The 139,970-nt window shown below is 45.7% G+C and overlaps 7 protein-coding genes and 1 long non-coding RNA gene across 8 annotated transcripts in view; 4 read left to right on the top strand and 4 right to left on the bottom strand.

Moving 5' to 3' along the window:
* Positions 1 to 32,560: 32,560 nt before the first annotated feature.
* On the bottom strand, positions 32,561 to 54,936 carry LOC310839996. The gene is made up of 3 exons (XR_014561735.1): positions 54,851 to 54,936; positions 32,928 to 33,175; positions 32,561 to 32,707 (listed from the first exon to the last, which is right to left on the bottom strand). It is a non-coding gene; the product is annotated as an uncharacterized lncRNA (long non-coding RNA).
* FIGNL2 (fidgetin like 2) lies at positions 45,078 to 84,908 on the top strand. Its single transcript, XM_083728857.1, has 2 exons — positions 45,078 to 45,391; positions 80,980 to 84,908. The coding sequence occupies exons 1-2, from the start codon at positions 45,283 to 45,285 to the stop codon at positions 83,145 to 83,147; spliced, it is 2,277 nt and encodes a 758-aa protein (XP_083584983.1). The 5' UTR covers positions 45,078 to 45,282; the 3' UTR covers positions 83,148 to 84,908.
* A 27,477-nt stretch (positions 84,909 to 112,385) lies between these two features.
* LOC310835491 (transmembrane and death domain protein 1-like) lies at positions 112,386 to 115,339 on the top strand. The gene is made up of 2 exons (XM_083720113.1): positions 112,386 to 112,441; positions 114,359 to 115,339. The coding sequence occupies exon 2, from the start codon at positions 114,369 to 114,371 to the stop codon at positions 115,269 to 115,271; it is 903 nt and encodes a 300-aa protein (XP_083576239.1). The 5' UTR covers positions 112,386 to 112,441; positions 114,359 to 114,368; the 3' UTR covers positions 115,272 to 115,339.
* Positions 115,340 to 117,405: 2,066 nt separating this feature from the next.
* On the top strand, positions 117,406 to 117,971 carry LOC310836248 (histone H4). The gene has a single exon (XM_083721236.1). It carries the CDS (start codon positions 117,448 to 117,450, stop codon positions 117,757 to 117,759), a length of 312 nt encoding a protein of 103 aa, XP_083577362.1. The 5' UTR covers positions 117,406 to 117,447; the 3' UTR covers positions 117,760 to 117,971.
* Positions 117,972 to 118,428: 457 nt separating this feature from the next.
* LOC310836377 (histone H3.2) lies at positions 118,429 to 119,414 on the bottom strand. The gene has a single exon (XM_083721498.1). The coding sequence runs from the start codon at positions 119,079 to 119,081 to the stop codon at positions 118,671 to 118,673; it is 411 nt and encodes a 136-aa protein (XP_083577624.1). The 5' UTR covers positions 119,082 to 119,414; the 3' UTR covers positions 118,429 to 118,670.
* A 945-nt stretch (positions 119,415 to 120,359) lies between these two features.
* On the bottom strand, positions 120,360 to 121,196 carry LOC310836214 (histone H2A type 2-C). Its single transcript, XM_083721133.1, has one exon. It carries the CDS (start codon positions 120,893 to 120,895, stop codon positions 120,506 to 120,508), a length of 390 nt encoding a protein of 129 aa, XP_083577259.1. The 5' UTR covers positions 120,896 to 121,196; the 3' UTR covers positions 120,360 to 120,505.
* A 1,569-nt stretch (positions 121,197 to 122,765) lies between these two features.
* On the bottom strand, positions 122,766 to 123,233 carry LOC310839464 (histone H4). The gene has a single exon (XM_083728100.1). The coding sequence runs from the start codon at positions 123,220 to 123,222 to the stop codon at positions 122,911 to 122,913; it is 312 nt and encodes a 103-aa protein (XP_083584226.1). The 5' UTR covers positions 123,223 to 123,233; the 3' UTR covers positions 122,766 to 122,910.
* Positions 123,234 to 137,354: 14,121 nt separating this feature from the next.
* Positions 137,355 to 139,970, top strand: part of LOC310839952 (aquaporin-6-like) — an 11,875-nt gene continuing 9,259 nt past the window's right edge. The window contains exon 1 of the mRNA XM_083729078.1: positions 137,355 to 137,569. The gene's annotated coding sequence lies outside the window, so the exon portion shown is untranslated. The remainder of the gene's footprint in view (positions 137,570 to 139,970) is intronic.

The following is a 139,970-nucleotide window of genomic DNA, read 5'->3' as shown; positions in this document are numbered from 1 at the left end:
TGAAGAAATCAGATTTGCAGCTGTTTCTCTTTATCCAAATGTTTTATTCAAGCAATAGCCTTCTTGTAGTTCTTGTTTCCCAGCAACTGGCATTCAGAGGCATGTGGGCGTCTCTGACTTTGGAAAGCCCATTCAGCTTTTGTGGTGTGTATGTGTGTGTGTGTGTGTAGGCACACCACATGGAAGTCACACACTGGGTTTTATTAAAGCTGCCTTTAAGACATCTTAAACTGCTTTCAACAGAGGTTCACATCAGACTTAACTTAAGGTTCAGCCTTCAATGATAATATCTCAAAAGATCCCTGTTTAAAACACATCCAACACAAGTTTAAAGCATATGGTCCCCCAAAGAATCCTGGGAGTTGTAGTTTCTTAAGGATACTGGGAGTTATAGCTTTGTGGGTGGGGGAACTACAATCACCAGGATTCTCTCGGGGAAGTCACGTGCTTCAAACGTGTGGCGTATAGCTAGTGATAGTTGATAACAATGGTACAGCTTTATTTCATTTTTTGAATATGTTAACGTGAGCCTCTGCAAGCACTGCAAATGAGGCAAATGCCATCTTAGAAGGGACATTCCCTCATGTAAGAAAAAGAAGCAACGCTTCTCTCCTGAGATTCTGTCCGCTGTGCATAAAGTTCTTCATCTTTTTCTTCGGAACAATGGCTTTTCCCCCGAGCGCAATTTAGAGCCAGTCAATTCATTTACCAATTGGCTGAAACTTCTACAATTAATAAATGGAAATAAGTGGGAGATGATGTGTGTGTGTGATTTTCTCTCTCTGTGTACAGTGGTACCTTGGGTTAAGAACTTAATTCATTCTGGAAGTCCGTTCTTAAGCTGAAACTGTTCATAACCTGAAGCACCACTTTAGCTAATGGGGCTTCCCGCTGCCGCCGGAGCACGATTTCTGTTCTCATCCTGAAGCAAAGTTCTTAACCCGAGCTACTATTTCTGGGTTAGCGGAGTCTGTAACCTGAAGCGTATGTAACCTGAGGTACCTCTGCATACTGTAGCCACTTTTCAAGGTAGGGTTGCCAACATTTCTCCCTGCTCCTGTGCCTTTTACAAGGTGTGAGCGGAAGGTTTGGTGAATGGTCACAGAAACCGAACAGCGAGAAATATTCGAAAATATAATCGGCATCGGAAACCCACAAAATGCTCACAATTGTGTAAACAGATGAAGCTGTAACTCGAAAGACAGTTTATGAGTGGTTTAATCGTTTCTGTGAAGGGCGGCAAACCATCAAAGATGACCCTCAGTCTGGCAGACCATCAGCGAGCAGAACAGTGGTAAAAGTTGACAGAGTTCGTGAGTTATTGATGCGGGATCGTCGTTTGTCCGTCCAAATGATGGCGGAAGAATCTTCCACGTGAAATCATTGCTGAGGTTGCTGAGTTGTCCCACCCTCCATATTCTCCTGATCTGGCCCCACGGGATTTCTTTCTTTTTCCAAAACTGAAATCTGCACTGAAAGGGCACAGATTTCAGAACATTTCACACGCTGCTGTGACGAAGGAACCAAAAGCAGTACGAAAAGAGGACTTCTCCAGAAGTTTCCAACAGTTCTACGAACGTTGTCAACGGTGCATTGTATCAGAGGGGGCCTACTTTGAAGGCCTGTAAGGTATGATGCTTTTGAATTCTGGTGCTGGAGGAGACTCTTGAGGGTCCCATGGACTGTAAGAAGATCAAACCTCTCCATTCTGAAGGAAATCAGACCTGAGTGCTCACTGGAAGGACAGATCCTGAAGCTGAGGCTCCAATACTTTGGCCACCTCATGAGAAGAGAAGACTCCCTGGAAAAGACCCTGATGTTGGGAAAGATGGAGGGCACAAGGAGAAGGGGACGACAGAGGACGAGATGGTTGGATAGTGTTGTCGAAGCTACCAGCATGAGTTTGACCAAACTGCGGGAGGCATTGGAAGACAGGAGTGCCTGGCGTGCTCTGGTCCAGGGGGTCACGAAGAGTCGGACACGACTAAACGACTAAACAACAACAAGAAAGGTATGGATATTCGAATATTTCTCGCTGTCCGATTTCTGTGACCATTCACCAAACTTTCCGGTCACACCTTTTATATCTAGTTGGTGATATGCTCAAGACATTACAGATCATAAAATTGTAGAGCTGGAAGGGACCACGGGGGTCATCTAGACCAACCCCCTGCAATGCAGGGATCTTTTGCCCAACATGGGGCACGAACTAAGATTTCGAGTCTCATGATTTACTGTCTGAGCTATGATCCTATTTACCTACATGCTGCAAAAAGTTACATCTATGGATCCCTACATATTAAATTGCTGAAAGAGGAACAGGAGGAGGGCAAGTTGCCCCTCCCTCCTTTGGTTGTTTGTTGACAACCCTATTTTAAGGTGAGCGATGAAGCATTTCTTCTAATTGCCACAAGGGCAGTACAGTGGTACCTTGGTTCTTGAATTTTTTTTTTTAATATAATTTTTATTAGTTTTTTTTAACATATCATTTTCAACCGTAATTAAACATGCTTTTACATCTTATTCAAATTTTTGACTTTCATCAATCCTGTCTGAAAATTTTCCAATCTAATCTCTCAGTATGCATTTCTTATCTTCCCTATTACATTTCAAACTCATAACCAATATCTCTATCTTTTTCTACTTTGCAACACTTCGTATATTTCTCCTTACAAAACGTCTTGTAGTCCTACTAGCGTAATTTGTTGATTACGGTTGCTCTTCAAATAATTCATATACTTCTTCCAATCTTCTGCAAATCTCTGGTCCCGCAGGTTTCAAATCCTTCCTGCCATTTTGTCCAATTTTGCATAGTCCATTTATTTTGTCTGCCATTCTTCTTTCATCAGAGTTTCTTCTTGTTTCCATTTCTGGGCTAACAATACTCTTGCCTCAGTTTTGCATATAAAAACAATTTAACATCTTGCCTATTAATGTCCTGACCTATAATACCAATGCTTCTGGTTTTAATCTGTTCCGGGAGTCCGTTCGACTCCCGAAACGTTTGAAAACCAAGGCACGGCTTCCGATTGGCTGCAGGAGTTTCCTGCACTCAATCAGAAGCTCTGGAAGCTGTGTCGGACATTCGGCTTCTGGAAAACATTTGCAAACTTCTGGGTTTGCGTCGCTTGGGAGCCGATTTGTTCGGCAACTAAGCCGTTCGGGAACCAAGGTACCACTGTACACAGTGCCATGTGCATTGCTGAAACCTCCCTCCCCAGCCTTTGGCAGCTTGAAGTGCATTTTTCGTTTCCCCAGCACTGCTGCTTGGGGACGGCTGGGTTCTCTTCCCTACCAATAGAGCCTCTGGCTCCAGCCTTCTGCTTCATCTTTGTCCTAGGCTCCCCCCCCCCTTCCCTTTTCTTACAGGCAACCCTCCCCCATTAGCAACATGAATTTTAAGCACAACCAGATGTAGGAGGTGAGGCTGATGGACTCTGCCACTCTGCCTTTGTGCTCTCTGAGGAGGTTCTTAGGGGAGAGTTACCATCTCAAACCTCTCCTTCTTACATTTTTTTTCCCCAGTTTTGAAAATCAGCATCTTTATTTGTTCCAGGCGGGCAACAGAGCCAGCTTATACATTGATCTCACAGGGTGGACTAGAATTGGTTCAGGATGTTTGAAGCGGCAGTGTCTTAAAATGGCTGGAAGCCTATACTTGTGCATTAGTTAAAAAAAAGGGGGGGTATAAAAGGTTTGGCTGTCCTCTTCATCGCCAAGGAGTCTGAATTCAACACTTCTTGCTCATGGAATTGCTTTTTGGAAATGACTACATATATACATATATGTGGTCTAAACCACAGAGCCTAGGGCTGGCCGATCAGAAGGTCGGCAGTTTGAATCCCCACTACGGGGTGAGCTCCAAGTATTTGGTCCCTGCTCCTGTCAACCTAGCAGTTTGAGAGCACATTAAAGTGCAAGTAGATAAATAGGTACCACTCCAGCGGGAAGGTAAACGGCGTTTCCGTGCGCTGCTCTGGTTCGCCAGAAGTGGCTTAGCCATACTGGCCACATGACTCGGAAGCTGTCTGCGGACAAACGCTGGCTCCCTTGGCCTATAGAGCAAGATGAGCGCGCAACTCCAGAGTTGTCCACGACTGGACCTAACAGTCAGGGGTACCTTTACCTTTACATATATATGGGGGGAAATTGTTCTTTACACGCACCATTTTCAGAGGGAAATCCATGAGCAAGCCCTAACAGGAATCTAGGGCTCATTAATAGGAATGGCCCCATGGCTATAGGACTGAGCAATCCGGTTTTTATTTTTTACGCTACAACATCCCATTTAGAATGACCAACCTTCCTTTTCAGTCTTGAGTCATGTTTGCAAGATCACTAAATGTAAAGGGGTTCTGTTTAACATGCTTAAGGTGCTACAGTGGAACCTCAGAAGCTGAACGTTTCAAACGCCAAAAACCCAGAAGTAATTGTTTTTGAATGCGCCTCAGAAGTCGAACGGCTTCCGAGGCACGTTTCCCCATTTTCTCTTTAAAAAAAATAAAAAATATATTAGATTTTCCACAATGATAACACAAACCCCAAAACAGAATGATACACAAAAACAGAAAAAAGGAACAATAAACCGATAAACAATAACAACAAACTTAATTATTCACAAATCCAACCTTTTAAACATCTTGGTTGACTTCCTCAAGTCCCTCCCTTCTGAGTTTCCTTGTAGTTAAAGGTAACAGCTTTCCAATAACATTATTAAACTAAAACAATTTCCAGTTATAGTCCATCTTATTCACTTTTCTTAACACTCTAAATCCCATTTATTTAATTATAACTTAGTTTAATCCTAGGTCTATTTGTTTCTTTCAAGTAATTTCTAATTTTTTATATTACAATATTTATTCAAATAGTCCTTAAATTTCCTCCAGTCCTCTTGAAACTCCTCTTCTTTCTGGTCGCGGATTCTTCTAGTAAGGTCAGCTAGCTCCGAAAAGTCCATCATCTTCATCTGCCAATCTTCCACTGTTGGTAGTTCTTGTGTTTTCCAATTTTTAGCAAGTAATTTTCGGGTGGTCGTTTCCCCATTTTCTCTTTTCTTGTTGGATTCTGCCAACAATCCATTGAGCCTCGCATGTCTAACGTTTTGGAAGTCAAACGGTCTTCCAGAACGGATTATGTTCGACAACCGAGGTACCACTGTATTTGCAATACTAGGGTTCAGCCAAAATTTCTCAGAAAACAGTTTTCTTCTATTTCTTTTCTTTTTGAAGTTTGTCCCAAACTGTTATCAATAACTTAAGTCCTCCTCTGGAGACCAGTCAGTGAAATGGCATCTCTCAATCCTGCTATCCATTGGCTTTGGGTGCAACTGTGGATTCCATGTTAATATTGTTGGATATTATTTTAATATAGTCGAAGGAAACCATGGGCTTGGCCCCCAACTCCTTCTGCTGTTCCTCTCTTAACTCATTGCTTCCTTCATTCACCCATATGAACTAACAACAATAGACAGAGGCTCTGAGATTACATCTTCAAGCTCCTTTAGTACCCTTGGATGCAGCTCATCAGGCCATGGAGATTTAAATTCATTTAAAGTTGCTAAGTCTTCCTTTACCACCTCTTTTACTATCTTGGGCTGTAACTCCCTCTTTGCATCATTTATTCTGTTATCACCAGGTTTGAGCGCTGCTTTCCATTTGGGTGAAGACAGAGGCAAAACAGGCGTTGGGCAATTCTACCTTTTCTGTCACCCAACAGCATTTCTCCATCGTCTCCACACAAGGGATCTACTAATTTCTACTGTATAAATAAAAAAATATTTTATTTTATTTTATTCTATTTATTCTTCCTCTTGCTTTGAACGTAAGCAAATAAACCTTTATTAGTGCTTTTTACCCTCTCATGCAAGCCCGAGTTCATGGCTAGAACAGTGCTGTAAGTGAGTCAATTGCCTTGGATTCCAGAGTCATTTGTCTTGGAGTGTTGTAACCATTACAGACCAGACAAGACTTTCTCTATTCCTTAAATGAAGAGAGGCACCATGCACATTAAATAAAATGCCATATTTTTGCACCTTCTTTTTATCACTCTGCTATGGGAAGAACGACTCTGCCTTGCTTCATTTGTGAGCTATGTCAGCAGAAGAATTTGGAATTCGAAGAAAAGCTTGGCACTGCACTGACAGAGAGAAGGATGGCAATATAAGTAGTTTAGGCCCCTCTTAACACACCACATTTTCTCCCAATTAGTGGCATAGCGATATTTGTTAAGCATGCAGATGCATTCATACCTGTGAGAGGTTGAAAAGCACATCCCAATTTTCCCTCTCTGGGGAGCAATAAGAAGAGAGAGTGTTAAATCAACCACCCAACACAACTTTATGTAACGTTAATAAATCAGACAAATGAAATTAGCTCAGGCCACATAAACTGTTAATCAACTTGCCACTCTGGCATGGCACTTGAAAATAAATTGGCAAGATGAAAGACCACCTAGGTGTGAGCAGGGAAGTTTTCTTTTAATGAACACTGAAGTACAGTTATACCTTGGCTCCTGAACGCCTTGGGAGTCGAACCAAACTCCCAAACAATCGAAAACTGGAAGTGAGTGTTCCAGCTTTTGAACATTCTTTTGGAAGCTGAATGTCTGATAGGGCTTCCGATTGGCTGCAGGAGCTTCCTGCAGCCAATCGGAAGCCATGCTTTGGAAGTCGAACATTTCAGAAGTTGAACGGACTTCCGGAACGGATTATGTTCGACCTCCGAGGTATGATGGTACAGTACTATGAACTCTCTGGTGGTCTTCTTGATCCTAGTTTAATCATCGCACACATACCTGAGAGCAAGAAACTAGGCAATGCTAGATCTTTGATCTATTGTGAGTCCCTTTTTAGAAGAGGGGCTGTTTGAAATCTGCAAGACTGGGAGCAGTCCATATTCAAATCTGAAAGCTGCACCTCCCAGTTCCCTAAGGCAAATACATGGTGTAATCAGACTTGTGTCTTTTAGGAGATTTTCTCATCTGGAGCTGGTAATTTGTGAGATATGCACAACTGACAGCTCTCCCTTAGCACCTCTCATCACAGTGGTTACCTATCTTCTGTAGTTTGGAGAGAAGTCAGGATTTTTGCAATAAACGGGAGAAAAATAATTATCTGGAATTTTTGCCTTCAAGTCACATATAAACCGACCCAGATTCTGCCTTCATTATCTGCTTTAATAACCGCTTCTAGTCTTGTTTTCACACTTCAGTCCAAAGCAGTTAACAGTATCCCTGCTACATATAGCGTTTTTGTGATTCTTGCACTAGTGTGTGCCTTTGCGTGTGCCACCATCAACACTATGTGTGTATTTTTTTGGGGGGGTATTGTGTTTGCTGCTGTTGTTATGTTGTGTGCTTTGTATTTTTATACCAGTGGTTGGTTTTTTTTCCAAAATTTGGATTGGGTCTCCAGCGGTTTTTGGACTACAACTCCCATCATCCCTAGCTAGCAAGACCAGTGGTCAGAAATGATGGGAATTGTAGTCCTAAAACTGAACCAGAGACCCAAGATTGGGAAACGCTGTTTTATACTGCAAACCATCCCTGTGATCTTGGGATGAAGGGCAGTATATAAAATTAATTTAATAATAATAATAATAATAATAATAATAATAATAATAATAATAGATGCATTTTAAATAAAAGCACACGTTCAGAGTTGGTGGAAGAAGACTGGAAGAAATTTAAAGACTATTTGCAGAAACACTGTAAAATTAATGAATGTTAAAATGATGTTGGATTGAAAATAAGTGGCATTAGCAACAAAGTTATTGAGAATATGCAAAAATGAATTGATAATGGATGGAAATATAGAGTTATAATATGTTAGGATATAGAGTTAAGATAAATGAATGAGGGTAAGGATTTGCTGATTTGATTATGTAAATGGGATACAAAAAGGGGAGGTGAGAGGAGGTCAAGGAAATAAGCAAATGAGTTTAAAGTTATAAAAAACGGATTTGTTTTTAATTTTTTCTTATTTTCTTTTTGTCTTTTGTATATTTTTATTTTTTATTTTTTCATGTATTTTTGTACTTATGTCTTTGTAAAACTTTAATAAATATTTCTGGGGGGAAAAAGAGAACAAGGGAAGACACGCTGGGATTCTCTAATGCATCCAGCACAATTGCTGATAGCTACAGGGGGATAGGGGGACGCAGGTGGCGCTGTGGGTTAAAGCCTCAGCGCCTAGGACTTGCCGATCGAAAGGTCGGCGGTTCGAATCCCTGCGGCGGGGTGCGCTCCCGCTGCTCGATCCCAGCGCCTGCCAACCTAGCAGTTCGAAAGCACCTCCGGGTGCAAGTAGATAAATAGGGACCGCTTACCAGCGGGAAGGTAAACGGCGTTTCCGTGTGCGGCTCTGGCTCGCCAGATGCAGCTTTGTCACGCTGGCCACGTGACCCGGAAGTGTCTCCGGACAGCGCTGGCCCCTGGCCTCTTGAGTGAGATGGGTGCACAACCCCAGAGTCTGTCAAGACTGGCCCGTACGGGCAGGGGTACCTTTACCTTTACCTTTACAGGGGGATAGAGACAGAGGCATGCTCATTGCCTGGACAGCCAAGTCCCATCCTTGAGCTGATTGGACAAATGGGAGATGCCAGGAGGCAGCAATAATTGGGCTACCCTACAGTTGCAAGGCGGACGTTTGCTTATTGTCCTGGAAGCTGATTGAATGGACACACAAACACACACACATATATAGGCATGTTGTGGGAATGTTGAGGAAGGTAGGAGAGGATATATTGATTCAATATTATCCCTCCTCCCTCACACTAGTGAGCAAGCAGCAAAGCACATCCCTTGCAGATTGCTTTAGATTCGTTAGAATCATTTAAATTAAGCAATCCAGTCTGGATTGTTCCTGGTAAGTTTCCCCTTTTATAATAATAATAACGCGGCAATCTTCTTTAAAAGTAAGAGTAAAGTTTACTTACATTCAGTTCACAGCAGTAATCCGAAGGCAAACTTTATTTTGTTGTTACAGTTACATTTCTGGAGAAAAGAAGTCTGAGCTAACCTTCGGACTTTCTGCCTCATAGAACCAGAAGAGGAGGTCTGAGAGAGAAGTACGAAAGTAGAAAATGGAAATACAGTGGTACCTCGGGTTACATACGCTTCAGGTTACATACGCTTCAGGTTACAGACTCCGCTAACCCAGAAACAGTAACTCAGGTTAAGAACTTTGCTTCAGGTTAAGAACAGAAATCGCGCGGCGGCGGCACGGCAGCAGCGGGAAGCCCCATTAGCTAAAGTGGTGCTTCAGGTTAAGAACAGTTACAGGTTAAGAACGGACCTCCGGAATGAATTAAGTATGTAACCAGAGGTACCACTGTAAGGGAAGATGGCTGCGTGGCTAGCCCTTTTACAGGATCTGCTAGGGTCACGCCCAGTGCCAGATTTACGTATAAGCCAAACAAGCTATAGCTTAGGGCCCCACTCTCTTATGGGCCCCCCAAAAAATTAAAGAAAAAAAACACACCTGGATATACATTTCCCAAATATAATATAAAAGTAAAATAAAATAAAACCTACATACAGCTACAGTGTTTTGTATTGTGTAGGCTCCTATGATGTAAGTACAGAGGTACCTTGATTTACTTAATCGGTTTTGGAAGTCCGTTCTTAAACCAAAACCATTCTTGAACTGAGGCGCGCTTTCCCTAATGAGGCCTCCCGTCACCAGGGCCCTTCCACCTTCTGGATTCCGTTCTTAGACCAAGGTAAAGTTCGCAAACCGGGACACTACTTCCGGTTTTGTGGAGTTCGTAAACTGAATTGTTTGTAAACAGGACTGTTCTTAAACCGATGTACCACTGTAATGGGCCCTGCCTACTAGGCTGCTCCCTAAAATATCACTAGTTTGCTCATTTCTGTATACGGTGGTACATCTGGATGCGAATGGGATCCATTCTGGAGCCCCGTTCGCATCCTGAAGTGAACGCAAGACGCGTCTGCGCGTGTTGCCGCTTCTGCGCATGCGCGTGACGTCATTTTGAACATCTGCGCATGCGGCAAAACCCGGAAGTAACGCACTCCATTACTTCCGGGTCGCTGCGGAGCGCAACCTGAAAATATTTATGCTGAAGTGTATTTATCCCGAGGTATGACTGTACAGTGGTACCTTGGTTCTCAAACTTAATCTGTTCCGGATTTCAGTTCAACAACTACTTTGAAAAAATACCTATTTTATTATGTGCAAATAGCTTTAGATACCTATTAGGTCCATAAATTACCATATAGCATATACCGTATTTTTCGCTCTATAAGACGCATCAGACCACAAGACGCACCTAGTTTTTGGAGGAGGAAAACAAGAAAAAAAAAATATTCTGAATCCCAGAAGCCAGAACAGCTGTGCAGTGAAAGCAGCAATCCCTCTTTGTGTTCTGGCTTCTGGGATAGCTGCACAGCCTACATTCGCTCTATAAGACTCACACACATTTCCCCTTACTTTTTAGGAGGGAAAAAGTGAGTCTTCTAGAGCAAAAAATTCGGTATTCAACACAAAAAACAGCAACAATTTGTTGTTGACAAAGGACAGCTGGACATATAAAGGGCCCCATTAGCTTAAGTAGTTTAGAGCCTCATCAAACCTAAATCCGGCCATGGTCACGCCCATCTACCTGGTTACACGCAAGAGGAGGCGGCTCCAGAACAGGTATGATAGGAAATCCTCCTTGTCTGAAGCCACATCCCCCTGTGTGTCCACTCTAGTAAAGTAAAGGTAAAGGTACCCCTGCCCGTACGGGCCAGTCTTGACAGACTCTGGGGTTATGCGCCCATCTCACTTAAGAGGCCAGGGGCCAGCGCTGTCCGGAGACACTTCTGGATCACGTGGCCAGCGTGACAAAGCTGCATCTGGCGAGCCAGAGCAGCACACGGAAACGCCGTTTACCTTCCCGCTGGTAAGCGGTCCCTATTTATCTACTTGCACCTGGAGGTGCTTTCAAACTGCTAGGTTGGCAGGCGCTGGGACCGAGCAGCGTGAGCGCACCCCGCCGCAGGGATTCGAACCGCCGACCTTTCGATTGGCAAGTCCTAGGCGCTGAGGCTTTAACCCACAGCGCCACCTGCGTCCCGTGTCCACTCTAGGCAACAAGAAAATGTTGCACTTGACTGCTTCAGTGATGATACATCCCACATGTTGAGCAGGAGCGTGAAAAGCACATCCAAGTTTAATATCCAAAAAGATCCGAGATCCAGCTAGGAGATATTAGGGAAATGTTGGCTTAAGGCCATAGCTGCAGGGGTGACAACATGAATAAAATATTGGGGGAGTGGCCAGGTAAGCCTCGCCCTGCATAACTGATCACAAGATATGGGACATGCACACCATTTGAATGGAAAAGCCCATCAACTTTTTTGGGGGGGGCAAGGCCCCCTCAAATATTTTATTGGGAGAGTTGGCTCCTACGTGAGGAACTGATGCAGATTGCGCCACATTTTGTGTGATGTGTGTCCTCCTGTTCCATCTCCTAGATGCTTTTGTTGCGCAAAATTGTGCCTTATTCGTGAGACACAGTGAGCTGCTCCAGAATTGCTTTGGAAAAAAGTCCTCTACACATTGCTACACTCCCTCAGCTAGCTTCTTTTAGCAGAAGTTAAGCCAGCTGACTGAGGGATGTGGGTGGCGCTGTGGGTTAAACCACAGAGCCTAGGGCTTGCCGATCAGAAGGTGGCAGTTCAAATCCCCGCGACGGGGTGAGCTCCCATTGCTCGGTCCCTGCTCCTGCAAACCTAGCAGTTCGAAAGCACGTCAAAGTGCAAGTAGATAAATAGGTAACGCTCCAGCGGGAAGGTAAACGGTGTTTCCGTGCGCTGCTCTGGTTCGCCAGAAGTGGCTTAGTCATGCTGGCCACATGACCCGGAAGCTGTACGCCGGCTCCCTTGGCCAATAAAGCGAGATGAGTGCCGCAACCCCAGAATTAGCCATGACTGGACCTAATGGTCAGGCGTCCCTTTACTCTTTACCTTTTAAGCCAGCCGACATCACAGACCCATTTCAACACACACACACACACACACACACACACACACACACTTTTTGTGTCCCCAAGATCACATTCACACCATATTTTTAAAGCACTATTATACCGCTTGAGGAGGCCATGGCTTCTCCCAAAGAATTCTGGGAGCTGTAGTTTGCTGTTAGGAGACCTCTATATCTTGGGGGCTACCTGAAGCCTTATATACCAGCTGAGCCACAGAGATGAACTTGATTATCCCTCATGTTGGCAAAGCTCGTTTGACAACAACCAGAAACAGATCTTTAAGCATCATCAGCCCAGTACTGTGGAATAATTTGACAACAGAGATTCATCGATCGCCGCCTGTTTCAACTTTTAAACACCTTCTGAAAACTTTTCTATTCCACCAAGCTTATTCAGGAAATTGCGAATATATCCTTCCACAATGGTTAGCTGATTTCTGATTTTAAGTTATTATTAAAAATGCAGTAAAATGGCTACCTACAAACTTGATAAAACAGAGAATACAGCACAAAGCAATACATAGTGTAACAACAGCCGTTCCAAAGCAGCTCATAAAAACCAGCCACAATAATTAAAACCTGAGAAAATAAAAGTATTTTATTATATGAAGCCAGGCAAATGTCATACTACATTTTAACTTTTTGGTATGTTTTTTATTGTATGGTTTTTATGTACAATTATTCTAAACTGCTCTGATTTTTTTTATGGACAGCAATTAATAAATATTTTTCTATAAATAAATTCTCAATCCCTCTTCTCAGGGAAGTTGTGTCACCACCCTCATCCCAAGGACATGGGGGCAGTTAACGATACGTTAATTAATAAATCACATGCCATTTTGAATTGGGCTTTAGTGAATCCTCGGGAAGAGATGAAATTCAAAGTAGGAACACATTTTGGAAATTCTCCCTCGATGTCAATTCTGCCTTTGAAATTCCGGGAAAATGGCAGTCCTAATTTAAAAGAATTCCAGGTTCATTTTAGAAGTTGTGATGGAACGTAACGGTGGAAGCAGCCTCTGAGCGCTGGGTCCAGGCTGACTAGGGCTTTAGAGGTCATCATATTTTGCATTTTTTGCCTTCCCATTCCTCACGGCGGGGCCCTGAACTGGATGTTTTAGTGAGCTATTGGCAGTGACACCAAGCTCTGTTTCCTGAATAGCGGCACAGCTATAAAGTGGGTCTTAATAGGCCCATCAATTAGAAGGAATGACTGTTAAGTGTGACCGTTCTTTGACCAACATGCTACGAACCTCTTGAGCTAAAAGCATTAATGTCTGCAGCTTGAACAAAAGTGTCAGGGGGTTGCGACATTCAGAACCATATGTAACCCGTGTCTCAAACCCTGGCTTGTCACTCGTTCGGGACCCGAGATTCCATCCCAGCAAGGAAGAAGGGGGATTATGGACAACGAGAAACATCACTTCCACCAGGAGACTCTTGATGCTTAATAGTTTTTTTACCCTTTAGGAGCAAAGCTGCTCGCATTTTCTTAGCACGGCTGTGCACTGCCTACTGAAACGTAATCTAAGCTGTTGATATGTCAAAACCCCCACCCTGCCCCAGGTGAACCAACAGGCCAGGACGGGGCGGGGAAGAGGAGGGAATTATCTGCCGTCACATGTTCTTTCTTTCTTTAAAACAAAAAATAAAATTCCTGGACTTGGGATTGTCATATTTTTCTTTTTTTGCTGTCAAACCACTAATGAGCTCCGAGGAATGTCAGCTTCCCCGCAGGATCAACCTGATGTTTTAACAGGGAGGTGTCAGCCTGGATTTCTGCTGATGGTGTCTATGGCTGATCAAACGGAAAGGTAATTAAACAGCAGAGACTTTTTGATCATTGTGTTACTTTTGAAGGGGGTCGGGAAGGGGAGGGGTTGCAGGGGAAGGGATTTTTAATCATAACACTGGTTCGGCACCGGCGTTGTAAATGATTTTTATTTTTTAATGAATTGGAATAAATCAAGATTTGATGCAATGTTGCTGCTGCTATAATATGCTGTTTAATTCTCATCCTGGCTTATGGAAGCGGCAATAAAACCCCATACAGTGGTACCTCAGGATGCGAACTGTGCAACTGCGGGTTGCGTTTTGTCACTTCCGCACATGCGCGTGATGTCATTTTGCACGCTTGCGCATGCGCGAGCGGCAAAACCTGGAAGTAACGCGTTCCGTTACTTCCGAGTCGCTGCAGAGCGTAACCTGAAAATGCTCAACCTGAAGCATATTCAACACGAGGGATGACTGTATACATAAACAGCAACTTAAAGTATTAAATCAGGCTTCCTCAACCTCGGCCCTCCAGATGTTTTGAGACTACAATTCCCATCATCCCTGACCACTGGTCCTGCTAGCTAGTGATCATGGGAGTTGCAGGCCAAAAACATCTGGAGGGCCGAGGTTGAGGAAGCCTGATTAATGCTCAGCTGGAGGGTGAAATCTCCTACGCGAGAGCAGTATCATTTCCCTCCATGTTGTTGTTGTTTAGTCATTTAGTTGTGTCTGACTCTTTGTGGCCCCATGGACCAGAGCACGCCAGGCACTCCTGTCTTCCACTGCCTCCTGCAGTTTTGTCAGACTCATGCTGGTAGCTTCGAGAACACTGTCCAAACATCTCATCCTCTGTCGTCCCTTTCTCCTTGTGCCCTCCATCTTTCCCAACATCAGGGTCTTTTCCAGGGAGTCTTCTCTTCTCATGAGGTGGCCAAAGTACTGGAGCCTCAGCTTCAGGATCTGTCCTTCCAGTGAGCAGTCAGGGCTGATTTCCTTCAGAATGGATAGGTTTGATCTTCTTGCAGTCCATGGGACTCTCAAGAGTCTCCTCCAGCACCAACATTCAAAAGCATCAATTCTTTGGCGACCAGCCTTCTTTATGGCCCAGCTCTCACTTCCATACATCACTATTGGGAAAACCATTGCTTTAACTATACGGACCTTTGTCGGCAAGGTGATGTCCCTCCATGTTACAACCAACTAAAAAAATATGGTGGCTGCAATCCTAACCCCCGCTTACCTGGGTGTAAGCTTCGTGGGAACTTACTTCTGAGTAGACATAGCTAGGATTGCATTGTAAGCATCTTTGGGGTCATGCCTGCTACTCTTTCGGTTTAGAATTCTGGGCTTTCGTTCTTCCTAAAGCATCAGATGCCTGTGGCTTTCAAAACAACAACAGAAATAACTTCACCAGCAGCAGTGATTTGGTCTCAAAGATCCATTTTCTTAGTTGGAAAGCCATGTATCTCCGTTCTGAGCCTTCATTCACAAGTGTTTGCAGTTGAGATACAGTGGTACCTCGGGTTAAGTACTTAATTCGTTCCGGAGGCCCGTTCTTAACCTGAAACTGTTCTTAACCTGAAGCACCACTTTAGCTAATAGGGCCTCCTGTGCCGCTGCACCACCGGAGCACGATTTCTGTTCTCATCCTGAAGCAAAGTTCTTAACCCGAGGTACTATTTCTGGGTTAGCGGAGTCTGTAACCTGAAGCACATGTAACCTGAAGCGTATGTAACACGAGGTACCACTGTACTAGTTTCGCAGTTGGTTCTGACTAAGGCCCTGTTCTGGTTCCCCATTTCCCTTTTGTTTTGTTTTTTACTTTTGAGTACTGCTTCCTGGTCTGTTCCACATTCCCCCATTTCCCAGCCTACAGGATTTTTTTTCATGCTGGTAGTAAATGGTTACTTGGGTAATTTTCTCCCTGGCTCAGTCCTCTTCCGTGCCCCTCCTTCTGGGGATCCTCTTCTGTTTCTATGGAGACAACCTGTAAATGTGAAGCCCGATCCTTCGTTCACTGAGGCTAAAGGCAAAAGCCGCCACTAATTTTGACTGCAGCAGTGTGGCAATCTCTGCCGCTATCTTCTCTTACGAACAGTTGGGTTTCTGTACAACATTGTACTGAACAGTAATCACTAACATAATGGAAAGCACACAATGATACATATGAAATATCACTGCAGTCCCCAGTATAGTCTATATATCCTCCAATTAATCCAACCCCAGAATAGCTTCAAAAGCTGTCCCAGAATCTGCGTCCATAACCTGAGGCCCTTCTCTGTGTGTCTCCTCCATGTGAGGTCCGGAGGGTGGCAACACAAGAATGAGGCCTTTTCTGTAGTGGCTCCCTGTTTGTGGAATGCTTTCCCCAGGGAGGTTTGCCTGGCGCCTTCATTATATGTCTTTAGGCACTAGACGAAAACAATCTTCTTTAACCAGGCCTTCGGCTGATTAATATCCTACAGCCTTTTAAATGTATCTATGGGAAAGGGGGCATTGTTTTGGTTGAATTAATTACAGTGGTACCTTGGGTTACATACGCTTCAGGTTACATACGCTTCATGTTACAGACTCCGCTAACCCAGAAATCGTGCTTCAGGTTAAGAACTTTGCTTCAGGATGAGAACAGAAATTGTGCTCCGGCGGCATGGCAGCAGCAGGAGGCCCCATTAGCTAAAGTGGTGCTTCAGGTTAAGAACAGTTTCAGGTTATGAACGGACCTCCGGAACGAATTAAATACTTAACCTGAGGTACCACTGCACTTGTGTTTCAACTGGTATTTTATTCTGTGAACTGCCCTGAGATCTTTTGATGAAGGGTGGTATATAAATTTAATTTAAAAAGAAGCAGGAGGAGGAGGAAATGACTACCTAGTCATGTTGAGGTTATCCAGTCCATGTCTGGCTTCTTTTTAAAAATCTTTTGTTATATGAAATAATGTTTTGAAAAACCCTCCAAACAATAACAATCTAGATATATGTAGACTCTGTATAATCTGGTGCAATGGCTAGAAGTTAAGAAGTACATAAGGGGGTGGGGGTGGGGATGCTTTGCATGAATGGTGGCGCTGTGGTCTAAAGTTAAACCACAAAGCCTAGGACTTGCTGATCAGAAGGTCGGCGGTTCGAATCCCTGCAACGGGGTGAGCTCCCGTTGCTCGCTCCCTGCTCCTGCCAACCTAGCAGTTCGAAAGCATGTCAAAGTGCAAGTAGATAAATAGGTACCGCTCCGGCGGGAAGGTAAACGGTGTTTCCGTGCGCTGCTCTGGTTCGCCAGAAGCGGCTTAGTCATGACCCGGAAGCTGTACGCTGGCTCCCTTGGTCAATAAAGCGAGATGAGTGCCGCAACCCCAGAGTTGGCCATGACTGGACCTAATGGTCAGGGGTCCCTTTACCTTTACTAGTCAGGATTTGTTATAGGGGACACAGGCTTTATGTTGGGGGCAGAACCGAGTTATCTGCCATGCAATCGGTCATCTAATGAAGTATTTTTTATTATTTACTTTGTATTTTGTTTATTTCATGCACCCCTCTGGCTACGCCTATGGATCTATATCTACATATCTTGAATTGTGTACACGCTTAACCAGATTACCTGACCGTGATGTTTTAAGGGAGGGAATTCCTTCTTCCCTAGGCAGCCTTTGAAAACATTTTGCGGGGCTTCTCTGCGCACCCAACGCGTTGCCACCACCCCTCGCCTCCTCGCCTGGTGCGCGAGGGGATGATAAGCCCGAGTGGATGGATAGACGGACGGACTGACGGGAAGGGTTAGGTCATCGGAGGCGGGGGGATCGAATGGGCGGTGAATCTGGAGCCGGGAGCCGAAGGGGAGGGGGGTGGAGCCGGCGAGAGAGGCGGGTGGGCGCATGGGGGAAAGGGGCGGGTCAGGAGACGCAGAGCCTGCCTGGGCAAGCGGAGGGCGGCACGCAGCCTGGAGCTGCTCGACCAGCGGAGGCAGTAGCAGATCCCGGCTCCGGCTCCGCGTTGTCCCGGCCGGGCGGCGGCAGGAGGATGCCGAGTTCCGCGGCCACCCACAGCTGCGCCGCGCCCGCCTGCGCCGCCGCAGCGCCCCGGCCACGCGGACCAGGGGGCTGCGCCGGGTTCCGCTAGGGACGCGCCGGGATGAGTAGGTGAGTTAGGGGGCGAGGCGCTGACAGCGGGCCGGGCCGGGTTCCGGGCGGCCCTCCCGAGATCGTCCGGAGGGGTTGGGATGGGGATCGGAGTCTCTCCCGGGGCAGGGGGGTTGGGGGTGGGAGACGGCGCTCGGGCTGCCTCGCGTCGGGAAGGCGAGCCCTGGGGATCTGGTGTGCTCCTGATCCACCGGATCATCGGCAACGTAGGGTGGGCTGGGTTTCCCCGGCCAAAACATGCAGCTGCGAAGGCTTGCTTTCCCTGGAAACTAGCCGGTTGTCGTTTGCGCGGTGGAGCCACCTCCTAGGGGCGAGGGGTCTTCGCTCCCATAAAATATTTGAGGGGGGCGCCCCCCACCCAAGTTGATGGGCATTGCCATTCAAACGGTGTGTGTGTGCACCGGATCGTGCGATCGATTATGCGGGGGACGGCTTCCCCACCCGACCCCCAATATTTTATTCAAGTTGGCACCCCTGAGGTGGGAACACACACACATGGGTAGGTGGGGGGTACTTTGCTTTGCAAAACTGCCTGGGGGGGGGCTGAGACCCGTGTTGAGGGAGTAGGGTTTTTTTCTTTTTTTCCTCCCTCCCTTTTTTGGGGTCAAAAAAAAAGAGTGTCTGAAGCTCCTGTGTTTACGTTGCGCAGGGTAGGCGTGCGCCTGGTGACAGGGTTCCCCTCGTGGATTTTACGCGCGACCTTTTATGTCGTGCCAGACGCGAAACCTCTAAACCTCCTAGATCGCGCGTGGGGGTGGGGAATCTCCTGATCTCGATTACTGTTCTGGCGACATGACTCTCTGGGAAGCAAAGGGGGGTGTCATTTTTCACTGGGGGGTGGGGTGGGTGCTGGTTAAGTATTTGGGGATTATTCTCGTGCCGTCGGGGCACAAACCCTGCGCGCAAGAGCAAAGGTCGCCGGGGCTTGTGGGACGGGGAGAGAGACCTTGCCTGCACGGCTTGTGGGTCTTCGGGAGGCTCGCTCTGTGCGTGTCCGGGGCTGGGAGATGTCCACTATTGCGCGTGGATTGCCTTTCGGAAGTGGGGCAGCAGGTTGAGCCATCTGGGGGGCTCGGGAAGGGCCGTGGAAGTTATAGGTTTGTGGAAACGGAAGAACTAGTGGAATATGGAGAGATGTCTCTGGATCTCTGCAATGTAGGGCTTTTAAAGGGGACCGGGTGGGGTGGGGGGAAGATGCTCAGCTTCTGTGTGAGTGCGTTTGTGTACATTTATTTAGCGCCAGTTGGAGAGCAGGGAGCAAACACGGGTATATTTGGGGGCAACCAGAAACCAGGGCCCTTTGTTTGGATGCTGTGTCTGCCCTGACCCCTGGGGCGAGAGAAGCAGCCGTCTCTGGAGGAATTTTGATTCAGCGTGGCAGTGGCTGTTCCCTTTTCTTTGCCACCGCCCAGGGTCCCTCGCTTGCAGGCGGTGGGAGGGAGGGAGCGGGTGGGGTGGGGGGCTTAAAAAACCGGGACCCTCCCTGGGCTGCACATGCATCTCCTATTGATTGCCTTTGAAAATCCCCTCAGGTTGTGGGTTTAGTGAGTTGTCAATTAGCCCAACTTGCAGGGAGCATGCAGAGCGGCTTCAAACAATGTCAGTTTGAGGCAGAGTCTCTCCCATCATCCATGACATTATTTTGCACACTCTAGAAATGCGACCCCAGGCAGGGGAAGGGGAGGAGGTGGGCTGCTGAAGCCTGCGCAGGAATGGAGGGGATGGGGGTCATCTCTAGGGGCCCCATCAAGTATTTGATTCTTGAGTGCTTCAGAGTGGCTGGGGAAAACTCAGCCAGATGGGCGGGGTATAAATAATAAATTATTATTATTATTATTATTATTATTATAGCCTGTTATTCACATGCATGCATGCGTGTGTGTGTGTGTGAGTCAGCTTTCAAAAATGCACATGCGTGCATGTAGTTTATGGAGGCTGCAAAGGAGAAGATGCCTTTGGGGGAAAAAGTCCTCCTGGAATCCCTAAAGGAAAGCTTAGGTCACTCTGATTAATCCCTATTTGTTGGCGCTGTGGGTTAAACCACAGAGCCTAGGACTTGCCGATCAGGAGGTTGGCGGTTCGAATCCCCACGATGGGGTGAGCTCCCTTTGCTCGGTCCCTGCTCCTGCCAACCTAGCAGTTTGAAAGCACGTCAAAGTGCAAGTAGATAAATAGGTACCTCTCTGGCAGGAAGGTAAACGGCGTTTCCGTGCGCTGCTCTGGTTCGCCAAAAGTGGCTTAGTCATGCTGGCCACGTGACCTGGAAGCTGTACGCCGGCTCCCTCGGCCAATAAAGTGAGATGAGCGCCGCAACCCCAGAGTCGGTCACGACTGGACCTAATAGTCAGGGGTCCCTTTACCTTTACCCTTTACCTCTTGCACATAACAATAACAACAATTTTATTATTTATACCCCAGCCGCTCTGAGTGGCTTCCAGCACATATAAAAACATAATAAAATGCCCAACATTAAAAATTTCCCATTGCAGGGCTGACTTCAGATGTCTTCTAAAAGTTGTGTAGTTCTTTATCTCCTTGACATCCGATGGAAAGGCGTTCCACAGGGAGGGTGCCACATATATGATGGCTCCCCGTTGTTGTGGACGGGAAGGGTGGCAAATTTCGAGCACTGTGTTTTCTCTACTAACTTCAAATTAAGGAATGTATATGGAGCCTATGCCAGAGATTATTGGACTTCCAACTTTCCTCCAGCAGGGCGTATGGTCAGAGTTGATGGGAGTTGCAGTTCAGCAGTACAGTGGTACCTCTGGTTACGTACTTAATTCGTTCCGGAGGTCCGTTCTTAACCTGAAACTGTTCTGAAGCACCGGGGCCTCCTGCTGCTGCCGCACCGCTGGAGAACGATTTCTGTTCTCATCCTGAATCAAAGTTCTTAACCTGAGGTATTATTTCTGGGTTAGCGGAGTCTGTAACCTGAAGAGTATGTAACCCGAGGTACCACTGTATCTGGAAGGCACCAGTTTGGCTACAGAAGAAGTTGCTTGCTCTGTATCATTCAGTGCCCCCCTTTTCTTGGTGCGACATGGAGAAAAGCATCAGCAGCAGGTGAGCCAATTTCTGGCTCATAAGGAGCAGCATCTTAAAACAGTGACCGTGTTTAGGCTAGGCTGCCTAACAATTGTGTTTTCTGCCATTGGCGTTATTCTAAATCAGCCTTGCCCTGAATTTGTATGGGGCTTCAGGTCTCATCTTAAACATGCTGCTTAAGGGTGGGGGGAGCTTGTTTTTGCGAAGCACCATTGGTCAGCTAAGTTTTTTTCTGAGATAATTCAGCTGCCCACTGTTAGATCAAGCTGGCTGGTCCCAGTGGGTGTTTCCGCTGTTAAAATCTAGGAATGCTGAAAAGTAGGCTTGACCTAGATTTATAACCCTTCTTCTCTGCTTCGGGAATCCATCGAGTAGACATATTAATAATGTTTCTCTCCCACCACTCCCAATTGCCCCTGGGAAGAATTACTATACCCTAAGCCCAAACATGGCCTCTAGGTTATGTATCCATGGGTTTTGAAGCCCAGGCATTGTTTCTGTTTAATGTGCACATATTTACTGAAGGAAAGTGATCTCCAAGTGCTGTGCTTGTAATGGTGAGAAGATCTGTCCTTAATTACCAAATTTATTGTGCCGATATGGGATATATGGACAGAGAATGCTTTGTGTGAATTATGCAGTTTTTTAAGTTGAGGTGCCTGCCTGGTTTTAATTTTTATCCTAAATTTATTTTCTGCAGTCCTGAAAGTGCTGTATACCACTAGGGTGGACTCAACCACAGTTTCTTTGACTGCGACTTCTTTTTTGGGGGGTTAAATTGTCAATGGCTGGCCAAATAGCTGCAGTTCAGTCAGCAGGCAAAACAGCCCAGTACAAGGAAGGTTCTTCAATTGATTGTTTTGTATATTGTATATTGTAACTACTGAGTAGTTAAAAACTTGAGGCTGCAAGATTTAATTGGGTTAATCAGTAGATGGATCAATGAAAGTTTTAGTTGATTAATTGCTGGTACCAATGATAATCAGTGAGATTCTGGGTTAAGGCTACACTTGCTTTAAAAACAAACAAACAAACAAACAAACAAACAAACAAACAAACAGCTATCATGCTCTTGGTACGTTACTGTAATAAGGATGTTTAAACCCTCCTTCCCCCATTAAATATGATATTGCAGCAATGAGTGGAAGCATTTGATTGCTAAGTTATCCTGCACTCCCTTCAGTATCACAAATGGATGTCTGTATTTAGGTTTTGACAAGATGCAAACGTGTTTCTATCTAATCAATTGGCTTAAAAGCAGTTGGCTACTCAACTAAACATTATTTAAGTGACAGGCACTCTTTCAACCGAAGCAATCCTGTGCACATTTACTTGGGAGTAAGTCTCGTTGATCTCAGTGGGATTTACCTTCTGAATAAGCATGCTCCGGATTATGCTGTTACAAAGGTTACTTTATTGCAAAAGTGGGGGTTTTCGTGATACGCATCCTTGAAGGATTGTGAAAGAGAGTGCATCCTATAATTACTTTGACTAAAATAAGTACTTAAGCTTTTTTTGCGCAGTTGTTCCTGATAACAGATTTCCCCTCCCCTTCAAATTAAAGCATTTTTGTGAAAAGTCCAAATGGAAACAGTTTTGCCTTTTTAAAAACAAACAAGCAAACCTGTTACTCTGAATTCAGCAATTACCAGGATAGTGATAAGGAGAATACCTTACTAGTGTAGCACATTTATTAAATTGAGCATTTGCCTTGGATCAATTTATGAACCATGAACGATTTATGAACCATGAATGAGGTTATACTTTTCTCTTGCTGCCCTTTGAGGATTACTTTTGACAAATAGTGTATTAATATCATTTGGAAAGGGGTTTGCCGTACAGCGAAGTAGGACAGTATCTTTCTCAAACACACAAAGTCTTAAAGACGCTAGGAGGCCAAAAATGATCGGTTTGGGGCTTTGCACGATGCAGTTAAAACTTGTGATTGATGACGTGCCTTACGTTCGTTTTCTGTAGCCGGAGACCTTTCATAAAGAATCCTGCCAGAATTTACATGCATATAACCGAGGTGTTTTGTTTTGTTTTCTAGCGCAGGAAAAGCGGGCCTTGGCTTCTGGGGCTTCCTGGTCTTGGATGTGCCAGGGAGTGGGGTGGGGGGTGGGCGCAGTTCCTTAAGCTGCAAAGAATCAGAAAGCTGCAGCTCCTTTTCACAATGAGTTTTTCTTTTAACTCGGCTCCAGAGAACGCTTTAACTAGCAGGCTTTGTCCCGGCTCCCATTCTCTCCTAGGAACCCCCCCTTCCCCTTCCCCTGCATTCTTTGGCCATTATCATTTTGGTTAAACAGAAAGGCAACTTGTGTACCATATGGATCATGTTAACAATTGCTTATCTGGGGAGACCTCTGTTTTCTACCAGCTTCTCCCGCACCTCTCTGGCAGACTCTTAGAGTTGGTATTTTTAATAATAGCATCTTAAGGCCAGCAAGTGCTGCTTATGGAGCCAGTTTGACAAGGATTCTATTAAGAGAGAGAGAAAGAGAGAGAGAGAGAGAGAGAGAGAGAGAGAGAGAGAAGGGGGCACATATAGAGCTTTCCTTTTCCCTGTGTTTCTGTTTCATGGATAGAAATGTTAGTTTTCTGTTGCTGCTGCTTAACTTGTCATGGATAGGAGTGTTCAATCAGTTCTGGAGAAAACATCAAGGCAGCCACAACAGTTTGTGCTCCCCAAAGTTACTTGCAAACACTGCAGGACTTTAGGTGAAAGGCAACCTTTTTTTTCCAGGGGCCTTGGGAGGGAGAGTGTGGGAGGCTGTTCCCGACACACACAAACGAAGCCTGATTTTGCAGTGTTTGTTGATGTGGGTTTAACTTGGTAGTGACTCCCCAGGAAAGAGAGCTTTGGGAGTCTGGAAGGGTTGCAGCGGAAGAAGCTCTTTGGAACATGTCAACGCTGTAGCATTACCGTGGTAGCAAAAGCTTCCGCATTGCAAATTGTTAGGACAGAGGCAGAGAATAAGGCAAGCAGCATTATCTCACTAAACAGTGTTAGAAACTCTAGGCGCCAAATGGCTCCTTAAACCAGGGTTACGGCCGCCAAAACAGAATGCCTAGTTGCCATCTGGGAGCCAAACGGCTCCAAAGTTGTACTTTTCAATACGGCTTTTCGGTTTCCGAAAGTAATTCTGATTGTGCAGCTAAAATATAAGAGATAGAATTCTACAGGGTGTGTTGCTAGTGTGTGAAAACAGTCAAAATCTGAGGATCCCCAGGCATGCACCTTCAGATCATGGAAACATCAGGTACCATCCTTGTGCCCAGGCATCTTAACTTGGTTGTAAGTGGTTGAGAGACAGGTGCAAAATGTCCCTGGTACCTGGTGAATATCAAACACTGGTCACTAGGCACATCTAAGATGCATTTTAGAGTACAGTTGTACCTTGGATCTCAAATGCCTTGGCTCCCGAATGACCACAACCCGGAGGTGAGTGTTCTGGTTTTCCAACTATTTTGGGAAGCCAAACGTCTGGTACGGCTTCTGATTGGCTGCAGGACGCTCCTGCAGCCAGTTGGAAGCTGTGCCTTGGTTTTTGAACAGTTCCGGGAGTCAAACGGACTCCTGGAATGCATTCTGTTTGGGAACAAAGATACGACTGTAGTTCAAATAAATAAAAAATGGAGCAAATGAGTTCTGAATTACGGTACCTCACCTATTTCATCCCACCCCCCCATCCTTTGAGAGCAATTTTTGGGCCCAGTAGTCTGATTATAAAGTCTCAATCCCTTAGACCAGGCACGTCCAACTCCCAAGAGACTGCAATCTATTCCCACTATAAAAAACTGGCAGTGATCTACCCATTGTCATTGCCAAGAGTTGTTGATCTTTTTTTTTTTGGGGGGGGGGGGAGTTGATCAGAGTTGTTGAGCTTTTTGTGGAGAGGATGACCCAGAGTCATAGCTGTCAACTTTTCCCTTTTCTTGCGAGGAATCATATTCGGAATAAAGGAATTTCCCTTTAAAAAAGGGGAAACGTTGAGAGCTATGCCCAGAGTTGTTGAGTTTTTCTGGGGGATCGATCAGGAGCACCCCAGAGATCTCGCGATCTACCTGGAACACCCCCGCGATCTACCGCTAGATCGCGATCTACCTGTTGGATCTACCTGCCTTAGACCAAAGCCCACTCCACTGTACCAGCCATGTATCTCCTCCTGAACTCTTCCTTGCTATCTCTTGACTCATTCTACTCAAGTCCAGTAGCTCTTCTCTTCTCCAGGACCCTCCTCCATCGTGCTCCTGGGCTCTCCGCTCTCGCTATTCCACAAGGTGCTGGGCCTCTTCTCCCCCTCATTGCTGCCCATCTGTTGGGTGACTTGTGCCCAGACTTCCCAGTTTCCTCAGAAAAAAACCCCTTCCAATCCCCCCCAACCGGGCCAACTTTCTCCTTGAGTTCACTACATCCTACCTAAGTTGCATTAACATAACAAAATAGCACAAGCCCATAGCTGGCATGAAGCAGGTGGTTAGGTTGGTCTCAACTCGGGCCAGGGCCTTTTCAGTCCTGGCCCCGACTTGGTGGAAGGCTCTGTCACAAGAGACCAGGGCCCTGCGGGACTTGACATCTTTCCGCAGGGCCTGCAAGACAGAGCTGTTCCGCCTGGCCTTTGTTTTGGACTCGGTCTGATCCTTATGTTTCCTCCAGTTATGCTTTTGACTTTTAAAATGAGGCTGCATTTTAAATTGCATTTTAACCTGTATTTTAAATTGTTTTCTTCTCTTTTCTTTTCTTCGTATTCTGGTTTTACTGAAATTTTATTGGTGTTAGCCGCCCTGAGCCTGGCTCTGGCCGGGGAGGACAGGTTATAAATAAAATTTATTATTATTTTTTTCATTATTATCATTATTATTATTTGTACTGAGTTAGACCATTGGTCCATCTAGCTCAGTATTGTCTGTACAGTGGTACCTCGGGTTACATACGCTTCAGGTTACATACGCTTCAGGTTACAGACTCCGCTAACCCAGAAATAATACCTCAGGTTAAGAACTTTGCTTCAGGATGAGAACACAAATCGTGCTCCGGCAGCAGCAGGAGGCCCCATTAGCTAAAGTGGTGCTTCAGGTTAAGAACAGTTTCAGGTTAAGTACGGCCCTCCAGAATGAATTAAGTTCTTAACCCGAGGTACCACTGTATTATTATTATACTGAGTTAGACCATTGCTCCATCTAGTTCAGTATTGTCTGTATTGACCACCAGAGTGGTTCTCCAGGGTTTCAGCATGGAAAGTAGACTCTCTACCTCTGAGCTTCTGACCCATCCCACTGGGCCATGTGCTTAAGCTGTGCAGCTAACTTTATGCTGCTTGCCAGACTCAGGACACTTTCTAGGGATGCTGTTTGATGGCCACAACCTCCTTGTCCTCTCCTCCAACTGAAGCACGGCTGGTTTCCTGAGGATCTGACACCACCAAGGAAGGAAGGTTAGCTAGATTACAAGTACTGCTGGAGGAGAGAGTCGAAGCCAACTGATTGTTGCATAGATCTCCTCCTTTCAGAAGTTGTGGGCTGTAGCAGCAGCAGCAGCAAAGAAGGCTTTGTTCTCACCAATGCCACAGCATCTGCAAAGCGTCATTTGCTGGGGGGGGGGGGGGTTCTTAATGGTGAATGGCCTGGTAAATCCGGGCTGTTTTCACCCAGAGCCAGAGATAAGTCCTGTCTGCTGTGATGAATTTGCCACCTACTTAGCAGATGAAGTTGCTGTTTCAGGGGGACTTGGGGAGGCAGCCGGCAGTTTGAGCAGGGTGGCAAGGGAATTTGTCTTGCTGTGTTTCAGCTAATCTCTGCAGTGGAATGCAGGTGGCCTTTCTTGTGAGTTGGAGGCGTACGCTTTTCCCGGACGATGAAGCTAGGGCTGTTACACTGCTGTGGTGAGCTGTGTCCGTGTGCTATAAAGGCCTTCCAGAAGTTAAGCTGAAGCCCCTTTCCCCTGAGCAGTACATCGCTTTGGAACATTTAAGGCCTCCAAATTTCCTGGCTTAATGCCTTCATGTGGTTTCCCCCTATGTGAGCTTGGATGCTTGAATTCCCTGCTGTTTCTTGTGATATAATAATAATAATAATAATAATAATAATAATAATTATTATTATTATTATTATTATTATTATTATTATTTATTTATTATTTATAACCCGCCCATCTGGCTGAGTCTCCCCAGCCACTCCGGGTGGCTCCCAATCACATGTTAAAAACAATACAGCATTAAATATTAAAAACTTCCCTAAACAAGGCTGCCTTCAGATGTCTTTTAAAAATAGGATAGCTTCTTATTTCCTTGACATCTGAAGGGAGGGTGTTCCACAGGATGGGTGCCACTACCGAGAAGGCCCTCTGTCTGGTTCCCTGTAACCTCACTTCTCGCAATGAGGGAACCGCCAGAAGGTCCTTGGCGCTGGATCTCAGTGTCCGGGCAGAACTATGGGGGTGGAGATGCTCCTTCAGGTATACAGGACCGAGGGCGTTGAGGGCTTTGAAGGTCAGCATCAACACTTTGAATTGTGCTTGGAAACGTACTGGGAGCCAATGCAGATCTCTCAGGACTGGTGATATTTCAGGCTCCCTGCCTTACTCTGCTTCACCTCGCTTGTTCCTGACTTCCCTTGTGCCTGTGAAATCATCCTGCTTAGTAGACTTTTGCCAAACTTTCTGAGACAGCAGGAGACCAGTGATCCAACCCCCTTTGTGGGAAACCTGATTTTGTATCGCCTGCTATTAGCAGCAGTTAGTCCAAACAAAGCCCAAATAATAATAATAATCATCATCATCTTCCTCCTCCTCATCATAATTTATTATTATTTTTTAAATGAATATTTATTAGCATTTTCAAAAAAGAACAACACATATAACAACAAAGACAAAAATAAACAAAAAAATCCAAAAATCCAAAACTTAAAAATAAAAACAATTAAAAACACCTGAAAGTTCAAATACTTATTTTCTTTTAACTTGTTTCTCAGACCTCCTCACACCTCCCCTTCTTGTATTCCAGTTTAAATTATTGGCTCAGCAAATCCTTAATTTACTTCTCCATTTTAACTTAATTTAATTTAATCTAACATATTATTATTTTATTTTTCTTCTTTCTTCCATTTCCTCAATTTATATTTACAAACCTTATTTTCATTTAATTTAGCCATTTAAAAAAAGATCAGTTTTAACTTAACCAAATTTACACATCAATATTTATACCTCATTATTTTTTCTTAAACATTTTAAACATTTTTCCTAAAGTCGACCAAAATTTCCCTTCCACGTCTTTCCCAATTTCCATACCAATAGCAAAGCAAAGTAAAAATAAAACAAACTATATTTATATACCCTTTGGATTCCCAAACTCCACCCACCCTTTTCCCGGTTTCAGTCCTCAACAAAAATCCATCAGTCTCAATATACTGTTTAGCCTGGAGATCTCAGGTTCGAGGCTCTCAATTCTCTCTCAGTTCCTCTCTGCTGGTCTTTTTGGTAGTCTTTAATGTTAAACTCCAAATCTCGAAGAAGCTCCAGCCCAACAGGATCCAAATCTCGAAGAAGCTCCGGCCCAACAGGATCCATATTTCTACCAGCCAGACCTACATTTTTAGGGATAAAGCTTATGGGGTACTTCAAATCTTGTTTTATACTCCTTTCAAGTCCAAATGTCCCCCAGGCTCCAGCTTCCACCTCCAATTCAGGCCAGGTTCTCCACATCAGATTTTTATTTTCCTTTTTTGTCATCATGTCAGGCTTCAAAATGTTGCTCGCCTTTAACTTCTGCAAAGTGTCAGCTCCTCCTTCCTTTTCTTCAGGGACAACATCTGTCACCTGCTCCATATTGTCAAAGCTCTCCGTTTTCTCTATTTGTTCAATTGGATAGGCTCCTTGTTTCAAGTCCTTATCAGGTTCAACAATGTTCTTTACTGCTAAGTCCAGAGCTGTAACATTTGTAGCCAAATCATCAGATTGGCCTTGTAGTTTTCCCAAGAGAACAAATGCTCTGTCCAATTCAGCCTGGATTTTCCTTCCTCCAGCCATTCCTGTAATGTCACTAAACCCCTCTAGGGGGATTTTAGTTCCTTAGTATTCCTTTCAGCTCAAGTCCAAAAGTCAGGTTATTTTGTATCAGCCCTTCCTTATTTTCAACAAATTATTACAAATTAACCAACAGAAGCAACAAAAACTAGGTTCTCCTTTTCCGTCTCGACAGCCAACTTGACAGCTGTCAAACTTTACAGTCTTTCATCAACAGGCTCTCTCGTGGGACACTCCCGGGTCCGGGGGGGGGGGGGTGAAACTTCAGCTCCCAAAATTAATCTTTTATCCTCCAGCAAAAATTCTTATAATGTCAAAACCGTGAAATTAAAGTCTTCTACTAAAAAAAGAAAAGATTCTCTCGACCTTAGCTAGCAGGTCCTTTGCTTTAAATTGTTTACAAAGAGGGGGGGGGTGGACTTCCTTTTTAACCCTTCCCCGCTCGTTCCTGATCCGCAAAATTTTCCTTTAATATTCCAATTTCCGTATTACTCACGGGTTGATGTTTTAGAGTCTGAATGTTCCAAGGAAAAAGTCAGCGCTCTCCGATAATGGCTCGCAGCTTCACTCCGCAGATGAAGGAGTACTCTCAGCACTGCGTCGCACCCCGTCCCTGTTCCGAAGCCTTTAAAAAGGCTCCTTCACGGATTGGGGGGGCGCAAATGGTGCCCGCCGAGTCACTACGCTCATAGGCTTCTACGCCTGTGATTTTAAGGGTCCCCGCGTCGCCGCAGCGGTAAGACCCGGTCTCTGCAGAGCCGATTCCCTCCGGAGCTCGGAGGGAATCCGCCATTAAACGATGGCGCCAACCCGGAAGTCCTCCATAATTTATTATTTATACCCCGCCCATCTGGCTGGGTTTCCCCAGGCACTCTGGGCAGCTCCCAACAGAATATTAAAAACACAACAAAACATTAAAAACGTCCCTAAACAGGGCTGCCTTCAGATGTCTTCAGATAGTTGTTTATCTCTTTGCCATCTGATGGGAGGGTGTTCCACAGGGTGGGTGCCACTACCGAGAAGGCCCTCTATCTGGTTCCCTGCAACCTCACTTCTCGCAGTGACGGAACCACCAGGAGGCCCTCGGAGCTGGACCTCAGTTGCTGTTTCCACATTGTCTCCTGACCCTGCAGGCTGTCACCTAGATTCCCAGTCCCACCAGTCCCTGCCCCTTTCTTACCTGTTTGGACAGCTTTCCAGGAATTGGCATGAATTCCCTCAATGGGTGATGCGTTGTGTGCAGAAAAGCACTGAATTCTCAATTTCTCAGTCTTGAACTGATAATGCTCATCTGTTTTACTGAATAACCCCCAAATTATAAGTCAGTGGTGAGGAACTTGTGGCCCTCCAGATGTTTTTGGATTTCATTAGTCCCAGCCAATGGGCCAAGGGAGTCTAGGAGTTGGAGTTGACATCTGGAGAACCACAGATCCCCCATCCCTGTTCTGGTATTGCTAAAGAGGGAGACCTGCCTCTTGCCGTTTTCACCACACTGTCCAGAACTTTATAGAGCTCTATCAAGTCCTGTCAAACTGTCATGCCCTGTCACTCCCCCTTAAACCGAGAAACCCTAAACTCGTTAGCCTTTCCCTTGAAGTGAAGGTCCCTTCGTCCCTTTGATCATTTGATTTTCCCTTTCTAGCTCTGCGATATCCTTTTAAAAATGGGGCTACCAGAACTCCCAACGACTTCCTAGCCTTATGTCCTGTCATCAGCTGCAGTTGGAGTGCTTTCAGCCTGCCTTTCTTCAGACAGTATTAACCCTGGCTGCCTGTTATCAGGAGACGCTGATCTTTATTGCACCATTTCGGCCTCCACCCCACCCAATGGACATGGGCTGAATTGCTTTCTAGATCATGAAGTAGTGCCATTAAACATACAGCTATTTCCTCAAGTAGGTAAACAAACCTCTTCTACCTGAAATACCACTTAAAATTAATTTCTAGCTTTGCTAGTGAAACTTACCACCCTTTTCTTTTCTTTTTCTATTCATTACATTTTATTAAATGTTAAAAATTTCATATGAGCTCTCCAAAATATAATAACTTTTCCTTTGGGTCCCCCCCCCAACTTCCCCTCCCATTTTTCATGGTGTTTTTACTTTGTCCCCCATTGCTGCACCCTGCCTTCTCTCTTTTATATCATAAACACCACACAATAATTCATCATTCCTTCTGTTGCTCACAGCTCAAATCCTGCTCATGAATTCATCATACTATAATATTTGTTTAAATATTCTGGAAAAGCGCTTCCATTCTGCCACAAAACAATCGCCATTAGGTTCTCTTATTTTAGCTGTTGGACTTGCTGATTCCACATAGTGTATCACATTCTTCTTTGGTGAGGAAATGGCTTCCTTAAATTTTTGTGCACAGAAAATCCTAGCTTTCTGCTGTTACATACTTAAACAGCTTAGTCATATTTTTTTGGAACTTCTGTCCCGATAATCCCTAAGAGAAAAACTTCAGAGTGTGGTGTTTTTTTTTTGGGGGGGGGTATAATAATGATAAACATCTTTTTTATCTCATCATGTATCATATCCCAAAACACCCTTGCTTTTTTAAAAGTCCACCACATATTAAAAAAAAGATCAGGAATCACCATATAAGCCCTCACATTTAAATTACGAAAACATTGTGGAACACACAAATCTATATCTATCATCTATCTATCTATCATCATCAATCTATCTATATCTATCTATATATCTATATCTATCTATATATCTATATCTATATCTATCTCTATCTATCTATCTATCTATCTATCTATCATCTATCTATCTATCTATCTATCTATCTATCTATCTATCTATCATCTATCTATCATCTATCTATCTATCTATCTATCTATCTATCTATCATCTATCATCTATCTACAGTGGTGCCTCGCAAGACGAAAATAATCCGTTCTGCGATTCTCTTCGTCTAGCGGTTTTTTCGTCTTGCGAAGCAAGCCCATTGGCGGATTAGAGCTACAGCTGTCAAGTGGCTTCCAGCGATCAGCTGTTAAGCGGCTTATCAGCGGAACAGCTGATAAGCGGCTTAGTGGCTTAAGAAAAGGGCGAAAAAAGCAAAAAAAACCCGCGGGGGGGATGCAAGATTTTTTTCGTCTTGCGAAGCAACCCCATAGGGAAATTTATTTTGCGAAGCGCCTCCAAAACGGAAAACCCTTTCGTCTAGCGGGTTTTTCGTCTTGCGAGGCGTTCGTCTTGCGGGGCACCACTGTATCTATCATCTATCTATATCTATCTATCATCTATCTATATCTATCTACAGTGGTGCCCCGCAAGACAAACGCCTCGCAAGACGGAAAACCCGCTAGACGAAAGGGTTTTCCGTTTTGGAGGTGCTTCGCAAAACGAATTTCCCTATGGGCTTCCTTCGCAAGACGAAAACCCATAGGGAAATCTCCAGGACAGCGGGGAAGCGCAGCGCGTCTTCCCCACTGTCCTCGTACCTCCTCCGAAGGCTGGCGCTGGGGCGGAGAGCCCTTCTCCCCCCGCCAGGCTTCGGAAGGCTGCTCCGAAGGCTGGCGGTGGGGCGGAGAGCCCTCCTCCCCCCGCCAGCCTTCAGAAGGCTCCTCCGAAGGCTGGCGGTGGGGCGCAGAGACCTTCTCCCCGCGCCAGCCTTGGGATGGCTGTCCTGAAGACTTGCGGTGGGAGGAGGGTTTTCCTTCCCACCGCCAACATTCAGAATGCTGTTCTGAATGTTGGCGGTGGGGAGGAAAAACCCTCCTCCCACTGCAAGCCCCGGGAACAGAGGAGAAGCGCTGCGCGCCTTCCCCTCTGTTCCCGTACCTGTCCGAAGGCTGGCGGTGGGGCGGAGAGACCTCCTCCCGCCGCCAGCCTTCAGAAGGCTGTCCTGAAGACTTGCGGTGGGAGGAGGGTTTTCCTTCCCACCGCCAACATTCAGAATGCTCTTCTGAATGTTGGCGGTGGGAAGGAAAAACCTTCCTCCCACCGCAAGCCCCGGGAACAGAGGAGAAGCGCTGTGCGCCTTCCCCTCTGTTCCCGTACCTGTGCTGAAGGCTTGCGGTGGGGAGAAAAGCCCTTCTCCGCACCACCAGCCTGGCAAGCGGTCTCCATAGGAACGCATTAATTGATTTTTAATGCATTCCTATGGGAAACCATGCTTTGCAAGACGAAAAACTCGCAAGAAGAAAAAACTTGCGGAACGAATTAATTTCGTCTTGCGAGGCACCACTGTATCTATATCTATCTATCATCTATCTATCTCTATCTATCTATCTCTATCTATCTATCTATCATCTATCTATATCTATCATCTATCTATCTATCTATCTATCTATCTATCTATCTATCATCTATCTATCTATCTATCATCTATCTATCTATCTATCTATCTATCATCTATATCTATCTATCTATCTATCTATCTATCTATCTATCTATCTATCTATCTATCTATATCTATCATCTATCTATCATCTATCTATCATCTATCTATCATCTATCTATCTATCTATCTATCTATCATCTATCTATATCTATCTATCTATCTATCTATCTATCTATCTATCTATCTATCATCTATCTATCTAATCTATCATCTATCTATCTATCATCTATCTATCTATCATCTATCTATCATCTATCTATCTATCTATCTATCTATCCATCCACATTAAAGTTACCAGATTTTTTTCAATGAATCCGGGGACACTTTTCAACTTCAGTAGGAAATATAGGATTTTGTCAGGGGACTGATTTGTAAATCCGGGGACTGTCTCCGGGAAACGGGGACGTCTGGTAACCTTAATCTACATCATCTATCACCAATTAGCAAAGTGTACTGTTTCTTATGGAAAGAACACACACCAGAATATGTATAGCACACTGCTGCTCCCAATAATTTTGGAAAAAGCAAACCAACAGTAAAAGAACTGATTACCAAACCAAAGCTTTCGTCAGGGTATTTGGTATGTAGTCGTATTATTTCAGGGCCTCTGTTCTAAAATGGACTTGGGTGGATGACATGCTGTCAAAAAGGATAATGCCGGGATGGTGGATAGTGGAAGAATAATGGGATGTGCGAATATTTGTGAGCATGTATGTGGCTGTTTGAGTACCCTGATAGGCGCAGCAACGCAGCCCTGCAGTTGTGCACGATGCTCTGTAATTGGCAGGTAAAGAAGAGAGGTACTTGACTGCTTGCTAGACCCTTAATGCTTTTTTTCTCTTTTCCCTTTTTTTGAATGGGATAAAGCTCCAGTAATTGATGGCATCAGGATTAATGGTTGCAAAGATGTGTAATTACAGGGCCAAGGGGTGATGCACTGCTAACCCGATCAGTGCAGTGGAGGTTAGCGAGGTTGAGTGTTTTGAAGGTGATGTGTCTTCTCTAGAGTCACAGCTTGGGTGGGAAGGCTTGGCGCTTGTTCCGGATGGCGGCTCCTGTTCGGCAAGCTGGTGAAGGTTGTTGGACACGCGAAAGCAAAAAGCACAGTTTGAAAGTGCGACATAGCGATCACCTGTGAGCCTTTTCTGAACCGCAGGCGTGCAAATGTTTTCGTTCTTAAAATTAGGATTGGCTACAATTCTTAGGAAGCAGAATTCTGTAGAGCATCTGGTTTCTCTGTGTTTCTGCAGTGCTGTAGCACGCACAAAACACCCACTGTTTCTCTACTGAGAAGATGTCCTGTTTTGAGAAGGGGAAATTGGCAGCTGAGTGCCTTTACAACTGTGTTTCTGTGAGTGTGTGAATTTTGCAGAATGGCAGGAACTTGGGTGTCCATGGAATAAACAGGACTACAATAATTACTGGCCATCCTGACTGCCCAAAATCTTTCTGGGATATGACGTAGTATTTGAGATTTAGTAATAATAATAATAATAATAATAATACAGTTGTACCTCTGGTTACGAACTTAATTTGTTCCAGAGGTTCCGTTCTTAACCTGAAACTCTTCTTAACCTGAGGTACCACTTTAGCTAACGGGGCCTGCCGCTGCGCAATTTCTGTTCTCATCCTGAGGTAAAGTTCTTAAGCCGAGGTACTACTTCTGGGTTAGTGGAGTCTGTAACCTGAAGTGTTTGTAACCTGAGGTACCACTGTAATGTGATAAAACATTAAACATTAAAAGCTTCCCTAAACGGGGCTGCCTTCAGATGTCTTCAGATAGTTGTTTATTTCCGTGACATCTGATGGGAGGGCATTCCACAGGCGCCACTACCGAGAAGGCCCTCTGCCTGATTCCCTGTAATTTCACTTCTTGCAGTGAGGGAACTGCCAAAAGGCCCTCGGAGGTGGACCTCAGTGTCCAGGCTGAATGATACGGGTGGAGATGCTCCTTCAGGTACACATGGCTGAGGCCGTTAAGGGCTTTAAAGCTCGGAAACGAAAATCAGTGTGAAACTTGTACAGTGAATTAGAATTCAATGTGCTTGTCTAAGAAGGAGAAGACTAGCCTCCATCATTGGTAAAGTGAGTTCCAGCGCCTCTGTCTTGCCTCAGAAGACATTATTAGGAGTTGTTCTCTAGTAGGCAGAAGTTGAAGTACAACAGAAAGGAAGTGCAAGGAAATGTACCATAGGGACGCCATGCTATTTCTCTTCCTGATGTCAGACTTGAGCGTGATTCTTTTGTAAGCTGCTTTGATACCCCTTCGATTGCTTCCCTGCTTGTGGAATATTCTCCTCAGGGAGACACGCCTGATACCATCATTATCTGCTTTTACGCACCAGACAAAAATTTCTATCCTATCCTCAGTCTGGAGCAGGCATAGGCAAACTTGGCCCTCCAGATGTTCTTGGCCTACAACTCCCATGATCCCTAGCTAGCAGGACCAGTGGTCAGGGATGATGGGAATTGCGGTCTCAAAACATCTGGAGGGCCAAGTTTGCCTATGCTGGTCTGGAGGGTAGTTGATATATTTGTGGCGTCTTTTTAGTGGAATGGGTTGAGATACCCTCACTCACTATTTTGTAGCTGGCTGGTGGATCTCTGGGTTTTAGTAAAAAAATAGTGAGCAAAGTAGATACCATAAAAGTCAGCCTTAAAAGCGGGCCTGAGACCCAGAAAAAAGTAAGAGATATTCGCTCATGGCACAGGGTTAGTATGGATGATATTATATGCGTCCCAAGTTTTATGTCTTCTCAGAACTAGTGCAGTCGTAGAATCGTAGGGGTAGTGTGGATCTGAAAACCACCAGACTATGGTCTGTGTTGTAAAACTGCATCTGCCATACGCTAAACTACCTTTCCTAACACCAGTCGTCCAAAGAGTTGTGGTTGTAGGAGCCATTATAACCTGCTTATCAGTAAAGGGATACTGGGTACTTAACTCGATTCCGCTGCAGGATCAACTTTAGTAGAATACATCAATAATCCACCAGGTTCAATTTCCGATGCAGATACTATTTTTCTGTTGCTGCAGACAGTGATCCTGAATTTTCCTTCTGTCTGATTTGCTTTCGGTTCAGCGACTGTAATAATTGATGGCTGGGGCCACAAACTCTCTTGCAAGCTTCATGGAAGTGGGGGAAACCCTCCGAATGCAGCTGTTTCCCAACACTACATTACTAGCAAAGGGATGCACATTTGAATATTCTTGCCCATAAGCACAACTAGGTACATGCAGCCGAACCTGAACGTATTTTAGGCAACATAAACAAAGCCATAGTTATCTTGTGCTCGCAGCTAGCACTTTTCAGAATGGTCTGTGTGCCTCGAGATCCATATTTGATCATCTCTTCTCAAATTGCACAGATGTTTGTACATCATGGCAGGGTGGCAAAATTGAGTAGAAATCGTGTGGCCACTGAGGAATGTTGCACTTGAAAAATACCATGATGCATGGCTGCTGGGATAGCTCAGCCGATAGAGCTTGAGACTCTCAATCTCGGGGTTGTGGGTTTGAGCCCCATGTTGGGCAAATGATTTCTGCATTGTAGGGGGTTGGACTAGAAGACCCTTGTGGTCCTTTCCAATTTTACAATTCTAGAATCTATGACCTCTGTGTCAGCTTGCTGCTCTAATTCACATTGTTTTGGATAACTGCTTTTTCAGGGAGGGGGAGAACACATGGACAAAGGTTGTGCAGAAAAGGATATCCTAGGTACTCCCATGGCAATCTGAGAGCGTGGGGAGACAAAGGTGACAATTAAGTAGAAACTAGAGGACAGGTGTCACAAAAGATTGCTGTTAGAATGGTAAAATGACCTAGTGATCTGAAAATGGTACATTTCCGCGCCATTGTAGCACATGCATCTGTGTATGTGTTGTGGACAGAGCTTGGAAGCTTGTTACGGAGATTTTATATATCTGAAATCATATGCACAGGAAATATTTGTCCAACATTGTTGTTGTTTAGTCGTTTAGTCATATCCGACTCTTTGTGACCCCATGGACCAGGGCACACCAGGCACTCCTGTCTTCCACTGCCTCCTGCAGTTTGGTCAAACTCATGCTGGTAGCTTCGAGAACAATGTCCAGCCATCTCGTCCTCTGTCGTCCTCTTCTCCTTGTGCCCTCCACCTTTCCCAACATCAGGGTCTTTTCCAGGGAGTCTTCTCTTCTCATGAGTTGGCCAAAGTATTGGAGCCTCAGCTTCAGGATTTGTCATTCCAGTGAGCACTCAGGACTGATTTCCTTCAGAGTGGATAGGTTTGATCTTCTTGCAGTCCATGGGACTCCTCCAGCACCATAACACAAAAGCATCAATTCTTCAGCAATCAGCCTTCTTTATGGTCCAGCTCTCACTTCGATACATCACTACTGGGAAAACTATAGCTTTAACTATACGGACCTTTGTTGGCAAGGTGATGTCTCTGCTTTTTAAGATGCTGTCTAACATTAGACTTTGTTAACTACAACACTTGCCCCGTTTATCCAGATTTCTTGGTCATTTGAATGCTCTTGATAGCTCTCCAGATGAAGGGGACAAATGAGATTGTGGCGGTGGAAAATTAAAAAAACAACACCCGCCAGGCTGACTCTGAAGCCTAGCGACAGTATATAGGCCCTTGGTGGAAATTATATTAATAGCATGATGCTGTAGGCAATTTGCACCCCTCCTCTTTCTTGCAGGGTGACAACTCTTTAATGAGCAGCTGCTGAAAGTAGATGAAAACATACACAATGAGCTCCAGGGAGAAGGAGAGGGTCTGGCGCTAAGAAGTGGTTTTGTACAGAACTGGCAATGCTCCGTGTAACCTTTGCAGAACACAGCAAGATTCTTAAGAGGCAAAGAAGGCCTTGTCTTTCTAGGAGGCAAGAGAATTTTCTTCTCTCTACGAAGAAACTGAAAACCAATAGGCTTATTTTGTTGCAAGGAATTATGTTTCCTATGTTAAGCTTGTGAAACTTGAAGCCAAAGGGATAGTGGATAGACTTGTAGTTTTTTAGTGTGTTTTTTTAAAGAGTATTTTGCATATCATTGGCTTGCATGCCAATGAGGTTGTATGTACAACATCTGCCATACAATGGTTTGAGGTGCATGGCAGGGAGAACTTGCCATGTGCCATATTTTACGCTCTAGGTCTAACCTGTGGTCAGTGTTGGATATATAAACTAGGCTCCAAATGGCTCTTTAAACCAAGGTTACAGTTGCCAAAACGGAATGTCTAGCTGACATTTTTGATCAAGACGCCTCTAAAGTGTTGTTTTTCAAATGATGGACTGACTGTGGCTGAATATCAGTTAAACATCTGGCTAGTTCAGATGACAAACTTGAGCTAGGTTGAGAACTTACGGAACTTAAAGAAGGAAAGTCCCTTTGTTGTTCACTGCTCCTGTTCATGCTGCACAGAAAAAGCATTTTGGTACCTCAAATTCATTCTGATTGTGCAGATAAAATATAACAGATGGAATTATGCAGGGTGTGGTATTAGTGTGTGAAAACAGTCCAGATCCAAGGATCCCCAGGCATGAACCTCCCCAGATGGTGGAGGCGCCATCCTGGCTCCAGGGCATCTTCACTTGGTTGCCAGTGGTCCATAGCCAGTTGCAAAATGCGCCTGGCACCTGGCTAATTTCTAACATTGCCTTCGGCCTTCCAGATGTTCTTTGACACCAGTTCGGAAAAGCTTCAGCCACTGTGGCCAGTTGTCAGAGATTATGGGACATGTATGGTAGGGATCACAGGCTAGCTCCCTCCAGTCTAGACTGTGAGAAAGAGACCCACCAAATTTTGTAACAGGAGAGCCATGTGACAAGAAAAGTGAGATTTTTGCATAATTTCCCTTCTTCTGTTTTCCATACTTTATTTTGCACAATTCTGCTACTGCTAACCATAATGTTTAGGTAAAGAGACCCCTGACCATCAGGTCCAGTCGCGGACGACTCTGGGGTTGCGCGCTCATCTCGCTCTATAGGCCGAGGGAGCGGGCGTTTGTCCGCAGACAGCTTCCGGGTCATGTGGCCAGCATGACTAAGCCGCTTCTGGCGAACCAGAGCAGTGCACGGAAACTCCATTTACCTTCCCGCCGGAGTGGTACCTATTTATCTACTTGCACTTTTTTGGCGTGCTTTCGAACTGCTAGGTGGGCAGGAGCTGGGACCGAAGAACAGGAGCTCACCCTGTCGTGGGGATTCGAACCGCCGGCCTTCTGTAGTAAGGGTCAAAGCACAAGAACACTGAAACTCTGCTTCCCCCTCCCGCCACAACAAACACTGGAATCCTTATTTATTTAAGCAACTCCTTTGGCTTCTGAGACGTAGGCAGGGATTGCCCATATACTTTCAGCCATCATTGCAATCGCAAGTACTAGATTTATTTATTACTTATTTTGAAAGAAAGCTTGAGATCCTCGAAAAGCTGAATTCTGCACCCAGCACAACATTCTGTGGCTTTTCTGCGCTCCTGAGACATTGTGGGTTGTACAGACTCCTGCTTCTGAGTACTGTAATGATCAGTGTGAATGCTTGCTTTGGCTAGCGGTAATTTATTTATGCAACACTGCCTAAATATTTTATGTTGACTTTTTTAACGTCACATCGTTGGAAAAGGCAAATTGTAAAGCCAGATGTTTATGGCATTCCTGTGTTTTCAAGGATGAGCAGAAGGGATGATTAATACCAGCTTTGTGGTTTCTACGGTGCGTTGCTATGAATGGACAAACTGATGCTAATTTCTGGATGTTATGCGAGATGGATTCCGAGAGACTAACCCACCAGATTGCACTGAATATCCTGAATAACTTGAGTGGTGATAATCATTCAAAAAAAGAAAAAGAAAAAGCACATACTATGGAAAGTCTGCCTTCCTTTCTTTCTGGGCTAGGGACCTTGTGTAGTAGGCTCTGGCTGGCTAGTGTTTTGGGCTTTGAACCAGGGAGGCTTGGGTTCAAAATACTGCTCAGGGATCTTTTCTTAAAAAGAGGTATTTATAGTAACATTTCTGCAGTGCCCTTCTCGGTTGCATTGACACAAGACAGCATTATAAGAATCTAGAGAAAACGAAATGATAAGAAGATGATTCAAATCTTTTTTAAAATGCAAGAGCAGTAAGATCAACAACACAGATGCAATGAAAGAACAGTCATAAAATGCCTTAACTGAAAATGAAAATAAAACACTCCTAAAGACCAGATTAAAGTGGGTAACAATTCACGGCAGCCCTTAACAAAACTGTGGTGCCCAGAAATCTTGGAGGGAAAGAATGTGCTTTGAACATAGGCACTGGGTTCTGCCCAACTTTAGGGGGGGCATCACATGCGTGACCTCATGCACACAATGCACATATGTGACATCATGTGGCAGGAGGAGGCCGCAAGACCTGTCAAAGCTGCAGGTAGGCCTGGCAAGGCCCAATGGGACCCCCCATGGCTATGGGGAGGCCCTGTGAGACCCAGCCCCTTGAGATGGGGTGTGTGTGCTCAGCTCCGTCCCAGTGTATTTTTTTGGGGGGAGCTGAGGACCTCAGCCCCATAGGGTTGGCACTTATGGCTTTAAATGTGCTTTAAAGGTATATCAGTGTGTAAAAAGGTAAAGGTAAAGGGACCCCTGATCATTAGTCGTGGCCAACTCTGGGGTTGAGGGAGCCGGCATTTGTCCGCAGACAGCTTCCGGGTCATGTGGCCAGCATGACTAAGCCACTTCTGGTGAACCAGAGCAGCGCACGGAAACACCGTTTACTTTCCCGCCAGAGCGGTACCTATTTATCTACTTGCACTTGGTGTGCTTTCGAACTGCTAGGTGGGCAGGAGCAGGGACTGAGCAACGAGAGCTCACCCCGTTGCGGGGATTCGAACCGCCGACCTTCTGATCAGCAAGTCCTAGGCTCTGTGGTTTAGACCACAGCGCCACCTGAGTCCCATTATATTAGTGTGTACCAAACCTAAATTTCCTGGAGATGGTGAATCTATGCCTGGATCGTACTTCTTACCCAATAATAATAATAATAATAGAACACATAGAAAATTACCACAATATATGGAAAACTAGGATAGAACCTCTCTCTACTTGACATCTAGCTTCTCGTGAGGAAGAAATTCCTTCTTGTGCAATGAAGGAATATTCTTCGGAAACTGGTATAGACCCAGCTTTATCACCTCAAGGAGAGCTAGGCCTTGGGAATTACCCTGGGATAGGCAATCTCTCTCTTGGCATGATTTGTTTTGAAAATAATATGGGGAACTTTAATCCTACCAAGAGCTCCTTGAATCTACCAAGAGCTCCTTGGAAGGCTGGCATAATAATAAATGAAATCAAAACGGGTTGAAATTCACTTAGGCTATCGAGTACAGTGGTACCTCAGGTTAAGTACTTAATTAGTTCCGGAGGTCCGTTCTTAACCTGAAACTGTTCTTAACCTGAAGCACTACTTTAGCTAATGGGGCCTCCTGCTGCTGCCGTGCCGCCGGAGCCCGATTTCCGTTCTTATCCTGAAGCAAAGTTCTTAACCTGAAGCACTATTTCTGGGTTAGCGGAGTGTGTAACCTGAAGCGTATGTAACCCGAGGTACCACTGTATCAGCACGAGGTAGCGAAAAAGCAAGCGTGCCGGCAGTAAGGAAGGAGATCCCAAGGGTTTTCGTGTAAGATGCTTCCTTAATACACATGCATGCAAGCGCACCCTCCCTTTTGAGGTGGAATCTAGGGGGTTGTGATAGGGACCGAGTGTGGGGCGCACACGCAGGCCTGCTAAAGTGGTTAGGCAAGGAAAAAGCCTGGCGGTTGGGAAAGCCATCAGCAAATGGAGCAGAGCAACCCTCCAGGCCTTTTCAGCCCATAGAGGTGGCATTTAGAAAAGAGCTGTCACTCAAGGAACAAAGGATGCCTGGAGAGGCCTAAATGGGCCTAACATGAGCCAGATTGAACATGTCGTCCTCTGAGGCACTCCTCAGGGGTGGGGACTCCTGAAAGCTTCCTCCGCTTATAAGGAAAGGCCTGGAGCTTTGGGAATATGAGATTCCTTTTGATCTCTGCAAAGGGAACGGTGGCTTTTCTGGGTGAGGGGTGTGGGGGGATTCAGGGATTTTTTTTTTTGCAGGACCCCAATCCCCGAGGCAGGTTATAGCGATGCACAGTGCAGCCCAGGGGTGTGGAATGAAACGGGCTGTTGTTGCTGCTGCTGGGTGGGAATGGGAACAAAGTTCTGAAAGTGCGGGCCTGAGATAAATGTTGAATATCATTCGGTAGCCACAACGCCAGCCGTGCTCATGTATGTATGACAGCTACTTTGAGGCCATTGCCCCTTTGCTCCATGGTGAATCAGGCATGTTCATACAATGCTTTTGTTACCCCTAGATAATTGCATTGATTTCACAGAGTCCAAGGTCAGAAAGGGTCAGCACATCGTCCAGCCCGGCCACTTTCATTTTATATACCTAAATACTCCGATTTGCTATAGTAGTAGGATATACACAGAGCAGTTGCTGGCATACTCTAGTGTCAGGGAACTGCCATCGGAAAGACAGGAGGTGGAGAGGCTCTCAGAAGGCAGGAGAGAGTCAGCAGCGGAGGAAGGCACCAGTAGGGGGAAATCGGGAAGTCTTAAGGAGAGAGAGATGGAGGCATGGCTCAGGGACTCTTCCAGCAGTAACAGCGGAGGAGTTTCAGATCCTCCCATAAGCACCCCCACTCCTCGCCGGAAACTGTCGCGCCGAGAATCCAGACGACGCGTTTCCGTCAAGGAACTTTTATGTTGGAATAGATTCCGTAGACGCCCACTGTCGGATTCTACCAGCGACTGACGGAGCCATGCTTTGGGGGCTCCGTTAGAGACAGAGGTTGGCTGGCTAGCCAAAACCCGGAGGGATCAAGCTTTACGCACAAGCAGCTCATTATCCCATCACATCTAGCTTTTATATTGCAGAAATAACTTCACTTTTTCTTTTCCAATTTGCACATTTTGGAAGCTGACCATTCTTTGTGATAGTACGGAACAAAGCCGATTAAGCCAATAACATATCCCAACAACCATTTGTTAATTGTGGCTACCAGGGAGCCAGCGTTATGTATGCACTGATACAGTCATTTCCATGCAACCGTTCATGGCTTCTTCCCAGCAGAAAGTGGTACCATAAGCCTCGGCCCAGTATACCTGAAGCAGTGTCTCCATCCCCATCGCTCAGCCCAGACACTGAGGTCCAACTCCGAGGGCCTTCTGCTGGTTCCCTCACTGCGAGAAGCGACGTTACAGGGAAGCAGGCAGAGGGCCTTCTCGGTGGTGGCGCCCTCCCATCAGATGTCAAGGAAATAAACAACTGTCTGACTTTTAGAAGACATCTGAAAGCAGCCCTGTTTAGGGAAGTTTTTAATGTTCAATGTTTTATCACATTATTATTATTATTATTATTATTCTGTTGGGAGCCACCCAGAGTGTCTGGGGAAGCCCAGGGCAGGGTATAAGTAGATGATGATGATAATGACGACGACAACAACTACAACATGAAAGCTTATACCCAGAACAAACTTAGTTGGTCTCTAAGGTGCTACTGGACAATTTTTTAATTTTTTAATTTATTTTGACTGTGTCAGACCAACACGGCTACCTACCTGAATCAATAATAATAATAATAATAATAATAATAATACAGTGGTACCTCGGGTTACAGACGCTTCAGGTTACAGATGCTTCAGTTTACAGACTCCGCTAACCCAGAAATAGTTCCTCAGGTTAAGATCTTTGCTTCAGAATGAGAACAGAAATCGTGGTGCAGCGGCAGCAGGAGGCCTCATTAGCTAAAGTGGTGCTTCAGGTGAAGAACAGTTTCAGGTTAAGAATGGACCTCCAGAAAGAATTAAGTTCTTAACCCGAGGTACCACTGTAATACATCCATCCATCCATCCATCCATCCATCCATCCATCCATCCATCCATCCACAGATAGACATTCCTGCAGTTTCTGAGCAAGTGATCACCTAGGAGCCCATTGCATTCATATAAAAGGAGGTCATACCTTTGGGATGAGATCAGCTGGCTTTGGTGCAAGTGCCAGGAGTCCAAAGGTTGGGACTATGTGGAGTCCTGCCCCAAATCCTGCTTCCACACCCACTTCCACATTCACTGCAGCCCCTTTCCTTACCATTTAGAGTAGGGGTCAGTATATGGATCCGGGCCGTGGGCTCTGCTCCCAAATGCTCTCACCCACCCGTGATGGGACACGTTGACAAGTGAGCAGTGTTCAGAATTAGCCAGGCACATTTTGCGACTAGCGCAGGTCCAATTGCGACCACGTGGAGATCTCTGGTTGCAAAGTTGGCGACTGGGGAAAGCAAAATGTCACTTAGAGAAGGATATGAAATATTGCCATTGAAGCTTTAGCTTGCATTCGTTTTACAGTGGTACCTCTGGTTGCGAACGGGATCTGTTCCAGAGGCCCGTTCGCAACATGAAAAGAGCACAACCCGCAGAGGTGCATCGGCGCATGCACGGTTGCGATTCACTGCTTCTGCGCATGTGCATGATGTCATTTTGCGCTTCTGCGCATGTGCAAGCGGCGAAACCCAGAAGAAACCCTTTCCGGTACTTCCGGGTCGCCACGGGACCTAACCTGAAAGAACGTAACATGAAGCGGACGTAACATGAAATATGACTGTATTCTGAATTGTTTTATTTGATGTTTTAATGTGTTGTAAACGGCTCTGAGATTTGTTCTTTGAAATATAAAGTAGTATGGAAATGAAATCAACAAAAACAACAACAACAAAGTCCACTGCAAAACAAAATGCAACAAACGAAAATGGTGCCTAGACATTCCATTGTGGCGACCGTATCCCAGGTTTAAGGCATCATTTGGCAATTAGAGTGTACGTCTATATATGAGTTTCTAACACTGCAGGTAAGTCTGTCACCTGACATCATTATGATGTCAGGTGTCCACTTAAAAGGGGCCTGTTGTCAGTGCTGACAATGAGTCCCGGAATGGTCATTTGCAGGCCCGGTTTGAATCCAAACTGCACCTGCAGATGGAGAACTTCAGAGGGGCTTCCCTATCAGCGCCAGTCTGCTGATTGGTGCTGTGAGTGACACCCGCTTGCCGATGAATAGTTGGGACAGTGCTTTAAGGCTGATTGCTCCTTTGTAGGTGGGGGTAGTTGGGAGCAGTTTGAGGAAGACTACCATACATAACACAGGTTCTGAGAGATCTGCATTGGCTCCCAGTACGTTTCCGAGCACAATTCAAAGTATTGGTGTTGACCTTTTAAGCCCTAAACGACCTCGGTCCAGTATACCTGAAGTCGCGTCTCCACCCCCATCATTCAGCCTGGACACTGAGATCCAGCGCCGAGGGCCTTCTGGCGGTTCCCTCACTGCGAGAAGTGAGGTTGCAGGGAACCAGATAGAGGGCCTTCTCGGTAGTGGCACCCACCCTGTGGAACACCCTCCCATCAGATGGCAAAGAGATAAACAACTACCTGACATGCTGAAGGCAGCCCTGTTCAGGGAAGTTTTTAATATTTAATGCTGTATTGTTTTTAACACTTGATTGGGAGCCGCCCAGAAGGGCTGGGGAAACCCAGCCCGATGGGCGGGGTATAAATAATAAATTATTATTAGTATTATTATTATTTCGCTCTATAAGATACACTTTTTCCCTCCTGAAAAGTAAGGAGAAATGTGTGTGCATCTTAGGGAGCGAATGCAGGCAGCGCAGCTATCCAAGAAGCCAGAACAGCAAGAGGGATCGCTGCTTTCGCACATTTAATTAGTGATGGAATCTAGGATGTTGAGCGCAATTGCTTCCTTTTCACACAAAAAATGCTTATGCACAGACACTCTCTGCAGATGCTCATGCTGAACAGGTGGGTAGCAAAAGGATAGCTGGTTAGAATCGCAATATCAGTCGTCCTCCCCCTTTGCATCTGCACATGAGTATCATATAAAGGTAAAGGTAGAGGGACCCCTGACCATTAGGTCCAGTCGCGGATGACTCTGGGGTTGCGGCGCTCATCTCGCTTTATTGGTCGAGGGAGCCGGCGTACAGCTTCCGGGTCATGTGGCCAGCATGACTAAGCCGCTTCTGGCGAACCAGAGCAGCGCACGGAAACGCTGTTTACCTTCCCGCTGGAGCGGTACCTATTTATCTACTTGCACTTTGACGTGCTTTTGAACTGCTAGGTTGGCAGGAGCAGGGACCGAGCAACGGGCGCTCACCCCGTCGCGGGGATTTGAACCGCCGACCTTCCGATCAGCAAGTCCTAGGCTCTGGTTTAGCCCACAGCGCCACTTGCGTCCCATATGTACTGCAGTAGGTGTGCTTAATTCCGATCTACTGCTGCTATTCGTTGCTATTAGTGTTCAGTCCAGTGGTATACCACCAGCTGTCACTGTGACGTCTGTCAAAACATGGCTGCCTTGGTGCCATGAGCTTCCACGCAAGCCTTGTTTGCTCTTTCGCTTTTGTTAACCTCCAGTCTTTGTTATCAGCAGGTTGAGTGGCTCAGATATGTTAATTTTCTCCCTTGGGGATCGAGCCTCTCTCTCACTGTGTGTATGCATGTTGTGTGTAATTCTCCGGAGCCTGGTTGCCATTGGGCAGGAGCCTAAAATGAATGTAAGCTGCTTCTCTGCCCCTTGTATAACAAGCAGAGGATTATTAATTCATTATAATCACATAAGGGGAAGGTTTTAAGATAAATGGAATGATTTCTTCTTCTTTTTTTTGCACCTGTCTAGTTGTTCCTGGATCAGTTTGCCAACATGAGTTTCCTTTTAGAACCAGGCTATCAATATGTTACGTGCTTCAGTGTGCCTTCTTAGTCAGGGTTTTTTACTTGGGAAATAGTATGCCTGAAGGCTAGTGTGAATACTGGTGTCTAGGGCTGCCTGATATATTATCCAAAACCCCTTTGGAAGGCCCTATTGTGAGATCAGTTTCATAATTTTTGACCTGGCAATATATCACGAATCATGATTTGTATCAGGGCTGGGCGGTATAGCGATATATCGTCCCAAACCAGCTTGAAGTCCATATCATGGTACCGGTTACAAAATTTTTGAGCTGGCGATATATCGCAAATCATGATGTGTGTGTGTGTGTGTGTGCGCGCTCTGCAAAAATCACAGTGTGGGAAAAGCTGTGAAGCCAGCCAATGTTTCTCTCGATTCCTGCAGCCCCTGTTAATTCTGCTGGCTCAGTTCTCCCTGCCTCATGAAGCGGGGGAGCAAATCACAGGAACCAACGCTGGCCAAATTCATGATACGGGAAAAACCTTGAAGCCAGCCAATGACCTCTACACAGCTCCATCCTTATTTCAGACATTGTGATATATTGGTATATTGTGATGTTTAGCTGGTGATATATCACGATGTTGAAAACCAGGTATCGCCCAGCCCTACTGTTCGCCTATACATAGTTCCGTCCTTATTTCAGACATTGTGATATGTCAAAATACCATGATGTTTAGATGGTGATATTTCATGATGTTGAAAGCCTAGCCATACTGGTTCCCACATTTCCTTGTCACAATAAACACTGGTGTACAGGTTAACGTATTCTCTGTTTTCCCTGGAACAGCTTCTGATTTAGGTCCTTTCCAGATAATCAGCTCAAATAATGCATAGTTGTTACTAATGCATAGTGGGGGAGTTGATGTCTCACTTGCTGAGATACTGTTATTTTCCTGATTTCAAGCTGCAGTGTTTGGTGGCTGGGATTGCCTCCCCACCCAGCTAGCATACAGATTGAGAAAGTATATTCTGGAAAGCGATCGCATGAGCCACATTCAAAATCAGCCAGGTGCCAGGCGTGTTTTGCGACTAGTACAGGTCCAATTGCGACCACGTGGAAATCTCTGGATGCTAGGTTGAGGACTGGGGAAAGCAAAATATCGCTTAGGGAAGGATCTGAAATATTTTCCTTGAAGCCTGAATTTATTTTATTCTGGATTGTTTTATCTGCTGTTTTAATGTATTGTAAAGTGCCTTGAGATTTGTTCGTTAAAATAGCCATGGAATTAAAAGACACCTGCTTCTTGGGAGAAAAGTAATGACAAACCTAGACAGCATCTTAAAAAGCAGAGACATCACCTTGCCAACAAAGGTCCGTATAGTAAAAGCTATGGTTTTCCCAGTAGTGATGTATGGAGGTGAGAGCCGGACCATAAAGAAGGCTGATCGCCGAGGAATTAATGCTTTTGAATTATGGTGCTGGAGGAGACTCTTGAGAGTCCCATGGACTGCAAGAAGATCAAATGTATCCATTCTGAAGGAAATCAGCCCTGAGTGCTCACTGGAAAGACAGATCCTGAAGCTGAGGCTCCAATACTTTGGCCACCTCATGAGAAGAGAAGACTCCTTGGAAAAGACCTTGATGTTGGGAAAGATAGAGGGCACAAGGAGAAGGGGACGACAAAGGGCGAGATGGTTGGACAGTGTTCTCGAAGCTACCAGCATGAGTTTGACCCAACTGCGGGAGGCAGTGGAAGACAGGAGTGCCTGGCGTGCTCTGGTCCATGGAGTCACGAAGAGTCGGACACGACTAAATGACTGAACAACAACAACATAGAAATGAAATTAACAACAACAACACAATTGAAAGAAAATAGCGTTCCATTGTGGCGACCGTCACCTAGGTTTAAGGTGCCATTTGGCGATTAGATTATACACCTGAGTTTCTGACATGGGTGGATACTTGTATAAGTGAATCTGGTCTAAAAGCAGAGTACTGTCTTTCACAGCCACCTAGGTTCAGGGGGGTAATAGTTAACTCCTACCTAAGACCAGTGAAGCCTGCAAGTCAGGTTCTACAGGTGAGATGGGACTGTTAAATTGGCCACTCTTCCTTTAAAAGGAGCCTCTGATCCCCTGCGGTAAGGTTGCCAGATGGTCCCTTATATCTTTGAGTAATGTCAGTTATTTTAGAAAGAGTGGCCTTTGCTTCGGAGCACAAAAGCTGTCCAGAATGTTATGTGAGCTTCTCCTTTTCAGAAGCCTGCTCTTTATGCACCTCTGGCCAGCCTGTTGCCTCAGTTCTTGTGACAGTCACAGAATGTTCGTGCATGCTCCGAATGTTGAGCGAAAGGGCCTGTTGCAGTATATTAATAATAGCAAGCGCAGCAGCTGCCGTGAGGCATTTTGAAGGTTGAGAGGGATGTGTTCAGTTACAGGGTCTAGTAACAAGAGGAACACCATCATACAGCACTCTGGTGCTAGTTCAGTATGACGTTGCTGGAATGCCATTGACAAAGTAGGGTCGTGGAAGGAGCGTTTTAATTTATTTGTAGGGACGCTGGTGGCGCTGTGGTCTAATCCACCTTGGGCTTGCTGATCAGAAGGTTGGCGGTTCGAATCCCTGCAACTGGGCGAGCTCCCGTTGCTCTGTCCCAGCTCCTGCCAACCAGCAGTTTGAAAACACATCAGCGCAAGTAGATAAATAGGTACCGCTGTGGCGGGAAGGTAAACGGCGTTTCTGTGCACTCTGGCTTCTGTCATGGTTGCGCCAGAAGTGGTTTAGTAATGCTGGGCACATGAATTGGAAAGCTGTCTGTGGACAAACGCTGGCTCCCTCAGCCTGAAAGCGAGATGAGTGCCAGAACCCCATAGTTGCCTTTGACTGGACTTAACTGTCCAGGGATCCCTTACCTTTACTTTTATCTTTTTATTTATTTATTTATTTATTTATTTATTTATTTAAAAACATCCCCCCCCCCTTCCATGACTGCTTCTGCCACTGTTATGTCAAAGGCATGCATTCAAATTTATTTTGAGATTTATTTGTGGGAAGGAGCATATCTAAAAGGCCCGGAGCCATTGACTGACAGCACCAGCTAATTCCAGTTTCATCCCCATCCTCCTCACTGCTGAATTCTACCCTGAGACAGAAGAGGAGCAGGGAGCTGATAGGCTGTAGACTGGTTATATGTAAGAAAGCAGTCAGTCAGGGGCTGGCTGAGGGCAGATTGAGGTTGCCCCAGTTGCCTTAATGGACCAGCCTCCATTTGGGTTTAATATAAGCCAGTCTTTCCTTTTGGTTAGATAAACCTTTTTCGCAGGTAGGAATAGTCATTAAATCGTTTGTAGGAAGGTCTGTTGTTCTTGATCAGGGGTCAGCAAACATTTTCAGCAGGGGGCCGGTCCACTGTCCCTCAGACCTTATGGGGGGCCAGAGTATATTTTTTGGGGGGGAAATGAACGAATTCCTATGCCCCACTAATAACCCAGAGATGCATTTTAAAAAAAAAGCACACATTCTACTCATGTAAAAACACACTGATCCCCGGACCCTCTGCGGGCCGGATTTAAAAGGGGATTGGGCCGGATCTGGCCCCCAGGCCTACCTACCCATGTTCTTGATGGTTGACATTTTTCTCATTCCTTAGCTTTCTTTCTCTTGGGCGCAATCAGCCTGCGGTTCTCTCTGCTCCCATCTGTTTCAGAGCAGACCCCTCCTTCCCTCTCCGGTCTTTGGCTGTCCACTTCCCATGAGAAATGCCCAGAGTTCTTGGTTCAATGTTTACCTCGGGAAGCGTTCCCTTTGTTCTTGCTCAGGCCCCCGATGTGCTTTTGCCCAGCTACGCAAGATGCTTTCATTATTTCCTCCTGGAAATAAAGAAGAACCGTCCCTTTCTTCCCCCTTTGTGAAAAGCAAAGAGGCCGACTCAGCCAAAAAGAGGTGTCTGTCGTCCTTGCGGAGAGATTGGATCGGTTAGTTCACTTCCCTGCGCTGCCCATGCTGTGGAACGCAGCATGTCCCTCCTCTGTCATTTTGTTTGCTAGCTGCAAAACGAGAGCTGCCAGGGTAGCTATGTTAGACCGCAAAGGGCTACAAGTCTTTTGGTTCTATTAAGCTGTCACACCTTCCCTTCAAAATTCACCAGGTGCATTTTGCACCTGGCTATCAGCCATTGGCGACCATGTGAAGATGCCCGGGCGCAAGGATGGCGTCTGACGTCTCCATCTGGAGGTGCATACCTGGCAATCATTGGATCTCACCTGTTTTTGCACACTAACAGCACATCCTGTAGAATTCTATGCATAATATTTTGTCTGCACAGTCAGAACGGATTTCAGGAACCAAAAAGGTGTATTGAAAACTATTGAAACTAAACATTCCTATTTGGTGACTGTAAAGGTAAAGGGACCCCTGACCATTAGGTCCAGTCGCGGATGACTCGGGGGTTTCGGCACTCATCTCGTTTTATTGACCGAGGGAGCCAGCGTACAGCTTCCGGGTCATGTGGCCAGCATGACTAAGCTGCTTCTGGCAAACCAGAGCAGCGCATGGAAACACCGTTTACCTTCCCGCCGGAACAGTACCTATTTATCTACTTGCACTTTGACATGCTTTTGAAGTACTAGGTTGGCAGGAGCTGGGACCGAGCAACGAGAGCTCACCCCGTCACGGGGATTCAAACTACCGACCTTCTGATCGGCAAGTCCTAGGCTCTGGGGTTTAACCCACAGCTCCACCCGCCTCCCTTTTGGTGACTGTAAGGTAAGGTAAAGGTACCCCTGCCCGTACGGGCCAGTCTTGCCAGACTCTGGGGTTGTGCGCCCATCTCACTCAAGAGGCCAGGGGCCAGCGCTGTCCGAAGACACTTCCGGGTCACGTGGCCAGTGTGACATCGCTGCTCTGACGAGCCAGAGCTGCACACGGAAACGCCGTTTACCTTCCCGCCAGTAAGCGGTCCCTATATATCTACTTGCACCCGAGGGTGCTTTCGAACTGCTAGGTTGGCAGGCGCTGGGACCGAGCAACGGGAGCGCACCCCGCCGCGGGGATTCGAACCGCCAACCTTTCGATCGGCAAGCCCTAGGCGCTGAGGCTTTTACCCACAGCGCCACCCGCGTCCCTCCTTTGGTGACTGTAACCCTGGTTTAAAGAGACATCTGGCACCTAGCTTATATATATATCTGAGTTTCTATAAAACTGCCTGAGGATGGTGGCTTAGGGAGTGGTACAGATCACCAGGCCCTCTCAGAGAAGTAAAAGTCCCACTGGAAGAGGGAATTACTACGAAAACATCTTACATTCATTGGATGAAGCACAAGAAGAACAAAAACGTCAGCTGCTAGATAAATCTTTGCAAAGGAAGCCCTTTGCTCTTTGACTGCTTTCCCCTGCAATCTCCATTTCAGACTTTAGGAATCCTTGGCTTTAAACTATCTGTACGGAGCAAATCTGCATTATTTTAATAAGTTTTGTCACCAGGGGTTGCACAGTTTGTTGATGAAGAGTCTTGATGGAGGAAATACAGTAAGCCGTTGAAAGTTATCTTTGTCATGTGTGCTCTCTCATTTCAGTGCTAACAAACAGCATTTATACACTAATGCAGAAATGGGGAACTTCTTAGTTCCCATAAGCTCTAGCCAGCATGGCCAGTAGTCAGAGATGCCCAACAAAATCTGGAGAGCTACAGACTCGCTGTGTTTGGAGACTTTTTTTTTTGCTCCATTTTTTTTTTAAAAAGGAAAATTTCCTATTGAAGACTATCCAAACAGTGGGTGTTTCCCCCAACGATTTCAAATGCAAGTTTGCAGGTGTGCAAAGTGGGCATTCTATGGGGCCAAACATGGCAAGATAAAACACATGGTAGGATCTAGCAGGGCTAGAGCGAGAAGCCATTGGTTCTGCCTGCGGCTGCAGTCAAAACTAAAGCTTGGAGTGTCTTTTTTGGGATTGAAGCATCCGCAGGCTCCAGGTTAGCCCTGCCTGCCCAGGTTGGCTACTGGATCTTCCTGGACAGGAATGCGGGGAGGGGGAGAGAGAGAAAAAGCCTCGTTGTTGCCGTAGTTCCCAGGATGATGCAGCAAAGAGGCATCCCTTGCGATTCATTGAAAGAGCTGCACCCAAAATACCCTGTTTGCGCCATTTCTGCTGGCTGCTGCTGAGTGGATTCTGTTGCCTGTTGCGTCCAGCTGCCTGCCGTTCTGATGGGCGAATCGGACTGCTTCTCTGAGATAGGGCTTCCCCTTCAGCAGCGGAAGCTCATTGAACTGGGGAGGCCTGGGTGGAGTGATACCACCTTCCACTCTGTCCAACTCCCGTTGAGCATGGGCATTGTTGTGGAATTGCTCTGTTATTTCCTAACCGAATAAAAATGATTTGGCGGCCAGCCCACTTATTAGTAGGTTCTTTCTCCCCCCTGATAACTATTAAAACTTGCTCTGCTGCAGCACCCTAGACCAGCCTCCAGAGTGCACAGGTACAGAACCTACAAGAGTCTCTATTTTCTATGGACAGACCCAGATTTACAGCAGCCATCTCAGTTTCTGAGTTGATTTCGGAATGTTTCGCTTTTCCTTAGGACACCCCTCTTTTCATCGGAGAAATGTTTGGGGCTACGCAGGTGTTCGGTGACAGACAAATTGGTGTGGAAATTGTTCTCTGCCATAACAAAGTCCAAAAGCCACCGTTTTGGGCCCACAAGAGCTCTGCAGTCCCCTTACAAACTGCTTTGGTCCATAATCTTGTGTGGACGTGCTCACCACAAGGCAATTCACCTCTGGGTTGGCCGTAATCATTTTGCTCATAGGTAAAGAGGTAAGGGACACGGGTGGTGCTGTGGGTTAAACCACTGAGCCTAGAACTTGCCGATCAGAAGGTCGGCGGTTCGAATCCCCGCGACAGGGTGAGCTCCCGTTGCTCGGTCCCTGCTCCTGCCAACCTAGCAGTTCGAAAGCACGTCAAAGTGCAAGTAGATAAATAGGTGCCGCTCCGTCAGGAAGGTAAACGGCGTTTCCATGCGCTGCTCTGGTTCGCCAGAAGCGGCTTAGTCATGCTGGCCACATGACTTGGAAGCTGTACGCTGGCTCCCTCGGCCAGTAAAGCGAGATGAGCACTGCAACCCCAGAGTCATTCGCGACTGGACCTAATGGTCAGGGGTCCCTTTACCTTTAAAGAGCTTGTGGGTTTTCCTAAGTTGTGATCCCTGTGATATTGCTTTTGCGGGGGTTACATTTGGATTCATAGGCAGTGCTGGATACCACTGAGGTGCTTGGTGCCTGTAGCAGTAAAATATCAGGTACTGGATCTAGGAAATCCCACCTTTGCTATAACCACTTCGTATAGCTATGGGCCTTGCCCTTTTTGCCTCGGTTTCCCATCTGCAGCACAGGAATAGCAGTGCCCTACATCATTTGTTCCCAAACTTTGCCTAATAATCAACTTTTCTTCTCCAGGTCAGTGGGCTGCATTCTCTTACCATCTCCAGCTCATGTTCACAGATGGTTCCTATTAGTTTCCTTAAAAGCTGTGAGGCCCCTTAGTGGGAGTGGGAGGCCAGCTGTAAGTATTCCCTGTTAGCAACTCCCAGGCACATTTTCATTATTTTCATTTCATTATTCATATATATATATATATATATATATATATATAGGACGAGATGCCTGCAGAATGTCCCGGTTGGAGGCTTCCCACCAATAACTTTGTAGAACCATAACGATAGAATGATTGTGTCTTTGAAATTAATTAGGATGTTCAAAGCCTTCCTTTAAAGGAGAAAACTCAGAAGGGAGAAATTCTTATAATAAATACTGTATTTTTCGCCCTATAGGACGCACTTTTTCCTCTCCAAAAATGAAGGGGAAATGTGTGTGCGTCCTATGGGGCGAATGCAGGCTTCAGGAAGCTCTGCGCAACCCTTGGGAGACCGGCGCAACTTCGCCGGGGCGGTGTGCGCTATGGGGCGAAAAATACGGTATATGGGAGTTTTCCCCACAACAAAAACGGGCTGAGAGGACAAATAGGGGTTTCTGTCTGCAACTGCTAGCGCTTCCGTGAAGAGATGCGCTTCATGCTATCCAATAACTCACTGTCTAAAAAGATCCTGGTGATCCCATTTTAAAGGCTTGTCTGAGCGTGCCAGAACCATTTGCGCTGAATTACGGAGACCCCTGCTTTTTATAGATCTGTGGAATCTGAGTGCACCCATTGATAAACAGGAGTGGAAATTTGATCTGCTCTGGCCTGCTTGTCTCCCTGCCTTGATCTGCCACCTTCCTGACAGGGATTCCCTGCCAAAGCCTTCATTTTAGCTTTCTAAATAGCTACTTGTCAGCTGAGCTCTGGCAGGCAAAGACTTAGCTTCTACCCCAGTAACAGATTATCTGGAGATCAAGGCTCACATTTTGCTACATTCTCCTGTGCAAGAAAGGCAAGAGTTGGGACTCAGTGGCTTGCAAAGTTATTGTATGCCCCGGGAGAAGAAATTGCTGCATAATGTGCAGTTGAAGTTTTTCTTCTTCCTTTTTTTTTTTTTTTTTAAAGCTTACCTGTTTTGTTACTTGTTTCCTCTCCCCTGCATTTGCAGATGAGACAGAAATCTTGCAAAATGCATGAAATCAGATAAAGAGATTCCTAGGCAGCTGTTAATAGGACGGCAGTTAAACTTTTATTGCTGGGCGCACCATTTTGTGTTATTACATTCAGAAACCCTGAAAATTCCATTTGTAGTCGTCCCCCCCCCCCCCCCCCGATTTTCTACCTTCGTGGATCATTTCCCACATCTGACACAGAATTCCTGCAGGTTCTAGGCTCCACACAGATCAAGTGTAGAACTGGCTTCACTACCGCTGTGTGTGAACTAGTGAACCCTAGAACATGCACAACTTGTTTGCAAAATGGGTTTGCTCATTTGCCAAGAGAGATCGCTAGTGATAGATCAGTCATGGTAAGCCAGCTCGTCAACCATTGCTCAGAGTTCCCTGGAACGACGACTTAGAAGCAGTTTTCCAGTTGTTCTTCCAAGGAAGGGAGGGAAAAGAGAGAGAGAAAAATGGAATGCCCTTCACTAAGCAACTTGAATTCCTCTCCGATTTGCCCACCGAGTCCCTGCCTCTTCTCCTATCTCCTCATATTCACATAACCATCGCTCTTTATTTCTTAGTTCTATCCATTGGTTGTCAGTATCCTAGACTAACCATCAGGTTATCGTTATCATAACCCTGCACATTCTCAAGAGATTGTGCATATGATGGGCACTGGCAAACACCAGGAACGACACAAGCAGAAAGTTTTGTGGATGCGTGGTTCCCGTGTCCAGGAATTACCGCATTTTTCGCTCTATAAGACGCATCAGACCATAAGACACACCTAGTTTTTGGAGGAGGAAAACAAGAAGAAAAAAATCTGAATCCCTGAAGCCAGAACAGCAAGAGGGATCTCTGCTTTCACTCCTCCCGCTGCCCTGAGGAGACTTTGCGCGACAATCCCAGAAGCCAGAAGAGCAAGAGGGATTGCTGCGCAGCGAAAGCAACGATCCCTCTTGCTGTTCTGGCTTCTGGGATAGCTGTGCAGCCTGCATTCGCTCCATAAGACGCACACACATTTCCCCTTACATTTTATGAGGGGGGAAAGTGTGTCTTATAGAGCGAAAAATACAGTAGATAGATGACCTGGTCTGGGAGGGGCTGCAGGTTTGTAATCTGGGAGTTCTCCTGGATCCCAATTTGTTAGCTTAGTCTCAAGTGGCTTCAGGAGTGTTTGTGTCCATCTTAGGCTGATTCATCACTGACTGCCATTCCTGGGCTGCGATAGCCTAGGTGGGGCTGCCCTTGAAGACAGTCTGCAGTCTGTAGCTAGGGCAGAATGCATCTTCTAGGCTGGTAAGGGGCACAGTCCTATGGGACCATGTGTCACCGGTCCCTGAAAGCACAGCACTAGCTGCCAGTGAGCTTCTGGGCCAAATTCAAGGTGTTTGTACTAGTATATAAAGCCCTAAATGATTTGGGACCCAAGAGCAACTTCCCCAATATCAGCTGTCTCAGACCCTTCAATCAGCAGGTGAGGCCTTGTTGGTGGTGGTTCCACAGGGTGCTGCCTGCTTGACATTGACCAGTGAACAGGTCAGTGGTGGCTCCCCATTTGTGGAAGGCTCTCTCTGAGGGAGAGTGTGCACATCTGTCTCCCTCATTACTGACTTGCAGGAGGAAGTTGAAAATATTCGTGTTCACCCAGGCGTTTGATGGCTGAAAGACGCTGTTCCTGGCAACCCTGGTTGGATGTTTTAAGTCTTAGCTCTCTTTGCAGCTAAGTTTTAGTTTTAGAATGCTTATTTAAAAATGATAATAACATGGTTTAGATCAGGGGTCAGCAACCTTCTTCAGCAGGGGGCCAGTCCACAGACCATGTGGTGGGCCGGACTATATTTTGAAAAAAAAATATGAACGAATTCCTATGCCCCACAAATAACCCAGAGATGCATTTTAAATAAAAGGACACATTCTACTCATGTAAAAACATGCTGATTCCCAGACTGTCCGCAGGCCGGATTGAGAAGGCGACTGGGCCGTATCTGGCCCCCGGGCCTTAGGTTGCCTACCCCTGGTTTAGATCATTGATCCGTCTGCTGTCCTGGGTGGCTTCAGGAGCTGGAGGAGGGATATAAATTGAATGGGGGAAAAATAAACGCTGAACACATGATAGTTGCCAGGTGTCAGGACAGAGGTGACCTGGGTCATCTTGCAAAATAGGCATCACCTCTTTGGCTGCCTGGGAAGCCTCCGAATACTAAACATGCACACAAAAGATTTTCAGGAACTGCAACATTGGTGAGATAAAGTAGGTAGCAACATACAGCAGATTTTCAAACTGTGCTTTTTGAGCTCGGCATGATGGGAACCCTGGAAAGATACCATGGTGTCCACTATCAATCTTTCCCCCTGTAACATGTAGTCACAGAGGTGTATTGTGGTGGGATGCTAAGTTCTGATGAAGCGACACTGGCGCTGTCCAAGAATGCACCCTAAATCATTTTAGAGGTTCCTTGGCAAACAGGGTCAAACAGAAAATGCTCTTTAAAGGTGTTGTTGTTTAGTCGTTTAGCCATGTCCGACTCTTCGGGACCCCCTGGACCAGAGCACGCCAGGCACTCCTGTCTTCCACTGCCTCCCGCAGTTTAGTCAAACTCATGCTGGTGGCTTCGAGAACACTGTCCAACCATCTCGTCCTCTGTCGTCCCCTTCTCCTTGTGTCCTCCATCTTTCCTAACATCAGGGTCTTTTCCATGGAGTCTTCTCTTCTCATGAGGTGGCCAAAGTACTGGAGCCTCGGCTTCAGGATCTGTCCTTCCAGTGAGCACTCAGGGCTGATTTCCTTAAGAATGGATCGGTTTGATCTTCTTCCATTCCATGGGACTCTCAAGAGTCTCCTCCAGCACCATAATTCAAAAGCATCAATTCTTCTGCAATCAGTCTTCTTTATGGTCCAGCTCTCACTTCCATACATCACTACTGGGAAAACCATAGCTTTTACTATACGGACCTTTGTTGGCAAGGTGATGTCTCTGCTTTTTAAGATGCTGTCTAGGTTTGTCACTGCTTTTCTCCCAAGAAGCAGGCGTCTTTTAATTTTGTGGCTGCTGTCACCATCTGCAGTGATCATGGAGCCAAAGCGTAAAAAACATTGCTTTTAGGAATTCAGCATGCCAGCAAACGAAGAAAGCCAAACTGTGCTATCCTTTCCCCACATTGCATTTCCTTCCTCTTAGTGTGTGCCCTTATTTCATTTTGTTTTGTTTCGGGGTTTTTTCAGGGTGATGGGGCTTCTGCCAAATTAGCTACTTCTCCTTATCCTGGAGAGTGTCCCAAGATCTGCCAACAGACCAAGTGTACCTTGTTCTCTCCCTCCTCTTTGCATTTGGCCAAGATTATCCGCTGTCAGTCTTGACAGATGGGTGATGCTCAGCTGCTGGCCACGTACAAATGGATACATATTAATTTTTCAGTTGCTGGACGGAGAGCAAAACGGCACAGATGGGAAATGGCCTATTGGTCAGTGTGATGCCCAGCTGCTCTGCCCTTGATATATGAGTGGACAGAGACTGGACATTAGAGAGCCACAGGGCTTGTGGAAACAAAACCGGGCCGAGGGGGGGGGGGAGAAAGTGTGTGTGTGTATCTGTGTCTGTGTGGGGAGAGAGCGAGCAAGCATTGAAACCTGATTCCAGGCAGGGGCTGTTCCAGAGGGTGGGGGCAGAATAGGGGCACCACTGAAGTTTGCCTCAATCCTTTTAACATATGTACATTGACCCTGCTTTGATTGCAAAACCATCCTTTCCTTTTGTCAACAAAAGTCACGAGTGCGTGCATTGTCTACTGGGGGGGGGGGGGGGGAGCAGCAGCAGGTCCAGATCGTTTCGTTTTTAACCTCTGTCCCCAGCAGCCAAGAGTCTTGGGAATATTTTTTTTTTTAAGTGCCGCCTTTCCAGCCCAGCAATAACTCCGCATTCTTTGATGGTTTGTTTGTTTGGGTGTGGGTTTTTGGCATGGATCGAGTCAGTGGGAATGATGTTGTCATTTTAGGGAATGCCTGGGCTCCTGGGTGGACATTGCAGGACATAATTGGAAGCGCAGGAAGTCCCCCTGGGGAAAGGAAAAAAGGCAAGTACCGTTTTCTTCCAGGGACACTCCCCACGCTGGAAGCAGAGAGGTGGCTTTGCAGACTCTGCTGCCTGCGATGGCCCTACCTATCTCACATCTGCACCTTAGAAGAGGACCAGCATGATCTTAAATCCCCAGCTTTTTCCCAGTCTATTGTCTCAGCCTCTAAAATCAGCGCTGCGTTGGGTATGCCCTTATGAAATCTTGGGATGGGCATTAAGACCATCTAGTGCAGGGGTCAGCAAGGTTTACCTCACCTGGGCTGGTTCACTCTGTGGAGATCGCTCCATGGGCCGGATTGTGTCTGCGTGGTGCCATGGAAGCGAGTCCCCGCTCAGCGCTGCGCCGGTTTAGTGCAGCATGCAGGGACCCGTCGAGTGGGTGGCTAGGTTTGGGGGCGGCTCGTGGGCCGTTTAGACGACCCCCATGGGCTGCTTGTGGCTCATGGGCCGCAGGTTGCCGACCCCTGATCTAGTGAAACCATTTGTTGTTCGGTGGCATACCTTATGACCATTGGCATAGCGTGGGTTGCTGGTGCCCAGGGCTGCACATAGAGGGATGGATGGGAGGCATGGAAACGGATGCAGTCCACATGCACATTCAACTGCCCCTAACAGCATCCACATCACCCAGGAGATCGCAGCCACAAAAATAAGAAAAGAAGAGTTGTTCGATTGTCTGGAGAAGCCACTTCCTGGTTCGCATGGAAAAGCTGTTTTCAACAGAGCCCAGCGATAGAAGCACACAGCTGAATTGAGGCAGCACCAGGTGTTTGAATTTCACACCCCTAACAATTTTGCGCCTGGGGCAACCGCCACTGTCCCCCCCACGCCACTGCTTATGTCCGTATTCTGTCACAGCATCTTTCTTTGCAGCCAGCATATGGGAGAGGGGGGTCAGCAGCTGATTGCTCTCGGGCCAAATTTTGCCCCCTTTTCCATAGGAAAGCAGGACACAGATAGCCCAGCCATTGTGGCTGCTATATTGACTAACACTGTGGTTCTGGTATGGGTGTTGCACTTTCTAAGCAGACAGGTCTTCCCCAGTCAAATTAGTTGCTTTCCAAAGAACTGCATTCTGGGACCAAATCGCTTTGGCACGACTGGAACGAGGAAGGGTATCCAAAGTAAAGCAGCTACACTGCATATCTACTCTGTGATTCTGTGATGTGATCCTGGATATACAGTGGTGCCTCGCAAGACGAAAATAATCCGTTCTGCGAGTCTCTTCATCTAGCGGTTTTTTCGTCTTGCGAAGCAAGCCCATTGACGGATTAGCGGATTAGCGCTATTAGCGGCTTTTATCGGCTTATCGGCTTATCGGATAAGCGGCTTAGAAAAGGGGGGGAGGGGGGGAAAACCGCAGGAACTCGCAAGACATTTTCGTCTTGCGAAGCAAGCCCATAGGAAATTCGTTTTGTGAAGCACCTCCAAAATGGAAAACTCTTTCGTCTAGCGAGTTTTCCGTCTTGCGAGGCATTCGTCTTGCGGGGCACCACTGTAAAAGAACCAGTTACATGTCTACTGGATAGGATGGAAAATTCCACGTCAGTGGGAAAGATCCCACAGAGATAATACTTTGCCTGACATCCTATCTCCAGTTATGACACTGATGTCTCAAGAGGGATTTCCCCAATCTGCTTCCTTGTGTAGTTCCTGGACTCTTGATTTAAGATGTGACGATATGAACATCTCTGGGTGTGTTTTTTTAGGGTACTTCAAGTTGGAACGGGTGTAGCTCTTGCACGCAAGGCCTTTGCATCATCCGCACAATGTTGCCATCAAAATGTCAGCCTCTGCTACTTCTGCGTTTAATCTGGATTTCCCTTTATTGCAGAAAAGTCCACGGAGCATCTATAATAGGTTACACACTCTGTGGTCACTGCTGGTGTAGGAACTTGTTGGCACATTTTGGGGGCTCAGCCATTTGTCGCATGTGTGACGTTTTAGCGTGTGGTACCAGTACTTTAATGGGACGCGGGTGGCGCTGTGGGTTAAACCACAGAGCCTAGGGCTTGCCGATTGGAAGGTCGGCAGTTCGAATCCCTGTAACAGGGTGAGCTCCCGTTGTTCATTCCCTGCTCCTGCCAACCTAGCAGTTCAAAAGCATGAAGTGCAAATAGATAAATAGGTACCGCTCGGGTGGGAAGGTAAATGGTGTTTCCGTGCGCTGCTCTGGTTCGCCAGAAGTAGCTTAGCCATGCTAGCCACATGACCCGGAAGCGTCGCAACCCCAGAGTCGTCTGTGACTAGATCTAACGGTCAGGGGTCCCTTTACCTTTTTACCAGTACTTTAGTCCACTCCTCACCTGAGCACCATCTGGCTGTTTTGATTCTGGTGGCCCCCATTGAGTCTTTAGAATGTTACGCTTCTGGGTTTGTTTCTGTCCAAATTCTAGAAGGCAGCTTGATGCTATGGAACTTGGATAGGGAGTTAAAGCTGCAGTCAAAATGCTATACAGTGGTGCCCCGCAAGACGAATGCCTCGCAAGACAGAAAACCCGCAAGACGAAAGGGTTTTCCGTTTGCGAGTTGCTTCGCAAGACGAATTTCCCTATGGGCTTGCTTCGCAAGAAGAAAGCCCATAGGGAAATCTCTGGGGACCTCTTTTAAATGCTGGCAGTGGGGAGCAAAGCCTTTCCCCCCCTCCGGCCTTCAGAAGAGGTCCAGGAAGGCCGGCGGGGGCCGAAAGGCTTTGCTCCCCACCGCCAGCATTTTAAAAGCAGTCCGGGATAGCAGGGAAGCGCTTCCTGCTATCCCGGACGGCTTTTGAAGGCAGGCGGGGGGAGCAAAGACTTTTGCCCCCCGCCAGCCTTCAGAAGAGGTCCTGGACCTCTTCTGAAGGCCAGTGGGGGGCAAAAGTCTTTGTCCCCCCTGCCTGCCTTCCCGGGGGCTTTTAAATCGCCCCGGGACAGCGGAGAAGTCCTCCGCTGTCCCGGGGCGATTTTAAAATGCTGGCGGGCGGCAGCGAAGCCTTCGCTGCCGCCCGCCAGCATTTTATAAAACCCCCAGCCTTCAGAAGAGGTCGGGGGACAGACTGTCCCCGGACCTGGTCTGAAGGCGGTTTCCATAGGAACGCATTGATTGATTTTCAATGCATTCCTATGGGAAACCGTGCTTCGCAAGACGAAAAACTCGCAAGAAGAAAAAACTTGCGGAACGAATTAATTTCGTCTTGCGAGGCACCACTGTAGTTACAGTTTGGAGAGCCTGCTTGGTGTAGTGCTTAGAGCAGGCTTCCTCAGCCCTCCAGATGTTTTTGGCCTACAACTCCCATGATCCCTAGCTAGCAGGACCAGTGGTCAGGGATGTTGGGAATTGTAGTCTCAAAACATCTGGAGGTTGAGGAAGCTTGGCTTACAGTGTTAGACTGGGACCTTGGAGACTAAGGTATAAGCTCTCGGGGTGACCTTGGGCTAGTTTACTATGTCCCCGTTACCCTACCTCGTAGGATTGTTGTAAGGATAGATTGGAAGGAAGAGCCATGTGTTCAGCCTTGGAGGAAAGCTAGGGTAGAAAAGTTAGCTAAAATCGTGACTCTGTGTTTAGAGGCATTGTGGAAACTGTGGTTGAAGACGGGAGAGGGCACATCAATTCCAGGAAATATTCATATTGATTTCTAATTGCCTTGTTATTGTTTCTTTTATTTCTTGTTCGTTGCATTTAATTGTATTAGGATTTGCACTCCGTCATCCGACACTCAGCACAATTGCTACAGCAGGCAGACACACCGTTTAGTGCCAAGGTGCTCAGCAATTTTCAGGTGATCTGTGGGAAGAAAAAAGTTTGGGAGCCACTGATCTAGGGGGCCAAGGGTTCCCCAGCCCTGAGTTAGATGGCCTTGAAATTTAGACACAAAGTTTGTGGCATGTGGAGGGCAGATTGCATGTGCTCTGAGGTACAGTGTATGAAAAGTCCTATTTACCAGACCCTCCAAATGTCTGTATTTCCCCAATTTACAAATCCTGGATTCTGATTTGATCCCGGAATGTCCCACATTTCCTATTTTCATTGCAGAAATGTTGGAGCAAGGTTCAGCAACTTTTTCAGCAGGGGGCTGGTCCACCATCCCTCAGACCTTGTGGGGCCCTGGGCTATATTTTTTTTGGGGGGGGATGAACAAATTCCTATCCCCCACAAATAACCCAGAGATGCATTTTAAATAAAAGGAAACATTCTACTCACGTAAAAACACGCTGGTTCCTGGACCGTTCGCGGGCCGGATTTAGAAGGCGATCCGGCCCCCGGGCCTTAGGTTGCCTACCCATGTGTTGGAGGGTATGAAGTTATCTGGCCCCTGAGGCAAGGAGATAAGTAACTAGACAACCTTTAGAAGTTTTTAAAGGGAAGTTTTTTAAGGGAAGTTTTTTTATGTTTAATGTTTTATTATGTTGTTATATATGTTGGAAGCTGCCAACATATATAAAAACAGAGTGGCTGGGGCAACCCAGTGAGATGGGATGGGGTGTTGTTATTGTTGTTGTTGTTATTATTAAATAGGACATCCCTATTTTCATCAGAGAAATTTTGGAGGGTGTTATTTGCTCTAATCTGTAGGAGAATCTGTATGTGCTGATCTAGCGCAAAGCTAAAGAGAAAATGACCTTTCTGCCCCTCCCCCAGGAGGCACAGAAATGTACTTGGAGCTCTCTACTATTCTCTTATTTCACTGCCTCAAGCAGATAGATTTATTTATTTTTGTGTGTGTGTGTGTGTTTATTTTAAATGCAAGCAAACTGATGGCTGTAAATAATTTTGATTGCTTATGCAATGCCACGCGCAGCCAAATAACGCGGAGCCAAGGGAGAATATGATGAGCTTGCTGGAATAGATTGGCAACATTTTGCTTAATAACCAACTTTCCTTTCTGTGTGCGATCTGGTACCTTCATGCAAGTGTGTTAATCACCTGTCCTTTGTGGTTAGCAATCTACAAATTGCTAGGCGGAATTAAAATCATCCAGGCCTCCCCTGCATCTTGTCAGGGATGCTTCAGAGGAAGAGCATGCAAGAAGACACAGAGATATCTATGGCTGCGCTGGGAGTTTCGTGAGGAAAAATTGTAGGCTGCAAAAATGCTTGTGTCTTCTTCTGCTTCTCTGGCAATCACTCGTAGCCGAGTAAGATTGTTTTCCATAAACACGGTCTTAACAACGAGTCTGTAAGTGACTGCAGAGGCCAATTCTGGATCCACACGTCCTTCCACAGTGGGGACATAGGTTTCCGGGCAGGAGTTGATCACGGTGTGGATTTGCCAAGCATGCCTTCCTCTTTTTTTTATAATTTTTATTCATTTTCCAAACAAATTTTATACAATCAACAAATTATTTTGCACTCATTCTTCAATTTTTGACTTCTCTCACTTTCTCTGTCAATCTTTTGTAAAATTTCTATTTATTGACACATTTCTAAACATGATATTGCCTTTCCCAACTCCTTTTCCTCTTACTCTCTTTTTTGCAATATTTCTTACTATCTCACAGAGTCTCTTCAAAACCAACAAGCGTTGTCTGTACATCACATATATTTTTCAGATATTCTGTAAATTTCCCCCAGTCCTCGATAAACTTTTGGTCTTTCTGATATCAAATCTTCCCAAGTCAATTTGTCCACTTCTGCATATTCAGTCAATTTCCTTCTCCATTCTTCCACTGTTGGAATTTCTTCCTGTTTCCATCTTTGGGCCAGAAGTATCCTTGCGGCAGTCACTGCATATTGAAACAGTTTACAGTCTCTCTTATTAATTTCGCTTCCTACCATTCCTAATAAAAAGGCGTCTGGTTTTTTAACGAACGTATATTTCAACATCTTTTTCAATTCATTGTATATCATTTCCCAGAAGTCTTTCACCCTTTTACACTCCTACCACATATGATAGAAAGTACCTTCTTTTTCTTTACATTTCCAACACTTATTGCATGTTTTATACATTTTGGCCAGTTTAACTGGCGTTATATACCATCTGTAGAACATTTTCATTACATTTTCTTTCAACGCAGTACATGCCGTAAATTTTAACCTTTCATTCCATAATTTCATCCAATCATCATACTGTATATTATAACCAAAGTCTCTTGCCCAGTGTATCATTACTGCTTTTACCTCTTCGTCTTTTGTATGCCATTCCAGCAACATTTTATACACCTTCCTCTTAGCATGTTTCTCCCTTGCGTCCTGAGTTTGAGTGTCCTCAAAGCCCATGACACCTTTGGTAAAGGCTGCTCTCCACTTGGAACGCAGTGTTTCCCAATTGTTGGTGTTTATACTGTAGCCTTATTGTAGTTCACCGATTGGGTCTGCGTTGCTCCCGGACAGGAGGAAGGAAGTCAAATGACACCGAGGTTGGTTCAAAAAAAAGAGTTTATTCTGCTCTCCGGATAGCAGAAGGCACTTGCATGGTCAGTCCACAGCAAGTCCAAAGAAATGAGAAGTTTCATGCAGTATATATATCCTCTCCCTCCTTCCCCAGGAATCTAATCACGTCAGCCTATATACGCAGGTTGACATCACATATGTTCCTGCTCTGGTATTCTTAACCATAAAAGGGTATTCCTTCCTATACTTCTGACCATAAAAGGATTTTCCTGTTCCTACTCTTATCTTGGAGCAAGAGGTCATCATCTCCGAGAACACACTCTGGCACTGTTTTGTGGCGTTTTTGTGGTCAGGACGTAAGATAAGGCACAGATGTGTCTTCTCTGTTCTACTGGTACAGTCAAGGCTTTGCTTGCTGTCACAAACTGATAAAGGAGAAGGCTCTGAGCATTTGTTTATACATACAGCTGAGCCTTTTGGCTCAAGAGCTCAAGTTTATGCATTTTAGAAATGCTAAGAAGAAAAGGGGGGGGGGTTCGAGTCAGTTTTAAACTGACTGCGCAGAAACCCATTCCTTCAATACTACATTTTTTAAAAAATTGCCTCGAGAGAGTCTTTAAACCTCTTTTGTTGACCACCAGCATTACTCTTTCCATTTCTAAGTTCAGAATAGAGTTGTTGCTTTGGAAGACGAAAATCAGGCATCTGCACAAAGCTTGTGTATATAAGTTCCAACAGTGATTTACACCCAGCCAGCGAATATAACCATGTGATGCGAATCAGGCACTGAGAATTCATGTCTGTCCAACTGGTGGTTTTCCTCTGCAGGTATATTTTGCAACATGCCACAGATGCAATCATAGTCATTCCACTTTAGTCATGGTTCAGCAATGCTTCCCCGATGTTACAGCATCATGGTCTTCCAGAGGTATTCCTGCATTGTAGCGCAATAAATGTGGGAGGGGGAAAAACACATCTCTAATTCAAAACACTTGTGGGATGAAAAGGATTTCAGCAGGCAAGGGACAGGAGTTGAACTGACTGGAAGCTAAGCAGGATGTCTGCTGTGAAACTTTTGCAGGTGCAAACAGTATCCAAAGTGTGATCGCTTCTAATCACCCCAATACCACCCAATACCTCCCTCATTGCGAGAAGCAAAGCTACAGGGAACCAGGCAGAGGGCCTTCTTGGTAGTGGCGCCCGCCCTGTGGAACGCCCTCCCATCAGATGTCAAAGCGATAAACAACTACCTGACATTCAGAAGACATCTTAAGGCAGCTCTGTTCAGGGAAGTTTTTAATGTGTGATATTTTAGTGTATTTTTGGTTTCTATTGAAGCCACCCAGAGTGGCTGGGGAAACCCAGCCCGATGGGTGGGGTACAAATAAATAATAATAATAATAATAATAATATTATGAGCACAAATGCTCAGGAATGAACAATAAAAGGGACATGTGTCAAGACCGTTAGGCACAGGAGAAAATACTGAGCACAGGTAATGTGTTTGTGGCATTTCATAGAATTGTAGAGTTGTAAGAATCATCTAGTCCAACCCCCTGCGATGTAGGTTTAAGTATCTATGGCAGATGGCCATCCAACCTCTGCTTAAGGAAGGAGAGTCCACAAACCCCTGACGGAGACCGTTCCACTGTCAAACAGCTCTTACCATCAGAAAGTCCTTCCTGATGTTTAGTTGGAATCACCTTTCCTATAACGTGAAGCCATTGGATTGAGTCCTACCCTCCAGAGCAGGAGAAAACAAGCTTGCTCCATCATCCATGTGACAGCCCTTCAGATCTTTGAAGATGGCTATCATATCTCGTCTCAGTCTCCTCTTTTCCAGGCTCAATGAGCTCCTTCAACCGTTCCTCATCAGGCTTGGTTTCCAGACCCTTGATCATCTTGGTTGCCCTCCTCTCCACACCTTCCTAAATTGTGGTACCCAGAAATGGACGCAGTATTTCCAGGTGTGGTCGGACCATAGATTGATAGAGTTGGGACTCCCAAAGGCCAGCTAGTCCAAACAGCTTGTAATGCAGGAATCTTCTTCCCAACGTGGGGCTCAAACCCGCAACCCCGAGATTAAGAGCCTCCTGCTATACCAAGCGAGATATCTGCATCTTTGCAGCCTGTTGAATACGTCAGCTGCATCTTGGTATAGCAGCCGCCAATACACTAGGACAGGGGTCAGCAAACTTTTTCAGCCATGGGCTGGTCCACTGTCCCTCAGACCTTGTGGGGGGCCGGACTATATTTTTTTTGAGGGGAGAAATGAACGAATTCCTATGCCCTACAAATAACCCAGAGATGCATTTTAAATAAAAGCACACATTCTGATAATGTAAAAACACCAGGCAGGCCCCACAAATAACCCAGAGATGCATTTTAAATAAAAGCACACATTTTACTCATGTAAAAACACGCTGATTCCTGGACCGTCTGCGGGCCGGATTGAGAAGGCGATTGGGCCGCATCCGGCCCCCGGGCCTTAGTTTGCCTACCCCTGCACTAGGAAGTTGAAGCTTTTCAAGGTTCTCTTAGCCAGAAGCCGCTACCCTATTTCTTTATGTTTGACCTTAAGCAAAGAGGCCAAGGTGAAAATGTCTTTCTGGAGCAGTGGGAAAGCTTAATATGAAAAGGTTCTAGAAACGAGACTTCTAGAACTGGTATTGTTTAATATCGCATTACAGTGTTGCTCACTGTAAAGATGCATATATAATCTAAGCAGGATGGGGAAAACATGTTTCCCTTAAAAAATAAATAAATCACAATCAAGACTTCAACCCTGCCCAAGACGAGCACTTCGATTCCCATTAATTTCAACGGAGAGACCGAAACACATGTGCTTAATTCTCTTATTGAAATAAATTGAAATAAATGGGACTTGAAAATGGCTGGATGATGGCTCGAGCATTTTGTTTCTTTCTTGATGTATCTCCCTTTCCTTAGCGGCAGCCGTTGCAATGCACCATTAGCACACGCTGTTCGGGAGAGGAGGGGCTTCCCATCATTCACTCACTCCCAGACAAGCTAGATCATGGGTAGGAAAACTAAGGCCCGGGGGCCTGATCCGGCCCAATCGCCTTCTAAATCTGGCCCACGGATGGTCCAGGAATCAGCGTGTTTTTACATGAGTAGAATGTGCTCTTTTATTTAAAATGCATCTCTGAGTGATTTTTGGGGCCTGCCTGGTGTTTTTACATGAGTAGAATGTGTGCTTTTATTTAAAACGCATCTCTGGGTTATTTGTGAGGCATAGGAATTCGTTCATTTCTCCCCCCAAAATATAGTCCGGCCCCCCACAAGGTCTGAGGGACAGTGGACCGGCCCCCTGCTGAAAAATTTTGCTGATGGCTGAGCTAGATGCTCTTTGCTAAGGAACTGAACAGCAGAGACATACCCTCCAACATTTCTCAGATGAAAATAGGGACATCCTAAGGAAAAGCAAGACGTTCTGGAATCAGATCAGAAACCGGGACAGCTTCTGTCAAATCTGGGACTGTTCTGTAAAATAGGGTCTGCAGAGAGTGTTTTTGAATCTAGGAAAAGACATACGGTGGTACCTCGGGTTACATACGCTTCAGGTTACATATGCTTCAGGTTACAGACCCAGATTATGCTTCAGGTTACATTACCCAGAAATAGTGCATCAGGTTAAGAACTTTGCTTCAGGATGAGAACAGAAATTGTGCTCTGGCGGCGCGGCAGCAGCTAAAGTGCTAAAGTGGTGCTTCAGGTTAAGAACGGTTTCAGGTTAAGAATGGACCTCCAGAATGAATTAAGTACTTAACCTGAGGTACTACCATACAGTGTTACCTCTGGTTACGAACTCAGTTTGTTCCGGAGGTCCGTTCTTAACCTGAAACCATTCTTAACCTGAGGTACCACTTTAGCTAATGGGGCTTCCTGCTGCCGCCGCACAATTTCTGTTCTCATCCTGAGGTAAAGTTCTTAACCCGAGGTAGTACTTCTGGGTTAGCGGAGTCTGTAACCCGAAGTGTTTGTAACCCGAGGTGTTTGTAACCTGAGGTACATGTATAGAAATATTTCCTTAGCCTCTTGGGCAGGCCTGGCTTTTTGGTGGCCTTTGCTGATTTTGTAAATACGCCTCCAGATGTGCTGTTGTGTGCTTCAGGGGCACCTCACACAGCCGCGATATTACATTTGTGCACATTGGTAAAAAGTGCAAGCTGATGTGCTCCTCTTGGGGCATGTAGGTGGAAAACGTGGCTGTGCCTGGGAATTTCTGGATTTTGAATTGTTTTGCAGATTTGTGCTTGCATGGGATGGCAACGGCTGGCTGTTTTTTCCCCTGGGAGCTGGTTAGGGGCCTTTGAAACGATGGCTAGGTTTTGTTTCGTTTAAATAATAAAAAAGGGGGGGGAGAGAGAGAGAAAAACTGGAAAGGAGTTTTTCCTTCTGCTGTGGAAGCAGCAGCCCAGGTTTGGGGAGCAGCAGGGGTGTGGGCTGGGGGAGAAGACACCCATTCAAAACATTGAACAGTTGGAAACCCTTTTGCTGTGGGGAGCCTTAGCCTAAAGAGCTCTCTCTCCCCTCCGCCCCTCCCCAAACAAAAACCCAGTCCATAGTTGCTCCTGAATAGATTAACCAGATTTCCATAATTAGAGTGCGAGAGGACAATGGGATTCTCTCCTGACCGGCCCCCCCTCCTTCCTTTTGTCTTGCGCTTTTAGATAATGGGGAAGCCAAGAGGGTGGGAAACTGAGGTGCCATTTGACCACTGGACAGTAATTTTCTCACACTGCCAAGGGAAAGCATTGAAACATCTGCCTTCTACGGGAGCAGCGTTTATTCACGTTCCATTTCAAATGCTTGACAACTTCTCTTCTCTCCCTCTGGCCCCTTCCCCCTCCACTCCTGCTTTTTTCCTCTCCTTTTCTTATTTACTTACTTATTTATTTTTTACATTTATTTTAATGGCCTGCAACTGGTTTGCCTTTTTTGGGGGGCTGCATTTTGCTTCTGGTTTCCATCAAAGGCAGCCTTAATCACACATTCTGTCTAATAATAATAATAATAATAATAATAATTTTTATTTATACCCCGCCCTCCCCAGCCAAGGCCGGGCTCAGAGTGGCTTACAAGCAATAATAAAAACAAGTTGAATGATTACAACTTAAAAACAAAATTAAAATACAACATTAAAATATTGAAACATTAAAATATTGAAACATTAAAATATTAAACTGTAGCCTCATCGCAGGAGGAGAAGGAAAGGATTACTTTCCTTTTTCTTTCAGATATAGTTTCTGACCAGCTCTACCAAAAATTGGGAGGTGCTCCCAACAGAGAGAGAGAGAGAGAGAGAGAGAGAGAGATCGCTTTTATAAATACATATATTTATTTCTCATATTCAAATGTCCAAAGGGCATTTAGCTTGACCTTCCTAGCAAAGCCCGCCTCCCGGCTGCCATCAGTAAATAAAAGATCGGATACAAAGAAATTGCCCTTAGTTAAAGCATAACTTTTAGAAAAGCAAATCGCCCTTCGTTTGATAGCTGCAAATGACGGAGAATTTTTACTCCCTCCCTTGGGGTGCTGTTCCAGTAGTTAATCGCCCTCATTGTTAAACATGGGTGGGGTAGAGAATTTTGTTCCCTCCACATTTTTAAGTCGGTGGCTTTAATTCATACCTCCCCGATCCTTCAGAGCTCACCCTTTTCCAAATATTTCAATGCAGTTCTCAGATCAAAAACATAGCAACTTTTGTTAAGAAAAAAAAATGATAGTACGCATTTTGCAACCCATTTGCATCTAAACACAGGTTTTTTTTAATACATATGAGAAACACAAATCTATATTTATTTTGCATTATTTACATGCCATTTGGCTGTGATAAAACCTCTTTAAGTGGTTTACAAAAAAATAAAATAAACATCAAACATCAAACGTATCAGTAAAAGATGGCTGAAAACAGGTGTTTGAAAACATTCAAAAGATAGTTAAGAGGGAGAGAGAGTTTAAAATACAGGTCAGCATTGTACATACTTTATCTGGATAAGCTTAAAAATGGTTTAAGCATGTGCCGAAAAGAGTGGAGCGAAGGCATCTGCCTGGTGTCATGAGGCATAGGGTTCCAAAGACTCCTTACAAGCGTGGAATAGGCATTATGCGGCACCTGTAGCACTGCCAGTTTCATAGATCGAAGTGTTTGGGTGGGCAAATAAAGGGTAATTTGATCCTGGAAGTAATGGCACAACAGGATGTCATAGACTTAGGAGATGAACACATGCAAAACGGACACTAAGATGGAAATAAGACTTGATTTGTCCACCCCTAAACATGAGTTTCTGAATTCCTGCTTTATATTCTCCCTCTGTGTCTTAAATTCTAGTCTGTTGTGTGTGTGTACCTATAGATATGTCTCTGTCTCTCGGCTGGTTCAATGGACTTTGGATTTCCGCCAAACAAGCTATTTCGCATGCTTACCTGGCTATGGATTCTCTCTGCCCAGCAGAGAAACAGCCCCTTCTCCCTGATTGTAGAGGATAACGCATGTAGCAGGAATTTTGTAAGAGAAATTCCAATGCTCGGATCTTATGTTAAACGGGATGTGTAGGGTGCATGCCTGCTCTTTTTGCCACACTGAGTCTTTGGCTGCCTGAGTGCATGTAAATGAGCCCTTTAGGTTTGGTCAGGGATGGGGAACCTGTGGTCTGGATTTGAACTCAAATCAGCCCTAGCCAGCATGACCAACCCCTGGGGGTGGTGGGAATTGCAGCTCAACAACAACTGGAGGACCACAGGTTCTTCACCCCTGGGTTAGGTTGAATTGATATGGGCAGATCACTCCACATCTTATTTAATGTTGGGACTCTGCTAAAAGGTAAAGTTAAAGGGACCCCTGCCCATTAGGTCCACTTGTGGACGACTCTGGGGTTGCGGTGCTCATCTCGCTCTATAGGCCGAGGGAGCCGACGTACAGCTTCCAGGTCATGTGGCCAGCATGACTAAGCTGCTTCTGGCAAACCAGAGCAGCACACAGAAATCTACTTGCACTTTGACGTGCTTTCGAACTGCTAGGTTGGCAGGAGCTGGGACCGGACAACGGGAGCTCACCCCGTTGCGGAGATTCGAACCGCCGACCTTCTGATCGGCAAGTCCTAGGCTCTGTGGTTTAACCCACAGCGCCTCCTGTATCCCATGGGACTCAGCTATGCAGCTTCAAATAAAACGTTTTAAATGTGTTGTGAAGTGCAGTTGTACAAATGTGACACCAGATGGCGAAAGCGAGCTATGCAAAATTTAACGTGCTTTCAAAACGTTTTAAAATAAAGCATTTTCATAGCGTTTTTTTTATATGTATGTAGATTGCACCTTGGAGTCTAGCATTTTCCCCCTGTGGAATCAGAGTTGGAAGGGACTCACGAGACCAATTCCCTGCAATGCAGGAATCTTTCACCCAGCGCGGGGCTCAAACTCACAACCCTGAGGTCTGTTACTGCAGATTGTAAATTCCAAACGTTTAAAGTGCATTCAGATTTTCCCCAAAGAATCCTGGGAACCAGTGGCATGCAGTGAAATTTTTCATAGGGGAACAGTTAGGGCTATAGGTGGCAGCTTGTGAGGGTGATGGGGGGGGCAACGTATCCAGTTGCCTCGGTTCAGTATACCTGAAGGAGCATCTCCACCCCCATCATTCTACCCGGACACTGAGGTCCAGCGCCGAGGGCCTTCTGGCGGTTCCCTCACTGCGAGAAGCCAAGTTACAGGGAACCAGGCAGAGGGCCTTCTTGGTAGTAGCACCCGCTCTGTAGAACGCCCTCCTACCAGATTGCAAAGAGAAAAACAACTACCAGACTTTTAGAAGACATCTGACGGAAGCTTTTAATGTTTAATAGGTTATTGCATTTTAATATTCTGTTGGAAGCCGCCCAGAGTGGCTGGGGAAACCCAGCCAGATGGGCGGGGTATAAATAAATATAATAATAATAATAATAATAATAATAATAATAATAATAATAATAATTTATTATAAATGTGAACCTGGTGCCTCCCTCCCTAAACCAGGCAGAAGCTTTCCAGACTTTGGAAAGGAGGTTCAAGCGAGAATGTTTAGGGGACCAGCTTGGTTCCTCTACTCCACGCCACTGCTGGAAACTGTATTCAATAAAGGGTGCTGGGAATTGTAGCACCGTGAGAGTGCTACAATATTCAGGAATCTTTGGAGAAAGTCATCTGCTTCAAATATAAGGCACGTTTCTATCTGATATAATTTAGCAGTTCTTCTGTGTTCTGCTCACATTTTGACTCAGAAAAGGTCCCTTTGCATTGTGTGTTTGTGTGAGAGAGATTTAAGGATCCCGCTCCATTCTGAATTGTAGCCCCGATCAGTGAAAATTGCAGGATAAGGTAGCCCCCCCCCCCATAGGAGGCTAGAGTGGTAATAAACTCTCCTGTCTCTTATTACATACATATAGTCTAAATTTAAATGGATTGTTCTCCTAGAATTACTCCTGGGGTAATTGCAGTTCTGCGAGTGGGATTAAATTTTAAAGAACCTTCCGCAAAGGTTTCCAGCGAATTACAGTTCCCAATGTCCTTTGTGGGGAAAACCCATGATAGTGAAGGTGCTATAAAAGTGGCAGGACGTGATTTTAAACATAGCTTCTCCAGTTCATAGGAAAGAGTCCAAGGCTATTTTCAAATTTTTTTTAAATGAAGCGTTTATTTGGAAATACCAACAGAAGGTTCATAAGGAGAAGGGGGGAAATACCCGAATCGTTTTAACAAACCGTGCTGTAAATATTAGAGCACCACTAGCCACAAAGAACAAAGGGCATCAAGATTTTTCCCCCTCTGCTGCTTTCAGATGTATTTTATTTTCCTCCGGGGATCCCTTCCTAGGGGACTGTTTTCCTCCAAGACCCTCCCCCTACATCATTTAGTAAAGTGCTAAGGTAACCTCTCTGAGGAATCGTCAGTAGCTTGAGAGCCCTAGGAAACACCATCGCCATAATTAAGTTCACATGCTGTGGCCTGAGAGAGATCTGCTACGAAGCGAGAGTCCGACAAGGTGCTCTCTGTGCTAGGCTGCGGCTGCAGCCAGGAAGAAAGCTCAGTGTTGAAAGTCTTTGGAGCTTTAAGCCGGATGGTTAAAGTGCACATCTTCAAATTTGTAAAAGCCAGCATCAGATATTTTAGGCGAAAGAGCTACCGCATGTCATTTTTATTTTGGAAATATTTTTTATTTGATTTTACAAATACAAAATGTAAACAAACCAAATACAGTGGTACCTCAGGTTACAGATGCTTCAGGTTACAGATGCTTCAGGTTACAGACTCCGCTAACCCAGAAATAGTACCTCGGGTTAAAAACTTTGCTTCAAGATGAGAACAGAAATTGCGCAGTGGCGGCACGGCAGCAGCAGGAGGCCCCATTAGCTAAAGTGGTGCTTCAGGTTAAGAACAGTTTCAGGTTAAGAACGAACCTCCAGAACGAATTAAGTTCTTAACCTAGGTACCACTGTAAAGAACTATCTGACTTTTAGAAGACATCTGACGACGGCCCTGTTTAGGGATGTTTTTAATGTTTGACCCTTCTAGTGGTGCTGCAATAAAACTACTAGCACATTTGCAAAGCTAAGCAGGGACCAGTATGGTTTCAAGTTGGATGGGAGACTGCATGGTGAGATTCCTGCATTGCAGGATTAGATCAGGGGTGCCCAAACCTTTTCCAAAGAGGGCCAGATTTGATGAAGTGAACATTTGTGAGGGCCGACCAAAGTTGTGCTTTTTTAAGGATTGAAAATGCTGAGCTTTTTTATCCCAGGACATATACTATCATGGGGACAGGTTTAAATCGGCAGGCCGGATTAGGCCCCCAAAACAAACTTTGGACATTCCTGGACTAGATGACCCTTGGGATCCCTTCCAACTCTTCAGTTACATGATTTCTTATGTTTTTATAAGTGTTGGAAGCCACCCAGAGCGAAATAGGCAGAGTATAAATATAGTGTTACCTCAGGATGCGAACGGGATCCGTTCCCGAGCCCCATTCGCATCCTGAATAGAACGTAAGATGTGACTGCGCAGGTCGCGGTTTGCTGCTTCCGTGCATGTGTGTGATGTCATTTTGAGCGTCTGCACATGCACAAGTGGCGAAACCCGGAGGTAACGCGCTCTGTTACTTCTGGATTGCTGGGGAGAGTAACTTGAAAACACTCAACCTGAAGCACATTCAACCTGAGGTATGACTGTAACAGCATCATCATCATCATTATTAGCCCAGGGCATCTGGGAACCTGGGATTTTATAGCCTTGGTTGAGAAGTTATGGAGCACTGTTTTTAACTAGGCTTCCTTTTCTTGGTGTAAATAGCAACACTTTTTTAAAGAACCGACCACAACTTAGGATCGCGTGGTGCAAAAGAAAAAGAGATCTGGTTCATGTATTGCAGCTACCAAGCATATGTATACAGTGGTAGCTCAGGTTACATACGCTTCAGGTTACAGACTCCACTACCCAGAAATAGTACCTCGGGTTAAGAACTTTGCATCAGGATGAGAACAGAAATCGTGAGGCGGCGGGAGGCCCCATTAGCTAAAGTGGTACCTCAGGTTAAGAACAGTTTCAGGTTAAGAACGGACCTCAGGAACGAATTAAGTTCTTAACCCAAGGTACCACTGTACTATGCTTGGAATTGCGGGTCCAAAGCGAGCGTTTTACTGGAAGGCTCCCATTGTCTTCATTTTTCCAAAGCTGTCTCCCCTCCGAGTCCCTTTTATTTGTTTACCCACCCGCCCATTTTAATTTATTTATTTACTCGGCCGGGAGTGGGGTGGGGGTAGCGATGAGAGCCCCCTCTCTGCGGACCTTTTGCCTAATTGTGGCACTTTTTAATATATAATGGGGAGTAAATGAAGGCAGGCCGCCAGAGAAAGCCCGGTTAAAGCTGCCATTTAAATCCTCCTGTGTAAGTTTTGATATCCAGAGTGAAAGTACAAATGCCATATAAGTCAATTAAAGCATTAGGTAATCTAATTGTACTGCGGCCACAAAGTGGCTTAGAGGCTGAATGGCAATGCTAAACCACAACCCACACTTCAGCATTCCGCCCCCCGCCCTCCCAGGGCCTTTTGTGAATGAGCAGAGGAGGGGGGGACCCTGGAGAAGGGGGGTGGGCTGGGGTAGCAAATGCACACATACAAACACAACACACACACACCAACAATGCTAAGGAAGGGACCTGGAAAAACTAGAAAATTTCCCAGAGAGTGGGATATAAACAGAGTTTATGTAAAAGAACATTGTCAAGAGATCAGTCCGTTGGCAGGTTTTGGTTGAACTTTGGTGTGCAAATAGGATAATTATATAAAACAAAATTCCTAGTAAGTCAAATAATATGGAGAAAGTAAATTTTAAGCGCGTGTTCAAGGAATTTAAATTGGGAAAGGGAACGGGAAGATCGGAGCTCTTGACAAATTCAACAACAAAAGGATGTACAAAGCAAGCATTGATTAATGGATGAATAACTGTTCATTTTTTATTTCTCATTTTGCCTATAATATCTGTTATAAAGTTTTCAATCCATAGCACATTCAAAACACATACACACAGGAAATGAAAAACTAGGATTGCAAGCTCTTTTTTTTTTTTTTTTGCAAGGATCCTGCCAATCTCTATAATGCGATACGTGCTGCTTCTTCTTCCTTCTGTTTTTCCTCCCCTCCTCCTCCGCTTCTCTCGCGCTCCCTTTCTCTGGAGCCTCAAGGTTTTGGAATTTGCTTGGCCCCACAGCAAGGCTCCTGAAATGTCTCTACTCATTAGATCAGGAGGACCAGAGGAAGCCACGGGGCAGGGGCAGAAACACCCCAGCACAATTAAAGTTACTTAGGTCGGGGGGGGGGGGAACTGGTGATGCATTCCTCCAGCTCTGCCCTTGATTGCTTCATTGTGTGCATTCCGCCGCCTGCTTGCTATGGAGCAGCTGAGACCAGGAGGGAGGAGGAAGAGGGGAGGAAGGGGGCTTTGAGTCCCCCTGCAAGTGTTTCAAGCCGGCATGGCTGCCTTCTGTGTCTAAAGCGGGCCCCCACTTTGTGTAAGAACATGGTTGCCCATCAAGTAACCCAGGTTAATAATAATAACAGTGGCGTAGCGTGGGTTGTCAGCACCCGGGGCAAGGGGGTACTATTTCTGGGTTAGTGGAGTCTGTAACCTGAAGCGTCTGTAACCTGAGGTACCACTGTATATCTTTCAGGAAGCGGAAAAATACCCTAGCATAATACTGTACACCAGTGGTTCTCAAAGGATGACAATTATAGCGGGAAGATTCAAGGACAATTAATTTTATATTTTGGGAAGACTTCGTGTTCTTATGTAGCTGCATTGCTTTATATTTCCTGGATATCCCACAATTATATTATAATGTAGCTGGGTTATGTGTTACAAATCAAGCACCGCTAGGAGTTTTATCTCTCTCCTCCTCCTGTATTTCTTATCAATTAAAAAAAATAAATCAGTGTTCTTATTCTGAAAGTGTGGCTCCGAAGGAAAAGTTTGAGAACCAAGGTGCCCACATGTGTGCAAATAGTTAAAAAACAACAACACACCCTCTTTGATAGTGATAGGTTTTGAGAATAGCAGAAACAATCCTGAAGAAATTGGTCCAGTTCAGGGGCGCCGACTTATAAAAAATATTGGGGGGGCGGGGGCCCATACCGACTTATAAAAAATATTGGGGCGGCCCAAGACCTCCAAACCGCTGCTGCTGGGGGAACGGAAGGGGCGAGCCCCGGGCTGCCCCGACCTTAAGTGAACCTGTGAGGGCCCGCCCTTTGTGGCAGCCGATTGGCTGCCGCCGTGGGCGGTGAATATTAATGAGCTAGGGGGAATCCCCGCTTCTCGCGGGGCTGACGCCAGCCCCGCGAGATTGTTGATGGGTCGAGAGCCCGCAACCCCACCCCCTCTCTAGATCGGGAGTGGCTTTGTTTTAACTCATTACTGAATGTATTTTAAAAGGTAACTATCGTCAAACAAGGAAAATAAAAAATACCAACATAATTTTGTGATTTTACAAAGCATAATATAACTAATAATTTTCGTAAATTATTGGGGGGACGGAGCCCCCCCAAACGAATTTTTGAGGGGGCTCAGGCCCCCTCAGGTCCCATGGAGTCGGCGCCTATGGTCCAGTTGCCAAGACAGGCATTTCCCTGGGGAGTTTGATCAGGGGGGCTGAGGGCGTCAGGAGCTTCCCTTGAAAGACAGCTTGCTTGTTACTGCTGATTTCTCCCTGTAGCCAGTAGCTACAGGGAGGAGATCTGGTGTCGGCACACTGTTGGGAGCAATCCTAAAGCTTTACCCCTTCCTTTCAGTCTTTCTCCCTCCCCACACCTCTGTGTTAGGCAGCTGGGTCTGGGGCCGCCATTTTAATTCCCCCTGTGGGACATTGTTCCGGAGCACCCTGGGAAATTAAAACGATGTCCGCCTCCCAGTAGAGATCTGGCAGCTGCCATTTTGATTCCCCACAATTCCCCGCCAGTGTCGCATCATTTATTTATACCTTTCAAGTTTATACATTTCCTTCGTTTTACAGTCAATTTAACATTTCAAAGTTTGACTTCCTTCCCCCTCTTTCTGCGGTTCCTTAAATTAATTTTCCTCATATCCAAATTCACTTAATTTGCTCATTTAATTATCTACTTTAAATATATACTCTTATAAAACTGCAGGTTATTACCATAATCCCGCCAATGTTTTTATCTGTAAATATTCAGTAAACCATTTCCATTCTTTTATAAAAAGAATTTCTTATTCTTCCGGTAAGTTTCGCCAATTCTGCATATTCCGTAAGTTTTATATCCATTCTTCTTTTGCTGGGACATATGCTTATTTCCATTTTTGGGGCAAGTGGCATTTTTGCTGTTGTAGTAGCACACATAAATAAATTCCTATACAATTTAGGTAGTTCTGTTCCTATTATTCCCAAAAGACAAAATCTTTTTTTATATATTTATTTTTATTAGTTTTACATATAATCACATTACACAGTAATATATCTTTTTCTTATAACTCTTAGGCTCAACTGAGCCTATCAACTTCCTTCCCTCCTGCCTAATAAAATTAAATTTTGCATTTTTACCTTTCACTTTATTCCCTATCCTTGTTATATCATTACCTAAAATATTAAATTACTCAATCTGAATAGGTAGCAATTTCATTTTACACATCTTCAACTACTGTATTTTTTCATCTATAAGATGCCCCCTATTTTGGGGGGCTCCGATTTAAGAAAATGGGGGGAAGATGGCCTCCTTGTATAAGACGCCCCCACATTTTTGACATTATTTTTAACAGAAAAAAACCTAGTCTTACACGTGGAAAAATACGGTAACCCTGCTAGTGATGTTAATTGCTTACAGTTGTCTTTCAAATGTAATATAGAATTATTCCAGTCTTTTTGGAATGCTTGGTCTCGCTGCTTCCGGATTCTTCCCGTCAGTTTTGCCAGTTCTGCAAAGTCCATCATTTTCATCTGCCACTCATTGGTAACTCATGCTGTTTCCATTTTGGGGCTAACAAAATTATTGCCGCAGCTGTTGCACATAAGAACAATTTTTTTATCTTGTCTATACCCAATTTAAAAAGCTTCTGGTTTTTTAACAAAAGTGTTTTTAAACGTTTTCTTTAACTCATTACTGTGTTTTTCGCTCTATAAGACACACTTTTTCCCTCCTAAAAAGTAAGGGAAAATGTGTGTGCGTTTCATGGAGCGAATGCAGGCTTCGCGTGGCTAAGCCAGAAGCCAGAACAGCAAGAGGGATCACTGCACAGCGATCCCTCTTGCTGTTCTGGCTTCTGGGATTCAGAATTTTTTTTTTTCTTGTTTTCCTCCTCCCAAAAACTAGGTGCGTCTTATGGTCTGGTGCGTCTTATAGAGCAAAAAATATGGTATATATCGCCCCAAAGACAAAACCTAATCCTGGTTTTCTTTGCTGCTTTTCCCCTAGCTCTTTTGTCAAACATGCACTGGACACCCGAGCATGCTCAGCCCCTGAACCAGTGGCCGGAGCAGCACCTTGATGTCTCCTCCACAACCTCATCGCCTGCCCACAAGTCTGACCTCTACCACAACAGCCGGCAGCGCTTCAACTATGCCTGGGCCAACGATGACATCTCTGCCCTGACCGCCTCCAACCTGCTGAAGAGGTATGCCGAGAAGTACTCCGGAGTACTGGACTCCCCTTATGACAGGCCGCCGGGGCTCAACACCTACGGGGATGGTGCCTTTGGGCCCCTCAACGGCCAGAAGGGAGAGATGGAGCCTTGGCCGATGGCGCACAGCTCAGAGGGGGCTTACCCTTTGACCCCGATGCACGATGGATTGCCCACCTCCAAGGGAATCATCCCTCCTGCTGTCACCCCAGGGAACAGCCTTGGGACCTCCCCGGTGGTCTCCAGCAATCTGTCGGACTCCATTTACCCCAGTAACACATGCGGGGGACCCCCAAATTCTGGCAGTCTTGGTCCATCTCAGGAGTACCCTTCAGGCTACAGTGGAGCCTACCTGCCATCGGGCTACTGCAACCAACCTGCCTCGGCGCTTCCGCCTCCACACCCGTCCACCTTGCATAGCTCAGGCCTCCTTCAACCCAGCCACCCTTCCACGGCGCTCGTCCCCAGCTACAGCTCCTCAGGACCCATGTACAATTACGCCTCAGGCAGCTACCCACCCCAACCTGGCTATGGCACCATTCACCCTCCCCACCCGTCAGCCTCGTATTTGCCCTCGGGCATTGCTGCCCCCACCCCCATCCCTCCCTCCTCTCGGCCCCCTGTCGTCCCTGGGTACAGCTACCAGAGCCCCCTCGCTGTGCCACCCCTCAGCGGTGAGTCGGGGAGCTCTCTGAAAAGGAAGGCCTTTGATCTCGCCAGCGGTGAGGATGACGGCGAAGGCCGGTATCGCAAATACAGCTATGAGCAACCAAAGTCTCCGTATCAGATGTCCGACAGCGGTGAATGTAGAGGAAATGGGTTCAGCCGCAGCTCTGAGGTGCCTTTCAAAGGGGGGAAGAGGCCCGCAGGCGTGGCGGCCACCACCGTGGCTTCCGAGGAGCCCGTGGGGAAATACAACAGCCAGCCCATGAAAGGCCTGGTGTCTACAGCTTACAGCGTGGGTGAAGCTCCGCTGAGGCCTAGCGAGACCTTTGAGAAGTTCACCCCTCCAGCTGCCAACGGGGAACATGGAGGAGAGTCCTTTGCCCTCAGGATGCAACCCAAGCCGCCACCCTTCAGCAGCGACAACAGCAGCCAGACTGTGGAAGAACAGCTGAAAGCCATCGACCCGTTTGTTCTGGAGCTGGTGAACAACAAGATAATTGATTGCAGTCCTCCAGTTCAATGGACAGACATCGCAGGGCAAGTCTCTGTCAAAGCTGCCATCGAGGAAGAGCTGGTGTGGCCCATCTTGAGGCCAGGGGCTTACACGGGGGCAAGCCGGCCCCCCAAAACCATACTGCTCTTTGGACCTCGCGGTGTCGGGAAGACCCTATTGAGCAGGTGTGTTTGCACCCAGCTGGGATCCACCCTGATGAAGCTCAGCGGGACAGCCTTGGTCTCCAAGTGGAAGGCAGAAGCCGAGAAGATCCTGCAGGCCACATTCTTCGTGTCCAACTGCCGGCAGCCGACGGTCATTCTCCTCACCGACGTGGAATCCCTCCTGGAAGATGCTGCTGTCCTGAAGTCCCAGCTCCTTTCCTACCTAGATAACCTTGCTACCTCAGGCGAGCAGAACGTCGTGGTCATAGCAACCACCACCAGGCCTGGCAACCTGGACGAAGCCACCCAGAGGAGGTTTGCCAAGCGCTTCTACATCTCCCCGCCAGACAGCATTGCCCGGCGGCAGATCCTGCACCATGCTTTAGCCCAGCAAAACTACTGCCTCAGCGAGAGGGAGATGGCCTCCATTGTCCAACTCACCAAGAGCTATTCCGGCAGCGAGCTCCTCCACCTCTGCCAGCAGGTTACGTCCAACAAGCTGCAGAGCCTGTCGGGGCAGCTTCAGCCCACCTCCTACAAGGATTTCGAAAGCGTTTTCTGCAAAATCCACCCTGCCGTCTCTCAGAAGGAGCTGGACTTGTACGTGGAATGGGATAAAATGTATGGGTCTCAGCACTAGTGGAGAGTGACCGGCTTTTTCCTTTTTGACGGTCTCGGGTCTCTCTGAATGGAAGCTGTTGGGAGATTCGATTCCCTTCTCTTTCTTTTGCTGTTAAAAGCTTTTTCGCTCTGAGTGCTCTCCTTGAGAGGCCGCAGCCTGCCTGCCTATGAAAAGCAGGCGATGGGTGAGGAGTCGTCTGTTAGAAAGTCACACCTAATTTTGGATGCAAGGACTTCCTTCCCCTAGATTGATTTGCGTACATTTCCCCCCCCCCTTAAAAAATGTCTGAAATTTTGACTGTGTGGTGGTTGTTGGGTCTCTATGTTTATGAAAAGTAGTTGCTGAATGAACTCAGGATAACCTATTTATTATTAATCTGTTCCCCCAGTCATCCCTTTCTGTACCAGCATTGTAAAGTATTCGGCCAGGTATTCTCCCTTTCCCAACTCTTTTTAACACTGTACCTCCTGGTTATTTCTGTAGAGTTCTTAACTTCCATGGAAATGGCACGATGCTGTCATTCACTGCTTTATACTCTGATACAGACTCATTTCCAGGGGCATAATTTAGCCCTTGATGTTCTTTAAAGCCATCAACATCATCGTTGTTAAAGCAGATGGCATCAATGGGTTTTAAGGGAAGGCTTTTGGGATTTTTTTTTTTTAAAAATGTAGGTTGTTTATTAAACTAGCATCCTTTTTATTTTTGTAATATATGTAGTGGGTTCTCTTTTTCTTTTTTAACTACTCAGGAAAAATAATTTACCTCAAAACAAGAAGAAAAAAAAGAATGTTTTTTGTTGTTTTTTTAAACTCAAGGAAAATAAAATGTGACCTGGAGGGATTTCAAATGTGTTTTAACACACACTTGATTCCCGTTTTAAAAGCAAAAGGTAAGGAGAGGAAAAAAAGAACAAGAATAAACTTGAAGTCGTTACAAAGATGAAAGTTGAATGTATTTCAGGGGCGTTTCACAATATATTATGTCATAACTTTATTTTTATTTTTTAAAGAAAACATTTTTACCATAGCGTTTTGGTGGAGTAAATGTCTTCAAAGGATAAGTATTAGTGCTGTAGTTTTGAAGCCATGGCTAGTACCACTTTTTGAAGGAATGTTTCTATTCATTTCCAAATTCCAGGTTGCCAATCCATTTCCCTTTGGTTCTGGCCTCTGATAGGACCTCTAAAGCTTTGTCGCAGCAAGAAAAAAAGCCCCCAAACCACTAGTTCCCAAACTTCCCCAAGTATAATTTATGGAAAAGCAAATAAAACAGGTGCAATTGCATTATTCCAGTTACATTTTTAAAGTCTGTGTGTGTGTGAAGAGAGAAAGCAAACGTACATTTCAGCATTTAATGTAGGGTTTCCCAGACTTGGGTCTCTAGCTGTTTTTGGACAACAATTCCCTTCGTCCCTGACCACTGGTCTTGCCAGCTAGGGATGATGGGAGTTGTAGTCCCAAGTCTGGGAATCACATGATTTAATGGATGAGCCTAGAGACGTTTGTCTCATGGAGCTGAGTTTGCCCTGTGAAGGCACCACTCTGCCTTGACTGCCGTAATACACTGCAGAATACACTTTTGTTCACCTATGGACGCATTGTCCTCATTTAATTTGTCATAGCCTATAATACATTACCATCTTGGTGTGTTCAAAGGGAGCTTCACCAGTTGCAACATGTGAATTGGCAGCCTAGGCTTTAACATTGTGTGTGTGTGTGTGTGTGTGTGTGTGTGTGTGTGTGTTAAACTCAAGGTGCATCTCCTAAGCCAGTCCTGGAGAACCATTCATAAATTACTTCATATGGATATTGAGAGGTGTTTAGGCCCAACCTAGCACGCCAAATTCAGTACTAACCAATGGTTATAACTAAAGTCCCATTTGCTCTCTGACAACATGTCTTTAACGAGTCACTCTTGGTCTTCTGCATTCTTCTCTGTTTCTGTTCTCCAGCCTTTCTCCAGCCTCCTATTTACCTGTTTCCCTTAGAAACCAACTGTTGACCCCATTTTAAGTGTCCATAGTTCACAGGTTTAGGCTTTGACCCTAAAGATACAGTCCTATGCATGGTTTGGATTTATTTCAGAGTCCAAAAACTCTGAAATATACCAAAAAATATACCAGAAAAGGAAGTATACCAGAGTATACTCACTTCCTTTTAAAGGCCAAAGATTGAACTGGCAAGACTTTCAACTACTGAAAAACAAAAATAATAATAATTGTATGCGGTTTCCCTTTTAAGAATTTCTCACTTGAATATATTACAGGTGTGTAAGGAAAGTTTGCAAGTTGTTTTCAGGATAAGCTGGTGAAAGAAGTAAGCTTGAGGGAGGGAGGGAAGAAAGAAAGAAAGAAAGAAAGAAAAGAGAGAGAAAGAGAGAGAGAGAAGGTAAATGTCTGCCTTTTCCTGCAGACTGGGACAAGGAAATACTGTACATTTATTTGGCATATTTGCCTCTCTGAACAATTTTAGACTTCCCAGTGAGGCTATTCCAGATTCCTAAAAGACCTATCTCTTCATTCTCCTACTGAGCAAAACCAGCAGTGGAACATTGACCCAGACATAACAGGGAGGCTACCTACACATACATTTTGAAGGCACAGGTTGATACCCTAATTCAACTTAGGCTAGTAAAGGTAAAGGTAAAGGTACCCCTGCCCGTTCGGGCCAGTCTTGACAGACTCTGGGGTTGTGCGCCCATCTCACTCAAGAGGCCAGGGGCCAGCGCTGTCCGGAGACACTTCCGGGTCACGTGGCCAGCGTGACAAAGCTGCATCTGGCGAGCCAGAGCAGCACACGGAAACGCCGTTTACCTTCCCGCTGGTAAGCGCTCCCTATTTATCTACTTGCACCCGGGGGTGCTTTCGAACTGCTAGGTTGGCAGGCGCTGGGACCGAGCAGCGGGAGCGCACCCCGCCGCAGGGATTCGAACCGCCGACCTTTCGATCGGCAAGTCCTAGGTGCTGAGGCTTTAACCCACAGCGCCACCTGCGTCCCTCCAACTTAGGCTAGTATAACACTTAAATAGTTCCTCTCCTTCTGATATTCTGGAAGGCTTTACAGATCATCTTGGAAGAACCATGGTCTTTGGTCTTTGGCCTGTGAGATGGACCTGGTCAAATTTCTCATCCAAACCCAAAGATTGACTCCCTAGAATTAGTTTGCAAGGATATTTTGCTTCCTGATAGTTGTTCACTGACACTCTGTATCAGGGGTTATCCATAAACACAAAAGATAACAAAGCTCAGCTCAGCTAGCCGAAATACATGGGGAAATACCTCAGTGCTGTTGAACCTGTATGTCTTGTTCTAGATTCTGCTAAGCAGGCCTTTCTTCATTGCATCTTCCAGGCCAGTTGTCTCTCTTTCTCTCCTGCATTCTGTAAGCTGATTTACATTACTACATAGTGGTAAATGGCTTCCTGAAAATCTTCAAAAAAAAAAAGCCAGAGCTCAGATGGATGTCATTGCCATTCTAAGAGAACATAGGAGAAGTTCATGGTGAGGTCCAGCTCCTCTTTTTCTAGAAATATAGCACTGGCAGTGTGACTGTGGTCAGAGAGAGCGCCTGTGATATTTAATAATGATGGGATGAAGCTGCAGAGTGGAGTGGCAGTTTTACCTGAAAAGTTGTAAACTGGCAACTACTTCTGATTTGAGGGTGAAGAGCTCTCTTTTAAGTCTCAGATAAGCCAAAGCACTTAACACCATAAAGAGAGAATGGAACCAGGAGACTTGGGTTCAGCACCAAGCTTAGCCATGAATATCGCGGGTGGCCTACTCTACTTACCTGTTTAAAATGAAATAAAATAATAAAATAAAATAAAATGCTTTGTGAGCATCTAGCATTGTTAGGCACTTTGCACATTGAAAGTGCTATATGTTTGTTAATGTAAAAGATAACAGCCAATTGTCCTCTTCAGACATTTTTCACTAAACAACCAATTCAGTAAGAGAACTTTCTTTTTAAGTTCATTTCAAGAGCTGTTTCCATACCCTCCAATATTTCTCCAGTGAAATAGGGACATCCTATTCCATGATAGTGAATAACAACAACAATAACAATGTTGATGTTTAGTCGTGACCGACTCTTCGTGACCCCATGGACCAGAGCACACCAGGCCTTCCACTGCCTCCCGCAGTTTGGTCAAACTCATGCTGGTAGCTTCGAGAACACTGTCCAACCATCTCGTCCCCTTCTCCTTGTGTCCTCCATCTTTCCTAACATCAAGGTCTTTCTCAGGGTGTCTTCTCATGAGGTGGCCAAAGTATTGGAGCCTCAGCTTCAGGATCTGCCCTTCCAGTGAGCACTCAGGGCTGATTTCCTTAAGAATGGATAGGTTTGATCTTCTTGCAGTCCATGGGACTCTCAAGAGTCTCCTCCAGCACCATAATTCAAAAGCATCAATTCTTCGGCGATCAGCCTTCTTTATGGTCCAGCTCTCACTTCCATACATCACTACTGGGAAAACCATAGCTTTAATAATAATAATAATAATACCCCACCCATCTGACTGGGTTACCCCAGCCACTCTGGGCAGCTTCCAACATAATTAAACATTAAACATTAAAAAAAACTTCCCTATACAGGGCTGCCTTCAGATATCTTCTAAAGATTGTGTTGTTACTTATCCCCTTGGCTTGGAGTTTGCATAACTCCATACCCTCCCAACATTTCTCCGATGGAAGTAGTGATGTCCTAAGGAAAAGTGGAACATTACGGTGTCAAGTCAGAACCTGGGATGGCTTCTGTAAATCCAGGACTGTCCCTGGAAAATAGGGACACTTGGAGGGTCTGTGTTTCCTTTGTGCATTATCTCACTAATAACCCACAACTGAGCTACCTGCCTTTGAAAAGTATTTGAGGGAACTGAACACAGAATAAGCCTGTGGCCAGCGCTGGCTGTTTCATGGATAAAAATGGTTTGGCATTACAGGGCATTTCACACATTGCACAGGGAACATAAAGAGATCCTGCTGGATCAGGCCAAAGGCCCATCTAGTCCAGCATCCTGTTCTCCCATTGGCCAGCTAGATGCCTACAGGAAGCCTGTGAGCAGGATCTGAGCACAAAAGTTCTCTCCTCACCCGTGATTCCTAGCAACTAATATTCAGATGCCTCTGACGATGGAGGTAGAACTTAGCCATTGATAGATCCATGCATTTTTCTAATCCTTAAAAGCCATCTAAGTTAGTGACCATGTAGTCCTCCTTTTTCTCTATCCTGAATCTTCTAACAATCAGCTTCTTTAGATGGCCTCTGGTTCTAGAATCCTGAGAAGAGAACAACTTCCTATCTACCTTCCCCATATCTTTTATATATATATATAAAAATATTTATTAAGATTTTTTGTGAAAGAAAAACATAAGTAATAAACAACATTGCTTATATCATAACAAAATTTCATAACTTGTTTAGACTTCCTCGCGTCTCCTGCTCCCACTTACATTGTTGAAAAGTTTTTTCAAGCAAATTATCATCTTGTTTACAATCTTATATCCACTCATTTAAATATAGTCTAATAGTTCTCCCAAAGGGTTTGTCTTTTCCTTGATCTCACTTATCATCAAATTCCAGTCTAATTTAGTGGTGGCCAATTATTTATGATCAAGCATCCTTCTTAACATTCAACCAAATTACAATATTTTTGTAAATAAATCTTAAATTTCTTCCAATCTTCTTCAATCCTTTCTTCTCCCAGGTCTCAGATTCTGCCAGTCATCTCCGCCAGTTGCATATAGTCCACCTTCCCCATATCTTGGATAATATTATATCTTGCTTTTTCTTGAAACTAACCGCCACCCAAGGGTTGTAACCTTCCCTTGAGGGGGAGCTGCAGCAGCCCCCTGATTGTTTTGGTTGCCCACTTTCCGAAACTTTTATCAGCTCTACAGTTCCCCCCTTTTAAGGTATTGTGAGCAGAATTGTGCAGAGTATTCCAAGTTTGGCTTCATAGATTTGTAGGATGGTGTTATGATATTGACAATTTTAATTTCAATCCATTTCCTAGTAAAACGTGCTCTAGATCATTGATGAACATGTTAAAAAGCACAGTCCCATTCCTTGGGGAACTCCACTTTCCGCCTTCTTCCTTCTGAAGAACTCTTCATTTATTCCTACTCTCTGCTTTCTGGACCTTAAGCGATTCCTTCTCCTCTTATGGAGGAGTGCTATGACTGCTAAGCTTTCTCAGAAGTCTTTGGCGCGGGTACCTTGTATAAAGATTTTTGAAAGTCGAAGTATGCAGTGTCAAATTCTTGGCCCTCTCAAAGAACTCTGAAAGATTGGTGAGACAGGAATTATCCTTCGCAGCAATGCTCATTCTGTTCCAGCAAGACTTGTTCTTCTATATGTTTGGTAATTCTATCTTTAATAATCCTTTGCACCAGTTTTCCTGGAGCAGACGTTAAAACTAACCAACCTGTAATTTCCCGAATCCCCTCTGGCTCCCCTTTTTAAAAATTGGTGTTACATGGGCCAATTTCCAGTCCTCACGTATGGTGGCTGATCTTAGGGACAAGTACTTGTTTTTTGAGTTCAGCAATTTCGCATTTGAGTTCTTTAAGAACTCTTGGGCGGATGCTATCCAGACAACACGATTTATCATCTGTTAGGGCTAGAACTGTAGGTTGTCACCACCATTTGCCTAAGTAATAGTAATAATAATAATATTTTTTCCAGACTCTCTACTTGAGAAACTTCAGGCACAGGGATCTATTTACCTGACATCTTCTGCTGTAAAGGCAGGTGCAAATAATTAATTCAGCTTCCTTTTCCTCCTTTATCACATCTTTGATTCCCTTGTCATCCAAAGATGGTCTCCTGCCTCTAATGTATTTGAATAATTTGTTGGTGGTCTTTGGGCTTTTAGCAATGAGCTTCATGAAATACTTCTTTTTGCATTCCTCATTGCCTTCTTGCATTTATTTTGTCTGGGGAGTAGACAGTTAAGCAGGGAGGAGACAGAGGGTAGCAATGAACTCCCTGTTGAAGTTTTCATTTAAAACAGAAACTAGCTTTTATCTGGTTTTATACTGAACTGAAAGCTGAAACGTGGACTTGGACTGAGGCCTACTGTTTGGCTTCGGTTTATAAACTGCACTTAACCTAAACCAGGACTGCTCATACAGAGAAAGGTTGCCATATTTGAAGAAGTGAAAATCTGGACAAATTGCTGCTTTTCAGAAATTTCCCCCGATACCACTTCCACCGTTGAAATCCCAGGAATATTGGGAAAATCGGGGTGTATGGTAACCCTAATAATAAGCCTTTTAAAAGTGAAACCCACTCTGTAATTTTAAGTTACTTACACTCTATTTTTTCAAAAAAATGAACTAGTTTTTAACAGGTTTTAAACTGAACTGAAGGCTGAAACTTACAGCCGTGGCCTTCCCTTGTTCTTTAGCATGTATGCTATTCTTTTTTTTATTTGAAAGCCCCCAAACCTTTTAACCTATAAAACCAGAACTTATTGTAAAAGCTGAGTCTACCTTTTGGATTCTCACTAACTAGATATGTATTACATGGAACTATGTATTTGCAGTTTTCTTTCTGCATCTTTTTCTCTCTCTTTTTCACCCTACATTCAAAATTGGGATTCAACCTAGGTTTCTAGTTTAGTGTGACCCCCTCAAGATTTTCCCGCTAAGGTCGAGGTAGCTCCCATGCTTGGATAGAGTTAAAACTTGTTGTTTAGTCGTTTAGTCGTGTCCGACTCTTCATGACCCCCTGGACCAGAGCACGCCAGGCACTCCTGTCTTCCACTGCCTCCCGCAGTTTGGTCAAACTCATGCTGGTAGCTTCGAGAACACTGTCCAACCAACTCGTCCTCTGTCGTCCCCTTCTCCTTGTGCCCTCCATCTTTCCCAACATCAGGGTCTTTTCCAGGGAGTCTTCTCTTCTCATGAGGTGGCCAAAGTATTGGAGCCTCAGTTTCAGGATCTGTCCTTCCAGTGAGCACTCAGGGCTGATTTCCTCAAGAATGGATCGGTTTGATCTTCTTGCAGTCCATGGGACTCTCAAGAGTCTCCTCCAGCACCAGAGTTCAAAAGCATCAGTTCTTCGGCAATCAGCCTTCTTTATTGAAAACTAGGTTTCTGAGCTGAAAACTAGGTTTCTGCAAACTAGGTATCGGCTCTTAGAGTTAATGCCTGAGCTCTTACATTTTTGCAGGATTCAGCTCCTGCCACATAGTGCCCCTAATGCTGCCCCCTTTTGCAGTTTAAGCTTTATTAAATAGATTGGTACTTAGCTTTCCAGTCACCCAGCTGTTTAACGTTCTTGTTACTTCGATGCTTTGTCACTGAGGCCAAGAAGCTTCATCATCTGGGAATCCTCTCTTGCCTGTGGACCGTAAGAACACCCAGTTTGCTAACCTTTATCTTTCTCCCCATTAGTGGTAAAGCAGCCCAGGGTTTTCTGGGCAAATAGCAAGAAGGGAAAGGGTGAAGTACCTAAGTACCTTGTCCTTGTCTTCTGCTCCTCGTTTCAGCCTCCTCACAGCTGTTTTCCATGAAAACGCTGAACTACCCATCACCTGCAGTTTGGTCCTTGTGGCTTGCACACCTAAAAATGCAAATGTGTGAAGCCGCCCACCAATACTGAACCAACATTAACATGCCAGCTGGTCTCTCACTCCCTTAGAAGTCACTGGAGAGAACGTAGGTAGCTCTTTGTGGTGTGACAAGCAAGAACACAGCATTCTCTCTGCCCGGATTTCATATTGGCAGCGGGGTTTGCACTGTTCAGCATCTATTCTAAAAGCCAAAAAACAAATATATGCCCCCCTCAGTGTCAAAACTGCAACTTAAGTGAGTGGTGGGAAGCCATTGGTCCCCCTACACTCTCTCAGCAAGGCAATTGCATCTGATAGCACTTTATTTTCGTTTTAATTAACTAGGGCTGTTACTCTTCCGGTGACACAGTTACGGGTGCTGTGGTTGTGGTGGTTTTCCTGCTTGCATATATAGTGGTGGTACCTTGGTTCTCAAACGGCTCAGTTGTCAAATTGGCTCCCGAATGCCGCAAACCTGGAAGTAAGTGTTCCGGTTTGCGAACGTTTTCCGGAAGCCAAACGTCCGACGCGGCTTCCGCTTGAGTGCAAGGAAGCAGCCAATTGGAAGCCACACCTTGGTTTTCAAATGGTTTTGGGAGTTGAACAGACTCCCAGAACGGATTAAGTTCAAGAACCAAGATGCAGTGGTACCTTGGGTTACAAACGCTTCAGGTTACAGATGCTTCAGGTTACAGACTCCGCTAACCCAGAAATAGTACCTCTGGTTAAGAACTTTGCTTCAGGATGAGAACAAATTGTGGGCGGTGGCAGTGGGAGGCCCCATTAGCTAAAATGGTACCTCAGGTTAAGAGCAGTTTCAGGTTAAGAATGGACCTCCAGAACGAATTAAGTGCTTAACCCGAGGTACCACTGTATCCATTCTCACCAGTGTTATTTCCATGGGAAGAGATGGTCCCTGTTATATAAGGGCTCAAATTTTCTTTCCTTTTCATTTGCTTCAACTCTTTGATTGACACCTCCAGAGGGTAGCAAGGTTTGGCGTTTTCAGGGCCCCAAGACCAGCGGAGTGCCCACTGCTCTAACCGTACTACCATTTCCACTTGGAATTGCAGAATTGTAGAGTTGGAGGGGACCCCAAAGCCCATCTAGTCCAACCCCCTGCAATGCAGGAATCTTGGCTAAAGCATCCATGACAGATGGCCATCCAACCTCTGCTTAAAAGCCTCTAAGGAAGGAGAGTCTGACACTGTTCCATTATCTAACAGCTCTTACTGTCAAAAAGTTTTAGTCGGAATCCCCTTTCTTGTAACTTGAAGCCATTGGTTCGAATTCTACCCTCCAGAGCAGGATTCAACAAACTTATTCACTCATCCATGAGACAGCCCTTCAGATATTTGAAGATGGCTCTCATATCTCCGCTCAGTCTCCTCTTTTCCAGGCTAAACATACCCAACTACTTCAACCATTCCTCGCCAGGCTTAGTTTCCAGACCCTTGATCATCTTGGTTGCCCTCCTCTGCACACTTTCCAGCTTGTCAACATCCTTCTTAAATTGTGATACCCAGAATCGGACACAGTATTCCCGGTGTGGTCTTGCCTTCTCCGAGCTTCTATTTGCCCCGTGGGGCAAAACCTAAAAGCACACAAGCAAATCTCTCTTCCTCTCCACCCCTCTTTTCCTCTTAGCCATATTGGCAATAAACAGTAATATTCTGGAGACAGAAATTAAACTAGCACTTTTCTGAGGTTTGATTGGAAGTTGTCAACACCTTGCTGTCAGTCTTTTCCATTGACTTCTAAGCTTTAAAGATAATGCGTGAGAGTGAACAAACACAGGTCAGGAGATGGATAGAATTGCAGTGTCACTGTGGAGCTGGGTGTCAGTATAATGCACTTCAGTTGTGTTCTGGAAGAAACAATCGGCAGCTTCCATGCTATGAAATTCAGTAGCTCCCGTCAATTGGCTGGATGTACCCAATACCATTCACCCTCTCTGTTTTCTAATACCAAGGGTGAATCTTACCACCGGGGGGGGGGGGGTCACTATAAATAAGTCAGAAATTAAATTGTTATAACAAAAGGGGGGAAATGCTATGTAAAAATCACATAGATTTTTTTTTTGCTGGCTGGCGCCATCTGGTGTTGCATGTTTATAACACATTCAAAGCGTTGTGGGTTTTTTTGCCTAATGTAGCTGAGTTCCAAATGTAATTTATGGCACAGATTCCTGAAAATAATAACTCCTATGAGAACCAAATTTCTGTTCCTCAAGCAAATCTGCAGAAAACATTGGTGGTTGCTTGGAACTTTGCAAACCGCTTCTGGCTGATTAAAGAAACTCAGAAACTGCCAGAAATGAGGGAGGAAGCAAAGCATCTTCTTCAAAACAAACAAACAGACAAAAAACCCAACCGTGCAAATTTTGTAACTTTTTGGTAAAATAAGCAAACGTTTGTGTTGGTTTTGAGCACCAAATTTTACATTATTTTGCATGGAGCATAGTTTGCGTATGTAGCGCTTTGGAGAAGAACTCCCCAGAATTTATCTAGAGGTAATTGTGGTAACGGGACGCAGGTGGCGCTGTGGGTTAAAGCCTCAGCGCCTAGGACTTGCCGATCGAAAGGTCGGCGGTTCGAATCCCTGCGGCGGGGTGCGCTCCCGCTGATCGGTCCCAGCGCCTGCCAACCTAGCAGTTCGAAAGCACCTCCAGGTGCAAGTAGATAAATAGGGACCGCTTACCAGCGGGAAGGTAAACGGCGTTTCCGTGTGCGGCTCTGGCTCGCCAGATGCAGCTTTGTCACGCTGGCCACGTGACCCGGAAGTGTCTCCGGACAGCGCTGGCCCCTGGCCTCTTAAGTGAGATGGGCGCAGAACCCCAGAGTCTGTCAAGACTGGCCCGTACGGGCAGGGGTACCTTTACCTTTTACCTTTAATTGTGGTAACATTAGCTGAAAATGGACTGTGTGAAAGACAAGGGGACTTCCTCTCAGAACCAAAGGTTTACGTATGCTGGGCTGTGTTTTCCATTCTCAGGACTTCTCTTTATAAGACATGCCTAGGATAGCGCAATGTAAGGCGAAGCAGATGCGACTTCCTTTGTAATGAACATTGCACACCACACCAAATTAAGGGCGCTGCCGGTTTTGCCCGTGAGATAGTTCTGGGGTATGTAGGTGAGCAAATGGAGTTAATGGGGTTGTTGTTTTTTAACCCTTGCCTGTCTCTACAGGTGAGATGCAAGTGCTCACGGAGGTGAGTTTGGCTCCTTCACACTGATGAGCGGATAGATGCCATCTGGCCCCTTTTAAAAAAAAATCAAATTATAGTGCTTTTGTTCTTCTGCTTCTTTAAGGTGGAGGTGAGAAGGAACCCAGGTGCAGGTTGATAGGGTGAATGCAGGATTGGGTTTACATAAGGGAAACTGGGCTGTTCTATTACTGAAATAATAATAATAATAATAATAATAATAATAATAATAATAATAATAATAATTTAATAATAATAATTTATTATTTCTACCCCGCCCATCTGGCTGAGTTTTCCGCACTCTGGGCGGCTTCCAACAAAAGATTAAAAATACATTAAAAGTGAATTATGAAAATGGGATTATTAGTTTAGGGCAGCCTTTCTCAACCTTGGGTCTCCTGATATTATTGGACTACAACTCCCATCATCCCTGACTGCTGGCCCTTCTCACTACAAATGATGAGAGTTGTAGTCCGTCAACATCTGGTGACCCACAGTTGAGAAAATCTGGTTTAGTGAGGGACAAGAGAAAACAATTTCGGGAAAATTGAGTTTTGGAAAGAAAAAATGAATTTGGGGGAATCTAATTCAAGAAGAAATCATTACGGGGCCCATACCTCAACTTGTGCTTGGGTTTCTGTTCTTGGGTGAGTTGTCTGTCAAACTCACTGGTTTACTTCTGCAGAACTGATGTGTTGCTGCAGCAGCAGTGTGAGATTTGTTGTTTGGGACTCAAATTCTTTCTCTTTCCGCTTCCAACAGCCGTGATCTAGACTCCTTTCAGGAGGCTTACAAACAATCAGGGAACGAAAGCAACAGATATCCCTGATTGTTTGTGCCCAGAATGCTGGTATACTGTCTCCGAGCATGGAAGCTCGTATTTTTCTGTCACAATTGATAGGAGCATTTTGCCATCCGCAGGTAGGGCTGGAGCAGGTAGGAGTGTCGTGTAGATGGAGGAAAGAGTCTGTGGCTTAGCAGAGTAAGGGGGACTAGCCATTACTAGTAGCATTTTGGAAACACCAGGATGAGTGAGAGGGGAAAGGTTAAGCTGCTCCCATATTTACACCATATCTGTGCTTGTTGTGGGCTTGTATACATTTACACAAGTCACAACAGTCACTAATAACTTCAGAAAATTCTGGTTGTCCAAATTCTGGTCCAACCTTATGCAATCGCTATATGTTGGAACACACCCACGCTGCCGCCAAAAGCAACAGTCTTTTTGCTCATTGCAACTAAATGCTTTTGACTGCTTAGTTATATGATTGTGTGTTTGTGTGTTTGTGTTTAGGCAGAGTCTCGAGAGTTCTAAAATGAAGTCACAGTCTCTTTGAAAAGCTGTGGAAAGGGAGCAAAGTGTGTCTGGCTGTGAGCATCATTTTTGTGCTTACTGACAAATGTTGAAGTGTGCCTCACACTCATTTTTGGCACGCAGTTTGCTGTTACACCTGTGAAAGCCAGTTAGCTTTTGAAAACAAGAGTTTCAATGCCTACTAGTCTCTCTGTCTCTCTCTCTCTTATACCAAAGCCTATATCTGCTCCTTACCTACATGTCATGCGCTGAAAAATCACACACTACCAAAAATAAGCTATGAGGCTGTTCAGTGATGTGCTTTAAGCATGTTGCCAGAAACAGCCCCTTCAGACGCGTGTGGTGGAGAGCAAAACCCACCAAAGACTCACAAACTCACAGCGTGGTAATTTGATGAGTGAAGCCACATTTTGCGACCTCATAGACCCGCTCTAACCTCTGCATTTAAGGACCACTTTTATCTCTCCCTGCCAATTAGCAGTTTCCCAAATGGTTCGGATAAAGTCTGAGGCTCCTTATAAGCAGTGCTATATTATTTTCTAGAAAAAGAGGTCCTGGAGCTCGCCACGAACTTCTCCCTTGATCTCTTAGAATGGCAGTGGTGCCCATTTGAGAGGCGCTGGAGCTCCAAAAAGCCCTGCTTATATTTGATGGAGATTAGCAAAGCTCTCCCACCGTCACCAATCTTTCTGAGCAATGGACAACTAGTCGCAGGAGAGAGTCTTGCTTGTGTCCTAGATTTCCCAACAGTTCTGGGCGGAACTCTGGGACAATGGATTTTGCATTCTAGAATGCTCCCTGCCCCCAGAACCTTCTATAATGCGTGAAAGTTCCTCAGCAGGCACATCAGTGGGGAAAGGAATCTAAAAAGCACCACTCATTGTTTCTAAATCACAGATGGTTTTTCCCCCGTTGCGTCCACTCCAACAGTAATAGTGGAAAATCCATCATCATTAAAACCCTACGATGCTGGTAAAATTTAGACGACTGGTTTCTCCATAGGGAGATTTCCTTTGGAAAGAGGGCACAGTCTCTTAATATCATTCGGGTGCCTTCAAATGTATCTCATAGGTATTCCCAGCTATATACCTCAGGAAGATTGCCTCTTTTTGTTTTATTTTGTTCTGCTCCTCCAAAAAGTGGTACTGGAATTTTGAAGACTTTTTTTTTATTTTTAAATCGTTTTTGACTTTGTACATCCTCTGTAACCATTTCTACCTCATTTTGCAACATATTGTACATGAAAGTATTTAATTCATGTCTTATTAATGTCTGAAAAAAATGCGTTTGAACTGTAATGGTCTACCTCAGAAAATACTGTATTTTAAAAAGAAAAGTATTTCACAGTATTAAAGAGATTACATGGAATGGAATCGTGTTGCATCGGTTTTGTTTTCTAAACTCAGCTTATCAGTTCGTCTTGGATTTTTCTGATTTCAGTAATGGTGCTGAGAAACATCCGCAGGGAATGTTGCGCTCTATTGCATGAATAAATGCACACTGAAAACATCTTCAGGAAGCAGTTTGATAGAGTAGCAGCAATAGGAAAAAGAGTTTTGCACATGTGATATGGAGTTTAGGGTTTTCTTCAACATACTGTCTCTGTCAGCTGTTGCTGTTACACTTGTAAAAAATAAGCTTATAGATAACAATGTACTCTTGTGTCCTTATAAAAGCAATATAAACTCAAATATTCAGGAGATTGCAAAAGTTGATGAACCAGGACCAGCAGGAGGTGGACTCATTGCATATAAGTCCAAAGGTCTAACTTAAAAGCAGAGCATCTCAGGAGAATTGAAAGGAAGGTTGATATAGTTATGTGCATGATAACCCTTGGCATAGTTATTCAAAAATGATATCTTCTGAATTCAGTGGGAATTCAGTGTGTTCTGTACTTACAAAAAAGGCACAAGTGCAGTTGGATCATACGCAGTGAAATTCACCCCAGTTATCTTGTCATTCATATCTAATTTTATGTATTTACAATGCCTCTTTCCCAAGCTTAATAATAATAATAATAATAATAATAATAATAATAATAATGCTTTTGCAAGAGGAGAGGACCTAATTTACACAACCGGTTGCGGAAGTCAACGCCTGTGTGGGTGGCGCTGAGATTGCTGATCAGAAGGTCGGCAGTTCGAATCCCCACAACGGGGTGAGCTCCCGTTGCTCGGTCCCTGCTCCTGCCAACCTAGCAGTTCGAAAGCACATCAAAAGTGCAAGTAGATAAATAGGTACCGCTCCGGCAGGAAGGTAAACGGTGTTTCCGTGCACTGCTCTGGTTCGCCAGAAGCGGCTTAGTCATGCTGGCCACATGACCCGGAAGCTGTATGCCGGCTCCCTCAGCCAGTAAAGCGAGATGAGCGCCGCAACCCCAGAGTTGGGAACGACTGGACCTAATGGTCAGGGGTCCCTTTACCTTTACCTTTAGGACACCTATAGGTCATAAACACACTTCCCTCTCCAGAGCAGTTTTGCATTTAAAGACAAGCAAACGGGCAAATGAGGAACATTTTAAATGCATAAAGTGGTCTTTTTTAAAGTTATTATAAAGGGATGTCTGCCTGAAGCATATGGGAGGAGGAGCAAATGATTGATCTGATGGTATGTACATCCCTCATGAGGGACATGGGTGGCGCTGTGGCCTAAACCACTGAGCCTAGGGCTTGCCGATCAGAAGGTCGGCGGTTCGAATCCCCATGATGGAGTTCCTGTTGCTCTGTCCCAGCTTCTGCCAACCTAGCAGTTCGAAAGCACGCCAGTGCAAGTAGATAAATAGGTACCACTGCGGCGGGAAGGTAAACGGCGTTTCCGCGCACTGCTCTGGTTTCTGTCACGGTGATCTGTTGCGCCAGAAGCGGTTTAGTCATGCTGGCCACATGACCCGGAAAGCTGTCGGTGGACAAACGCTGACTCCCTCGGCCTAAAAGCGAGATGAGCACCGCAAACCCATATTCGTCTTTAACTGGACTTAATTGTCCAGGGGTCCTTTACATCCCTCATATACAAGCTGGATTTACGTATAAGCTAAACAAGCTATAGCTTAGGGCCCTAATCTCTTGCCCCCCCCGCCCAATTTCACTATTAATATGCTGCTTCTTACTTGTATTTCACTTCAACAATTACTTTGATAAAATACATATTTTGTTTTGTGCAAATGGCTTTAGATACCTATTAGTTCCATAAATTACCATACAGCATATATTCAACACAAAAAACAGTGACAATTTGTTGTTGACAAAGGACAGGTGGACATATAAAGGGCCCCATTACCTTCAGTAGCTTAGGGCCTCATCAAACCTAAATCTGGCCCCGCTCATATAGACTGCAAACCTAGGAGGGAGGTGGGATCATAGTGGCTGAAGAAATCGTCGTGAATTCTTTCTTTATCGTAAGCTCATCACCACCCTGACTTGTGGGAAGCGCAAGTATTCTTCATTTCCGAATCGCAAAATCCCCGAAGCGATTTACAGCATAGACACCCAGCTACCAAAAGGTATACAATGACTTTCAAACAGCTAGAATTGTATACTTTTGTCTTACCTCTTTGAACATCCCTCCCCACATTTAGGTGGTTGTGTGAAGCAAAACCAAACAAGCAAGCCAAGCTGCGTTAAGAAAGAGATATACAAAATCTGGATTTGGGGTCTGGAAGGTTTCATGTGCAGCCGGTGATCTACAGTTGGGTCTCCTGGTTTGCAAATTGGGGGGATGAGGGCAGGATCCAGGAATCCATATGGTGGGATGCTGCTGCCCCCTGGCGGCACAACTACCAATCAAAACAATAAAGGTATTTGCTTATACCAACCTTTGTAGTTCCTAGACAAAAAGTACAGTCATACCTCGGGTTACATCTGGGTTCCGGGGGTCGCGCATGCGCAGAAGCACTAAAATAGCACTTTGCGCATGCGCAGAAGCGCCAAATCACAACCCGTGCATGCGCAGATGCGCCACTGTGGGTTGCGAACACTGCGGGTTGTGAACGTGCATCTCGCACGGATCACATTTGCAACCCAAGCATCCACTGTGTGTGAAAACAAGCCTCTCAAATCTTGTCACCTTGTTGATGAGCGCTGAAATTTGGAGGAGGAGAACACAATTTCACCCAGCATCCAACTGCTGGTACAACAACAGTTGTTCCAAAGGTTGTGGCTCCCAGTGGAAATAGGCCCAGTTTCTCTATCTAGTCCCTACTAAGGAGTTTTGGTTTTGCTGCCACTGCAAATGTTCGCAGCATTGTCAACCGATTGCGTCCTTTGAACAAAGCCTCAGACCTCGTACCATGCAGTGCCGGATTTACGTATAAACTAAACAAGCTATAGCTTAGGGCCCCACTCTCTTGGGAGCCCCCAAAAAATTTAAAGGCAAATAAACACCTGGATGTACATTTCCAAAATATAAGATAAAAAATAAAATAAAACTTACATACAGCAACAGTGTTTTGTGTTGTGTAGGCTCCTACGATGTAAGCAATGGGCCCTGCCTGCTAGCCTGCTCCCTAAAATATCACTGGTTTGCTTTTTTCTATATATAGGGTGCCTACATTCTGCATGGACCGGTTGCGTGGCAACATGTAGCATGCAGCTGCAGACTGCAGTGCAGCACGGTTGAATGTCGGTCAAGCTGTTGTAAGGTAAAGGTAAAGGTACCCTGCCCGTACGGGCCAGTCTTGACAGACTCTGGGGTTGTGCGCCCATCTCACTCAAGAGGCCAGGGGCCAGCGCTGTCCGGAGACACTTCCGGGTCATATGGCCAGCATGACTAAGCCGCTTCTGGCGAGCCAGAGCCGCACATGGAAACGCCGTTTACCTTCCCGCTGGTAAGCGGTCCCTATTTATCTACTTGCACCCGGAGGTGCTTTCGAACTGCTAGGTTGGCAGGCGCTGGGACCGAGCAGCGGGAGCGCACCCCGCCGCAGGGATTCGAACCGCCGACCTTTCGATCGGCAAGTCCTAGGCGCTGAGGCTTTAACCCACAGCGCCACCTGCGTCCCCCAAGCTGTTGTACATGTTATCTAATATTAAAGAGTGCTTGTAGACTGATGATCAGGCAGCATAGACTAAGGGTATGAGTCTTATGCCTACCGATTGATTTCATGGAATACATAATCTATTTATTTTGATCCCATTATGGATTTAGGTACCTATTAGGTCCATAAATTACCAGATAGCATATATCCAACACAAAAAACAGCAACAATTTGTTGTTGACAAAGGACAGCTGGACATGTAAAGGGTCCCATTACCTTCAGTAGCTTAAAAGGTAAAGGTGCCCCTGACCATTAGGTCCAGTCGTGACTGACTCTGGGGTTGCGGCACTCATCTCCCTTTATTGGCCGAGGGAGCCAGCATACAGCTTCCGGGTCATGTGGCCAGCATGACTATGCCGCTTCTGGCGAACCAGAGCAGCGCACGGAAACACCGTTTACCTTCCCGCCGGAGTGGTACTTATTTATCTACTTGCACTTTGAGGTGCTTTCGAACTGCTAGGTTGGCAGGAGCAGGGACCGAGCAACGGGAGCTCACTCCGTCGCGGGGATTCGAACCGCCGACCTTCTGATCGGCAAGTCCTAGGCTCTGTGGTTTAACCCACAGCGCCACCCGTAGCTTAGGGCCTCATCAAACCTAAATCCGGCCCTGGTACCATGGTGTGTGGGTGAGTTGGGGAACAGCGCTTAAAAATAAAACAAGAGACTATTCAGAGAAATCTCTCTGCAAAGTGGCCTTTCTCTCTGGGGCCGAGGGAAAGCAAGGCAAAGAAAAATGGCTGGACTACCTTCTTCAGAAAAATGGATTCTGCAAAATGTCTCCGCTCCAGGTCCTTCCAGAGCTGCTCTCGTCTCACCTCTACTTCGGTTATTTCATGTGACACCTGAATTGGATCCTTTGTTCTCCTTGGGAACCTCATGGCACGAGCACTGAGCTTCCCTACGTATCTCCTGACCAAACAACTGTCTGTGTGATAGCCTCATCGTGCTCCACCAACCTTGGTGTGACGGTGCCGGCAACCAGTTGGCGTCCAGGCCCCATTTAAAGTGCTGGCCTTATGGGGCTCAGGAACCCAGTACCTCAAGAATGGCCTCTCCCCACATAAACCTGTCCAGACCATCGGACCCCCTTTCTCCGTGCGCCCCTCTGAGGGAAGCGCCGAGAGTGGTGACTTGAGAACAGGCCTTCTCAGTGGTGGCTCCCATTTATGGAAGGCTCTCTTCAGGGAGGCACTTCTGACACCATCACGCTCTGTTTTTAGGCAGCAGGCAAACTAATTCTTTTTTCCCAAGCTTTTGGAACTTCCTGTTTAGTTTTAGTGAAGAGGGGTTGAGTTGGATTTGGGTGTGTGTTTGTGATATCTCTTGATTGTTTTATTCTTTCTTTTTTTTACCCTTGCTTCTTTTTTCTGGGGAAAAATGCCTAATAAATATTTTTCCCCCCTTAATCTACCTGTGCTAATTTATTACATACCTGCAGTAGATTATTATTATTTCTTACATTTACGTAAAGGTAAAGGTACCCCTGCCCGTACGGGCCAGTCTTGACAGACTCTGGGGTTGTGCGCCCATCTCACTCAAGAGGCCAGGGGCCAGCGCTGTCCTGAGACACTTCCGGGTCACGTGGCCAGCGTGACATCGCTGCTCTGGCGAGCCAGAGCCGCACACGGAAACGCCGTTTACCTTCCCGCTGGTAAGCGGTCCCTATTTATCTACTTGCACCCGGAGGTGCTTCCGAACTGCTAGGTTGGCAGGCGCTGGGACCGAGCAGCGGGAGCGCACCCCGCCGCAGGGATTCGAACCATCGACCTTTCGATCGGCAAGTCCTAGGTGCTGAGGCTTTAACCCACAGCGCCACCTGCGTCCCATACATTTACATACCAACCTGTATTTTAGGTTGTATAATTCTTGTTTTTACCCTTGTTTACTTTTTTTCCTGTGAAACAATGCCTAATAAATATTATTATTACTCTACCTGTGCTAATTTATTACATGCAGGCAGTAGATTATTATTATTTCTTAATAATTTACACACATCTTATCCTCACAACAGCGCTGTGAGGTAGGTTAGGCTGCAAGGGAATGACTGGCCCAAGTTCACCCAGTGAGCGTCATGGCTGAGTGGGGCCTCAAACACTGGCCTCCCAGCTCCTAGTCCAGTGCTCTAACCATTACACACCACAGTTTATGTGAAAGAACACTAAAAAATGACACCCCACTTTACCAGAGAGGTAAAGTCCAGCACTCTGCTGCCTCACTCATTGTAAAGCGGTGATCAGTTATTATGTGTCCTTGCTGTCATTTCCCAATACCTTTTCCCATTGCTGGGTAGATTAGAGTATAATGCTGATAAACGCCAAGGTTGCAGGTTCGATTCCCATATGGGGCAGCTGTTCCTGCTTTGCAGAGGGTTGGACTAGATGATTGTCAGGGTCCCTTTCAACTCTACAATTCTGTGATTCTCGGGCCATCCAGATACACAGTTCTTTCAACACTCCTCCTTTCAGTGCTCTAAAGGACAGGTTTCCAAATGCCTCGAAATCAGCCGGCGCACATGAATCGAGGGAACCAGGAGAATGGACCAGTTGTGAGCTTTCGATAATTAAAAAACCTTTTGCTAGCTTGGGGGAGAGATCTGCTTCTGGCCCCTGACGCAACGGCCAATGAATGCCAGATGTGCAAAGGCCACAATTTTGCCTCAACAGAGGCCTCTTGTCTCTCTGCCACACCATCCAAGCTACAAACTCGCTGGCGGAAGAATGTGTGATTGAACCCCCTGCGATGTGCAAAATTCTGGGCCGCGGCATTTCGTCTGAAAGTATCGCATCCAATGAACTATTTCTCCTAGGGAAAAGGAAGGCCCAGAGGGATCGCCTTAATTGCGACTCAATTAAATAGCATTTTTTGAACTTCAGCCCAGCTTGAAGAGAGAAGTGTTTCAAAGGCACTTCTCTGCCCTTTGGAATCTATGAATGAAATTCAAGGAGGGGACCCTCCGTGGGCCTCTTTGCTCAGTCACAAACCCTGGATTATTTGTTTTCATTCCCCAGCAAGGCAGTAACTTTCTTTTTTTCTTTTTTTAAGTGTGTGTGGGGTGGTGGGGGAGATTCTTTGCAGGGAACAATGAAACCACTGTGCTTTTCTAAGAGGAGCTCTGGCAGATTTACAGGAAAGCGCTTTCCTATAGCTAGTAGAAGTTCTCCATATATCAGACACACACACACACACAAATCCAAGGGTGCAATTAGAAAGATGCGAGAAACATGAACTTCTTAAAAGATCACAACAGGAAACATCTTCCAAGGCAATAATGCCCACTTACACCACAAAGAACTCATAACCCACCTACTTTCAGCAGCCAGAAACACCATAACCAGACACTGGAGAGACCTGTCAGGAGTAAGCATGGACCAATGGTACCAAATAGTATGGAAAATAGCCCTACTAGAAAAATCAACCAATAAACTGAAACTGACACGGGGACAAATAGAAGAAGACGCCTGTTATGTACTGAGTTGAATAGGATTCAAAATGCAGCAGTCTGATTGGTCCTAGAACAATGCAGCAGTCTGATTGGTCCGCAGGAGCCACCCAATCCAGCTCCAGGTGGAAGTGACTCCGCAACCTGATTGGCCTACAGGAGAATCCTGGAATTAGCCAATCACGTGCAGCCCATTGTGTAAATGATGTATATAAAGCAGATATTTTGGGGGAACACTCATTCCTGGCCTAGGACCCTCGTACCTCCGGGACCGCCTCTCCTGGTATGCCCCACGGAGAGCCTCAAGGTCCATAAATAACAACACCCTAGTGGTCCCGGGCCCTAAGGAAGTTAGATTGGCTTCGACCAGAGCCAGGGCGTTTTCAACTCTGGCTCCGGCCCGGTGGAACGCTCTGCCTCATGAGACCAGGGCCCTGCAGGATCTGATTTCTTTCCGCAGGGCCTGTAAGACAGAGTTGTTCCGCCTGGCCTTTGGCTTGGAGCCAGTTTGATTCCCTCCCTCCCCCCCTCTCTCTTTTTCCCCCTTCTTTTCCTTCTCCTCCTGCGATGAGGCTACATTTTAATATTTTAATGTTCCATTATTTTAATTGTTGTGTTTTATTTTTGTTTTTAAGTTTGTAATCATTCATCTTGTTTTTATTATTGCTTGTAAGCCGCTCTGAGCCCGGCCTTGGCTGGGGAGGGTGGGGTATAAATAAAAAATTATTATTATTATTATTATTATTATTATTATTCCTCTTCACCACTATGAGCTGAATAAAGAGCATGAAATCCACTCTTAACTGGATATTTCACTGGCGATGAGGATGGGATCCCGCTGAGCTGACCGCCACACACAGCACCGCCGCACCACTGCCTGCTTCATCGCACTGTGTATCCAGGCTTCAGCTCCGGGACCCAAGGAACTCAGAATGGCAACCGACAGCAGCTTTCAGCGCCTTCACCCCTTTATCACACACACAGCCCAACAAGACAATGACAAAAATCCACCAACAGCATACAAATCAGTATGGCTAACCTGATCCAAAACACCCACCCACCCTACTCACACATGAAAACAAAGACCACCACAGCCAGCCACAAATGAACAGCCACACCCTAGGCCAGGGGTCTGCAACCCGCGGCTCCGGAGCCGCATGTGGCTCTTTTACACCTTTGCCGCGGCTCCGGGGCGGATACTAGCGAGGGGAGGAGGCGCATTCTGCGCCCCGACACTCCCCACTGTGGCGGGCGCTGTACTGGCTGTGACGTCGCATGGGGCGGTGCGTGCGTCCCAACGTCACCTTCCCGCCCGCCCGCTACATTGTAAGGGGCATGTACGCTGGTCACTGTTTTGAAGGGGAGTGAAGAACACACACACACACAAAGGTAACTTGTTAATTTAACGTTTATTTCTATGAGGAGGAGTAATTCTGAGGAGTCAAACAAAGAAATAATTTTAAAAAGTGACAAAAAGGTTATTTTTATAATGACGAGTTTTGCGGCTCCCAGTTTTTTTTTCTTCGGAAACGGGTCCAAGTGGCTCTTTTTGTCTTAAAGGTTGCAGACCCCTGCGCCTAGGCCAACCCCAACCTCTCTCACCACCAAAGGAACACAAGTGCACAGCAGAGAAGCTGCACAGGCAACGCTGACACAAAACCCCACATATATTAAGTAAAATAGAAACATCCCCACCCGACCCCCACTCATATTTCCCCCTTTTCTTCCTAATGTCTCAACAAATGAAACTGATTTGTAAAAATGTTACATGGGGCAGGGGGGGGAGACATTGCACATACTTTTGTAAATCAAGAAAATATTTAATAACAATACATTAAAAAAAAGAAATCACAACAGCAAAATAGTGGCTGAAAGTGGTCATAGGAGAATACTGTGCCTGCCCATGCAGAAATACAATATTTTGGGAGGCCGAATACTACACCTCCCCTTGCACCTTCTATTTTCAACACTTGAATTTGGATTCTTTTCTCCCTTCGTGCTGAGACCGTCACCCTATAGACACAGACCCTCCAAGTCTCCCCGTTCTCCAGCGACAGTCCTGGATTTACAGAAGCTGTCCCGGGTTCTGATTTGACCCCGGAATGTCCTGCTTTTCCGTAGGACGTCCCTCTTTTCATTGGATAAATGTTGGCAGGTATGTGACTCCTGAGCCAACAAAATAAGGAACTATACAACCTTCAGAAGACACCTGGAGGCAGTTCTGCATAGGGAAGTTTTCCTAAAATGTTTTATTATGTTTTTATATATGTTGGGAGCTGCCCAGAGTGGCTGGAGCATACCCAGTCAGTTGGGTGGGGTATTATTATTATTATTAATAATAATAATACAACAGAACCTCTACTTGCGACCACCTTTATTTGGGCCCGATCCAAGTTGTGACCGCGGCAAACCAGGAAGTAAATACCGAGCTTCTCCTCCTGCGATGAGGCTACATTTTAATATTTTAATGTTGTATTTTATTTTTGTTTTTAAGTTGTAATCATTCATCTTGTTTTTATTATTGCTTGTAAGCCGCACTGAGCCCAGCCTTGGCTGGGGAGGGCGGGGTATAAATAAAAAAATTATTAATTATTATTATTATGTGCAGAAGTGCGCTGCCGCCAAATGCACCTGGACACAACAGCATTTCTACCAGCGACCCGGATCGACTTATGGACGGACCTCCGGAACTGATTACAGTGGTACCTCAGGTTACATACGCTTCAGGTTACATACGCTTCAGGTTACACACTCCGCTAACCCAGAAATAGTGCTTCAGGTTAAGAACTTTGCTTCAGGATGAGAACAGAAATCGGGCTCTGGCGGCGCGGCATCAGTGGGAGGCCCCATTAGCTAAAGTGGTGCTTCAGGTTAAGAACAGTTTCAGGTTAAGTGCGGACCTCCGGAACGAATTAAGTACTTAACCTGAGGTACCACTGTATGTCTGTAAGTAGAGGTTCCACTGTAATATAAAAATAAAAATGGAATACAAGAATCCACCAACAGCATATGAATTAATATGGCTAACTTGATTCAAACACGCCCACCCACCCCACTTACACACGAAAACAAAGTTCACCACAGCCAATCACAAACAAGCAACTGCACCCAAGGCTAAACACAATTTCTCTCACCGACAAAGGAACACAAGTGATTAGCAAAAAGAACCTGCACAAACGATGCTGACACGAAACCCCACACATACATTAAGCAAAATAGAAATATCGCCTCCTGACCCCACCCCCACTCGCCTTTCCCCCCTCCACCTCTTCCCCCCTTTTTTCTTCCCAATGTAACCCCAATGTCTCAACAAATGAAACAGACCTATGGAAAATGTAACTTGAAAAAAGAGACATTGTGCATACCTTTGTAAACCAAGAAAACTTTAATAAAATATTAAAAAATAATAATGCAAAATAAAAATATAAAATAAAAATGGAATAGGATGTCCCTATTTTCATCAGAGAAATGTTGGAGGGTATGTGATTCTGCCCCTGGTATGGTGACCAGGTATGTACACAGTATTTTACCTGCAGTTTCACCTTGATGGGAGGTGTATAAATAAATTTATTATTATTATTATTATTATTATTATTATTATTATTATTATTAATTATTATTATAGCAGCTCATGTGCATCTTGGTGCATGAGCATCTCCTTTTGGGTTTTCATTTCTTTCTGCAGCAGAGTTCTTTTACACAAATATTTTCCTGCCTCTTTTACTGCTTTATAACAGCAGCAGCAGCAGCAGCATTCCAGCTATCTCTTAGTGAAATTCCCATTACAGGAATAAACACCATTTGGTTCTGTTTCTCAGAGTCATTATTATTTACAAAACTTTACCCTGGTCTTTAAGAAATAAAAGAAACCATTAAGATACAATAAAAAGAATCACTTGCGAGTATCAGATAGGCCTAGGATTTAAATATGGGATGTTGTAGAATACTATGTTGTTAAAATGAAAAGAAAGATGTTAATCAACCAAGTAAATTCTATGTGGAAATAGTTTTGGAAAACTGCTACAATGATTTATATGGAAACTCAGCCAGGGGGACGGGAGGAAGTCAGCCAACCATGTTAACAAAAGTGGAATTATTACAGTTAGGATAAATGTTTGTTTGTCTGTTTGTTTTTTAATGTTTTCTTTTCATGTTTGTGGATTTATGTGTCATAAATTTGGAAAACTAATAAAACAAATCTGGAAAAAATAAACAAATAAATAAAAGAAACCAAATAAAGCAGCATAATCTTTTTCTCTTTTAGCCATCCGGCCAGAGACCTAATGCTGACTCATTCACGTGCTTATTTACAGTGACCCAGTCTTAGTTGATCGCATGTCCCAATAAAGAGACCTGTTGCTGGGGAAATTTTCTGTCGCCTAGGAACTAGATCAAGACCATTTTCTTTCCCCCCCTTTTTTATAGATTTTATTGATACATCAGAACACCACCAACAAAACAGAAACCAAAAAAATATACAGCAATAAAAATCAATAAAAAATTAGATGATGACAATAAAAGTTACAACCAACGAAACTTAAAACATTTACACCACATAAATATAAATAACATAAAGTTCTGGCTTCCTTCACCCTGATATCGGCTTTTCAATTGATTTCTTTTCAACTGTTTCCTTTGTGAATCTTTGTTATAATTGTCTCACATACATAACCTAAGAATAATAAACCACCTTGCAGAAATTCATCAAAACAAATCTTGATTGTTCAAGACCATTTTCAAGTTTCTTCTAGACTATGCCAGAAATGGATCAGTGGTACAGTGGATCACAGTGCCTGGCTGTTAACCAGGAGGTTGCTGGTTCAAGCCCACACTTCAGTGATGTTTGATACTTTTCCTAATGATCCCTCACAAGGAATTCACCTTTTTCACAGCTGCTGCGCATGAGGAACACCTTCATTGAGCTCCCCACTACAACCCAAAGGTCTCATTGTCAGATGCCATGAACCTGCATGTGTGAGTGCCTGGAGGCGGTTGGAGGTTGGATGGCGGCTAACAGATTGAGGTTGAATCCTGACAAGACAGAAGTACTGTTTTTGGGGGACAGGAGGCGGGCAGGTGTGGAGGATTCCCTGGTCCTGAATGGGGTAACTGTGCCCCTGAAGGACCAGGTGCGCAGCCTGGGAGTCATTTTGGACTCACAGCTGTCCATGGAGGCGCAGATTAACTCTGTGTCCAGGGCAGCTGTCTACCAGCTCCACCTGGTACGCAGGCTAAGACCCTACCTCCCCGCGGACTGTCTCGCCAGAGTGGTGCATGCTCTAGTTATCTCACGCTTGGACTACTGCAACGCGCTCTACGTGGGGCTACCTTTGAAGGTGACCCGGAAACTGCAATTAATCCAGAATGCGGCAGCGAGACTGGTGACTGGGAGTGGCCGCCGGGACCACATAACACCGGTTCTGAGAGATCTGCATTGGCTCCCAGTATGTTTCCGAGCATGATTCAAAGTGTTGGTGCTGACCTTTAAAGCCCTAAACGGCCTCGGTCCTGTATACCTGAAGGAGCGTCTCCACCCCCATCGTTCAGCCCGGACTCTGAGATCCAGCGCCGAGGGCCTTCTGGCGGTTCCCTCATTGCGAGAAGTGAGGCTACAGGGAACCAGACAGAGGGCCTTCTCGGTAGCGGCGCCCGCCCTGTGGAACGCCCTCCCATCAGATGTCAAAGAGTTAAAGAATTGCCTGACGTTCAGAAGACATCTTAAGGCAGCCCTGTTCAGGGAAGTTTTTAATATGTAATGCTGTACGGTTTTTAACACTGATTGGGAGCCGCCCAGAGTGGCTGGGGAAAACTCAGCCAGATGGGCGGGGTATAAATAATAAATTATTATTATTATTATGAAATTAAGGTTTTTTTGCTCTGCAAAAAAATATGATTTTTTTTTTGCCACTTGTAGTTTAATGGCGAGTTTTGGATATAATGGAGATGTAAAAGATTTGGATTATTATAAAAGATGCAGGAGGAAAGGACTAACAATAGGACCCACAAAGGGGATGAGGGAAGTCCAGGAGATCCTGTGGAATCTTGTTTTTATGTTGTATGTTGTAATTGTAATTTATTATTTGTACCCCGCCCATCTGGCTGGGTTTCCCCAGCCACTCTGGGTGGCTTCCAACAAAGATTAAAAATACATTAAATGTTGGATATGTGGTTGTAAAACTTTATTTCAAAAAACCATATGTGTGTGTTTGTGTGTGTGTGTGTGTGTGTGTGTGTGTGTGTGTGTGTATACAGTGGTACCTCAGGTTACATACGCTTCAGGTTACAAACTCCGCTAAGCCAGAAATAGTGCTTCAGGTTAAGAACTTTGCTTCAGGATAAGAACAGAAATCGTGCTCCAGCGGCGCGGCGGCAGCAGGAGGCCCCATTAGCTAAAGTGGTGCTTCAGGTTAAGAACAGTTTCAGGTTAAGAACGGAACTCCGGAACGAATTAAGTACTTAACCCGAGGTACCACTGTACATTAAATGTTGGATATGTGATTGTATATATATATAGTGTGTGTGTGTGTGTGTGTGTGTGTGTGTTTTGCCCTGATGATCACCACTTTACACTTGTTTACACTGAACACTTTTTGCCTTTTTAACGCCCATCCAGCAAACTTGGAGCAATCCTTTTGAAGGTCCGCACAATCCATTTTTATTTGATATGATCCTGAATAACTTAGTGTCATCAGCAATCCTGGTCACCTTACCCGAAGCTATGGCATCATGACCAACAGGCAACCCTCCTCGAGAGTCTTGAACTGGAGAGAGGATTATTTATAAATAACCAATAAATAACAAAATTATCAACTTTTCTCTGGGTAGGATAAATCTTCGGCAGAGTACTGCCACCTGCTGGTTGATAAAAAATCACAAGGTTGAAAACAGTCCATTGTGTCATTTGCGGTTGTTGTTTGTATTGAAAAAATGATTGTTGTTTAGTTGTTTAGTTGTGTCCGACTCTTCGTGACCCCATGGACCAGAGCACGCCAGGCACTCCTGTCTTCCACTGCCTCCCACAGTTTGGTCAAACTCATGCTGGTAGCTTCGAGAACACTGTCCAACCATCTTGTCCTCTGTCGTCCCCTTCTCCTTGTGCCCTCCATCTTTCCCAACATCAGGGTCTTTTCCAGGGCGTCTTCTCTTCTCATGAGGTGGCCAAAGTATTGGAGCCTCAGCTTCACAATCTGTCCTTCCAGTGAGCACTCAGGTCTGATTTCCTTCAGAATGGAGAGGTTTGATCTTCTTGCAGTCCATGGGACTCTCAAGAGTCTCCTCCAGCACCATAATTCAAAAGCATCAATTCTTTGGCGAGCAGCCTTCTTTATGGTCCAGCTAGGTTGAAAACAATCCATCTAAGCCTGGCTTCCTCAACCTCAGCCCTCCAGATGTTTTGAGACTACAATTCCCATCATCCCTGACCACCGGTCCTGCTAGCTAGGGATCATGGGAGTTGTAGGCCAAAAACACCTGGAGCGCTGGCACTGCCTTATATCAAGTATTTCAGTTACCCCAAGATCTGAGGCAGTTTCCCTCAGGGCTGAGGAATCTCCAACAACTGCTGAGCTACAATTCCCATCAGCACCACCAATGTTGGTGTGAGTTGTAGCTGAGCTCAGCCACAAGCTCCTCTCCCCGTAGGCAGAATGGAAGTGGACTTCCGCCTCCGTTTATGACATCAGATACTCAAGGAGATTTAAAATTCCACAGCAATTGCTCTGCGATATTCCGAGAAACGCCCCCTGTTCTGGGAGTTAAGCCAGGTAACCCTCTCTCTTTGTCCTTAACTTAAAATCGCTTCACAGCCAGCCTTCCCTCAGAGCCGAATCTTATATGTAGAGAAAGAAGACAAGATCTCATGATGTTTTATTTATTCATTTCACTGCATTTCTAGCTCTCCCACCTTTTCCTCCAAGGATCTCAAGGTAGCATTTGTGGGTTCCAGACCCTCCCAGTGTCCCTATTTTCCTGGGACAATCCCAGGTTTACAGAAGCTGTGCTGGTTTCTGATTTGATCCAGGAATGTCCCACTTTTCCTTAGGACATGATCCCTCTTTTCATCAGAGAAATGTTGGAGGGTGTGGAGTTCAGTAACCAGACAACCTTGAGAAGACATCTGAAGACAGTCCTATATGGGGAAGTTTTTTTTAATTAATGCTTAATGTTTTACAGTATTATGTTTTTATATATGTTGGAAGCTGCCCAGAGTGACCGGGGCAACCCAATCAGATGGTTGGGGTATAAATAAATAAAATAATAATAATAATCATTATCATTATCATTATCATATTATTATTATTATTATTATTATTATTATTATTACAGTGGTACCTCAGGTTACAGATGCTTCAGGTTACATATGCTTCAGGTTACAGACTCCGCTAACCCAGAAATAGTACCTCGGGTTAAGAACTTTGCTTCAGGATGAGAACAGAAATCGCGAAGCAGCAGCGGGAGGCCCCATAAGCTAAAGTGGTACCTCAGGTTACGAAGAGTTTCAGGTTAAGAACGGACCTCTGGAACGAATTAAGTTTGTAACCAGAGGTACCACTGTATTATTATTACTATTACTACTACTACTACTACTACTAATAATAATAATAATTCATCTTAAATACATCATATCCCATAAAGATTTCTGGCAGTCACAATGGCCAGTAATTATTGTAGTCCTGTTTATTCCATGGACACCCAAGTTCCTGCCATTCTGCAAAAATCACACACTCTACAAACACAGTTGTAAAGGCACTCGGCTGCCAATTTCCCCTTCCCAAATAGGACACCTTTGCAGTAGAGAAACAGTGGGTGTTTTGTGTGTGCTACAGCACTGCAGAAACACAGAGAAACTAGAAGATCTACAGACCTCTGCCTCCTAAGAATTGTAGCTGATCCTCATTTGAAGAACAAAAACATCTGTATGCCTGCGGTTTAGAAAAGGATCAGAGGTGGTGATGATGATGATGATGATGATGATAACAACAACAGAATAGGATGTCCTTGGGATGCGGGCGGCGCTGTGGTCTAAACCACAGAGCCTAGGGCTTGCCGATCAGAAGGTTGGCAGTTCGAATCCCCACAACGGGATGAGCTCCCTTTGCACGGTCCCTGCTCCTAGCAGTTCGAAAGCACGAAGTGCAAGTTGATACAGTGGCACCTCGGGTTACAGACACTTCAGGTTACAGACTCCGCTAACCCAGAAATAGTACTTCTGGTTAAGAACTTTGCTTCAGGGTGAGAACACACACACACAGCCCCTCCGAGCCAAAGGCCCAAAGGCAGAAAGCCCAGCCAGCAGCCAAACGAAGCCTTAAGAGGTGGTTCCCATAGCGCAGCACCCGGCAAAGGGGATGCAGCAAGGAAAACCACCGTCACCTCTCCGCTGGGAAGCGCTGAGCAAAGGCGAGTCCCCAGGCAACGCAGCCGATTTGATCGGCACAAGGCATGCAAGCTCCACCCCCCAGTCGTTCTCAGACTCCTTATTGGGCAGCCGAGCAACGCAGCCGAGGAGCTTCCCTGGCCGGCAGGCTGCTGGGAGGGAGAGGAGCTGCTTTCTTTGAAATCCGGGAAATTTACAGGATAGCAACAATCCTGGATAGCAGCGGGAAATGGTGCTGGAATAAGGGAGTTTCTCGCCAAATATGGGTAGGTTGACAGCTATGCTCTCTTCTCTCTGGCTCCAGGACTTCCTCAATGCTGATTCTCATCGGAACAGCCCTTTTCCTCCTGGTGCGTCCTGCCTTGCCCGACGACACGGTGGCCGACGACATTGGCAGCCACATGATGGGCCGCATCTCGGAGCTCCTGTCCCCCGAGGAATGCCAGGCCTTCTACGCCAAGCTCATTGGGCCCGAGGAGAACGTGAACGAAGAGCTCCAACGCCTCTCGGCGGAGAGGAACCCCATTCGCAGGCGCCGGGAAATCGCCACCACCGAGGCCTGCAAAGCCACCCTCAACGGCTGGCTGGAGACGGAAGGAGACGCCATGTATTGGGACCGCCTGTCGAGGGCTCTCCAGGCCGTCGGGCGTCCCGACGTCTCCCTGGAATTGGGCAAGAACCTCAACCAAGACAAGAGTCTGGAGATCAAGAAGAACGTGGAGGGATATCACAAGACGGTCCAGCGCTTGACCTCTTCGCTGCTCCTGGAAGAGAACGAGATGGGTGGGAGCGAGGGGCCAGGAGGCCGGCTGCGGAGAGAGGGATCTCAGGCCCAGCTGGAAGAGGGGGACTGGGACAAATTGGAGCTGATTATAGAGAGGAGGCCCCTACCGCCATACAACAGGAGTCTCTTTCAGTGGGTCACTCCACTGGTGACAGGGGTCGTCGGTGGATTCCTCACGTCCTTCGTCGTGGTGGCTCTAGCCGTCTATTCTTTCTTCTGGATCCTGAAGCAAGAAAGTCCCACCCCCATGACGCCCAACTGGGACTCTGTGCCCGATATGATTTTCCGCTCCCCTTTGCCCAAGCGTGGGGCCATCTACTACTCATTTCAGCAATTTGATGATCTGGGGAAGCGTGGCGGTGAGACGGAAGATTACGGCGATGACGACGATAACGAGGAAGACTGGGAGAAAGAACCCATTGTTAGGTCTTAAGTAAAGTCAGCCTTACTGCAACTTGCTTTATGGAGAATGTAGATTAAAAATAAAACATGTTTGCTTAAGAGGTCCAAAATGTGAGCTTGTTTTACAGTAACATAACAATTGCCTTGGGACACAGGTGGCGCTGTGGGTTAAACCACAGAGCCTAGGACTTGCCGATCAGAAGGTTGGCGGTTCAAATCCCCGCGACAGGGTGAGCACCCGTTCCTCGGTCCCTGCTCCTGCCAACCTAGCAGTTCAAAATCACGTCAAAGTGCAAGTAGATAAATAGGTACTGCTCCGGCGGGAAGGTAAACGGTGTTTCCGTGCGCTGCTCTGGTTCGCCAGAAGAGGCTTAGTCATGCTGGCCACATGACCCGGAATCTGTACACTGGCTCCCTCGGCCAATAAAGCGAGATGAGCATCGCAACCCCAGAGTCGGTCACGACTGGACCTAATGATCAGGGGTCCCTTTACCTTTTAACAATTGCCATGTTGAGCCTGGTCATTGTTCTGATGATGATGACGATGATGATTTATTTGTACCCCACCCATCTGACTGTTGGCCCCAGCCACTCTGGGTGGCTTCCAGCACAAATAAAAACATAATATAACTTCAAACACTGAAAACTTCCCAATACAGGGCTGCCTTCAGATGTCTTCTAAAAGTTGTGTAGTCCTTTATCTCCTTGACATCTGATGGGAGGCGGCATAAAAAAACACCTCTGCATGAAAAAAGCCTCTGCATGCTAGGTCAAATTTCCAAACACTGTCCTGGGTTGCTTAATACCCAGTGTAATCTCAGCAAGGGATAAAATGCAGAAGATGACAGAAGTCTGGTAGTATTATTAGCGGCACAGAAGGGGGGCTTTCAGTAGATGCTTCCTACATGTCAAATTGCTCCTGCCAGAATTCCCTCTCCACTTGAAGGGGGAAAAGGCCTATCCTCTTCTCAAGTTCAATCAATTCCCCCTCCACCCTTTGCTCTGAACAGGGCAAGGAGAAGAAGCCGCCATGAGAAAAACAAATCAAAACTGAAAAGCTCCTGTTTCCAAGCTAAATGTTATTAGCATGCTCTTACAAACTTATTTAAGTGGGGTGCAATGGAGCGGATGTATTCTGCATATGTAGAAAACAATCACTTTAAAAAATCTAATCTCTGGCATTGAAGAATTGATGCTTTTGAATTATGGTGCTGGAGGAGACTCTTGAGAGTCCCATGGACTGCAAGAAGATCAAACACATCCATTCTTAAGGAAATTAGCCCTGAGTGCTCACTGGAAGGACAGATTGTGAAGCTGAGGCTCCAGTACTTTGGCCACCTCATGAGAAGAGAAGACTCCCTGGAAAAGACCCTGATGTTGGGAAAGATGGAGGGCACAAGGAGAAGGGGACGACAGAGGGCGAGATGGTTGGACAGTGTTTTCTCGAAGCTACCAGCATGAGTTTGACCAAACTGCGGGAGGCATTGGAAGACAGAAGTGCTTGGCGTGTTCTGGTCCAGGGGGTCACGAAGAGTCGGACACAACTAAACGACTAAACAACAACAACAATCTCTGGCATATAGTATAGTATGTGCAGAGTTAAAACTTTTAAGAGTGGGATTTTAAACCTATTGTTTCAGCTGTAATAATAACAATAATCCTCTCCAAATGACTTATTTACTGGGTGATTTAAGATGGGCATCCTTAAAGCCAAACTACAGAGGAGGAGACACCACCTGATGTCACAATCAAAGGCAGAATTAAAGTAGCTTTAACTGTTTCAGTCGATATAAGCCCTCTTTAAGCTTTTCTCGTCAATGATTGGAAAAGCACAGAGGTTTCTTTAAAGAGAAGTAAAGAAGCAAAACAACAGTGGGCGTCCGATTTGTGATTAGAAATGACTACACGATTTTGGAAAAAATATATTCTGTAAATAGTGGAAATATACTCTCACAAATGTTTTGAAAATCTTAAAAGAAACGTAAACCTTTGGGCAGAAACCCCCAGGGCTTTCGGAACGCGCCAAATCTCGAGTTTGAATTTGATTGGCCGATTCAGCCTGCCATTTACCCACCCAATCGGCGATAAGGGGGTGGAGCCTAACTGTTTCAGGCTGAAGTTTTCCCTCCGGTCCGATTCTACAATACATAAACAGAAACGCAACGCCGCGCAGCTTCATTTCGTGGAGACGTCGGAAAGAGTTAGTCATGTCTGGTCGTGGCAAAGGAGGCAAGGGGCTCGGCAAAGGAGGCGCCAAGCGCCACCGCAAGGTTCTCCGGGACAACATCCAGGGCATCACTAAGCCCGCCATCCGACGCTTGGCTCGCCGAGGCGGAGTCAAGCGTATCTCGGGGCTCATTTACGAAGAAACGCGCGGCGTCCTCAAGGTGTTCCTAGAGAACGTCATCCGCGATGCGGTCACTTACACGGAGCACGCCAAGAGGAAGACTGTCACGGCCATGGATGTGGTCTACGCCCTGAAGCGGCAAGGGCGCACTCTGTACGGCTTCGGAGGCTAAGCTCCATACTGAAAATAATCGCTTTCCAAAGGCCCTTTTAAGGGCCACCCACTTTCTCATTTAAAAGAGCTTTATCGCTTCTTTCGAGGCAAATGTACGTATCTGCAATTTCATCATGTACATAAAGACCAATCTTGCTAGAAAGTTAGAGGGGAGAAGCTGCGTTTTTAAACTAGTGTGCCTTTAAACTAGAAACTACAAATTTTGAGAGCGCGGGGGGGGGGCAATGAATACTCCTGAATAAACCTAGAAGCTGGCTTCAGGGGTGTTTTGAACACTGCATACATCCCACCAAAGTCCCACAGACGCAGTCAGATTTGGGGCGGTGTGTGTGTGTGGGGGGGGTTATACACTACATGGACTTCCACGTTTGTACCGCAGAATCACTATACCTATGAAAGACTATACTTCACTTAACATTAGTGGCTTTACCAAGAAGCTAACAGATTCGAGAGAGGAACAAATGTTTGGAGCCTATCTAAAATTTTGCTTCAGCTGATGTGCCTTTTGGCTACTAGGAATGCATCTCACTACTTGGTACCCCGTGGGCTTTCTCTTTTTTAAGTTAACATTAATTTGGATAACTGGCATACTTTTATTGTTTCGTGTTTATCTTGTATTTTTATGCTGTGAACCTCCGAGATCTAATTTTTTTAAAAAGCGGGGGAAAAGAAAATTAAGCTGTTTTAGTTTATCACTTCTTCAGGAAAGTCTCAGGTACCCCAGTAAGATTCATTTTACACGACTATAGGGACGGCTAAGGCGATATATATACTGCGAAAGTACGAAGCGATTACACACAATAGTGGCAGAAACGTGACTTCAGCTTTTTTCTTGAAGGAGTGGCGGCTCTAAAAAGAGCCTTTGGGTGGGTGGTTGGCGGAGGGAGAGCGACTGGCTGCGGCTCCCTTTTAAGCCCTCTCGCCACGAATGCGGCGCGCCAGCTGGATGTCTTTGGGCATGATGGTGACCCTCTTGGCGTGGATGGCGCACAGGTTGGTGTCCTCGAAGAGCCCCACCAGGTAAGCCTCGCTGGCCTCCTGCAGAGCCATCACTGCCGAGCTCTGGAAGCGCAGGTCGGTCTTGAAGTCTTGGGCGATCTCCCGCACGAGGCGCTGGAAAGGCAGCTTGCGAATCAACAACTCCGTGGACTTCTGGTAGCGGCGGATCTCGCGCAGAGCGACGGTGCCCGGGCGGTAGCGGTGGGGCTTCTTCACGCCGCCTGTGGCCGGAGCGCTCTTCCGAGCTGCTTTGGTGGCCAGCTGCTTGCGCGGAGCCTTCCCGCCAGTGGACTTGCGAGCGGTCTGCTTGGTGCGAGCCATTTCTCCTTGCGGTAAGCACCGATCCCTCTACCTTCGCCGGGAATCAAAATGAGCAAGCACCTTGCGTGCGGACCATTTATATAGCTAGCTCGCTTTGCTCTGATTGGCTGAAAATAGCCATGTAGCCGTTGGAAACATTTGAAATTCCCGGGCTTGCTCGCGATTGGGTATTTGCTTCGTTCTCTCCTATTACGTCAACCCCCCCATAAGAGATCAGAAAGGCTAGAGTCACGCACACACCCCCAGCTTCCGATTTGATATATTAAAATCTTGCTTTGCGAGAGTCTGAATTCAAGTCAATGGAGCGTCGGCGTTTCCAATCACACTGAGTCAAGTTATTGCTTTGGGAGACGTTTGAAGGGACAATTTAAAGAAGCTAGTGTTTTGTAGCAATCTGCTCCCATTGACAAAAGGCAGGGCGAGGGGCGGGGACATAAGTTTCACCGCCGTTTTGAAACCTTGCTTAACCATCCTGATTACAAACTACCCCGGAAGTGATCGGATTTTTGTTTTGGAGATAGGAATTCAAGAAACCGGCAATCGACATTGCTAAGTGGATTACAGCAAAACAGAGGGAGGCGATGAAGCCCTTTGCTACAGCAACTGTTGTGATGAAAGCGGTCGCAATACTTTGCTTTTCCCCCCCGGAACGGGTGGAAAAGTATCCGGTGGGAAATAAAACCGGGCTACTGCGAACTCCCCCCCCCCCCACGTCTGCAGTTTCCTTAAATTAAGAATAGATCATGGACCCCCAGCTGACGTGTACCTTGATAGTTTTTGGAAAGTGTTGAATATGGGGCATCCAATGTTGCCTAGTACTTAACGGCTGCCAATCAAACTGCAGGGCTTTAAAAACTAGTCTTTGCTTCAGCAGCCAGCAATACGAGGCTAAAAGCGATGGACTACATGGCAGGGTGAATTCATGAACTAGGGCAGATACATTTCTTACTGAAGACCCAAGTGAGAAAGCGCAAGTCTTTTTGCTTCAAACTTAATCTAGAGCAGAGCTTTCCAAACTTTTCACAGTAATTCAGTTTTACTAACGCTTTTAAAGTTTGCGCGACACACCTACATACTTGCAGCCGACACACTAACGTGTCGCGAGTTTGGAAAGCTCTGATCTAGACTCTAGAAATAAAACAAGAAAATGGCGTCCGAATTAACCCGGAAGCCCTTTTTCAACCATTTGGAATTGCTAGTCTTCTTTAAAGACTATTACCCCGTCGTTTTATACTGGCTTGACCCTCTTAGATAACTGAAGTTTCACTAGCCTCTTGCTTTTGTGTATAAAAACGCACTAAATATCTTGCTTATTTGTACTTGTTCGATTTTAGCAAACCGGAATCACAGCTCCTCTTTTGACACCGTGGGTGGCTCTTAAAAGAGCCGTTTGGTTTTCAGGCTGCTCGAAAAGTTTGGAGCCTTTACTTGTTTTTCGCCTTGTGGCTTTCGGTCTTCTTGGGCAACAGCACAGCCTGGATGTTGGGCAAGACTCCGCCCTGCGCGATGGTCACTTTGCCCAGGAGTTTGTTCAGCTCCTCGTCGTTGCGAATGGCGAGCTGCAGGTGACGAGGGATGATGCGCGTCTTCTTGTTGTCTCTGGCCGCGTTGCCCGCCAACTCCAGGATCTCGGCGGTCAGATATTCGAGCACCGCAGCCATGTAAACCGGAGCCCCGGCGCCGACTCTCTCGGCGTAGTTGCCTTTCCGAAGCAGGCGGTGCACGCGGCCGACCGGGAACTGCAGGCCGGCCCGCGAAGAGCGAGACTTGGCCTTAGCCCGAGCTTTGCCTCCCTGCTTCCCACGTCCAGACATGGCTGAGTTTTCCTCTGAGATCGGAACCGACGTACTACTCGAAGCGAGCTAGAATTCGGAAAGGGAGCTTTCAGCTTTTATGCGTTCTATTGACTTGTAAATTGCGGCCCGTGATTGGCTGGAGAGACCATCGGGCTTAAACCAACCAATGAAAAGCAAGGTTCTCGTTTTTGATCAATGGAAAGAGCCGCCAAAGCAGGGTTCCAATAGGAAACGTGTATTTTCCAATCCTGTCTTTTGCATATGTAAGAGGATGATGCCGAGGCATTTGCTACTCGCGGGTAAAAAACAACACCTTTTACTATGACCGACCAAGAGAAAAACAACTGTGAGCAAACTTTTTCCTTAGTCTGTGAAAGGTTCACCAAATATTCAACAATCAGATCATATTCACACGCTCCCGCCCGCGTGTCTTGGATGCTTCAATAATAATAATAATAAATTTTTATTTATACCCCGCCCTCCCCCGCCAGACTCAGGCTCAAGTCGGCTAACGCCAGTAAAATTACAATAACAACATAATGGGGAGGGGACCAATTTAAAATACAGGTTAAGATACAATTTAAAATGCAGCATTTAAAATGCGTTGCAGGACTAGATGACTTTTGGGTTCCTTCCAGTTCTATGATTCTAAGTGTCCATATTAACACATCCTCCTCATCCTCAATCCTTCGTTTCAGCCACAGGCGTACATTGAATGGGGCAAACATGAAATCCACCTAGTTTCTGCTCCCTGCTCATAAAGCATGACTAGGTAACTAATCCATGAGAATGTCTTTAAGTACATTCCCTAAATAAATGTTATTTAATATACCTGGTTGCTTTTATGCATCAGGAGGCACAGATCCTTATAATGACTGTGCTCCTATCCTGCTTTTGGGAAGGGCAAAGGAATGTATTGTCAGAAGTAAAAAAAAAAAGGGGGGGGGAATAAGTGAATATCCGAAAGCAGAAATATTCCATGTATATATAGAAGGCGCTGCTTTAGGTGCCCTCCAAACAGGCAACTTAATGCTTTCTTCATAATGTTTTATTGGCACGGCAGTTCGATTCCCATATGGGACAGCTGTATATTCCTGCGTTGCAGGGGATTCACTAGATCCGGGGTCAGCAAACTTTTTCTGCAGGGTGCCGGTGCACTGTCCGTCAGACCTTGTGGGGGGCTGGACTATATTTTGAAAAAAAATAATGAACGAATTCCTATGCCCCACAAATAACCCAGAGATGCATTTTCAATAAAAGCACACATTCTACTCGTGTACAAACACCAGGCAGGCCCCACAAATAACCCAGAGATGTATTTTAAATAAAAGGACACATTCTACTCATGTAAAAACACGCAGATTCCTGGACCATCTATGGGCCGGATTTAGAAGGCGATTGGGCCGGATCCGGCCCCAGGGCCTTAGTTTGCCTACCCACGCACTAGATGATTGTCAGGGTCCCTTCCAACTCGACAATTCTATGATTGTGATTAATGAGGCCTCATGCATTTTGTAACATTCGCCACACACACTGATTGGCTGATTTGATAAATGCACCATTTCATTGATTCAAACTGCATACAACTTGAAAGAAGCAAATGGGGAACAAAAAGCATGCCTACTTCCCCTGTGGCACCTCATTCAACGCCGCTCATTTATTTACTTATACCCCACCTTTCCTTCAAAAAGCTTAAGGCAGCTTACAGCCCGCCCTTCCCACCTTAACGACCCAGTAAGGTAGGTTAGCACCAGTCACTTCCTACTTTAGCCTTGGTCTTGCATCTGACACTGTCATTACATAACACTCTAGAAACCAGTCTTAGAACCTTCCCAAAGGGTGGGTAACTAGATTAGTGTATTTTTTGCCGCACTTGGAAGACACTTTCCTGGATTAGGGTCCATCCCGGGAGTGCGGGGAGACTGTAAAGCTTTGAGTAAGTTTTTAAGCAGTGTCTACAGCTCTTTCTAAGAAAGATTTGAGTGGCCCTTAAAAGGGCCTTTTGAAAACTATTATGATGTCCTGCAGGGAGCTTAGCCTCCGAAGCCGTACAGAGTGCGCCCTTGCCGCTTCAAGGCGTAGACCACATCCATGGCCGTGACAGTCTTCCTCTTGGCGTGCTCTGTGTAAGTGACCGCATCGCGGATGACGTTCTCTAGGAACACCTTGAGGACGCCGCGCGTTTCTTCATAGATGAGCCCCGAGATGCGCTTGACTCCGCCTCGGCGAGCCAAGCGTCGAATGGCGGGCTTAGTGATGCCCTGGATGTTGTCCCGGAGAACCTTGCGGTGGCGCTTGGCACCTCCTTTGCCGAGCCCCTTGCCTCCTTTGCCACGACCAGACATGACTGACTCTTTCCGACGTTTCTCCGAAGTGAAGCGGCTCGGCTCTGGCTTTCTGTTTATGTATTGTAGAATCGGACCGGAGGGAAAACTTCAGCCTGAAACAGTTAGGCTCCACCCCCTTATCGCCGATTGGGTGGGTAAATGGCAGGCTGAATCGGCCAATCAAATTCAAACTCGAGATTTGGCGCGTTCTGAGAGCCCTGGGGGTTTCTACCAAAAGGTAGAACGTTTCTTTGGAGTTTTAAAAACGTTTTGGACATTTCCACTGACTTATAGTTTGCCTAACTTGCCGTTACTGAGGCGAAAAACCTAATGGCGCTTATGAAACAGCAAGGTTTAAGAAGTGTTAATTCTTCCAGGATATAGCTCAGTTCTCCGTCGTTCCACATGGTTTGATTTCAAAGATGTCCGTACTAAATGACGTTATGAAAATGCTATTTGGAGAGGATTATTATCATTAAAAGAGTTTGAAACTTTGGGTTTAAAAATCCACCATCAAAAGCAGCTGGCTTCTCTGCACATACACACCAGAAGCTAGATTTCAGTAACTGGTTACTTTGTATGTACATTTAGTGGTTGGCTGTAGTGCTTCAAAGCTTATTCCAAAGATCAGCAGTCAATTCCTTTCTAATCTTTCTCTCTCAAAGCTCCTTGAGGCCGGGGGGGGGGGGGCGGGGAAAGGGGGGGTAACCCCAACAGAATAGAATTCAGATACCAGGCTTCTATTGCACCCTACTTTTCAAGGTCTACGATAAATGCTTTTGCAATTATAACAGCAATAATTGAAATACTTTATTGTCACTTGTACAATTTGTATACAGTGGTACCTCGGGTTACAGACGCTTCAGCTTACAGACGCTTCAGCTTACAGACTCCGCGAACCCAGAAATAGTGCTTCAGGTTAAGAACTTTGCTTCAGGATGAGAACAGAAATCGTGCTCTGGCGGCGCGGCGGCAGCAGGAGGCCCCATTAGCTAAAGTGGTGCTTCAGGTTAAGAACAGTTTCAGGTTAAGAACGGACCTCCGGAATGAATTAAGTACTTAACCTGAGGTACCACTGTACAGTGAGATTACACGAGCACCCCCCACTCAGCTCTCTTAGTTTTAATTCCCCTCGTTTACTGACGCACGCACACCAAGCCCGAAATCAGTTGCCCTGTTGTTATCTTTTCATTCAGCAGCCTAACAGCCCACGGATAGAAGCTGTTCTTTGCCCTGTTGGTGCAACTAATCCTACTTCTATATCTTCTGCCCGAGGGCAGGAGATCAAGAAAGTGCCGGCCAGGGTGTGACATATCACATGCTGCAACACTAAGAGTTTTTATAATTTCCAGTATTAGAATGCAGCAATCCCCTAAGCCCAGAGGTTTTCAAACTTTTGGGGTCCATGGATCCCTTGACCAACAACCTTCTTTCTGCAGCACCCCTGTGGGGCTCAGGGGCCCAGTTGTGCACCCCTTGCCTGCAGAGCTGGCAGCCCCTCACCCCAAACACCCTCCCTTGTGGAGTGTTCCCTCAGCCTCCTCTCCTCTCCCCACTCCTTGGGAGTCTTCTGGGTAGCTGCAGATGCCACCCCTGGTCTCTGAGCGCCACTCCCTTCTGCCCCAAAGAGAGCTGCCTCCTCACTCTGCCCTACAGGGGCCTGGGAAGAACCCCGTGGCCAGCCCCCCGAGGCACCATTCACCTGGGGAGATAGCTGCAGTAGCTGTCCTGGCTACAAACAGGGGTGCAAGCCTTTGGGAGGCAGAGGCGCAAGAAGGCATCAGAGGAGGGAGGGAAGGAAAGAGGGATAGAGCCCAGGGTTGCCCACAGCATCCCTGACCATCATTCAAGGCACACCAGGGTGCCATGCGGGTGGCGCTGTGGTCTAAACCACAGAGCCTAGGGCTTGCCGATCAGAAGGTTGGCAGCTTGAATCCTCGCCGATCGGAAGGTTGGTGGTTCAAATCCCCGCAACGCGGTGAGCTCCCATTGTTCAGTCCCAGCTCCTGCCCACCTAGCAGTTATTATTATTGGGTAAGAAGTACAATCCAGGCATAGGTTCACCATCTCCAGGAAATTTAGCTTTGGTACACACTAATGTAATGGGACGCAGGTGGCGCTGTGGTCTAAACCACAGAGCCTAGGCCTTGCCAATCAGACGGTCGGCGGTTCGAATCCCCACGACGGGGTGAGTGCCCATTGCTCGGTCCCAGCTCCTGCCCACCTAGCAGTTCAAAAGCACGTCAAAATGCAAGTAGATAAATTGCATTTTGCTCCAGCGGGAAGGTAAACGGCGCTTCCGTGTGCTGCTCTGGTTCGCCAGAAGTGGCTTAGTCATGCTGGCCACATGACTCAGAAGCTGTCTGCGGACAAACGCGACTCCCTCAGCCTATAGAGTGAGATGAGCGTCGCAAACCCAGAGTCGGTCACGACTGGACCTAATGGTCAGGTGTGATAGGAATTTTGAGGTCTTAGATATATGGTAATGTTCATAAGTGTACCAACCAAGCACGTACATAGATCAGCACAGGAAGACCGACCTGGAACCATTTTGATTCCTAAACTGAGCAAATGTTTTCTCTGCAAGGTCAAAGTGGGAATCTTCCCCATTGTCTCTTTCCCCGCAAATCCTGTCTTAAGGGCACTTTTAAGATATGAATAGGGTGTGAGCCTGTGACCTGGCCCAGGAACTAAGTATTTATCATTACAAAAGACTGGCCAGGCTACCCAGGAAATCCAATCAAGTAACCTGCCAGACAGGAGATAAACAACATTCAAATTTCTGTTTTAGACCGCCTTTTTTGTGATATAGGTATGATGTATCTGAGGGGTGGTCTTAGGTTACACCCCTTCTGTGATGGATGTATGATGTTTCTGGGGGTGGTCTTGATCTAAAGGTACCCCTGCCCGTACGGGCCAGTCTTGACAGACTCTGGGGTTGTGCGCCCATCTCACTCAAGAGGCCAGGGGCCAGCGCTGTCCGGAGACACTTCCGGGTCACGTGGCCAGCGTGACATCGCTGCTCTGGCGAGCCAGAGCCGCACACGGAAACGCCGTTTACCTTCCCGCTGGTAAGCGGTCCCTATTTATCTACTTGCACCCGGAGGTGCTTCCGAACTGCTAGGTTGGCAGGCGCTGGGACCGAGCAGCGGGAGCGCACCCCGCCGCAGGGATTCGAACCGCCGACCTTTCGATCGGCAAGTCCTAGGTGCTGAGGCTTTAACCCACAGCGCCACCTGCGTCCCTCGTGGTCTTGATCTACAGGGTGGCAATTTCAAAAGTCTTTATAAGGCCTTGCATGCCATTTTTCTGGGTCCCTCCTCTCTCCTGTGGGTGAGGGGAGCACCCTGTTGCAACAGATCAATAAAGATCAAGCTTACTAGCTGCTTTGCTTCTCAATATTCTCTGGTTGGCCTCTGTTATCTTCTCCTACCAATAGGGAACCCATGTAAGGACTCTATATAGGCTCTTGGATACCCCATAAGGGAAAAGGGCAATTTTTTGTTTACAACACAGGGGTACCTTTACCTTTAAGCATAGGACCCAAAAGAAAAGCAACAGAAAAGGAGAGTATCTACATTTAACCAATTGGAAGCCGAGCTACTCTTTCTATCCAATGGGAATGTGGGTAGTGCAAGCCACTTCATTTATGTCCATCAACCGAGAGCCCCAGTGATGGAGTTAGCCAATCAGACAGCTGGAATTTAGCTGCTTTCATGTGCATGTTGAGTTAGTATTGCAGAAGCGCTCCTAGGCTAGTATGAAAATTTCCGCGGCGGCTTAAAAGCTGAAAGTCCGATGCATCAAGTGCATGAAATCCAATCTGCTAAATATTGCACACGCATGGGACGCAGGTGGCGCTGTGGGTTGAAGCCTCAGCGCCTAGTACTTGCCGATCGAAAGGTCGGCGGTTCGAATCCCTGCGGCGGGGTGCGCTCCCGCTGCTCGGTCCCAGCGCCTGCCAACCTAGCAGTTCGAAAGCACCTCCGGGTGCAAGTAGATAAATAGGGACCGCTTACCAGCGGGAAGGTAAACGGCGTTTCCGTGTGCGGCTCTGGCTCGCCAGAGCAGCGATGTCACGCTGGCCACGTGACCCGGAAGTGTCTCCGGACAGCGCTGGCCCCTGGCCTCTTGAGTGAGATGGGCGCACAACCCCAGAGTCTGTCAAGACTGGCCCGTACGGGCAGGGGTACCTTTACCTTTACCTTAAATATTGCACACATGTTTTTGGGGGGCTGGGAGGAGGGAGACGTAGCGAAGTGAGTTTAGGGGGAATAAATTATCATCATCTACGACCAGGCAACGACTGTCACCTAAAAGCAAAATAATTTCACTGGCCAATTAAGAAGTGCATTGATCACTGCCTGTTCCCACTGACTACAATTACCTATGACCGCCCTGAAATAAGAATAAAAATGGGGTCCCTCCAAGGGGTTCAGGTTCTTAAGGAAGACTGGACCTTGGGAGAGAGCGTGCCTTTTAAGGCTCAAACTGGTCGGGAAATGAACAGAGACCAGACCAGGATGTACAAAAGCAAAGCGGCTATAAGCCTGATCTTTATTAAAGCTCTGGCAACAAGGTGCTCCCCCCCACCCACAGGAGGCAGGGGAGGGACCCAGGACAAAGGTGTGCCCGCCCTTATATAGACATTTTAAATTACCCGCCCTGGAGTCCAAGACCACCCCCAGAAACATCATACATACATCACAGAAGGGGTGTAGCCCAAGACCACCCCCCAGATACATCATACCAACATCACAGAAAAGTGGTCTACAACAGAAATCTGAGTGCGTTGTTTTTTTCTCTTGTATGCTAGGTTGCTTGATTGGATTACCTGGGCATCCTGGCCACTCTTTTGCTACTTAGTGCCTGAATCCAAGTCACAGGCTCACACCCTATTCATATCTTGAATGTGCCCTTAGGACAGGATTTGTGAAAGAGACAATGGGGAGATTTCCCATTTCCTTCGACCTTGCAGAGAAATATTTGAGGTCATTTTGGGAGAGAGAAAATGGTTTCAGGACTTTGCTGTGGGTTTCAGACATGTGGTTTACATATTTGTATGCGTTTGCTTGGTACATTTAGGAACATCTATTATATATATATAAGACCTTCAAATTATTATAACAACCTCCCTAACCATGTGTACATGTGACTGCCACACTTTTTGCCTAGGTTTTAGTTCTCTTAAGACTTAATCCGTTGCCTCTCACTTGCCTTTGCCTTCTCCCCAGTCAAAGACGGTGAAGCAGATTCACAGACGTGACTGGGGTCAATGGGGAAATTGCACACTCCAGCCGCCAACACAGTTGCACTGCCTTTTGCACCCCACAGCCCTTGGTGCAGTCCCACTGCATCATGTCTTTGGGGCATGGCAATTTAGAGCTCATTTGCCTGAAATTAGGGCAAGGCTTAATCCCTTACACAACCTTCATTGACAAAGCAGAAGTTGAAACAATGAAATCCTTTGTTGGCCTTTCTTTTTAGGTGTGAGGAAATTGCCCTGAGGTGTTTGTATGCCACTGCTTGGGTTTTTCCTAATCAGGTCTACTTCCTCTGCCCTCACTAGCAGTTTACACTGAACAGGCATAGCATTTCCTGAAAGCGTCTTCAGACCTTCAGTAGCTTAGGGCCTCATCAAACCTAAATCCAGCCCTGACCGTGACATAGCCAATCTGCAAAGAGGACCAGACAGTTACTTTCAACATCTAGCATTGTCTCAAGTAGGAACCGAGAGGTGTGGAGATTCAAGAAAAGAACCTTGAATTGTTTACAGAATGACAGGTGGAGCAGGAATCACTTTTGCTCTGTTAACCTGACCTCCTTTACGAAGAGGAAATAGAATAAAAAATCCCCAACTCATGCAATCATGGGCACTTGTGTTCGATAGGGTTGAACTATTTTATTTAAGGAGGGAGGGAGCAGGAAATTATGTACTTGCCCTTCTTATTGACTATCGTTTATTTGTAAAGAAAAGAAACGCAATCGTTTCTAGCTCACCCAACTTTTTAAAGCTGTACAAATGCCATTGAAAGTAGCAACGGCTGTGTACGGACCATTCATTTAAAACACGTTGTTGTTGTTGTTTAGTCGTTTAGTTGTGTCCGACTCTTCGTGACCCCCTGGACCAGAGCACGCCAGGCACTCCTGTCTTCCACTGCCTCCCGCAGTTTGGTCAAACTCATGCTGGTAGCTTTGAGAACACTGTCCAACCATCTCGTCCTCTGTCGTCCCCTTCTCCTTGTGCCCTCCATCTTTCCCAACATCAGGGTCTTTTCCAGGGAGTCTTCTCTTCTCATGAGGTGACCAGAGTATTGGAGCCTCAGCTTCAGGATCTGTCCTTCCAGTGAGCACTCAGGTCTGATTTCCTTCAGAATGGAGAGGTTTGATCTTCTTGCAGTCCATGGGACTCTCAAGAGTCTCCTCCAGCACCATAATTCAAAAGCATCAATTCTTTGGCGACCAGCCTTCTTTATGGTCCAGCTCTCACTTCCATACATCACTACTAGGAAAACCATAGCTTTAACTATACGGACCTTTGTCGGAAAGGTGATGTCTCTGCTTTTTAAGATGTAAAAAAGGTAAAATACCTTACCTTTATAATATAATATCATACAAAGGCAGCCATGCACATCTATAAGAAGCTCCAAAACCCATAGATGGGCAATATCTTTTATGAGGGTCAACCAAAATATGGTGAATTATTGCAAATACCTTTGAGTTAAATATGCAGACAGAGCACATTCACATTTTCAAATGATTCTTTAAAACATCCTTTAGTTATCTAAATCAAACTCAAGACGAGAGAAAGAAAATTCACATAAAATGTATAATATTTGATGTCTCACACAGTTCTGTAGGTCCTTTCCTATAACCCATACATTTCCCCCACCATTTCAACCCATTTTCTCTATCTGATGGCATGTGTACAGCTGCTGTGTTCATTATGTGAAAATAATATGGGATATTGGATGCTGACGTTCTGTGTCAGGACTCAGCAGCATTAGATTTCTTCCAGTTTGGGGCAAAAACCCTCTTTGGAACTGTAAGCATACTTTCAATCATCATATATATATATATATATATATGCAGGTTTTGAAAATCTACGAAAGCATATATATATATATATATATATATATATATATATTTCAGAAGTATTGCACTTGGAGAAAAAACAGATTTATCTTCTGTAACATTTTGTCAGTAATTCTCATTCCAAATGGTTTTGCAACTTTCCAGCTCCACGAAATACGGTGGAGAAAATCAGCCTCTTTCATCTTTTTCCTACATCTCAAACATACATTACATTTGTGTCTGTACATTTCATTCAACCTTTGCCGGCTCGCAGTACCCACTGTGAGATTATCTTACAGAAGCTTTTCTTAAATGCCACATTCAATGTATCCATTAATCCCGCTTTATAAATATATTTCCATTTTTTTTCCAATCTAAGAAACTGATTTTAATATCTTTCCCCATTGCATCTTGAATTTATTACGCTTAGATTCCACTTCCATCAGTATTTCATAAATGCATGCCAACACACCTCTGCAACACATCTAAAATGGCCTAATATGCCTTTGCATCTCATCATTTAATGTCTAACATAGTTTGGTAACGTAAATGTCAAATGTTTATGCGGATGTACTGAAAGTTTGGGGAACTCATTCTGGACTTCTGCAAACCTTCCCCCATCCCCCCAAATATTGCATCTTTTATGCAGATCCCAAACAGTTCCTAGGGAGAAGCAGAGACAAGATTGCAGCTGATTGCCTCCCCACTGATGCTTGCCAAAGTGGAAGGTGGGGTGAATTTTTTCCTTGGTCAGGTGCAGACAGAGGCATACCTAGGTCTAGGCTGGCCTCTGCCAAGGGTGTGGGCCCAAGGTGTGCCTCTTGCACTCTGGCTTGGAGTGGCTAGGAGCCAACCCACCCATGTACTCCCCAGGGTGCTGCTCTGGGCTGTCTGCATGAGGGTGAGGGGAGGCAGACAGACAGGCAGGCAGGCTGACAGACAGACAGACATACAGACAAACAGACAGACAGACAGACAGAGGAGGAGGTGGAGGAGGGGGAGAAGTACCTTGCATTAAAAAGGGATACAGTGGTACCTTGGTTCTCGAACATACAGTCAGTGGCGTAGCGTGGGTTGTCAGCACCCGGGGCAAGGGAAGTAATTTGCACCCCCTAACCCGTGGATTTGCGCTCCCTAACCCTAACCCCCAGATGTTGCGCCCGGTGCGGCCGGCCCCCCTGCACCCCCCCCACTATGCCACTGCATACAGTAGTACCTCGGGTTACATACGCTTCAGGTTACATACGCTTCAGGTTACAGACTCAGCTAACCCAGAAATATTACCTCGGGTTAAGAACTTTGCTTCAGGATGAGAACAAAATCGTGCTCCGGCGGCTCGGCAGCAACAGGAGGCCCCATTAGCTAAAGTGGTGCTTCAGGTTAAGAACAGACCTCCAGAACGAATTAAGTTCTTAACCTGAGGTACCACTGTAATCTGTTCTGGAAGTCCATTCGACTTCCAAAACATTTGAAAACCAAGGTACAGCTTCTGATCGGCGCAGGCGCCCTGGAAACAATAGCCAACAACCGCATCAGACGTTCGGCTTCCAAAAAACGTTCAAAAACCAGAACACTTACTTCCGTGTTTTCAGTGTTCAGGAGGCAGAATTTTTGACTACCAAGGCATTTGAAACCAAGGTTCCACTGTACGGGTTACAAACGCTTCGGGTTAGAAACGCTTCGGGTTAGAAACTCCGCTAACCTGGAAGTAGTACCTTGGGTTGAGAACTTTGCTGCAGGATGAGAACGGAAATCGTGTGGCGGCAGCGGGAGGCCCCATTGGTGAAAACACGCCTCAGGTTAAGAACAGTTTCGGGTTAAGAACAGACCTCTGGAATGAATTAAGTTCGTAACCCGAGGTACCACTGTATTAGTGATGAGGCGATAACTATCTAAAACCATACCCTTCAACATTTCTCTGATGAAATTAAGGACGTCCTATTCCATCATCACCATCGACTGAATAGACTCGAAATTAGTTGTGGAAGGCAATCCATGTTAAACCAAAATTGAGCTACCAGCTGTGGGCATTGTCTGTTAGGATCTTGCCGGCAAAATATATTTACGATAGCTTTATAATGTATTTGCATAAGGATTCCAGCATATTTCTAGGAACTCATGTTTATAACCAATTAAAATCCATCACAGCGCTAAGGTGAACGTTCCGATTGCTCCTTGTGAAATGGAATACTCCCCTTTTCCTCCTGCTCTAAATCTGTTCTCCCTCAACCCCGTGGGGCAAATCTGGGGGGTGGCAAGGGGCACACACAGCGGGAGGAGAGGTGGAAAGCCCTGTTGCACCAGCAGTAATCCTTGCACATGCAACTTGAAGCACATCAGCCCACCTAAAGATGACAAGCGTAGGAAACCGGTGGTCCTTCTGTTTATGTTATAATCCCTGCCCCAGTGGGTTGCTAATGTGCAAATTCAAACCTTGATTAGGTGACCAAATAAGCAGCACACAACCTTATAATCAGCTCCCCATTCCAATTTAGGTCACCTCCAAACCGTCCGTATTTAGTGGGCGGGATTCAATCACACACCAGAAATTTAGATTAAATTAAATTAAAGCGGGTCAAAGCACTCGGTCACGACAAATCCACTTTTTAAAAAAGTGTGTGTGGGGGGGTGTAGTTAGGAAAGGGCTACTGTAGACAACCTAGTTATTCAACATTCGTTCTGATTTGCTGGCACAAAGCTGACTATAAAAGTTAGACTACAACCCCGTCTACATTTTACATGTAAAGCAGTATCCTGCCAATTTAAACAGTCATTGCTCGCCCTAACGAATTCTGGGAAGTATAGCTTGTTCAGAGCTCTGAGAGTTCCCAGAACTGTATCAATCAATCAATTAATTAATTATCAATTAATCCCTCTTCCCAGGGAACACTTGCAGCTGTAGCACTGTGAGGGGACATTATAGTGATGTTGTTGCCAGTTTCTGGTCCCTCAGCCTTCTTGATGAACATGAATCTCCCCAAAGGAGCTGTCTTAGGTTTTGAAATGGGAAGGACCTATTCAGAATTACGGCTGTCTCTGATGTGGTATTTCCCTGGGCAAGAAAGTGATGCCCAGATTACCCCCTTTTCACCAGTCTGTCCTCCTTAATAACATGGAACATTTCTTGTGAGAAACAGGTCCTCACTTGGTTAGGCCTAGGACACCTTACTGGATAGGAAAACAAAATTAGCCACAAGAACTAGTTAAAGGCAGAGGTGTGGTGGTCTGGGGTCACAGGGGGTTGAAGACCCTTTACTGTAACAGGGTCCCCGTCTCCTGCATCCTAGAGCCTACCTAATAATAATAATAATAATAATAATAATAATAATAACAATAATAATAATAATAATAATAATAATAATAATAATAATAATAATAATTTATTTATACCCCTCCCATCTGGCTGGGTTTCCCCAGCAGCTCTGGGCGGCTTCCAACAAAGATTAAAAATACATTAAAACATCAGTCATTAAAAACTTCCCTAAAGAGGGCTGCCTTCAGACGTCTTCTAAATGTCAGATAGTTGTTTATGACATCGGATGGGAGGGTGTTCCACAGGGCGGGCGCCACTACTGAGAAGGCCCTCTGCCTGGTTCAGCATGAAAGAGAACCTTTTCATCACTGAGAAGTCTCCATTCACTCTTTGTGCTGAATGGAGTCAATCAGAGTGAAAGGGGGTGAGCTGGAAAGTGAGGGTTGGCTCCTAGGGTCACTCTGGAGAAGGCATTTTTGGATTAGATGTGCAGAGTTGCCCCTTTAGCATTAAAAAACAAACAAATCCCAAGTTATGTAATTTCTGTTGTTGTCTCTGGGTCTGAGGATGACAGGATGCACAACTGAAATGTTGGATAGTTGGCTCCATAGGTAGTCCAACTTGGTGATGGTGATTATTGATTATTGACAGTGATATGGAGAAGGCCATAGCCATAGCTGTCAACCATCCCTTATTTGATGGGAAACTCCCTTATCCCAGCGCCATGTCCTGCTGCTGCCCTTATTGATGATGTCCCTTAAATTTCCTGGGTTTCAAAGGAAGCAGCTCCTCTCCCTCCCTCCCTGACGGCCAGGGACGAGGGAGGCTCCAACTGTGTTGCTTGGCTGCGTTGCTCACCCAATAAGGAGTCTAAGAACGACTGGGGAGTGGAGCTTGCATGCCTTGTGCTGACCAAATCGGCCATGTTGCCTGGGGACTCGCCTTTGCTCAGCGCTTCCCAGCGGAGAGGTGACGGTGTTTTTCCTTGCTGCATCCCCTTTGCCGGGTTGCTGCGCTGTGGGAACCACCGCTTGAGGCTTCGTTTGGCTGCTGGCTGGGCTTTCTGCCTTTGGCTTGGAGGGGCTCAGAAGTTGAACATACCTGTGCTTGGAAAATCCCTTATTTTGGCTGCTGATCTCTTATTTTCAAGGCTGCTGGTCCCTTATTTTCAAATCTGTAAGTGGACAGCTATGGCCATAGCTCAGTGGTAGAGCATCTGTGTTGGACGCAGAGGTGCTAAGTCTGGCTAAGAGAGAGATAGTCCCTGCCATAAATCGTGGAGAGTTGCCGTGTTTGTCACTGCATGCAACACTGAGCCAGGTGAGCCAAAGGTATGACTCACTAGAAAGCAACTTCTAACGCTTCCACGGAGCAGGTCCTCTTCTGTTAGCTGCTTAGGTTCTGGTGTTGAATAACCTTGTTCTGTAAAAACTTTGCAGCCCTGGAATGTCATCTCTCAGTTTCACATCCTGGCTCATTAAGCCTTGTGTGTTTGCGTTTCTCACACTGTGGGTTTGTAAATTGACTTTGTCACGTTGCATGGAGAGGTGACATTCCTTCTACATCCTGTCTCTGTGCAAGGGCCGAGGCTGCACTGACTGCACACCACCTCAATCTCTGAGTGGTGCAAGATTCCAGGGGTTCCAGGCACTTACCTGAGGTATGTAAGGTCCCGACCTTGAAGGACCAGGTGCGCAGCCTGGGAGTCATTTTGGACTCACAGCTGTCCATGGAGGTGCAGGTCAAATCTGTATCCAGGGCAGCTGTTTACCAGCTCCATCTGGTACGTAGGCTGAGACCCTTCCTGCCCGCGGACTGTCTCGCCAGAGTGGTGCATGCTCTGGTTATCTCCCGCTTGGACTACTGCCATGCTCAGTACATGGGGCTACCTTTGAAGGTGACCACTCATTTTTTAAAAATATTTTACTTTAATTTTTTAACAGTGTTTTTATACATTCACATCATTTTCATTTGTTACACTCCTGGGATTACTTAGAACCCTTGGACTCCCCCCCCCCTTTTCCAATTTTTCCATATATATATGTGTGCATCTAATTACATTTTTCTGTGGGATGCGGGTGGTGCTGTGGTCTAAACCACTGAGCTTTGGGCTTGCCAATCAAAAGGTCGCGGTTCGAATCCCTGCAATGACGGGATGAGCTCCCATTGCTCGGTCCCTGCTCCTGCCAACCTAGCAGTTTGAAAGCACGCCATTGCAATTAGATAAATAGGTACCACTCCGGCGGGAAGGTAAACGACATTTCCGTGTGCTGCTCTGGTGTCGGTGTTCTGTTGCACCAGAAGCGGCTTAGTCATGCTGGCCACATGACCCGGAAAAACTGTCTGCGGAGTGGACAAACTGCCTGATATACATTTTTAAAATGCTGTAGGTGGAAGTGAGACAGCCTTGACAGTCGATGTGCATCCCAACTCTGTGCTGGAGTAACTAAATAAGCTGCTAAATCGTTTGCATATGGAAGACGCAAAACTCAGAATGGCTTTTTATTACCCTAAGGAAGGGTTGTAAGGGGGAGAGAGGCTTATGTCAGCAGGTATTTGCTCTCACATTTTAAGCTGTTCTTATTGAGATTGTCTAAGCCTGCTGCTCTCCAGTAGGTTTCCTGTTGACAATGTATAAATCCGATAAGCCCTTTGTGGGGTGAGAGGTTTTCCCAATATATGGGAATGGCTAATTCTGCACAACAAAGTTAGAAACAATATCTCATACAAATGAGCTTGTGTGGTAGCTGAGCTGCTAGTATGGGGGATATAGGGGGCATATTAGTCGACACCATGGGTAGGAAAACTAAGGCCTGGGGGCCAGATCCGGCCCAATTGCCTTCTAAATCCAGCCCGCAGATGGTCCGGGAATGTTTTTACATGAGTAGAATGTGTCCTTTTATTTAAAATGCATCTCTGGGTTATTTGTGGGGCCTGCCTGGTGTTTTGACATGAGTAGAATGAGTGCTTTTATTGAAAATGCATCTCTGGGTTCTTTGTGGGGCATAGGAATTCGTTCATTTCCACCCCCGAAAAAATATAGTCCGGCCCCCCACAAGGTCTGAAGGACAGTGGACCGGCCCCCTGCTGAAAAGGTTTGCTGACCCCTGGTCTACACCAAAGATGGAGTACTTGTGGACCTTCAGATGTTAGATTCCTAACCCACATCAGCCCAGCATGGCCTGCAGTCAACAATTTTTGGAATTGCATCAACCATTCCTTCTTTGGAAGATTGTTTTCATTCTTAAGCAAGCACTAAAGGTATTTCAGCTAGGTGGCCCAACTTTGGTCAAAGTTGGATTTGTTCTGTAACCCCCATTACATCTGGCAAATGAATTTGTGGAATAAATTCAACGTGTAAAACACGTGGAGTTTCAAAAATAGTGGCCACCCACCCAACTTTACAATCTAACCATTAAGTTAGGAAGAAGGGCTCTCTTTGTTCAACTCTTGCCAACATTACAGATCTCGACAGCAAAGAATTAGAGGTCAGATGGAAGAGAAAAATATGGGCTATAACGATAATAAACAAAATGAACTATGAACAACATGGTGAGATATAAACCACTTGGAGATGGCAGCAGACATTCCATAGAGGTATTTAGAAAAGGTAAAGGGTAAAGGACCCCTGGGCGGTGAAGTCCAGTCAAAGACGACTATGGGGTTGCAGCACTCATCTCGCTTTCAGGCCGAGGGAGCTGGCGTTTGTCCACAGACACCTTTCTGGGTCATGTCTGGTCTGGCAATTCAACACTGTGACGGAAACCAGAGCGCACAGAAGCGCCGCTTACCTTCCCGACGCAGCAGTACCTATTTATCTAGATAGATAGATAATTTATTACGGTCAAAGACCAGCTCACATAACATAACACAATAAAAACAGCGTTCATAAAGATAAAATATACAATCGGAGCAGATTGCAGCAATAGCTCATGAGTTAAAATTTAGATATATACATACACCCGTACAACTGAGATTTGGGCTACCATAAAAAAGTGACCCTGAGGCGCCCCAAAGGGCAACTTCAGCATTTCCCTAGTAAGCTATTTTATTCTAGAGGATGATCTGTGCCTACAAATCTGGGTGCAGAATCTGGCTACCAGCCATCTTGTCTTATAATCTTTGCTTAAGAGGAGAGAATTAAGTTTGTTGTTTTTGTTTAGTCGTTTAGTCGTGTTCGACTCTTCATGACCCCATGGACCAGAGAACGCCAGGCACTTCTGTCTTCCACTGCCTCCCGCAGTTTGGTCAAACTCATGCTGGTAGCTTCGAGAACACTGTCCAACCATCTCGTCCTCTGTCACCCCCTTCTCTTTGTGCCCTCCATCTTTCCCAGCATCAGGGTCTTTTCCAGGGAGTCTTCTCTTCTCATGAGGTGGCCAAAGTATTGGAGCCTCAGCTTCAGGATCTGTCCTTCCAGTGAGCACTCAGGACTGATTTCCTTCAGAATGGATAGCTTTGATCTTCTTGCAGTCCATGGGACTCTCAAGAGTCTCCTCCAGCACCATAATTCAAAAGCATCAATTCTTCGGCGATCAGCCTTCTTTATGGTCCAGCTCTCACTTCCATACCATAGAGGTATTTATATCAAGCTAGGCACACAGGGGTCTCTTAACAACTCTTAGCACCTTTAGCAAAACTACAGTTCCCAGAATTCTTGGGGGGGGGAGCCATGACTGTTTAAAGTGGTATGGCAACTGCTTTAAATATACAGTATAGTGCATTGCTTTGAGTAAACTCAAAGCAAAAATTTGCAGAAAAATGGGATGGTTATAAAAGATATGTTCAAAAATACAATAATAGTTTTTACTCCGTGCTAGCATTCGAGTGATAAAGGAACTAAAAGGAGGTGGACAACAATTAAGGATTTATTATGTTTTCAGAATGTATTGTAAAATTCATATAGAAAGGTTTATTGTTTTGTGTACATTTGATTGCAAGATAAAATATATGCAAAGGGACTTGACAGGAAGTCAAAGTCGAAGAAAAATTTTTGTAAGATAAAAGGGGGAAAATATTTACTTTCATTATTATCATTTTGTGTCTGCACATCTGTGAGTTTTTGTATGGAATGTTTGGGAGGAAATAAGATGGTAAATAACAAATAACAAACTAAATATTGATGTATGTAATTTTTATTTCTTAATTATATTTAGTGGTAGTATGGTTGTATTGTTTTTTGTAACATAAAATCATTTAATAAAAATATTTTTTTAAAAATAATATACCGTATTTTTCGCTCTATAGGATGCACTTTCCAAAAATTAAGGGGAAATGTGTGTGCATCCTATGGAGCGAATGCAGGCTCCTTGGCTTCATCGATAGCAACAGAAAGTCTCCAAAGCGCAGAGGGAGCGCTCCCTCCGCGCTCCGGAGGCTTCGCGTTGCTTTCGCTGAAGCCTGGAGGGCGAGAAGGGACCCCTCTCGCTCTCCAGGCTTCAGGGATAGCCGCCTGAAGCCTGCGGAGAGCAGCGTGAGTTCCCGCTGCAATCCGCAGTCTTCAGGTTCCTTTCGCTGAAGCCAGGAGAACAAGACTCTCCTGGCTTCAGCAGAGAGGGGGAGCCGTGCAGCGCCCCTTCAGCCAAGCGGGAGGAGAAATGGAAGGGGCTCCGTTTCTCCTGTCGCTTCGCTGATGGGGCGCTGAGCAGAGAGGGGGAGAATTTTTTTTCTTGTTCTCCCCCTCTAAAACCCGTCCTATGGTCGGGTGCGTCCTATAGAGTGAAAAATACGCTGTGTGTGTGTGTATAGTACCGGTCTGACCTGCTCTTCAGACAGTGTCCAGGGACACAAGATGGCCGCTTCGGCTGACCTGAGTAGACAGGCAGACTCCTCTGTGAAAGAGGTAGCAGCCATGGGTGTCTCTTTTTGCCACGGGGCAGGGCAGGGAGACTGCCTCTCTCCCCTCTCACACTGTGCTAATCTCTAGCAAGGGCAGGCTGCCTTGCCAGTAGCAGGTACATCCTTTGCAGCCGTAAAACCTCTTCTTTATGACGCAGCCCACCAGCCATTCAATGACATGACTGTAATGGCTCTTTTATCAAAACTGGAGATGTGTGTGACCTTCAATTTTTCTTTCTTTTTATTTTTAAAAAAACCTTTTTCGAACAGGCGCTGTATCTGTTGTGCTGTCTTCAGTATAGCCAAGCATTTATTTCTGGTGCGTTGAAAGCACCAGGCATGGGGCCACGGAGTGTGTCAGTTGGGAAATGAATCAAGAAGCAGAGGATTCTTCACAATGGCGGCTACTTTGACAAGTGTGAGACAGGCAATGTTTGCTTCGTGATTGCTCTGTGCAGCTCTTAATGTTTTCATGGTTTTATATTCCTGTATACTAGCACCGTGATATTTTATGAGACAGCAGCATATAAATCGTTTTATAATTATAAGAAAAACATATATGCTGAGGTGAGATTTGGAGACTTCCTGGTTCTCATCAACA

Source organism: Podarcis gaigeae (genome assembly GCF_964106915.1).
Source record: "Podarcis gaigeae genome assembly, chromosome: 2".
NCBI classification, from domain to species: Eukaryota; Metazoa; Chordata; class Lepidosauria; order Squamata; family Lacertidae; genus Podarcis; species Podarcis gaigeae.
The sequence above is the reverse complement of the archived record's forward strand: the minus strand, read 5'-3'. Positions and strand labels throughout refer to the sequence as shown.

What these genes read in the sequence shown, in the direction of transcription:
- LOC310836248 (XM_083721236.1), top strand. Translation starts at nt 117,448, where the DNA reads ATGTCTGGTCGTGGCAAAGGAGGCAAGGGGCTCGGCAAAGGAGGCGCC.
- LOC310835491 (XM_083720113.1), top strand. Translation starts at nt 114,369, where the DNA reads ATGCTGATTCTCATCGGAACAGCCCTTTTCCTCCTGGTGCGTCCTGCC.
- FIGNL2 (XM_083728857.1), top strand. Translation starts at nt 45,283, where the DNA reads ATGAGTCCCGGAATGGTCATTTGCAGGCCCGGTTTGAATCCAAACTGC. An exon ending in CCAGTCTGCTGATTGGTGCT is followed by an intron (nt 45,392 to 80,979) that starts GTGAGTGACACC and finishes CTTTTCCCCTAG; the next exon opens with CTCTTTTGTCAAACATGCAC.
- LOC310836377 (XM_083721498.1), bottom strand. Translation starts at nt 119,081, where the DNA reads ATGGCTCGCACCAAGCAGACCGCTCGCAAGTCCACTGGCGGGAAGGCT.
- LOC310839464 (XM_083728100.1), bottom strand. Translation starts at nt 123,222, where the DNA reads ATGTCTGGTCGTGGCAAAGGAGGCAAGGGGCTCGGCAAAGGAGGTGCC.
- LOC310836214 (XM_083721133.1), bottom strand. Translation starts at nt 120,895, where the DNA reads ATGTCTGGACGTGGGAAGCAGGGAGGCAAAGCTCGGGCTAAGGCCAAG.